The sequence below is a fragment of the Agelaius phoeniceus genome, chromosome 1, assembly GCF_051311805.1.
Source record: "Agelaius phoeniceus isolate bAgePho1 chromosome 1, bAgePho1.hap1, whole genome shotgun sequence".
Taxonomy (NCBI): domain Eukaryota; kingdom Metazoa; phylum Chordata; class Aves; order Passeriformes; family Icteridae; genus Agelaius; species Agelaius phoeniceus.
The window spans coordinates 6,375,451-6,493,563 of NC_135265.1; the positions used below are offsets into that span (position 1 = coordinate 6,375,451).

General features: G+C 40.9%; 2 protein-coding genes across 2 annotated transcripts; one reads left to right on the forward strand and one right to left on the reverse strand.

Moving 5' to 3' along the window:
• Positions 1-15,481: 15,481 nt before the first annotated feature.
• Positions 15,482-98,402, reverse strand: XYLB (xylulokinase). The gene is made up of 19 exons (XM_054639079.2): positions 97,873-98,402; positions 95,503-95,585; positions 94,615-94,684; positions 92,768-92,848; positions 91,453-91,539; positions 90,197-90,325; positions 88,894-88,959; positions 85,957-86,029; positions 80,489-80,607; positions 79,282-79,363; positions 78,227-78,267; positions 77,707-77,822; positions 75,601-75,716; positions 73,287-73,360; positions 71,835-71,931; positions 30,185-30,243; positions 25,657-25,744; positions 23,369-23,463; positions 15,482-15,757 (listed from the first exon to the last, which is right to left on the reverse strand). Exons 1-19 carry the CDS (start codon positions 97,915-97,917, stop codon positions 15,674-15,676), a joined length of 1,605 nt encoding a protein of 534 aa, XP_054495054.2. The 5' UTR covers positions 97,918-98,402; the 3' UTR covers positions 15,482-15,673.
• Positions 98,403-111,376: 12,974 nt separating this feature from the next.
• C1H9orf152 (chromosome 1 C9orf152 homolog) lies at positions 111,377-117,020 on the forward strand. The gene is made up of 2 exons (XM_054649218.2): positions 111,377-111,676; positions 116,398-117,020. The coding sequence occupies exons 1-2, from the start codon at positions 111,448-111,450 to the stop codon at positions 116,967-116,969; spliced, it is 801 nt and encodes a 266-aa protein (XP_054505193.1). The 5' UTR covers positions 111,377-111,447; the 3' UTR covers positions 116,970-117,020.
• Positions 117,021-118,113: the final 1,093 nt, after the last annotated feature.

Below are 118,113 nucleotides of genomic sequence, written 5' to 3' on the forward strand. Positions count from 1 at the left end.
TTCACAGAGTTTTGTGTTTGGTTGAGGGCCAGCTTGTCACCTCAGAACAGTCCTGTGCCCTCATCCCTCATAGAATCATTTAGGAAAATACCTCTAAGATCATCAAGCCTAAACCTCAACCCAGCACTGCCCGTCCCACCACTATGTCCCACAGTGCCTCATCTACACATCTTTTACATCCCTTCCAGGATGGTGACTCCACCACTGCCCTGGGCAGCCTTTTCCAATCCTTGACAGCCCTTTCAGTGAAGAAATTTTTACCAATATCCAATCAAAACGTCCCCTGGCAGAAATTCAGGGCATTTCCATTGGTCCCCTCAAAGACACCACCCCTCACCTCTCTACAAGCTCATGTTCTTCCTTATCCTGTTAGTCCAACACCAGAGGACTCTGCTTGGGTAGGGGAAAACCAGGGCCATGTGGTTTTCTCCTGCATCACCTCTTGCATCCTCACCACTCTCCTCTGTGTCCTGTGCTCCTCTGAACCAGGAGGATATTTCCTATGAAAACCAGCTGCCAGTAATGCAAGCCATGGATCTGGCTCAGCTCTGGGTAAAGCTGTATCCAATTTTACAAAACCCATCTCACAAGCAAGTTCATCTCCTATAAATAAACACAAAACCTGGAACATTCGCCTGGCCCCTGAAACAAAAGTAATTTTGTTACACGGCTTAAATTTTTATTGCTAGTTAGTGTAAGAGATGCAGGAACACAAAAAACAGAGGCTGAGCCAGGATCTGTGCAAGCTCTCACAGGCAGATCAGCCAGTGTATCCCCTCAATAACCTCTAAAAAAGCCTCTTGCCTGTCATGCTAAATTGCACGGCCATTTTATGATGTGGACACATGTTCACAGAGCCCATCCATGGAACAGACTGATCTCAACTGATCAACATATTCACAAAAGAGTGATTTTCCCCCTCCACCTCTTAGAGACATAAGATTTCTTCTTAAAATCAACTATAATTTTCAAACCAGAGACTCACCAGAAATGAGTATACTGAATTCAGTGAGCTAAAGGTGTCAGAGGTGACTCGAGTCATATCCAAGGCTTCAAAGTTATGCCCAGATCACCAGCCCCCATCAGAAGCAGCAGTTTTTTGGGAGGCAGGGCAGGAGGATAAACATTAAAAGAACTCCCTTATATCAGCCCTTCCACTCGCAAACCACAGCTCCCTTTACATGTGTGATGCTTGAATCTTTCTGGGAACCCACAAAAAGATAATCAGGACATAGAAACTTGATAGAAGCAGTGTTTCAGTGGACATCACTTTGAAAACAGGTCTTGGTGGCTCTCTATCCTGCCTGCCACAGCAAGAATCTAAAGAAGAGTAGCAAACAGACAACTGAGCATGTAAAACTGGATTATATTTTCTAGTTATGCACTTAAGTCACAAAAGGAAGAGAAACTGGTGTCCAAACCTGATACTTGATCTATGTTAGTGCAACATCTCAGTGATCCACACCCACAGCTGCTCAGTGCTGCTGCAGTAGGAGAACTAATACAGTGATACCCAAATCAAATGGGACATCTTTCATCTTCCCTCTGCCCTCTCCAAAAATATTGAATAAGAGCCATTAAAGGAAAGCTGGAGGGCAGGCCATTGCTCAAGGTCAATCAATGCATCTCCCTTGTGGAAATTGCATCTGGCAAAGGCTTGGCCACAGGACCTCAGGAAGGTGACAGGGGGCTGTGTTGGTGAGAGCAGAGTGAAATCAGTGATGATGAGAGAAACAGCCTGACTGTTGTAAAACTGAGGAGCTGGAACCAGTGAATGGGAGAGGAGAGGAGAGGAGAGGAGAGGAGAGGAGAGGAGAGGAGAGGAGAGGAGAGGAGAGGAGAGGAGAGGAGAGGAGAGGAGAGGAGAGGAGAGGAGAGGAGAGGAGAGGAGAGGAGAGGAGAGGAGAGGAGAGGAGAGGAGAGGAGAGGAGAGGAGAGGAGAGGAGAGGAGAGGAGAGGAGAGGAGAGGAGAGGAGAGGAGAGGAGAGGAGAGGAGATAGACTGTTTCAGTTAGAAAGGACATACAAAGACCACTCTCTTCAACTCTCTGACTAGTTCAGGGCTGACCATGGTAAAACTTGTTACTAAAATACTGTCCAAAAGCCTCTTGAACACTGACAGGCTTGGGGCATGGACCAAATCTCTGGAAAGCCTGTTCCAGTGTTTGACCACCTCTCAGTAACAAAATGCTTCATAATGTCCCATCTAACCTCCTCCAGTGAAGTTTTCAACCATTCCCACACAGTCACTGGATCCCAGAGGGAAGAGCTCAGTACCTCACTCTCCACTTCCCCTCCTCAGGAAGCTGTAGAGAGCAATGAGGTCACCCCCCAGCCTCCTTTTCTCTGAACAGGACAAACTGAAAGCCCTCATCAGCTTCTCACAGGACATTCCCTCCTCCAGACACATTCAAAGACCTTCACACCCTTCTTAAATTGCAGGGCCCAGAACTGCCCCCAGTGCTCCAGATGAGGCCACACCAACACTGAGAAGAGCAGGACAATCACTTCTTCTGACCAGCTGGTCCTGCTGTGTTTGAGGCACCACAGAATGGATTTTGTCTTTTTGGCTGTCCTGGCTCACTGCTGACTCACAGTCCACTACCAACCAGCATCTCACTGTCCCCACATCTCAGCTGGGAAAAGAGAGGAGTGCTCAAGCAATGGCACTTAACCTGTGTTTGTGCCATTAGGGAACAAGATTTAAACATAGCACATTATTTATTGGTTTCAATAACTAAAACAGAGATAGATTTCTTTTCTCATTTTCCCTATTATCTTATTCTTCTTGCTTTTTCTTTAGCCATTACTTAGTTCAACTCAAACTTACTGTTAAGTGTACTCCCATCAATGCTGGTCAACAAAGCATTTAAACACATGCTTAACTCAAAGCAGATAATTAAGGGGCATTCAGCAAAACTGACCCATACACCTCACTTTTTTTTCTCTGAAAGGGGCCCTCCATCATTTTAAAAGCTATATTTCTTTTCAGTATGAAGTACCACAGCCACAAAAATCAATCCACTCTGCTCCATCAGTGTGCATCTGTCACTCAGTTCCCAGCACAGGGAAAAGCAGAGACACTCACAGAAAACACTCACCCAGTCCCTTTCCTTTAAAAACAGCCAAGAGTAAAAAGATGCATAATTTAGCATAACAGTTTTATTTGTGAATCAGGTTATTTTAAATGTCAGCTGAGGTTACGTTCTTGTCTTCAGCTGCTTCTGGGCGTTGCTTCAAAGTCATTCTGAGTCACTGCTCTCCATCTTCATCTGCTGATGGGCCCCCAGGTAGTGATGGAAACATAACTTCCCTTGACATGGATAACCTCCAATAAAGGAGTGCCCTCCCTGTTGACACGCTGATTAGAATGAACGAGGGGAGGTGGAAGGGAAGAGGAAGGTGACTGTAGCTCTTGAAAAGCAAAGACAATGGGCCACATCCTGCTCCCTGACTCTCTGCCATCAGATTCACTGCAAGTTATTTGCAAAACGGCAAGAAACTCATTAGATTGCTGCTAGGGCTATTGATGGAAATGCAAATCTTTACCTACAGGACCTTATTCCACAGCAAATTAACAGCAGGCTGGGAAAAACCAAAAATCTGTATTCTCAGGGCTGGGAGTCTGTCAGAACAACGTATAATCTCTATTCTTCAGATAGCAATCAAAAAAAAAAAAAAGACAAGGTCTTTCATTCAAATTTTCCATTAGTTGCATCAATATTGACCTAAAAGAAATTCTTCCATGTTTCCATGAGCCTGAATAAGGTGAGGATCAGAGCCTGAGAGTTCCATAAATTGGCCTGGCACAATATGAAGGGGCTGTGCTCAGAGAGACATAGCCTGGCTGCCAATTTACAAGACCAAGGGAAGTCTCCTCCAGGGTAGGGTTTTGTTTCGGCTTGACACAAGATTTTACCTGAGTCGTTAATTCTTTCCATTATCTTCCATGGACTTTGGACTAGGCTCCTTATAGTGAATTCAGCTTTGGCCACCCAAGGTGATACCTCAAGATATCATCTAGCTGAGAAACCAGGCAGAAGGTTTTCAGAAAAATCCTGACCTGGTCTTCCAAGGGATCCTGCTGGGATGGCAACCGAGCCTTTGCGTTGTTCCCAGTAAAGCTACCTGCAACCAGATCACACAGCCAGAGGCTTCAGCTCCCTGAGAAAGAGCATCAACACCCCCCACCTCCACCCCTCCATAGGACCTGCACTCACTGTCACAAGCTCATTTTCCACAGAGAGCCAAACATTGTCATTTACACCAATAAAAAGCTGAATTCAGCACTTTATCCATAAAACGGATCGTGAACCCTTAACACCACTTGCCTCTCCTTGGAATAATAAATTATGAGGACAAATGGCAGAATCATTATCAGTTTCAATATCCAGTCATAAATAGTCTTGTAAGAACACTCAAATGATGGTGTTTTATTGCATTAGATATCACTTGCCATTAATTACAGCATGAAACTTTTGTACTTTGATGAAAAGCATTTTAGCCAGCTCAGTTATAAATTTAAAACAGTCTTAAAACAAAAGTCACCCCAAGTTGTGGTGTGGGTTTTTTTTTAATCTATAGATCTGAACACCAAATAGCATTTTTGACTTGGAATGACACAAAAGACAGGTTTTATAAAAGCTATTTTACTGCCCACTCATTCAGCTTCAGTGCTTACAGCAAACTAACAGTGCCCATGACTGTGTTTTACAATAACATTGTTGGCAGCCAGATTTCACTGCTACAGATACTTCATAGTTCATTTGGTTTAGTGGGGATTTTCTTCAATGATGATCAAGAGGTGTCGTGAATCAATGTGATCTAGTTTACATTTCTGCCCTGTTTCTTTTGTTTGGATCATTTCTCCCTCCTTCTGTTGCCATATCTCACCACACAGGACAAAATCACAGCTGGCTGTGGAGCAAGCCTGGCACCACCAGCAGCTGGTGGGTCAGTCCCCAGAAAATCTGGGATACGCACAAAATCTCACAGAGAGAAAAAAATCTCACAACTTCAGCCTGAGAGCTAAATTTTCAAGCAATTGTGGGATCTGTCTTCAGATTTCCAGTTCAGAGGGATTCAGGCTGAAGCAATTTGCATTCCTGCTCCATGGCATTGATCACAATTTGCATTCGTTTGCAAAAGGGATTAAAGGGATTATCCCAGCCCCAATCTGGGCATGGCAACCTTGCAGCCACCACAGCCAAATTCCCCAGAGATCAGGATTCAGAGCCTCTGCCCAGGTGGACAACAGTTTATCTATTATAGCAACACCTCTGAATCCAAACAACCATACATGAATGCACAGTCCCAAATCCAGGTGCACTGCAGGAGTTGGATCCCATACATTTCTCAGTAGATGTGGAGAGCACACTTTGTTCTCCTTTCCCAACCCTTTAGGAGGAATTATAGGTTACCCAGTATTTAAATTATTCTCATGAGGCCTGGGAGACCAAGGTTTGACTCTTGTCCTACCAAAGGTTCCTGTTTTGGCCAGGAACAGAGGAAAAATACCCAGTTTCCCAGAAGTTCTGGTGGGAATCTGCTCAAGCTTAAGAGAGCTAAGCTTAGGAGTCAAAATCCTGTGACAACCAATGGAGATCAGGTCCCCACATTCCACGGTGACTTCTTGGCCTTCCCATGCCTAAAAATGGTCCCCAAGGAGATTTGGTCTGTGACTTCATGGAGACAAAGGTGAAGCTGACCAGCCTGCAGTTTTCTTAGGCCCTCCTTGCTTGAAGATGGCCTTGACATCAGCCTCTTCCCCAGTCCCTGGGGACCTTCCATAATTACACCCACCTTTCAGAGATCCCATTGAACAATTTGCAGTGGCATCAACCATCTTCCTCAGCACCCTTCAACACATCCCACCTGGTTCCATGCACCCATGTATGCCCATTTTGCTTCACCAGTCCCTAAACTGATCCTCCCCTATGACAGGTGGCACCTGTCTCTCCTAAATCCTGCTCCTAGGCACAAAAATGAAGGGGTTTGACAGCAGACCTTGCCAGTAATGCCAAAGGCAAAGCTTTCCCTATGCCCTTTGTCACTAGGCTGGCCAACACATTCAGCAGCAAATCAATATGTTCCCATTTTCCCTTTCCTGGTGATTTACTTATAGAAATTCTTATTCCTGCCCTTCACACTCTCACCAGTTTCATCTCACTTTTGGCTTTTTGAATTTCTTAGAGCATATCTGAGATCTGAGGACAAGTGACATTGGCCAAGACTCATCAGCTCCTGTAAAAACAGATGTCATTGTCGCAACTTGACTGTTTCTTGAAAGGGTGACCATTTGCTTTTTGACACAAAAGTGAGAAATTGAAGAAAAACAGCCTAACTGCTCATTTAAGGCAGCCTGTTCTTTCCCTTCTGCTTAACCAGTTAAAACCTCATTTGACAATCTGAGAGTTTAGCTCCCAGTGCTCTTGCTTAAAATATAACAGATGGCCTCTAATAAGTAAATTGAAAAGTGCAAATAAGGTTAAAACAATTTTTCTTTATTGAATATCATTAACTTCAAGGCTGTCCACTTTAAAATGCTAATTAAACCTCACTTCCTTTTGCAGGGTTCTAGTGAGGAAAGATTGCCGTGAGGTAAATTCCTCTTGTTTGTAGAGGACCAGCCCAACAAACTGATTGCAAACTGGCCTATTACATGTCCCAAGATTAAGAAGTAGAGTTGGAATCTTTCCATTATTTGTTCCTTCTTTACTTTTTTCCTTCCCACAAACCAAACACAGTCAAGAAGGAAGAGGTCAAGTGTGAAAACCTGCTCTGTCCACACAGCAAACAACAGTTTCTCTAAAGGTCACTGTTGGTCCAAACCAGTTTTCACACAGGATTTCTAACACCTTGTTACACCCCACAGCATTGTGCTGCAGGTGTGGGGCTCTGCATTCCTGGCACCACGCACAGAGTACAAGAGGTCCTTAAGCGCCTCACCCCCACCTTGCTCCTAATTTCCAGTGCAAATTTATTCCCAATCAGTATGTGTCACTTGCTCATGTGCCAACACTGTTCTTTGGCTTGAAGAGCTTTCTCCACCCCCAACATGAAGGATTTTTACTGAATAACCCAATAAATAAGTTTTACTGAATAACTCAACTTCTTCATGCTTCTGGCAAAGCAAGTTAAACTTTCAGCCTGCTCTCCTAGGACAGCCCTTCCCCTGATCAAGGTACCAGCCCCTCCTTCACCTGTTCCAGTTTTAATTCTTCTTTCTTCAGCAGAAGAGAGCAGATCTGGCAGGGTCTTACCAAAGTTCTTCATGAGGCAATGCTCCACCTCAACTGGAAAGGCACACAGGTGAACTCCAGGATAACATTCACCTTCTTCATGGCCAGGTCATACTCACAGTTCTTAGGCATCATGTAAAAAAATTAGTATGTTTTTTACCTTTTACCTCCTTTACTCTTGCTGAAGGTTGAACTCTAGTCTAAGGCAGATCCAAGAGGGACCATGATTCAGCCCCCAAAGGGAGCCTCATGTCCAGCAGATGCAAAGCAGACAACCTTTTGGACAACAGCCTCAGGATGACAGCCCATCACCGTGAGCAGGGAGCTCTGGCTGCTCCCCCTGCCTGGTGGGTTTGACCCCAGGTGCCAGTTTGCAGACCACCTTTGACAGGCTGCAGGAACCTCAGGGAGGGAGAAGTTCCCATGTCTGCTGTAAACCTGAGCTGCTGTAGGGGAAAAAGTCAGGATGCATCAGGCCAGAAAAAAAGAGCCTCTGAGTGCCTGGCTCTCCTCACCAAGAATTCCCGAGTCCAGATGAATTCTCCTTCCCCATCTAAACATGGTTCTCAGTCATCTGAGCAAGTTAATTTACTTTGTCAATTAAAGATTCAGAGTATGAATTAAAAAATGCAGAACTTGATACAAATTGCCTGTCCAGTCTCACCTCAGTGATTTCTCATCCAGACAATCTGGCTGAACATTAGCATCCTTCACTTCAAACCACTCATACTATAGATAATCCAATACTGCCTGTCCAGCAAACCTGAGTTACAAAAAAGTTTTTGGGCCAAGAGGGAAGGGAAAAAAGCCTTTTAACCTTTACTCTGATCTTTATGGGAAGTCCTTTGTCCCACAGAGGCTCATTTTTCTTTCTGTGGAAGCCCATGAACAAGGAGGGTTGACAACAGGCAGGGGCAGTTGTAGCAACACTTGTTTAACCAGTCCATTTATAAATCATGCCAAAACCACACACAACACAGATCAACACAAAAAATCTGTATTCACTGGACAAACAGCAAAATTAGTCTGTGCTGAAAGGTTTTTGGGAGAGTCTGCCAAACACAGAATCCCAGAATGGTTTGGGTAAGAAGGGACCTTAAGATCATATAGTTCCAATCCCTTTGTCATGGGCGGGGACACCTTCCACAAATGAAAAACAACAGCTGTATTTTCTCAGCCAAGAATCACTCTGAGGAAAATAAAATACTTTCACAGCAAGGCAGAGATTGAAATGAAGTTTATTTGCTTATTCACTCAGTTGAACTCTCTGACTAAATCACATATTGGATTACCTGCATTCAATGTCTTCTCTTTCCTCTGCTTGGGTAGGTGCTCCTTCTAAGGGACAAAAATTGCAGGGACCCAAATAATTTAATTGAGAAATGGAAATTGGGAAAACATATTGTTGCCTTTCAACAACATCTTTCTTGATCAAAAGGGTGTTTCTGCTATGTGCAACTGTCCTCAAGCAGGGCAGTAACCCAGCAAAGAAATTATTCCAGGAGTGACAGGGGAATGTCCCACACTAACCTAACATCTGTGACAGCCATGTGAAGAGATACTCCCAGGTGGCATAAGCTGTGATATCAAAGTTGTTACACAGCATGGCTTGGATGACTTTTTAAGGAGAATCCCACCTTCCAAAACACCAGTATTTACCAGACCTGGAAGAGAGTTGAGGTTTCAGGAGGGAAGTGCATACATGTCAATCAGAGAGTAAACAGTGTCCTCCAACAGCAAGTGGAGCAGACCTTTGTTTTCCTCTGTTTTCCTGTGCAAAGCTTGTCTCAGTCCTAAGGGATCTGCCTTTCACTGAACCAGGGTTCTGAGCTTGCAGGCATAACACAAATGCCTGGGAGAGTCCAGCTTGAAGGGATAAACACAAGCAAGGGAATGCAAATAAAGGACAAAAAGCAAGAATGTGAGTAACAAAGCTCTCAAGCTGTGTCTGCTGGGTACCTCCATGCAGGTGTGTCTGAGAGGAGTTGGAGAGGTCAGTCTCATGGGTTTGACAGTAAAGACAGAGCAGTCATGGAATAAGAAAGCTTTCCAGCTGTAGAGTGGTAAATGGGGACAAATCTCATCTCCAAAACTGAGACAAGCTTTCAATCAAGTCTTCAGGAGTTTTGGCACAAGAGAAATCAGCTTTTTCTGTCCTCTTCTCCACACCACTGCCTTTCTACTCAGTAGGGAGAAACTGCTCACTCGGGAGACGAATCACCTGATCTGTTGTAGACATCTGCCACAAGTTAAGATGAACAACAGCCAGAAACTCCTCTCCCTCGTGGTCCCCTCCTTTGATTGCTAAAGGAGCCCATATGACAGCAGACAGAGATGTCTACACTGGTCAGATGAATCCCACACCTGAATGACCAGACTCCTGTTTGGCTGATGAGATGCTAAAAGAGGAACGACAACCAGATGGATTCATTACAGAGTACTCTGCTATCATATACCAAATAAAAGCATCTTAAGAATGTGTCACAAATTCCTGTCATCCAAAAATATTAGAGAAAAAAACATCTCACACAATTAATGACATCCCCAAAGTAGTCAGGCTGGTGATTGATCATGTCTAATGGGCTTATGGGCAGGCTGACACATCAGTGGATGAGGTGATTGTCCTGGATTGCCAAGCAAATTGTATTCTATTTGCCATCTGTATGGCAGTTGTCTTCTGTTAAGTGGGAAGTTTTCCTTATCTCTTCCACACCCAATCCTCCCTCCAGGGGGACATCTGCTGATAACAGCCATTGAATGTCACTGCATGGCTGATAAGAACTACAGCATCCCATTGGGAGATGTGAGCCCAGAGGGAGGAGCCAAGCATTCCTGCCTGGATATAATCTGGAGATTCTGGAACACCAGCACAGCTTCTCCACTGGATTCCCCAGAGGAACAGCAGCTGCCTCTTCTTCCACTGGATCTTCAGAGGAAGAGACTGCACCTTTCTACAGGATCCCTGCTCCAGCAGAGCCACCCCTGACACTGCAGGAGGGCTGAGCCACAATTCCAATGGGACTGCCACCAACAGCCTGACCCACAGGGTGTCAGGTTGGGTTCTGACTCTGTCAGTGTTGTTTTAGTTTACTGCATTGGTTATTTTACCTTTTTTATTTTCTTCCCTAATAAAGAACTGTTATTCCTTCTCCCATATTTTTGCCCGAGAGCCCCCTAATTTAAAATTTATAACAATTCTGAGGGAGGGGGTTTACATTTTCCATTTCAGGGGAGGCTCCTGCCTTCCTTAGCAGACTCCTGTCTTTCCAAACAAAGACAGTGACTCAGTGAAAGACTGGAATCAGAGATTGTAGCAGTATCCATAGGCAGTGATAGCTGCTCCTTCAACCTTTCCTCAGAATATGTGCTTCAAGAACACTGAAGCAAGTCACTGAGTTCCCACAGTGGTTGAGACATTCCCAGAAGCCTGGGATCACCACAAAAACGTTTGTCAAGGCCAGCTTTTAGAAGTGGCAGAGAAGCAGAAGAACAAGAAAAGCAAAATTACTCTTGGGGCTGGATTTCAGCAAAGTGTCACATAAGAGAAGTTCTCAGCACCCCTCAGAAATGGAAACAGCCAACAGGGTAAATCATCTACAAGAAAAGGTAGTTATCTGCAGCAAAAGAGGAAAAAAATATTATAGGAGGGAAAACAATCTAAAAATGTTACATTCTAGCAATGTAAGCTGTGATGGCTGAAAGCTAAACCATTTGAACTGACCAACCAGAGGCTTGATCCAGACTGCAAAGTATGGAAGGCAAGCAGGGGTTACCCAAAGAATTCACTCAGACTTCTTTTGCCTTGCACATCACATAGTGCTTTTGACCTGCACAAAATAAGCTTAAAGTAATAAAGAGGTAAGATTCTTTGGTGCAGACGTTATTTTGTACCAAATTTGCACAGGAGTATAAAATTTCAAGCCACATGGAATCAGGACTACAGTCACCTTCAGAGAAGGTTGTTAGGGAAATCCTCCTCACAGAACCTGGTATCAGATGAGTGAATGCTCTGCCTATTTTCCTTTGCCATTTGTTTGGCCATTTCAATTTGCATTGAAATGTAAATTTAACATGAGGGTTAACATGAGGTCAAGATTTCATCAAATTTAACATGAGGTCAAGATTTCACCAAAACCAAAATCATAGTGGTTACATGAAAAATCATCAACCCAGGAGAAGAAAAATCCAAATTAGTCCCTTTCTCCTAAAGAGGAGGTTCTAAACTGGCCTGGCATTGATGACAACACCAAGACCAGATAGTTTAGTTCTCTAAAATGTTGGTCTTTTTTCCCCTCAGCCCCTAACCTGCATGCAGCAGTCTGGGGATCAAGGTATTAGAAATGAGGATAAAACAAATTATTTGTTCAAAGTCCTGCTTTGGCTTTTTGTGGCTTTAGATGTACATCCTTCACTGCACTGCTCTGTGATCTGTGGTGGTAGCTCAACTCCAAAGGAAAAACAAGTTGCAAAACAAAAAGGTCCCCCCGGGATCACACGCAGCAGTATTCAGCTCAATTACTTATTAAAGCACCGACACAGCATAGATTTTTTTTCAGTACATTACTTATTCAATCAGAGCTCCAACTCTCTTAGACTGATCCCTTAAGAAAAAACAAACATCTTTCCCTGTTTGTTTCCAGCTGCATCACAAAAGACTTTAAAGACTTGAGTCTGCAAAGAAAACTGTTTGTCTTTGGGTTGCTGTACAGCAAGAGCTTGTGGGTGAATCTAGTGAAGCTCTGATTGACTGCTGAGAGCACAGGGCCATCGAGCTGGGAAAGGTGTTTGGATTTTTCCAGGTAACTCCATGACCCACCTCCAATCTAGAGCAGGTTTACCTGTGTGGGACAGGAGCTGCAGGCAAGACAGCGAGGAACAATCTCTTTGTGGCAATCAAGGGTTTGGGTTTTTTTTACAGGAGGTGAGATCAATTTTCCATCAAGTTATTCTAGACTGGGAATTGTTCATCGGATATTTAAACACAGAAGCTGAACTTTCATCTAGGCAAGATGGGCATGCTGCGTTGCTCACCTTGAAGAGCAATAAGGTCCCCTGTGGAGGAGGGAGGGAATCAACCCCCATCAAATATTTCAAGGCAGAAGCTGTTGCCTCGCCTTTAGGTTTCTCTTAGCTAAGCTGTTAAGTTGTAGAATCACTGAGGTTGGAAAACAGCTCCATGATCATCAAGTCCAGCTGATGCTACAACATCACCTCTGCTCCAGAAAACCAGAGTACCAGAAGGTAGAGAAGCTGGCAAAAAGCCCACATGGTTTTGGAAACCAAAGGGCACCAGATCCTTCCATCACTTTCTTTAAAGGGATGTAAGAGCAAGAACCTGTGTTTCCTTGGTGAGCTGTTGTGCTTTCCTAGAAGGACAAAAATAAAAGAGTAGTAGAAGTCTTACAGCAGAATTTCTTCAAAGGACTTTTCAAGAGGGAGATTTATTGAGTCTTATTCTATCAGACACTAGTCAGTGAACATGTGCAACTTGGGTGAGCTGAAAAAAAAAGCTTGTCTATAAATTCTTGTACTCCAGACACTGTTCCTCAAAGGCCAGCCCTAATAAACCCATCATCAGAGCAATACTATAATTCAGTGGTGGCTCACTCTTCAGACCCTGCATCTTTTCTCAGGGGCTCCTGCAGCAAACACACTGTGCATCAGCTGCCCTGAGGACACAGTGCTTTAGTGCTAATGTGGGATATGTCAGAGAGCCCTAGCCCAGCCCAACAGGCAAAGAAGTGTCTCCTCTCCCTATCCAGAGAAGAGCTCAGGCCCAGAAAGTAGTTAAATCATCCAGACAATATCCTACAAGCACCACAAAATACTTTGCTAGGAGCCAAGATATTAACTAGAAATGTTCTACAATGTTCTATGAGCTGGGAAATGGGAGCTTTAATCTTCCCCAGCTGAGTAAGAAACTGATCTTGAGCCTCGCATTTCACAAGCAAATAAAGCCAGAAAGCTACAGGAGACAATAATCATCTCACCCTGACAAAACGAATGAGCTACTCAAGAAATTGTCACCAAAACTGCACAAAGCTGAAAGATGTAGAGAAGCCAGAGTTACTGAATGCTTTCCTTTCATCAGTCCTCACCAACAAGACCAGACCTCAGGAATCTCTGACCCAGGAGAGCAGGGTAAATGAATGTCAGGGGGAAGACCTTTCTTTGCTCATCAAGGGTCTGGAGAATCTCTCCTACAAGGAAAGGGTGAGGAGCTGGAGCTGTTCAGCCTTGACATAGACCAGGCTTTCCTTCAGGCTCTCCTCAGTGGCACCCACAATGGGACAAGAGGAATGGGCAGAAACTGATGCCCAGAAAGTTCCACCTGAACATGAGGAAGAACCTCTTTACTGGGCAGTGACCAAGCACTGGATCAGATCACTCAGAGAGGGTGTGGAGTCTCCCTCACTGGAGATATTCCAGAACCATCTGGACACAATCCTGTGCTGTGTGCCTTGGGTTAACCCTCTTGGAGCAGGGAGGTGGGACGAGATGATCCCTGTGGCCCCTTCCAACCTGACCCATTCTGTGTCTCTGTGACCTCTCCAAACCCCTTCCCTTTGTGGTTAACTTTGACATCAAGCCAACCAGTAACCTGGCAGAACTTCAGGCTAATGATGATGGCAATGCTGCTTAAACTGGCAGGCACTGTTTAACTTGCATTAATTAATCCTTCTGTATTTCTCTACAGCCTTGCTCAATGACAAAGCACCTGCTGACAGTGGAGGCCTGCAAGAAGTATTATATGTTTTAGCACTGTACCTTTGGACCCAGAATAATAAGCACATAAAAGAGATAGATGTGTATTTCTAATGCCACCTTTTAAAGCAATTGCTTAAAAGAATTCTGCTTTAGCAACTTGGAAATTTAATTCCTGACCTTCCTGAGTAATCATGCTAATATCAGAAGAAGTTGTAATTATTCAGTCATGAAGAAAAGAAGGTACTGTTTGTACTCAAAAGTGGAGCACTTAAATATAAAAGAGAGACCAAAAGAGGAATGTGAGTATTCCCTGGCCACTCCAGAGGTGAGTCATAGCAAGGGGGTCCCACTCTCAACAGGATGTGGCAGGGACAGGGAGAGTGCTCCTATGCCCCCAGAATGTGAAGAATATGAACTTGAGTCATCCAGCTCCAGCAGGGCACAATCCAGCTCTCAGTCAATAAAGAGATCCTCCACTCTCTACAATTCCCTGGCTTATTCCCAAGACACATTACAGCTTCTACAGGAAGGGAAGAGAGGCTTCAGTCATTTTCATTAAACAATCTTCTTTATTCCCAGGAGAAATTTTATCCTAAGGGAAAGATACCAGCTTCACAGAATGCAGTAAAGTGTTCTCACTTGCACAGGGATGTTCATTCAAATTCTGCAACTTCCATACATCTTTGCAGAAAGATCTCCTAGCTCACATTTTCTAAGATTTTTTCAGCTAGAGGCTACTTAATCTGGACTAAAATGTTTGAAGTGAAGCAGTAGCAACAGAGCAAGACAATCAAGCTGTTCTATTCAAGACCTCCAAGAAAGAAATGGGATATTGAGAGTGTAAGAAAAAAATTTATCTTCCTGCCCTGTTTGGAGCAGAGCATGACACAGAATTTCACAGCCATGACAAGGAGGAGGAAGAAAGAGAGTAACCCCAAGTTAGTGTGCAGAGGGACTGACCCTGCTTTCTGAAGCAGAAAAGAGGTGTATGAAACTTCCCATGTTTGGTCTCTTCTTTTTTTACAAAACTGATGTCAGGTAAAACATTGCACAGTCATGTCTGTATCACAGAAGATCTCTGTGCTTTCCATAATCTATAAACCCCTGCCATATCATGCTTTATCACACAACAGGCTTTCCATAGTATCCTGTGTCAAAAATTTCCCTTCTCAGAGGATCCCAGGGAGTCTTTAAAGACTTTAATCAGCCTCCTCCATATATTAAAGAAGATGGGATTAAGTCAGTGTGCTTATGCTTTCTGTGTGGGCAAAGATATAAACATCTCCAAGTCACAGATGAAAAGAAAGATAGTCTCAACATTTAGTCAAGAGAAATTGAGGAATTGAGATACTTTGCTAGACAGGTATGCAGAGGCTGGCATGCCAAACACATGGAATCAAAGCTGACAGAGATGGGTAGAGTGACTCACATAGACAAGGAACTTGACTTTGTCACCCAGCTCTCCAAAACAGCAAGCACAGTCTGAAAAGTACCTAAGAAAAATTGAGGCCACAAACACACAGAGCAATATGATGCTTTTAAAATCAGGTTTTCAATCACAATGTAATTTTTTCCCCACCAACACACTCAAACACAGACATTTAAAAATTATTTGTCTACAAAGAGGAACGAAATGATTTAAACAGCTCCAGTAAATTCTGAGCAAATCTCTTCTGATCTTCTCCTTGGGAGTCTGCTCAGACAACATATAAATTTTATTTGCTTCTATTTCACAAGACAAGAAGAGGCTGGGTTGTAGATAACCTTCTGTTCAAGCTCAGCATATCTTTTCAGAAGTGGACGATAGAGCTAAAAAGGAAAAAGAAATAAATATGTCTCATTGAAAAATTAGATTTTTAAATTACACTGTAGTTAAAAAGCATCTTCAGACATGAAAAATGCAGCATCTTCACAGGTACCTGAAGGTTTGGGCTGTTTTTTCCCCAATTTGCTCATGAAAACGCTGCAGAATTTTCCCTCTTTGAATGTCACAGTCCTTTTTACCATCGCCTTTACAGCTTAATTTTATGACATGCACAGGTTGTTCTTATTGTGACTGGGTTCTTGCAATAAGCAGAAGCCATTACTTCCAGCAGAAGCAGCTCAGCTAAAGTCACCTCTCCCAGTGTGACATGCCCCCTCAGTAATAGCTGTGCTAATCACCCAGGCAGAACTCCTGTCCTTGCCTCCCTCCACTGCCCCAGGATGGATCACTGCCTCTGTCCCCTCCTCCTCTGCCTCACTAATCACCCCACTGCACCCTCCAGCACAGTCAGCTGGGCCCTCCTTGGCCAATGTGCTGACCAGGGCCTTCTGAAATGCACCTCACACTCCCTCTCAGACTCCTGTACCTGCTTGAGCTGCTTCTCTACTCCACATCTTTCACAGCCACATCCTTTCCCATCCACAGGCTGCTCCATGGCCATGTTCCTTGCTCCCCAGGCCCACAGGGACAAATGCAGACCCAGCTTTTAGCCACAGCTACACCAAGTATCTGAGTAGCTTGTTTGTACTTTCCTAGCTAGAATTTTCCAGGAGTTTTTAGGTACAGTATTGTTACAACCATAAAAAGAAGAATCAAGACTCAAATGTGTTCAAAACCCTGGACTCAGACACATCCTGCACTTTCAGATATGGGTGAGATCCATGAGAAACCCTGAATAAATCTCTGCTCTAGCTCCAATCAAAACTGTACTTCATCTAGATCTTGGAGATGCACCTTTCTCCTTATCTCCTCCCTTATCTGTCCCTCTAATAAAACCAGCACTGTGACAAGCCATACCAGGACAGCTCTGCACATTTGCTGGCTCCAGCACAAAGAAGGGAATGGCAGGAGCCAGCACAGGGTCTGGTATAGGCTTGAGCAGTCCCTAGGAGGATGCCATAAGGTCACATCCCTGCCACAGTGAATCCTAGAGGCTGCCAGTCTGTCCACAAGCTCTCTGCACTGACTCATCATCAGGGCAGCCTCACTCCTGGCTCCAGGTTCAGAGAGGTTATAGAGCCATAATGAATCACAGCCTGCAAACTGAATTACTGCTCTCATCAGTAAGAGAGATCTAGCATTTCAATGTGGTTTATCCTTTTCAGCCAACAACAGTGTGTGTACAAGTATGAAAAATTCAGGAGGAAAATTTTTAGTTTCAGGTGTAAACTATGGGGATGTAGGAGGAGACCAGCTTCTCCCTGGGCAGGTCTCTGTACAGTCCTGCAGTAGCCTCAGTGTCTGTAACAGCCACACTTTCCCAGAATAAAAAAAAACAAACCACAAAGTTTTCTCATCTAGGAAATAAAAAACAGTGGGTTTTTGTTTTCTGTTTCAACTGATGGCAAAGTACCCAGTTTTTATGTTTCCCTTCTGCTGAATGATAGTTTAAGATAGACCAGTGAAAACTGGATTTATCTCTTCATTCCCATTTCCACCTTCCACAACAGCAGGTGGAAGTGACTTAATGGACACATTCTGCAGATGGATCTAGTTTTGACCAGATCCTTCCTTTTTACAAACCAGATGTTATACAAATTAAAGTTTCATTTCTACATTTCTATAACAGATTAAGTATAAGAAGGGGTAGAAGAGAAGGAGCATCCACAGCAAGTGGAAAGAGACACTGTTTGTTAGCTAAGATATCAGAAAATGGTTTTTAAAGCCATCTCACAGTGACTGAGTCTTACAGTGTCTTCCACTGATTAAAGCAGAGAATCCTACTCACTCCTGCCTCTGCAACAGACTCATTCAGTGACCCCAGGTCAGGCATTTAACATGTGTGTGCCCCAGCTCCTCTTCTCCACAGGACAGTGATACTGAGATCCTGGAGGTTTATGCAGATTTATGGGGTTAGAAAATAAAATGCACCACTATTATGAAATGTCACATTACTCAGCATGGTATTTTTAACTAACTACATGAGGGCCTGGAGGGCCCAGAGAAGTACACATATATAATCTTTTCATGTTCCCAAAGAACATGAAAATATTGCTCCCATTTCTGGTAAATATGCACATCAGAGTAAACAAAACATTGAGCAGGCAACTATGGCTATGCTGGGAGTATCAGTATTTCAAATAAAACCAGCTCCTCTATTCACTGAAGCATCTGTAATGAAGACTGGCTATTTCTTATTTCACTATTCTGTAAATTTGATAAGTGCTAAGTGCTTCTCAGCAAAGATTCAGCACAGCAAAGCTGCATTGGTAAGTGCAGCTTACAAAATACACACATTTACCAGAAGGCTGAGAAGTATTATTGTTAATACATCACTCTAAATTAAAATGTATCAAAATAAATGAACAACCACATTTACTGACACAGTTTCTTTTCCTGTGTATTGGACTTAAGCACTTAGTTTGCTAATTGAGAAAATTCAGGCATTTGCAATAAGCCTCTCAGCCATTGGTGTAAATGAATCCTGCATTATGGACCATATGAAAAAATTTGCAAACAAATAGTCAAGAATACTTCCTGTACTCTATTCCTGCTCTTTGGGGTAAAAAGCTGTGCAGTTCAGAGGGATAAGCAAAGCCTTCAATTCCTCCTCCTCAGGGAATTTGGCTGTAATACCACCAGTACATCATAGCTGATAAGTGCAGCAGTACCACAGGCTTTCCACAAGCAGTGTTTCTCATGCCAGCTGAGGCCTGGGGCTGGAGCAGTGCAGCTCCCATGAAACACAGAGAAAACCCAAACAGCACCAGCCCAGAGCATGGCCCGAGTGTGCACCCAGGTGTGTCTGTGGAAGGTGATTCTCCACGTCTGTCATCACTGAAGTGCCTCCACAGAACCTTGGGCAACTCCTCCTGTGCAGTTCTGGGAGTCTCTTTCCTGAGGCAATTACAGAGATGCATTCTTATAATTGAGGTCCAAAGGGAATAAAGGACTCTCAGTAATGCATAAAAACCCAAGGACATAAATTCCCTCTCTGCCAGAGCCTCAAACCTAATCTATCAAACCATGATATTTAATAAAAGTAATTACATGTATCACAACACAAACCTTATTATTGTCCATAATTTAATTGTCCTTGCTTAATTATGGCCCTTTCTCCAGCTTATCTTTATAGCCTACTCCACAATGATGACAGTACTCTGACTGTTTCATTTACAAACCCTAAACTTCTCTCCTGGGACAATTTGGTCACATTCTGACAGTCCCACAACTAAAGAAAATGCTAATGATTAATAATACATTATAAAAGGGAATAATTTAACTTGCCCTCTCTGAAAAATGCATTTGTACAATGCTACCTTGCTCTCTAGAGCAAATCAAATGTTTCATCCTGTTACTACATCTCACCACATTACCAGCCTATGTACTCAACTGGGCTTTTACTGTTTAGATTGTCCCTGCCACCTTCTAAGAGCAAAAGCAGCTACAAATTATTACTACAAGTGACAATCCACATGGATCCTCCTGTCTCCTGCAATGCTCTGTTAGCCAATCACTGGAGCAATTCAAAATTTACAAATCACAGAGATGATGCTGATGATTATCTAATTTTAATCTACCCAAGTACATTTAATCTACCCTGAATAGATTAAAATTAATCAGTCTCTCACAAACACTTTCTACTTTTGATATGTTCCTTCTTTTTTTTAAACCAAAGTCAAATTAGTCATAGAGATTTGCTCAAGAAATCAAGGGTTCTTTTATTTTTCAAATCATAGCAGTTGTTCATTATTCTTAACAGAGAAAGAATACTCATAAAGCAGAAACAATAAAACAGTGTTCTGAAATACTCTGAAGACTTCTCCAAGGAACCACACCTGAAACAATTACATTCTTTACTTCAGATATCCATTCTGCAAGCCCATCTTAATCAGTTTAAAAAATTATTGGCTACACAAATCACCTTAATCAAACTTCTATCAATACCTATTATATTTTTGTGGTTGTATTATTATTACCTACTTTGCACTAAATAACCAACCTAAACCAATTCTAGAAAACAACCTCCCCCCCTCCAAAATCTAACTCAACAAAATACAATTATTTTAAATCAATAAATAGGTCATTATAACCTTCCTGGGTAATAGGGTTATTTCTATAAATCCATCCACTTACAAGGCAATTCACCAAAGTCAAGAAAACCTGTTAGGTTTACATTTTCCCTTCCTGAATTTTTGCAAGATTAATACATCTCAGCAGAGTCAATAATGCAATCAAAAATCACACATCCAGAGGTAGTGAGCTGCTCTATGCCTTCTCCCTGCAAAACCCCACAGGACAATATCACAACCAATCTGGCACTGTCACACAGCTTGTATAAACACAAGTGACCAACTCCCAGACAATCATGTTCCCTCTCATGTTTTATTTTTGCTTAATTAACCAACTAGCCAACCATCCCTGTTTTAATAGATTACTAAAATAGATCTGAATTCTAATGCTAAAATAACAGATTATTTCTGTCTGTTAACATCTATTTATTGCTCTAGAATCTCCTGGTTATTTTTGCCATGCTTAGTGGTTCTGATTAATCTTTTTCCTCGGGGAAGAGAGGAGGCCCCAAAGAGGTGAAATAAAAAAAAAGGAAGGAGGATTAATCAGATTAACCCAGAGATGCCTGACTTGAGCTAGTCTGGTTGGGTGAGTGACCAAGGACTACCACCACAGTGGTTCCCACCAGAACACCTCATGACCCATTTGGGTATTGACAGAATTAGAAACAAGCTCAGATTAATACCATTATCCTAAAAAAATACTGTGAAATCAGGTTCAGCTAAGAGACTTGGGGTCATACCCACAGAGAGGGATTCATCCTCTTTGAAATGGTCTCTTCAAGGCACCATGGTCTGCTGCAGGACAGAGTCACATTGTTGCCAGGCAAGTTGGAACTTTTGAGACTTCAGTTTCCACTAACTACTGATTCATGGCCCACCACAAGCCCTGTGTTCCCTATCTTGTGACTTTATTCTATTTTACCTGCCCATCAGTTTAATTGAACTAGAAGAGCTGCTTTGTGTGCCCTGCCCTTGCTTTTTAAAATCACATTCATTATCACAAATGATCCCTCAGAAATCAAAGAGAAGCTTTTTGCATTTTTGGTTCCTGGAAACCCCTGCTGTGGGCATAGGCCTTGGCAAGGAAGGAGAAGCTACATCAAACTGTTCCATCTGACCTCTGTCTATAGGAGGTTTTCCTCTCTCCAATGATCTAACACATTGTCTCCAACCTATACCAGGAAGAAAGGATAAAACCAGAGCAGATTGCTGTGTTATGACCTGTTTTTTCTCCACCCTGCCAAGATCTAGCTGTAGCTGTCCAAAAAATGTAAAGAAGTGGTTGGGGGAATTTCACATTGGTGAGCCAGACTCTTTCAGAAGAGCTCCTCAGCAAGACAGGACTTAACCTCGGGATGACTTTGAAGTTTATAAAAAGAACTATCATTTAAGTGAAAGGCTCTAACCTCAACAGAATGAAATTGGATGGACAGGGAGATGCAGCTCTGTATGAAACAGAATCAAACTGACTCATTGCATTATGAATTTTTGCTGCACTGTTCATGCTAGCACACTGTATTACTGACAGGCCCTCTGGCTTTCTGCAGTTTCACAGCCATGAAACTAGCCAGGGAATCCACCATCAACTGCAAAATTATAAGGCAAGAAGAAAAAGAAATGGTGTGGAATATGTAATTGCAAGAAGCTGATTTTAATGGAATGAAGCTGGAAAGCTAAGCTAAAGAGCAGGAATGGCTACTCCTTCCCATGGTGCTTGGCCACTGCCTCCCTGTCATTCATTCCTATCTACCAGGGCAACAATTCACCACTGTACATCATTTAAAACCAATAAAAGATATGTGCAAGGAGAGCCAGGTCTAACCATGTGGAAAAGGAAAGTATTGAGAAGGAGATAATTAACTCTTTTAGCTTCCAGGCCATTTTATGCAGAGAGCAAAGCAGAAAGAGGGAGCTGAATTCCCCAGTGATCTCTCCAGTCGGGTTTGCTTGGCCCCTGCAGGGGTGCAAGGTGCTTGCAAGGCCCCTGTGAGTGACAGCTGTATTCTCTGCCCTTGAGTTTTATAGCTGAAGCAGCACCAGGGGGTCAGAAGCAGGTCTCTGAGCACTCCCCACCTCCAGCCCAGCTTTTCAGCACACAGCATTTTGGGGAGAAACAGGGCAGCGACGTGAGGTTGAATCAGACACCAGGGAGCTGCTCCTGTGCTGTGCTCCCTGCAGAGAGCTTCAGCTGCAACACACGTGGCACAGGCCACTGCTGTTAATTATTTTATCTTTTAAAATGAGGGGGGAAGGTTGAGTAAATGAGATCAGATCAATCAAGTTTAAATTATTCAATGTCTTAATATTTCTGAAGGGGACTTCTATTCGATTACCGAGCTCCTCCATCTCAGTTAATAATTAAATAATATGCTGGCAGGCACAATGCAGCATGATCATTTCTATTATTACTCATGATGATATCTGGTGCTCCTCTACACATGTAGCTGGGAGTTAGTAGTTTTGGCAGATCATTAATTTCCCAGTTTAAATAAAAGCTTTAAAACCTTGTTGCCTGCAGTTAGGCCACTTCCAAATCTCATAAATGGTAGAGTGTGTAAGGCTGTGCTGATGTAAAAGAAGCTTTTGCACAGCTGAAGACCTTGGTGGGATTCACCTTTGTTATTTAAACATGTGTTCTCCAGGAATCTTGCTATATTGTATTGTTTATTTATTACTGTGCATTATATTTGAAAAGCTGTTGTAAACTAAAGCCTTTGGCTGGGTGTGAGACGTGCAGGGCTGCACTGGAGAGCCTGAGACAATGATTCCTTCCTTGGTTTTACAAGGGCTGGAATCACAGAGTTACCAGCAATGACTCTCTCCTCTGCTTTGTCTACGTGGGCCATAAAGCACAAACCTCACCTTCAGACGTGCCAAAACTCACAGGATGGGCACAGGACCAAAGAGCTGTGCCCACTGAATCCTCCCAGCTGCCATGGTTTCAGAGGAGCTACCAGTGATTACATACAATTGTGAGCACTGTTTACAAACAGGAAGGGGTTTTGGAGATGTTTTCCAAGAAGCCAGAAAGCACAATCACCACCCTTTTGTCCATGCTGCTTGCTGCAAACAAGTCCAGATTATTATTTTTTCAGTATTATCAGTTACAACCTGACTGACCTATATTCAAATTCAATCTATTTTATATTTTTTTCTGTCCCTTAAGGAAGATATCCTGCTTTCTGATCACACCTTGTTAGGAAAATTCATTCTCACAGACCTGGATGGTGGGATCAGATTATTGCATCATTACAACACCAAATACCCCTCAAAATCAAATCTGTCTTTACAACAAGGAATAAGAACTGTGTAACCAAGAGTTTCCTAAATTAATTTATTTTACCAGAAGAATTAGCAAACCACTACATTTTGAAGCAGACAGGAAATGAAAAGAAAAATGGTATTTCCAAACTTGCTCACCTCCTCAGCCCCTGGGGTGGGTGTAACAGCCAATCTGGGCTCTGGTGCCAATTTCACAACATCAGCCAAGGGCACATTCCTCTCAGCTACAAGTCCTGCAATAAGAATCACAATCGTGATCAATACAAAAAAACACCATAGGGGTGTGCCTTGACTCCCTGGCAAATTAATACATTATATTGATCTTCCCTGGTCAGGTCAGCATTCAGGATTGAAGGATAAATGGCAGAAGATCTTACATTCCTATGAGCTAGCCTGGGAAGCGGGGACTCCGTGATTGAGTTTTTGCCAATCACTCAATTCGTACCCTGGGGAACAGGTAAGCAGCAGAAATGCTACTCAACAATATCAGTAATTATTTATGGTTACAACAGTACAGTAAACAGCAGTGAAAATAGGTGGAAGCAAGGGATTCAAGGACAAAATGTGACTAAACATAAAAATGAAGAGAAATGAAAACACTTAAGAAAATATGCTACAAATTATGAAATATATTTATATGTAAGGAAGCAGAATAATAGGGGAGTTCTGCTATGATAGCATTTTGCTTTGTGAGCAAATCACAAAGCATTTCAGGAGCTCCCTGCACACCTGCTAAGAACCCCAGGCTAACTGCAAAACACCCCAGATGCACATTGCAATATTATTAAAGAGCCCTTGCCATCAGCATTTCATTTATATTAGCAAGTCCCCATTTTTCCTCAATTCCTTTGCCTGGCCAAGAGTGAGGCAGCTGAAAGCATCAATCAAAAATGCCATTTAGGAACACACACAGCAAACACCCTGGGGTTTGGCTGGCAGAGGATGTGAGCCCAGGAGTCCCTGCATCAGCACAGCAGCCGAAATCCTCGCTCAAACGCTCTGTCAGCCAAGCCTCCACAGCTCATATGCCAAGCTGGCAGAGGGAATACACATCTCACACACAAAATATCTGCACAAACTTTAATGGTGGCTCCACATTTCACATGCATTCGAGGGCAAGGAATCTGCCTGCAGCATTAAGTGCTGGGAGGCTTCTGAAGCTGAAGGCAAAGTTTGAGTATAAAGAAAAACAGTTTGGAAACTCAACCCACAAGGTGCAAAAATGGTCCCATTGTGGCATCAAATATAAAGATAATCCAAGTGTTTCCACTGTCCTACAAAAGCCTGCTTGGCCTGACAGAATCCTTGTGCCTTTTCTGGAGATAAAGAGGAGAGCATGCTGTGTGCATTAAACACACCAATTCAGGTTTTGGTCGTGCAATTTTCTGTGCTGTTTTCAAATGCAAGAGATCATGTAGTCTTTAGATGCTATAATGTGACAGCAGAATTTGCTTCTAAAATTAAAACTTGGCTGATTTCTTCTGATGGTTGGTGCTATCTTTTCCATGCCTGTTACAATCCCATGGTCTTACATGAACTTTTTGAAAAGTTACCCATGTCTCAAGGCCCAAATCCTAAAGATTTAAATTAAAAAAAATGAGGCTAACTGAAGTTGACCTAAACAAGGACTTCCACACTCCTTTAATTGTTTAGTTGTAAGATATTAGAAACCATTTTAAAATATATGTATAAAAATTCATGGTTGGGATTAAAATCTTAAATAGCTGATGGTCCATCCTTAACACACACCCACATGCATTAATTAATAAGTTCATTAACATGTAAATCCTGGGACTTGGACTGTTATATTACAGTGAGTGATGTAGTACAACAAGCAAGATGACTGGCCAACCTAAGAGTATCCCAAGATTCCTGCTTTTACAAGAGAAAGTGCATGGAGCCCAGTACACCTTGCAAATAATTCAACTTGATGTTTAAAAGCTGGAAGATAAATACAGGTTTAATATTAGCCAGCAGTATTATAGGTCTTGTTGTCCTTGCCCTCAATGATCTTCTTTGCTGGGATCAGCCTTTTGTTTGGTTTGGCCATTTCAGCATCCAGTTTACAGCCCAGTCCCCAGACTGGGGCAGCAGGCTGCACCAGCACCTTCAGTTGGCTGTATTCTTCCATGGGTGTAACAACACAACATGTGAAGGTCCTAGACCCTCCTTGAACAGTGCCAAACTTCCCACACCCCATCCCTTGGTTGAGAAGCAGCCACCAGGCTTGGAATTACAATGTAAATTATATTCTCTGCCCTAATCCAAGTGTACTAAGAGCAAAAATCCCTCTTTGACCTGTGTGACCTTCCAGTCAGATGTGCACAGCTTTACTCCTCCCTCATGCCCAGTAACATTAATCCCAAGTATTATCCAAGTGAAATTAAATTCCCTGACTGCTCACAAGAGTCTCCTGGCAGCCTTACCATGGATTGCTCTGTAAGCACTTCCCAGACAAGCAGAGTTGGCCGTGTCGATGGTGAACACGGGCGCGTTGAACACGTCGGACAGGACCTGAGGGGCACCAAAGCATCCGTGAAACACAAAGGGAAAGGAAAAATCCTTCATCACTGCTCAGGAAAACAAGCAGCTGTCCCAAGCCCCAGCCAAGCACTCAGGAACCCATGGAAAGAAGCACTGCAGGCAACAGTGAGGCCTGAACTTGTCACACCACAGGGTATTGGTAATTCTGAGCTACAGATGTAACTTTAGCCGGGAAATAAAGTCCCATTTCTCTCCAGATCTCTTGGTTACAGTCCAGAGGAGCCCTGGTTCAAGCATCATTCCTCAAAAGCTCAGTTGCCCTGCTAAAGGCTTATGTCAGGGCAAGGAGAGCTGCTCAGGAGCCCACAACTAGAGCCTGTTTGCTTCCATCCTGTTAAGGCTGATTCAAGTGGGAAGGAAAGAGAGAAGAGGAAGGAAGGAAAGAGGAAAGAGAGAAGAACCAGTCACAGCTCCTCAGTTCTAAACTTGGATAAAACCAAACTTCCAGCAACATGAAGGCCTGCTAAGCCTTTCTTCATCTCCACCATTCCCATGCTATTAGGGTCAGCAGGGAGAACGCCACAGGAGCTGATTACACAGTCTCTAAATTTACCAGTTTTCCTGTTTTTAAGGCAATCTTAGCTATGAAGATATATTGAGACATTTGGCTTGAGTAATACAAATAAAATTTTACAGGCAAAGAAATTATTATGGTACCCAACAGATACTAAAGTTATTCCACCACACATCGTTCTGCATTGAAACCAACACCATCAGCATCTCACATCTGCTCTTCCCCACAGTTTAGGTTTAGAAAAATAATACAGAATGGGAAAAATTAAGATATATTTGGATAGGGGCATAGGAGGTTTAATAATTCCTTTCCAAAAACATTGTCAACAAATGCTTTCCATTTTGGTTTCATCACTTCTAGGACTGCAAGTGCCCCTCAGGCTGAGCAATGCAAGAAGCAGGAAGCAATTCAGATGTCAGTTGAGTCTAAAATAAAGCTAGAATGCCCAGAATTCCAAACCATTTGGATTAGTGCAAGACAACCCTGATCCTGGAATTTATAACCCTGCTGGGGATGGACCCCAGGGCTCCATAAAAGAAGACTAAGAAATTCAATCCATATCACCTATAGAAATATATAGTACCTGCTATTTCTAAAGTATTTTTCTTTCTTTGAAATTTTGTGGAGACTCTTCAAATCAAAACCTTTGAAAATCACTGATTTTCACAATTTAAATGAAAGTGGCTGTTTGCTAACTAGAACCCAGTGGAAGCCTGAGCTTATACACTTAAAGCTGCTTCTGGTAAGACAGAAAAGTCAGGTTTGGCTAATTTCATTTGCAAGCAAGCATTGAGCAGCACATGAGTTTCAATGCTAGAGAACAAATGAAAAATAAATCATGGTAATCTGTTAAAAAGTACTCTGGAAATGGTAAGGTCACAGAGCTCTAGTCCCACTGCCCATCCTACCAGCCAATGCTACCACTTTGTTTCAACACATTCCCCACTTATATCTTCACCTCATCTCTAGCAAGAATTTCTTAAGTCTAAATTGCACAATCTTTTGAACAACAATTTTTTTTGTATCTCTGAGGAGCCTCATACAATGCAGCTCTACTCTACACTGATTGCAAAGTGCTGCAATACTACAAAAAACATTTTAATAATTTAGCAAATAACATTTATTTACCATGATTATAAAATAAAAATTATTCAAAGTTCATATATTTGGTAATTCATTTGGAACTGTGGTATCTCTCACAAATAACTTAAAAAGAAACTGTTTGAGGTACTACTGCTTAAGATAATTCACTGTGTTCCATGTGGTCATTAATCAAGCACCACCTATGTTATAAAAAGCTTCCTGGAACTGTGGAGAAAGCTGCCCTAGTAAATTTTTTTTTAACAGATTTTCCTAAGTTGTCTCCTTTGTGGTGTAAAATATAGGAGTTCCTGAACGTTGATTAATTAAATGATAGTCCTTTGTAGCCCTGGAACAAATTATCCAAAATTGACCATGATAAGAGTGGAAGCTGTTATTCTTTATGCAACTGATATGGTTTCTGAGGTTTTGATTAAATTACAAAGAAAGATCCAATTAACCAGTGATTGAATTAAGTGAATGACACTGTATTGATCATATTATTTTAAGGCACTTCTAATGAGTTTTAAAACCAGCTGAATTGTTATACGTGAAGATCAAGCACCCCAGCCACCACTCTCCCAATCCCATGATTTTTCAGCTGTGTCTGTTACCAAATTATGTATTTTAAGAACATTTGTTTCTCTGCCTTCATTGCACAGCAAGGAGATCCTCCTGGCACCCAAACTGAAATACAGCTTTAAAAACAAACTCATCTGTGAATCCAATATTTCCTGATGTACCCCTAGCAGAATTACTCCTGTAAAGACCAATGTTTTAAGCAATTAACCAATCAGTTAATTTTCCAATGTCACATTCTTAGGCAGAGTAACCAAAGCAGATGAAGAGAAGTGACATCTGCAGGCAAAACATGCCACATTTGCTGCTCCCCAATCAGCTCTACAGGCAGCGGTTACACACACATGTGGTTTAGATGCCTTAGGAGAAAAACAGCTCTTTTGCTTTTTTGCTCTTTAACTTCCATTTAATCCAGCTCAGGTTTTGTGGAGCAGAGAATTGCCTGCAATTGTCAAAGAGAATGGTGTGCAGCTGAGGCTGGCCCTGACTCTCTGGAGCTGATGGGAAGGGAGTGGAATCTCCAGAAAACATTTCACCCTGTGTTCACTATGTAATAGATGAGCCATGTGATGGTTGACTCTCACAATGAAATGGCAAATATTATGTATAACTTTTATAGATTTATTGTAGGAATGTGCCCTTTGTTGACAGAGTGACAAAATTATTCTTTGTTCTTTTAAAAAGGAAATAAGCTCAGAAGTTTCTCTCCTCAATTAGGTGAAAAAGGCATCTCATAGGCCTGGGAGACTTCACCTCAAACGTAAAGATCGCTAATTAAACAAGAGCCAAAAAGTCCTGCCTGAGCAATTTACTAAAAAAAGAAAACAAAGAAACTAATCACTTTTGTGAGGTGTTTTACTGAGGGCAAGAAAGCCTCTTGCACCTAGATCAGTTTTTCTCTGTAAAAAGTTTGTTATTTTGCCTTTTATTAAAATCTATATTATGTTTTACCCCCTCCTTGCATTGTTATCACAGGATGGCTTGGGTACTTGGGAGGGTTGGCTCATTACTATGGCAACACCTGGGCTCTAATCAAGAGGTAAGAAAGTGATCTCCACCATTGGACAGCAAAGAAGGAGTCCATGGACAAGACTTTGGGCAGGGCTAAAGGGTTAAAAATTTTACCATGGTGGGAAAAAATCCTTTGCTCCTGGTGCTGTATTATTTTCTCTATTCAGTCTTCTGTTGTATTTTTTGATAAGGTTTTAATAAACCTTTTAAATTTTTGGATGTGAGTACCATTTCTCACAACCATCACCAGTGACAAGACCTAGCCCAAGATTAGGACTTCTGGTGTACATGTCTACCTCCAGGTCAGTGTTGGAGCCTGTGGTTAAAGGGGAGCTTGTCAAGGCAGCCCCTGGAGCCCAGAAAACTCCCCAGGAGGAGACTTTACATTTGCTAAGTTAAAACACCAACCCAATTGGGTTTTTGTTGCTTTCCTCTGCACTGCAACAGAGGGGATCTCCCCCAGCTGCTACAGGGCTGACAGATCATAACCAGACATCCCACCACAGCTGGGTGGATTTGGGCAGGATCAATCCCAGCCCAGATGTCTCCCTCTGTGCTGTCACAGCCAGGTGAGAGGCCTCTCACTGTTTGTGAGTGAGGCTTTGCCAGAAGCAGAGAGCACAGGGTTCTCTGCTCTCCACAAGATGGATGAAGCCTCTTACCCAGGCTGGATGTGCAGCAGCAAAAGAGGAGGTTGGGAACAAACAACAATCCAACCAAAGTGTAGCCTCCTCCCAGAAAATTACAGGATGCTAATAAGTAACACAAAGGCAGGGGGTTGAGGTTTGTATGAGGGTGCGTGTTTGTTTTTGTTGTTGGATTTTTCAATGTTTACCACCAGCATAATTCCCCTTCAGCTGAAAGAAACCAATGGTTCAACTTTGACCTGAATGACAAAAAAAAAAACCCTTAGGTACTACATAAGAAGTTTCTTTGTAATTTCTTTGCTGATTGATTTGATTTAAGTGATGAGACCTAGAAATCATCAGTGCTTCAGATACACATTCAGAAAAGCAGTCAAGTGTGAAAAAAACCTCCAAGTTCAATGTAAAATTAGCACTGGGCTAAAGGTTTTCACACTAAACCTGATGAAAAACCCTGAAGAGCTGCAGCAGATTCACAATTCCATATCCACACCTTCAGCGCAGCTGCAGGGGATTCAGTACAGCAAAATAAAAATGGAGATGCAACTGCAAGCTCAGTTCAGGATTTAATTTTCTACTTACCTGTAAGATCTTTTTATTGTGGGATGCACCACCAGTAGCCAAAATCCTTGTTCTAGGCACTGCAATGCAATAGAAAGTACAAATCAGACTGACAGTGCAAGTGGTCAAGATTTGTGCTACTGAACCAAGTACAGTGAGAACAAGGAGGTGGGAGCCAGGGTTCTCCCTCTGTACCTCTAATTTACCTTCTGTAAAAAAGGAGATAACACTAATTACCCACTTTTCCAAGGCACATTAGAACTCTTCCTTAGAAGAGGCAACATAAATATTGCAGATCTATTATTATTGTAGTGCTATCAATGTCAGGGAGATTTGCAAAGGAGATACAGAGTAAGAAAGGCAGTGTTATTATAGTACAGCTCTGGTTTGAGGTCAGATTGGTTTGGCACATAGCTGTATATATACAAACTGACAGATAACCTTTAAAATCAGCAGTATTTTCCAAACTTATCTCCTCATGACGTTCACAGTCAGAGTTCACTGAAACCTGGGCAATCCCCATGCGCTTGAGTGACAAGGAACTGTGTCAAAAGGCAATTAGAGATGGTCTAAATCACTAAAATAAAATAAAAATTCTGAATCTTCATCCAGTGCAAACCCACAGCTTTGGGGGAGTTAAAAAATATACCCTGTGTTCTTTAGGCTTAAAGAAACCCATCCTTCCTTCTACATTCCTGAATGTCTGCCTCACCATTCATTTGTGTGCGTGCTCCTCAGGAGCACAGCGTGCAACAAGCCACAGAGCTATCCACAATCACATTTCAGCAAGGCATTCCAAACATAAACACTCCAAATGTTCTCACTGAAGTTCCTCAAAGGCTTAAAACAAAATAAATGCATAAACACTTTGATATCGTACATTTAAAAAAAATATCTAAACACTTAATTACCCTGATTTATGACAATAATAAGTGATACCATCATGTATACCCTCCCAAAAGGGAAATTTCACTGTGGTTATTGTTTTGTTATCTTAACTTCCTTTTTAATAAAAGCTAAAGATAATTTATTTCTCACAAGGCAAAGTTGGGCAACTTACACTGATGCCCTAAATAACTTATTGTCATTTATCCTTTCAAGTATCTTAATGACAAAAGCCCCGAAGACAGAATTAGAAACAATCAGAAGATGCAGCTCACCACACCATTTCCAGACCCCCATCTGGGTGCTCAGGTGGAGGCCAAGACCCAGACAAAGCATTGCATGGGGGACCCTGTTTAACTGATAAATTTAATTTTATTTTCCTCTTTGGAGGATATTCAGTGATGCACAAATTGGGTTTTAAAAGCCATTAGGATCTCTGTCAATGTCAGTAAACAAATAAAACAAACAGCAGAGTGATTCCTCAGGGAAAACAAGTTTCAATTATACCAACACAGAGTGACAGATTCCTGCCAAGATTATCACAACAACATAATAGCACAGAAACCAGTGAAAAATAACTAGTAAGCCTCTGTTCCTAGAAACCAAACCAAACTCTAAATTATTTGCCTGGTAGTCACAATTCTGCCTTGTTGAGAATATAAATCCTTGCAGAACTACATCCAATGTGAAAACACCACATTTCAGAGACAGACAGCAGGACAGGATGAGAAACAGACACACAGGCTACACTTCCCAGCAGCTCCAACCAAAGAATAAGCCAGGCTTGCTCTCCAGTGCCTCTGGAAAGGGGCCCCTGCTGGGTTCCCACCATCAGGAAAGAAAAGTGGGCAACATCAAAGTGCCAAAGCCAAACAGCAACTACCCTGTGAGAGCAGCAAACACAGCCCAGCTCAGCTACTTCTGCTCTGCCATCTGCACACCAGCTCTCTGTCTCAGGGCTTCTGCTCCCAAAAGTTTGCATTTGGAATCCAGGAATGGACAGGAGACTTTCTCCTTGCTAGGTCAGCACCTTCAGGTTTTGGCAACATTATAAATTCATGCCATCACTGTAATTCAAGAGACTTCTGTATCAATAAGTTATCAGAAATATAGGGCAATCAATAAGTTATCAGAAACATAGGGGCAAATTTACAGTGCCTTTTCTATGTAATACTGACCCCAAACAAGTAAGCATTTACCCCACTATCAGTTGATTTAGGTGTCTCCCAAGAGGCCAAGCCAGATCACAAGTGTAAAATTGTTTAGCATGTTGCTATCTTCACACCCACCTTAATCCAGATTAATTCTTTTGCAGCAAAACACTAAGAAATATTTCAGAATATACCTAACCTACTTGATAAAAGAAACTAACTTAATTTACACTGTGAAGTTTCTAACATTGGTTAGACAGCTCATGTTCTAAATTGGATCCACTTATGAGTAAAAGCACCCAAAAACCCCTGCTGAAACTACATGAAGGGCAAAACCATTCATTCTCCTCCTCTTTGAGTAAATAAGACAGCTCTCTCCACTGAAAGACATCCCAGCAGGTTACAGCCCAGTGAGCTTCAGCCCTCACTGTGGGATGACAGACTCTGAGCTGCTCTGCAGGTGGGACTGATCCATCCAGGCCACAAGGGAGCAAAATCTCAGGTGAATGGGGTGCTCTGCAAGTGCCCAGAGCAGAGACAACATCACGCCTCCTTGAGTTTCAGTCACTTTTTACAGACAAGGACTGTCTCTAAACTTCTGGAATTTGCTGAATTTTAGGTTTACTTCTTGTTTCAGTCTCTCTCCAAAGAGCAAGGAAAATACATTGATCACTGATTTCAGGGATTGTCTTTTTAATGCCAATAGTGTGTGCTTTAGTGAACAGTGGACATTCGCTCTGAGATGTGTAATTGGATACATCTTATAAATAAATAAAGCAAGCCCATCATTTATGTATAAAAGGCATTAACAGAGACATTGTTCATCCATCACCAGCAGTGTTCTCAGCCAGCTGTGTTTGAATCTGTCAGGAGCTACCATCCATCCCCTACAGCACTGCACAAAGAGAACTTCACAGTCTTACTAAAAAATCCCCAACAACAGTAGCAAACATAATTCAAGAATTCAATTCTTTAACAGTTGAAAGAATCAGATTTAAGCATCTTTTAATTAAAAGCTCCCTGCATACTACCTAACCAACCAGTTTATTTCCTTCTTATTGAAAAACTAATTATTTTTTTAGAGAGCTGATGCTGAATTTTAACCCTGTCTAGAAGGGTTACAGCTGCACATGGCACAGTGTTGTTCTGCCATGTGTACATCTTCTGGAGATCTATTGTCTTCTGTTGAACATGGTGATTGGCCTAACAAAATAGAGCTAAAATAATGGTTCCCACTGGACAGGAGGAGGGACAAAGCCCCAAGTAAAGAAGTTTCTGTGGGAAGTCTGAGCAAAAGGCACTTTCCCACAAGGCTGAGAAGGCAGCACGCTCTATGTGCACATTACTATGCACACAAAAATACTCACTGTGCCTGCCACAGAGATCCAGCAAGAACTGAGTGATGTTAAAGTTCATCTCCTGTCTCTTGCTTTCAGCCAAAATGTTGCTTTTATTGAAAGGTACATAGAGAAAAGAAAAAAAAAATCTGTCACTGAGAATAGAAGGAAATTACAATGATATATGTTCAGCATTGTCAGTGGTCCCAAAAAAACTGCAGTCCTGCATGACTGTATATTTACAAACACAGAGGAGGGGCAGGCACTGATCTCTGCTCTGTGTGACAGTGGCAGAACCTGAGGGAATGGCCTGAAGTTGTGTCAGGGGAGGTTTAGGTTGGATATTAGAAAAAGGTTCTTCACCCACAGGGTGGTTGGGCATTGAACAGGCTCCCCAGGGCAGTGGTCACAGCACCAAACCTGACAGAGCTCAAGAAGTGTTTGGACAATGCTCTTGCTCACATGAGGTGACTCTTGGGGATGGTCCTGCACAGGGCCAGGAGTTGGACCGTGATCCTTGTGGGTCCCTTCCAACTGAGGGCATTCTGTGATTCTATGATGATAAATCTAACTATCAAGAAAAATATTTACATTAGCAAACTCACCAGTCAGAAGGGTAATGCTGATAATTGTCACCAAAATCTTCTGCCACATCATTGGTACAGGGAGACTTGCAGGAGGTTGAAATTGAGCCTCCTGTCCCACCAGGAATGGGTCAGATCAGTCTGGTCACAGATCCAGATGCTGGAATTGGTGGGATGACTCCTGACCTCAGGGCTTTTGGATCTTGCTGTATTTCAACAGGACAGAAATGGTGTGTGTGCTACTACAGAATTTTGCTGGTTCATGCACCTCAAAGTCCAAAACCAGAATTTGACCTTCCATTTTGAGGCTGAAAACCCTTCAACTTTTTCATCTAAATTTTCAGTGCTACCCACAGTCCTGATTTGTACCCCAAACTCTAGGCACACGCTGACTTTCAAAACTCTTAAAAGACAATTCCAAGAATTCATTCAAACAGCTTCATAACATCCTTCTCATCACAAGTGAATCCATAAATAAAACAGAACAATAGAACATGTATTCAAAAAGCAGCTGATTATGCACATGAACCCACGCCAGTTATAAGCATGATTGCAAATAACTGCAATTTACAATTTGCAAGCAACAAGAAAAGCCCCTCCTTTATTTCTCTGATTAACTTCAAAGACTATAATTTTTTAAACAGTATTTGCTAGCTTTTCATTCCAAAAAAAAAAAAGGTTTTTTTGTCCCATTTATCAAACAAATATTTCAAAATCATCCTCCTCGCTTATTAACTCTTCCAAAATTCATGCTAATCTTCTTTATTCATATAAAGACACTGAAATTTAACTCCTGCTATGGTAAAAGATTTCTCTTATCTAAACCCTTTGTAAATATGGCCTTTTATGTCCCTGAGACTTCTAGGACTGGGTCCTAAACAATATCCACATGAATGAGGCAAGAGTAATGGAAACTGGAATGTACTCTTTTTCTCCTTTTCCTTTTTAATTTAGACAAATACAACTGCCCAAGTAAAAGACATTCAAAAACTTTTTTAGATGTGTTTCTGACTTTCACTTTGAAGCATCAGCTAATTTATTACTGACAAAAGCAAGCCAGGTCTGCCATAGAGGATGGTTGCTTTCTAACTGGCAAGTGAAGAAGTTTTCATATCTTTTGTAACATGCTTTAATTTCACTGAGTATTGCTTAAATGTTTGTCAGGAATTTTCCAGACACAAAATTTAGTCTTATTTTTTAAATGCAGTGCCTGGGGAAGAAAAACAACTTTTACAGATAGAATTGATCATAAGCCTCTAAGGCCACTGGAGTAGAGCTACCATTAAATCAGCTGTAATTCAACAGAGGGGGGAAAAAGTCTGGATTTTCTCAGCAGCAATGACAAATTTGCCTAATATTCTCAACATTTATGCTACTTATATAGATAAAGTCTCTGCAATGATGTGGGGGAGACCAGGCATGGTTCTTCTTGCTCACACTGCTGCAAGGCGAGAATAACAGCACTAAAATGAGCAGAGGAGCAACAACCAAGTGGAAACAGAGTAGGAGCAGTTTAGTAACCAAGGCTCATGAGCCACTGATAGTCACAGGCCACCTTATGTTCTCAAGAAATTGTTCTTCATGAAAATGTCAAATTTGGCTTTCCTAAGACTTTATTTCAATCAAGACAAAACTTTAGGATTTCAGAACCTGAAGCTTGAAGACACAAAATCATTTATTGAAAATCCTTCTAGCCTAGCTCAACTCAGAGGTTAATTTAAAATTTAATGTTGACCCAAAGCCTTCTCCTTCTTGATGGATTTCAAGAAGAAATAAACAGAGAAAAACATGCACATAAATTACCTCTTAAGAGCAGTTTAAATTACTGCAGATCACCCCAAAAAAACCCCACACAGCCCAAGAGGTACTCCAGAGAAACAAAGTCTACTCAAGACACAATTCAATTTCCTTGACTGCAGCAGAACTATACTGCAGGGAAAACTTTGGTACATGAGTGGTAAAGACTTCTTTGGGAACAAGCAGATCAATAGTCATAACATTGTTATAACATATACATTGAAGCTGGCAACAAGGCTTCTGAAATATTTGCAATTCTTGTAGAAATGCTGCAGAGCTGCAATTGCTTATCAATTCACAGTGGTTTTTAATTTATTTTTTTTAGACACAGATCTCTATGTGGCAGAAGGTTATGATGAAGCCTGGGACAAATTCCAAAGGTAAGGTTTCAAAAAAAAATTCCACAGCTCAGCACTAGAGCGTATAGCAAAGGGGGGAGAAAAGCAGCAGATTCAGACAAATAAATTTTGTAGATAAAGGTTGAATATTTTGGAAAAATATTTCTCTGAAGCTTTTAAGGAAAGAGATGGAAGAAACAGCAGAGGGGTTGGAACTGGATGATCTTTAAGGTCACTTCCAACCCAAGAATTTCTGTGATTCTATGAACACAAGATCTGTTTGGTCAACACTGAAAATGGATTGAGGGAAGTCCTCTTCTGAAGACATTATTACTAGAAGTAATTAAATGAGCAAAAGATAGCAAAGTTCATTAATTTCTAGGTTCTCAATGAATTCATTAAAGAAAAAATAAGTAACATTTCATGAAGTAGTAAGGTAAAAAGGATTTATGTACTGATGTAACTGCTTACATCAAGTTTTCTTTTTTTTTTTTTGGCCACTCAGTTTCCTCTTTTGTTACCCAAAGTTTGGATATTATAAGAACTGTGTGTTGGGGAAAATGCTAATAACCACAAAAACTATTCAGCAGTTGTTCAAACATCTATAAAGTAGCCAAGGCTCCAATTAAAGGCTTAACCTAACAAAGAACAACCCTGCTTTGATTTACCCTATGTTGCCACAATTATTCATGAGACTCTTGGCAACACCTCCACCTTCCACTGCAGAATTCCTGTTATTCGGCAAATAAACGAGAGATCTGGAACCAATGTGAGAAATTAACTGAGTCCCAAAAAATGTTCTGAAGCAGGTGGTGCCAGTCTGAAAACAAAACCTAGAGGAGATGCAAACCAAGCATGTTAAATCTGGCCATCACATCCAGTTTTTTAATAACATACCTGCAGACAGCTCCAAAACAGTAAAAGATCAGAGTGGACCATTTCCCTAAATGAGAACACACGAATTTCACAGTGATCCCAGAGTCCAGATCTGTAATCACTGAGCTACAGGGACCCTAAAGAGACACAGAACCTCAGCTAAAGTGACTGAGAATTTGCTGTGCCTACTGACTGTTTTCATGTTTAATACCTTTAAATAGTTGCACTCTTCCCATAATTTATATTTTTATTCTTTAAACTTCTAGTCACTTAATCTTTGTGGCTTTAGCCTTCCGGTCAAAATGTTACTATTAAAATTAGGTTTCTCCTTCACACGTTGGCACTTTACAGACCACAATTAAATTACATCTTCTATTTCTTTTAAGCTAAGGATATTATGATCAGCCACTCATTAAAAGGCATAATTTCAAGACCACAAACCACTGATGCTTAGTGCTGCTGGTCTAATACCATTGCCTTGGTCTTCACCTCTGAAACCACTATCAAAGCAAAGGGCAGAGTTGGTAAGAGCACTAAAAATGTCTGTCCCAGAAGTGCCTGACTGCATGATAGCCTATACAGATATTTACAAGCTTATAAAAACTCCTGATAACTCACAGAGGACCTTGCACTGGGAAAACCTCCTGGGAGAACTTTTTGGAGGGAATGTTCTGGCTCTGTCTGTAGCTCCCCAACAGGCACATTCCCTGCAGGGCCATGTGAGAGGAGTGGCCTGTGGTCCCCATCACAGTGAGCTCAAGGTTCTGCCCTGAGCTACATCCCAGTGCCTCCTGACAATTCCTGCTGCTCAGCTCCCAGGCTAAGGTGGGACACTCACCAGAGACAGGCACATGCAAGATATGCTCACAAATTAGTTTTAATAAAAAGACTGCTGCTACCTTAGGCATTCTCCACTGACTAAAAGCAATTTTTTCAATGTGCTGTGTAGGCATTGCAGCACAGTTCAGTATCTCCTCAAAGTATTCTGACACATGAGAAACTTGTGCTTGAAACTCAGCAAAATACACACCCTCCCACACATATCACAATTCTGATGTGTGTAAGTACCACATGGGGCTTTACAGATCACCCTTCAGTAAATAATGCTTGTTACTGACTTATTCAGGAAGACAAAGAACACAGTTTTTAATAAAGATTTGTCCTCGTACACCAATATCCAGCCTTGAAAAATCTTCTGAGGGAAATGGAAAATTACATTGGCAAATCAACATATGACACCATCCATTGAAGGTTAAAATGAGAAAAGCAAGCAAGGAGATAAATGAGCCAACCAAGGTCACACAAAATCAGAAGAACAAGCAAGAACAGAACAAAGGCCTCTTCATTACTTAGATCAAAAATGCATTCAATTCTGCATTAGTTAATCTGCAGAGCATGAGCATCAGTAGCAAGACATGTCCACAGGAGAAAATATAATAATAATGAGCTGCAAGTTCAGCATTACCCAAAGCCACAGGATGTGATTAAAAGGCACAGGGTGCAATGACCTGACCTTGAATGCCACTCAAGTGATGAGAAAAAAGAATGTGCTACCAAGTATTTTGACTCTGGAGAAACACAAAGCACAACAAACCTGGGGGGAAAATGAGTTTGGGATCTAGATTTTCAAAGCAGATCTTTACCAGGTCTCAGGTCTGCTCTGCTTCCCTCCACACCCGCCTTTGTGCCTTATCAACAGCAGCAACAAAAGCCTCTGGAAATGCAACAGAAAAGAGTCAAGCCCGAGCAATATTTTATTTTTGCAAAGGATAAGCCTGATAAAAAAAACCAGAAAAGAACTCCCAAAACAAGGCAATTTGGGTGTTTTCTTTAAACATTTTTTCAAAAGAATTATTACAACTGTTTTGGCATCCACAAGTATTGCCTGTAGCTTTTCATCTCCTAGTCCAGGAAGGCTGGTTTGCATTCATTCAGTAACTTGTGAAGAATTTTTCTTCTTGATTTTTGTCTTTCATACCTCCTACTTCTCTCAATAGAAAAAATCTACAGCTTGAAAAGTACTTCACAAGAATAAAATTCATTGATAGGACGGTGTAACTGCTCACCAAACAAGAGCTGAGATAGCAGAAAATCTGTTTGTTTGGTTTGTTCAGTTAAGTTCCATATATCAAGAAGAGAAGAAAATAAATCGAGGCAGTAACATTTTTCTCCCTAAAAACTACACCAGACCTACTCACAGAGAAAAAAAAAATCATGCTGACCTGCTCTATGTGACTGTGCTGAGTTACTTCACTCCTCTGAACTCATTCTTCCTGTACCTAAAGAACACAGCACTGGGGACCACTTGTACCAGTTGGGTCTCTGAGCAGCACTAAAGCCTTCTGTTATTAATAAATCTCCTCCTTTCCAAGTGGATTATTTATAAATGAATTCTGTGACCTCTGGCAGGCCAGAACTAAACAGAGAATACAGTTTGTTCCCATTTAACTGAAAAACAAAAGCTATGGAAAGATGAATAGAGAGAAGCAATTAATATTTCCTAATAATTGTCACGGTGAATGGGAGAGCTGCTGTGTTTCTCAGGGTTTCTGCTCAGAAAGGTTCCAGGTAACTATTCATTCACAGGGCTGGGTTCATGTAAATCAGATGTTGTTGCCAAGCAACTATAGGTGCTAAGGAATGAAATACAGTCTGCAGAAACCTAATAGCCTGGAGAGAAAAAGGACTACAATCAGAGATTTATGGCATATATAAAAGGGAAAGAGTCATTCTCCCACACACAAAGAACACAGATACTTTATAATAAATGTCCTTAGCATGTTTTTCTAAGGCATAATTAAGCAATAAAATTCCCACTACACCCCAAATCAAACAGGTACATTCCTTTTTTTTTAATCTTTTGCTCATTAAACTTTCTAGAAATAGATCTTGAGAAATTAGGTACCAAGACAAAAGGTAAAATTTAACCCAAACATCTTTCTTTTGTCCAAGAAAGCTGTTAGGTATACAGACAGCACTGCAACTGCCAATCAGCTTTTCACTTTACCTTCTTATGTTTTTATACCATGCTCATTAACATTGCATCTGATCATCAGAAATTCTCTTTAAGCTTATTAAGATTTTAAAATATTTTTAGCAAGTTAATTAGAATACATTAACAGAGCTCATCTGTGTTCACCCATCATGCATATTTTATTTCATTCAGGCAAATTGCTTTTAAATGAAATATTAGATCTAGGAGGGGTGCACTGTTGGGTACTGAACAATACAACCCCTCAGCACAAACATACTCTCTCACACACCCTAATAGCTTCATGCCACTGAAAAGTGGGGACTTTCTGATGACAAAGGGCTTTTTATTCCTTTTATTTATATTAATAATTCTATTATATATTGTATAATAATATATAATATTAATTATTTATAATAATTCCTATTATTCCAATCCCCTGCAGCTGTGCTGTGCACACATGGACCTGGTGCAACATCCTTGTACCTGGACCATCCCCTGTTGCCCTCACATTCCCTGTACAATCAATAAAAGTTAAAGACTAAAATTGCAATGGGAACCAAAGGTTCAGCTAAGGAGAAGAAAAGAACATTTTCAGCCCCTCACTCTGTAATTTTTACAGATCCATGTTTGGTGGGTTTGTTTTTCTCCTGCTGATGGTGCCTGAGGATCTCACAGGATGCAAAGGCAGGAGCCCAGTGAGACTCTGGCACAGGACTCTGACAGGCAGGGATGCACATGGGTCTGGCAGAACAACCAGAACAGCTCACAAAGGGTGAGCCTGAAATACCCTGAACCTTTGCTTTAGCCATCATTGGAAATGCCTCCCTCTAATGTGCACTCAGTGTCACCAAGTATAACTGAATAATAATTTCTGAGGAAAAAGGAGATGACAAAAATTACCTTGGAATATTTTTAGCATGAGTCTTGCAGAATTTTACTCAAGTCAGATGAAGTCCATTCACTGGCCACTGAAACTTAACTACAACTCTACTAATAATAAGATGTTCCTCAAGTTCCTGATATACCTTCACTCAATCTAGCCAAATAAGATATCTTTGAAATTATTCCTTTATGGCCCAAATGCTTTCAATCTGAGGAAGGATGGAAAAATCACACTAATTTCACCAACAGTTCTGAAGTTAAGCACTTACTTTTAGAGATCTGCAAAAATAAAAGAATAAAAAAAGTTTGCCAACCTCATGCTTGATTCAGATTTTGCACTCTCACTGCATTTCAATTAACCTGCCACAGATTGCAGAGCTGACATATTTGATTCAGATAGTAAAGAAAACACTCTTTAAAATAAACCAGGTCTGAATCCTTTGATGAGTGATCATACAATCCATATCAAAATACACATTTAAGTCTCAGTCACCACACATTTCATGATCTGCATCATTAACACTGTCTGGATTGAGGGATTTTGATAATCTCTTTGACAACCTATAGCAGTTCTTTATCTCCAAGGCACTGATGCCTTTTAACCAATGATCATTATTTAGGTATGCTTTGTGCCTGTAGCCTTCCCTGAGATGTTAATCTCCATAATTCAAGAGGCTGCTCTTTTATAAACTGCTGCCATAAACCCCATGTTTTTTTCCACTAATGAACCCCAAAATCAGGCGTGTTTCATTTAGCATTTGGCTGAACACATCAGCCTTGCTGACATGGGGATATTTTAAGCACAGCTGAGCAATTCTATGGAAAGTTCTTCCAAAGGCCAGGAGAAGAGAGCTGTCTCAATGGACGGAGCCCCTTTTCTCTGGATAAATCACTATTGATTGCACTGAACCCAAACCCACCCTGCCATAACCTTTTCCTCCTATTTCTACATTTATTAATCAACTCACACATCAAAAGCATAAGACACAGTCTGCACTTTTTTCCCAAGCTTGACCAAGCAGTTTTATGTTTTAAAGGAATTCTCAGCCTTTCACAGCTAGAGAAGAGATTTCACCTCCCTGCTACAGAGCTGGAGTCCAGCAGCTGCCTTGGCCACAGGGATCAGCTGGGATCTCTCCCCAGATGTCTCTGCATGCTGAGTAATGAGCCACACAATCCCAAAAACCCATTTTCTGGCATTAAAAAACAAAAACTGCCTTGGTTTATTTTGTAGCATTTAAGCAGAGATATGTCCTATCCTAAGAAAAGAAAAAAAAAACCCACATAGAAATCAATATAAATTTCTAGTAACACCCTAATTGCAAAGAGTAGAGCTTGAATGAGCAATGAAGGCAAACCAACATTTAAATGTCATTTAGAGTGACCAAAGACATCGAAATACGTATACAATTAAGTGTATTCTCTAGAAAAAGGAGTGGGTAAAGTAAAGCATGACTACCAGACAATAGTACAATAAAATGCAATTTAGCAGAGCACATTTTGTCATTGGCCTACCCTGGCACACACTCCTTGTTCTTACAACAGAAACAGTGACTCATTTATCCAAAAGCCAGCACAATTTTAACAAACCCCTATAAAGTCACTGCTAGAGCTGCATCTGGAGCACAGCTATACTCCAGCTCACCTGGCTCAGGGTTTAAATGACATCCTGGAGCTCTCCAGTGCTTTCAGAAAGTTCCCTGTTAGCCCAGCCTTCCCTAGAGCAGCTCAGAGTGTTATCCACCCCATTCCCCACCTGCCTCTGTCATCCCCTCCAGAGAAGTCTCAGCTATCTTCATTAAAAAGCGGAAAAACTCCTCCTGTCCCAAAATGACAAAAACTCCCCTTCTCCCCAAAACACAGCACAGAGGACTCAGGGCCCATTCTTTTCTTTGAATTTTCTTCTGCAAAGGCCAAAATCTTCCACTACCTAAAACCTAGCCCCAGCTAAGTATGAGACATTACTGAATAGCCACTGAAACTATTTTTAATTTTTAATTTTTTTTATTATTATCATTATTGTTGGTAAAGTAAGAGGGTGCTCAGTTTTTTTTTTTCAAATGCAAAAGGATAGGATTTTCCACTCTGGGTACCTGAGATGTGGTTCACCAAAATGGAGCATACTCTGTGAGTCCCTTTCACTTCACCACATCCAACCCCCACAAAAAACAGCAGTCAACAAAAATGTACAACATCTTTTCCCAATTTCTCACAGTTAACACATTAAGTGGCAATAAAGGGTGCAATGACTTTCCAAGGGCATGTACCTGTTTAATTATTCAAAAGAAAATTGACTCAGGCACCATGGTATGAAACACTGAAATATGCAAACGAAGTAAATGATGGGGGAAAGCAACAAAAGAGAAAAAAAGGGAGAGGAACATATGGGGGCAAATTCTATTCATCTTGTGTCTCTGAGTTTCTCTACATACATGTGTGTAAGAAGGAAAGCTTGTGAAGTGACAAAGAAATTATTATTTACTCATCTCAGTACTCTGACCAGGGTCTTGAAACAATCTAACCATGCCTAGAATTTCCTAAGAGTGTTATTTTCACCTATATACATGAAGCAATTTCAGAAAAAGGAATGTTTACACCTTTCTCAACAATCAAATCTTACTGCTGAGAAAACACTTGTTTCAACACAGGCTGTATAGAACAGAAGAAAAGATGCAGGACCTGATCCATGAGTAGATCTCATTTATTCTAAATTAAGGGTCTGAAATAACTCACTAAAGTAATAAGACCAGCTTAAGAGAAAGGTATCATAACACCAATTCTAGCTATTTGTCCATAAAACATGAATTTCCCATTAAAACAAAGAGCATTTGACTTTACCTTGGACCAGAGCAAATGTCTTTCCAATCAAGACATCCAGTGAATTGAATGTCTCTTGTAAGCAGGTGCTACTGTGTTATATTTTCATCCAAACTGCTGAGAATAAGCCAGAAGAAAATGACAAAGTAAATTGAACAAGAAAGTGTCTGATCTTGATGAATAATTCAATGATGCAATGCAACAAATAGTGATTTTTTTTTTCCTGGTAAAGGCAGTTTACAACTGTCCTTTGCTTAGAAAAATGACCTTCTGATGGTAATTATACTTTTGTCTTTAGGCACTGGATGACAGTCTTAGTAATGCTCATGATTCCAGTTCACAGCTCTGCTGCTGATCTCAAAGCACTCCATTCCTGCTATACCATCTAATCCTTTTTTAATAACATAATCCAGCTGCTGAAGAACTTCAACTATAATTTCAGGCACACTGGCCACTGACTGCTCTTTAACTATTCTGGCCACTTTTCTGAAGTCTTAAAAGGCACCAGAGAACCACAGAGCCACAACCAGAATCCACGGGTTGGAAGAGACCTTAGAGCTCATTGAGCACAACCCAGCCCCAGCACCTCAACTAAACCCTGGCACCCAGTGCCACATCCAGGCTTTGTTAAACACACCCAGGGATGGGGACTCCACCACCTCCCTGGGCAGCCATTCCAGAACTTTATCACTCTTTCCATTAAAAGCTTTTTCCTAATATCCAACCTAGATTTCCTGTGGCACAGCTTGGGACTGTGTGCTCTGGTTGTGTCAGTGCTGCTGCAGAAAGAGCCCAGCCCCAGCTGAGCACAGGCACCTTTCAGGAGCTGCAGAGAGTGATGGGGGCAGCCCTGAGTCTCCTTTGCTCCAGGCTGAGCACCCCCAGCTCCCTCAGGGCTTCCTCACAGGGTTTGTGTTCCCAGCCCCTCTGCAGCCTCCTTGTCCCCTCTGGATGTGCTCAGTGTCCCAAGGTCCTTCCCAAGCTGAGGGGCCAGAGCTGGACACTGGACATTCCCATTCCCTGAGGAACTGCTTGACTGCATGGATAAAAACAGGCAGAGAAAGCATCACTGCCACTCCACAGTCAGCACAGACAGGAGGGAGCCTGGCAGTTTTAGGCTGTGACACACCAAAGTTGGACTTGTTGCAAGAAAAGATTCTGATAGGACAGCAAGACACAGGAATAGGTTAACCACCATTCCCATTCCCTGAGGAACGCCTTGACTGTGTGGATGACAATAGTGCAGACACAGAAAATCTTCACTCTGCCATGACAGAAAAGTCACTGCAGCCAGGATTACCAGAGCACAGGTCCAGAACAACCATGGCCATGCAGCCTAATGAAAACAGAATTCACCAGGAAAGGGCTGAGCTGGAACAGTCTCTGTTCTCAGAAGTATGGTTTTTATTACCAACAATTAAAAAAGGCAAATAAGAATTGCCCTGTAGCATCCAGTGATGCCTTGTGAAGGCTGCCCTAGAACAGAGACTAGATGGAGTTAAATAAAGAATAAAGTAGGGAGTTATTAGAAGGCCTCAATGGATCCACCTTGGGCAGCACAAGAGCTCAGCCAGGGCTGCACCCAAAATGAACCACCACTCACAGGGTCTCCCACTTTTATAAGTTCTGCTCCATTTTCATATTGAAGTTAATTGTCTAATTACAGTTTTAACCTATGAAGTCCCATCCTTCTTGTTTTTCTCTCTTCAGTCCACGTTGTTTGTGGTCTTGGGCCTGAGATTTGGATCATTTGTCCTTGGTCCCCAGCTAGAGAAGAAATTGTTTTGTCTCCCTACTCTGTGCAGAGAGCTCACCATCCCCTGATATGAAGCTCAGAACTACACTCTAAAGCAGCACAGAATCTGAAAAATATAAAAGTTAAAACCCGAGGCATCACCAGAATAAAGACTCTGTTGGAAGAGCCCCATCACTGGGGAGATGAGCTCAGCCTGGTGATAACCAGAGAAATCTTCCCTAGGGCTGTGGCACAGCACAATGTATTCAGGTCTTTCTGTAAGCCATTCTTCACATATCAGTATTAAAAAAGGGACTTTTTCACCAGAAGATCATGACTGAGAAAGGCCTATTTTGCCTTTTTTCATTTACTCCTCACTCATTGGGCTCTACATCACTCCCTTGGTGCACAATCTTATTATGACAAAAACATACAGCAAATAATACAGTCTGTTGTAGGTTATCAATACAGCCAGAAAAAATAAACAAAATTAAGAAAAAATTAACCCTACTAAAATTTGTCACACTTGACAGAACCAGGACTGTCTTAAATACAAGTAAGGACACAGGCATTCAGGTGCCTCTTTTCTGTCTCCTGCAATATTTCAGCATTTCTTGCTCATGAATACTCAGATTACATTTGGCAAGTTGGCAGCACTTCTTAGCACCTAACGATCTAATAAAAGTTTTTTTTCCTCTGTGCTAGACAAATCTGCCCACCTTCAACCTCTGCTACCCATAAAACAATTTATTCAAGTACCTTTACTCTGAGCACAGTTAACCTTTGCAATGTACAAAAGCTTCTGTGCCTCATAAATGAACAAAGAGCTCCTAATGAACAAAAAATACTTTCCTGACTAAAAGTTTAATAATTATTCTGGGAATACAAAGTATAATATTACTACCCATATAGTGTACATAATACATTATATAGCTCATGCATCTTCTTTTAAAAGGTTTCTGTTTTCAAATTACTATTGTGTAAGATTTCTATGCACCACAAGGATACATTAGGTTACTGTGGATTTACACTGGGAATCAGAAAAAGAATAAGCATGAAAAAGAAAATTCACACTCACACTAGTTAAAAAGCCAAAGGATGAATGTAAGGGAAAACAAGATTAATTTTGTTTTCTTCATTTCAAGGTTAAACCTCAAAGAACCTTAACATCTCACACATGGGTGCAAGTTTTCAGTGCATGGTCCATGAACTCCTGGCAGCCCATAATGTAAAAGAAACACACTGGTTGCCAAGGAGACTTGAACTTACCATGCAAGAAGTCCAGTCCCACAATGAAAAATTTAGGGACCCTAGAAATTTTAAGCTTGAAAATCAATGATCAAGAGGAAAGAAAGTGGCATGTGAGCAGTTTTCATCCTCCTTTCCCCAGTTTCTTAGGGGATGAGGAATTAGTAGTGGACTGGAAAGTTTGAATTCACCAGTGTCACACTTCTCTGTGGAGACATTTTACATTAAAGCAAGTGCTGGCTTTAGTTCTGTATTTTTAGCTGTATGTTAAATGAAAAACTGCACTGAATTCTGCAGTAACACAACTGTTGATCACACTCTGTTTTGTAACAGAAGTCCTGTCAGATATTTAGCCTTAGTTACTAAAAACTATCTTCAGGGAGTACAAACATTTCCCCTCTGGCATCCTGTCAGTCACAGCAAATCTGTAAATAAACTGTCAAACTCCATTCCAATCATTCCTGAATCTGCAAGGGAAAAAAAATAGTAAAATTGGTGCAGCTGGTTGTAGTCCCTGTAGAGCAGGGCTGATTTCACAGCTTTAATATGGTTCACTACTTCACAGCCAGTCTGATCTGATATACAGCATGCAGAAATGAGTGACACCTTTGCTAATCATTTTCTTAAACTTATCACATGTGGAGGTAATAACAGATGCAATGACTTTTCAAGGGCATGGACTGGTTAATTTTTCAACAGCAAATTGACTTAAAGTTCTGCAAAATTAAAAATCCACTAAGACACACTGTCAAGCTATCTAAATTATGGAAAAATCGCACAAAAAGGGAAAAACAAAGGTCTGGTCATGAGAAAGACAGTGTTAGACCCTCTCTTTACATAGTCTCATGCAAATTAGGGATATAGCAGCAGCAAATAAGCCGAAAATCCAAAGTGCTGACTTCAGCAAAGACTGACTAAATAAATTGGGAAACTGTATGTACTATTACCTGGAACATATCAGCACCTTTGTTCTGTAACTCATAACTTATCAAGTAATCCTGAAGGAGTTGGTCAAGAATTTTTCTGCTGGATACATTTTGTTGGACCAGAACAGCTAACTGAGGAGTTTTTCAAGGCCACATTGAAAAGTGTGCTACTGAAGAAAGATCCCAAAGACAGTAAGTAAACACTCTCACCTTGTTGCCTATGGACTCAGTTAGGACATAAATCCCCTGATTTAGAGCAGGGACAGAACTTGACCCAGGATCTGCTCTATCCTGCAGATTTTCTTTCACCATCAAGTTAAACAAAGTCATACTGTCTCTCTGGATTGGTGAATATTTTATAAGAGGCAGAATAGCCCCAAGCAGAAGACAGACTGACTCAAAACCCAATAGCAAAGATACTGGCTTGATTTATGTTAAATTTAGGTTCAAGAATCATTTCTGTTATCACTCAAAAAAGGGATCTCAGTCTCCTAAAGGAGATGCATCCTTGATGTTTCCTCACAAATGCCACCTAAAAAGTGACTTTAACTATGAGACAGTTTGAATTTTTTGACAGAAATTTTGAAGGCATATAATTTCCTATGAAACAAAATCACAAGTGTTTGATTGCAAATGCTCCCTCAGTCTCCCTGCTCAGGAAAGTAAACTTTTCATGCTGAAATGCACCATAGGAAAGCAAAGAGCACTGAGGTCACCATGACTGCATTAAGTTTGAAGGTAGAAAAAAAACTAACATCACCCCCTTAATTAGGGTTGCCATATGGTCAGATTTCTGCTTTCATGTTTCCTTTCTTAAGCTCAGATTTTGACTGGCTGGCAAGGGAGGAATACAAAATGCATCAAGGTTTACCATATGGGCCCTGGTCTCCTGTGCACTACATGTGTCAGAGATCTGACATATCAGAGACATCATGCTCACCATGCAAAGGCTTCATGGCCTATCAGCTACTATTTCCTTCCACAAATTCCCAAAAGAAACCATGGGAGCCCTACCAAGCCTCTTCCATTTTCCTACCACAGAGAAATGCAAACCATATGCTTCAAAGTTTGCAGAAGCAAGAACTGCTGCTCTCCAGAACAGAGTGTCAATCTAGTTTATTCTCCTCTGCTTGTGCACAAACATCTCACCCAAGCTGCAAATCCCCCTCTGTGAACCTGAAAACTTCAGTGATCCAGGTCTGGACCCTCACACATGTTGGTGTTCAGGGTCCTTAGCAGATCTTTCATCTGAGAATTAAGCACCAAAAAAAGAAATTGCTGGGTCTGAATCTCATTTCCCATTTAACAACTGAGGGAGTTGATAATCCCAGTCTAAAAATAGTCTATTCGCGCTCAGAACACCCTTGACAGATAGGAATTATCAGCATCCTGATTTCAAAGGTGAGAAAAATAGAAGATACTCATCTAGATGAACTAGGACTGCAGGCCAAGTCTCCTGAGGGTCAAAGCAGCACTGAAATCACCCCACATTTTCACTGTGAGCTGCAGCCAGGGCTCTGCTTGACAATCAATGAGACATAAAAATTCAGCCTCTACACATCTTTCCATCCAAAAAAAGCAACATTATTTCAATTTCCAATAAGAAAGAAAATGGTTTATTGGATTGTCCTTCCAGTATTAAAAAAAAAAAATTACTTTGCATACAGAAGTTTCAGCCCTAGAAAAGACCACAGTGAAATACCTCCCTCTCTGGCAGACAGCACAGCACAACACAGCAACTCCTGACATGAAATGAACACTAAGATAACACCTGACAAAAAGGGGACTTTAAAAAGAATGTAATTATCCCAATGGGAGTTGCTCCAGGGCATCTGTGTTAACCCCCCTGCCAAAAGTATTTTGAACTCCTTAATGGCTACAGATGATAAGAAAAGTTATGATGAGAGAAAGTCTGTGAGGCAACACCTGCAAAGTGAAATATTTTTAAGAAAAATGCTTCAGATACAGAGACGGAAGTAATTAAAAACCCAAAGAAAAACGTGTACTGCTGTCTTTGTTTTCACCCAAGCTGAACTTCCCCTGGAATTGAATTGCTGGCTCACTGGGGCAGCTGGCTGACATCCTGAGCCATGAACAGGAAAAGCTTGTCTGGGAAATCTGCACAAAACTCAGGCTTGTTTGTTTGGAAAGGAGCCCACAAGTAAACACACACACAGTGACACAGACAGCCAGGGAATAGGACTGGGTGATGAAGGACCAAAACCATCCATGCTGATTTTGCCTCAGTCTGATTTGCTTTCAGGAATGGCAGGTCCATGAGGCCAGGAGGGAAATCCAGAGCAAACTCAATGGAAGAGACCAGGTTAGGGAATATTTATATAAATTGAACACACAGACATCTTGGGACCTCATGGGATGCACCCCCTGAATGCTGAGGCAGTGGGCTGACATAATTGTGAGAACACTCTCTTATCTTTGAAAGGTCATGGCAATTCAGGGAGGCTCCTCAGGACTGGAGGAAAGCAAATGTGGCTTCTGTCTTCAATAATGGCAAAGAGGAGGAATTACAGGTCAGTCAGTCTCACCTTGATCCTTGGGAAGATGGAGAAAAACCTCCTGGAGACCATTTCCAAACGTACAAAGGGTAGAAACATGACTGGCATTGGTCAGCACAGCCTTCTAAGATGAGATGACTGGTTTGATGGATGAGGAGAAAGCAGGGGATGTTGTTTATCTCTATTTTAGCAAGACTTTTGACCCTGTCTCCCACAAGATCTTCACTGACAAGCTGATGAAGTGCAGACTAGATACATGGGCAGTGAGGTGGACTGAAAACTGGCTGAAGTGCTGGACTTAAAGGTTGTGAACAGTGGCACAAACTCCAGCTGGAGGCAACTCACGAGTGGTGAGCACTCGTCTGATGCTGTTCAATATTAACAACCTTGATGATGGGACAAAGTGAGTCCTCAGCAAGTTTGCAGGTGACACAAAGCTGAGGGGAGTGCTGACACACAAGAGGGTTGTGCTGCCAGCAGCAGGACCTCAGCAGGCTGGAGGAATGGACAGGAGCCTCATCCAGTTCAATAAATGGAAGTGCAAAGTCCTGCAACCAGAGAGGAAACACCCCGTGCACCAACTGGCTGAAGATCAGCTGGGAAGCAGCTTAGCAGAAAAAGATCTGAGGATCCTGGAGTACAGCAAGGCAAACAAATCCAGCCCTGTGCCCTTGCAGCATCCTGGGTAGCACGAGAAAGAACAGGATGAGGAGCTGCCCACCACAGCAGGGCTGGGTCCAGGCTGGGCAAGAGACTGCAAGGACATGGACACACTGGAGTGAGCCCAGGGGGAGAATGTGCAGATGATTCAGAGACTTGAACATCTGGCATCCAAGGAAAGGCTGAGAGAGCTGGGACTGCTCAGCCTGGAGGAGAGAAAACTCACAGGGAGTCTTAACAATGAGCATAATAAATACTTGATGAGGGAGAGTAAGACAAGAAATTCTTCTCTGTACTGTCCAGTGATAGAACAAGAGGCAAAGGGCACAAACTGAAAAATAAAAAAATCCTTTCAAAGATGGACTTTTTTTTAAAAAATTCTGCAGCAAGTTTCCCAAAGAGGCTCTGGAACCTCTACCCTTTGAAACAAGGGTAGGTTTAGATTAGCTATGAAGAAAAAGTGCTTTACTGTGAGGGCATTAAGACACCCTCTGGTTGCCCAGAAGACTTGTGAGTGCCCCATCCCTGGAAGTGTCCAAGGCCAGGCTGGCTGGGGCTTGGAGCAACCTGGGATAGTGGAAGGTGTCCCTGCCCATGGCAGGGGTTGGAATGAAATTACCTTGAAGATCCCTTCCAAACCAAACCATTCTGTGACTCAAACCCAAACTGGACAGTCCTGGGCCATCTCCTCCAACTGGCCCTGCTCTGACTAGGGGAGATCCTGAGATCATTTCTATCCTCTTCCACACTGATTTGAATTACCCTTAGTATAACACTACATGTAACTGCAAACAGTGCAAAATATCCTAAAAGACTACTTTGCAAAATCAGTCTGGGTGAGATATTAACGTACAAAGATCCATTTTTTGTCATCATATGCTTAAGTCTGTACAGACAAAAATACTAAGCTGTGAGTATGGATCTACTTTGAAATATATAGAAACTAAATAGCTGTGGAGCAAAGAGTTAGAGCAAACCAGAAATGTGGCCATATGCCTCTAATTTAAAGTGCATCTTCAGTAGGCTTAATAAAATCAGGACAGAACAAGCTTAAGATGACAAAATTACTCAAGAAAGCACCATTATAAAGGTAATTTTTTTGACTAGTAAGTAATGACACTCTTGAGGATATCACAGCTATTTTGGAGAGCAAAACTTTGTGAAAGTAGCCATCTCTACTTTGCAGGAGCCTTTGACTCCAACCAAGTCTACTGATTTCACTGGGAATTGGGTGGGACAGAAGCAACACAGGGCAACTTTGCAAGCTGTGATGATCTAGTCCTAAAGGCTTCAACAAGAAACACATTTAGAGCTGAAGACCCTGAAGACAGCAAATTTGCATTTTGACATCATACAATTGAGATAATTTTCTGTCCCCCACTGTAAGCAGGGAACTCTTCATTTTCAAGGTCCTCATACATTTAATCAGAAAAACAAGTGGTACATCCCAGCATGCATAATACTATGGTTTTTAAGTGAGTAAAAAGGACAGAATATGCATAAAGGACACAACTAAATTAATTTTCAGAACCTCCTGACTTCCAAGTGCCTGGTATTTAACACTGTGATAACTCCAGGGGGGAGAGTGCTCTGTAACTTCGTAAGGGGGAAACAAAAGGAAGCGCTTGGATGCGGCACGGAAACAGACAGACAGATGGACACATTCACTTGACATGCTCCCCAGAAGCCCTGCAGGCTTCATCAGCTGTACTTGTAAGGCCTTTGAAGTGTGGCTGTTGCACAGCTTGTAAGTCCCTTCCTCTGGAGCTCAGGAGCTTGTGGTGTTATAAGCTACTTAAGCTCCTTAGTCCAGATCTAAGCAAACAGCTTGACGCACTTACAAGCTTCACTCCCTCTTATTCTGAAGATGTTAAGCTGCTTAGCTTACTGTCTTCAACTTTCAAATTCCTACAACCAAATCCTACCCATATACCATGATTCTGCCTTTTTTAGCCTGATTCTCCCCTCTGCTGAGGACTCTGAATTTCTTTTGCCAAGTCACAAGAAGAATAAAATGTTCTTTCATGGCTTAGTTCTTCCAAAGTCACAGCCAACACCTGAATGCCCATTGCTTTGGTAACTCCCACTCTGCCTTTCCAGTATCCACAGATTACTGTATATCAACAATATTCACCTGTTCTAACAAATCTCTTTCCATTAATAAAGTCTGTCAAATATTTCAGCTAGTATTTAAAAAAAACACAAAACCTCCATTCTGGTGTATCTCTCTCCTCATTTTTACTACAAACTTTTGTTTCAGCAGGAACTTTTGGAATTCTACTTATACATAAAAGATGCTTTTTATCCAATCAAACTGGTCCCAAATTACCAGCGTCTACAATTAATAATCTTACAAGAGAATCCTTAAACTTAGAAGTACAGTAAGGCTGGCATAAATGGAAATTACACATTTTCTAGGGCTGAAATCATTAAAACTTTGTATCTATAAATAAAGGATAGGGCAGACATTAATACATCTTAACAGGTAACCACAAAGAGGACACAATTCCATTTTAATCATAGCACGAAAATAAGCTACGGAGCTAAGTGTGGAAGTGCTGTTATATTGACTCTAGAAATGTAAAAAAATAAGATAGAAAGGCTTAAAATTCCTAGTTTTCACTGAGGATATTGATAGAATCAACACACTGGTGAAAGGCAGGCAATCATTACATGCTGTAAAATAAAAGAACAAATTATATTGCAAAGATATAGGAAAACCACAGCAGTGAGTGTTGCCATACACTAATGAAAACCTGAAGCCAGAGCAGACAAAGCAGTTATTTGTACCAACTTGTAACACAATCCATATGGTCTGAATCTCACATCAATACCAGGACCATACAACAGCCCCCTTGCCCAGGACGATGGCAGCAATCAAAACACACACAGAGATCTCACAGACTGCCTGGACAGGCAATACAGGAACCATGACACCCTACAGTTATCCCTGTATGAGGATAAATTAAGAAACTAATAAATATTAGGTTAACATCATGCTCACATCTGCTTTATGCTACAACATCTCAAGAACCCTAGGAAAAACTCAAATGAACGTTTGACTTCAGCACAAAATCCATGGGTTCAGGAGGTCAACAAGGGATGTTTAGAACAAATCATGTTACCCAAGCCAAAGCTGTGTACAACTGGATTGCCCAATTATTATAATGTTACCTGTGGAAAACATAAATGCTTTACACAAGCATAAATTTCCAAGAGGTATCTAGATGAGGTCCTTCACCAAAGCTTCTTGTAGAAAGAAGGCTGCCAAAGGACAAGAATGAAAGTGGTCTCACAAATTAATGATTTTTTTTTAAAGATATGACACAAAGAATAGAAATAAGCAATCAGTTTTCACAGCTGCTAGTGAAAGATAACTTGGGGAAAAGCAGAGAATTGGTCAATAAACCCAACACTGAAGAGACCTGAGTTTGCACACCCAACAGGCTCTGAAGTATTACCTTTGAGTAAAGCATGGTGAATTTTTAAAATTTCATGCAAATCCCAGATCAAGACTCAAAAAATTGGAAAAGCAAGTGCATTAAAAACTTTTGTAAAAGTAATAAAGCCAGAAAAAGAAGTTTGCCACCAGTTAAATAAAAGTTGAGTCTCTGTTTGAATACTCAGTGTAGCACCACTCTTACATCTCAAAAAGAACGTAGGAGAAATGGAAACAATATAGAGAGACACAACAAGGCTGATCAAAGGTGGGACAGCTTCCAACCAGACTTGAGTAATCCTGATGACAATTACTCAGCCAAGAAAAGAAAAGGCTGAGGGGATACCAGGAGGAGGCCAGCAGGGCACAGGAAGTCAGAAGATAAATTCAGAATAACTATTCTCTGCTTCTCATAGTACAAATCCTACCAAGGTGCAAATGAATTTATCAGGTGACATGCTTAACACAAACAAAAACCAGGGACATCTCACACAATGCACAGCTCAGGTGAAGCTCAGTGCTGCAGGATACCATGAGTGCCAAAAACCTACATGCTTTTAAAGAAATCATGGGGAAAAGCCCATCAACAAATGTTACAGGGTGTTCAAGCCTTGCCTATGTGTGAGAGACTGGCCACTGTCAGAGGAAGACTTTGGCCTAGCTCTGCCTTCAGCACAACTCAGGATAACCACTTTTTGCCTTCACAAACAACAGCAAAACAATTTCATCTCTTGAAAGCACTCCCTAAAGAACCTCTCCTTAATTCTCTTTTGAACAAAAGCCTGCAAATCAGGTCAAGCCAGAGGTGATGCAAAAGAGTTTTCAGCTGGGAAGACACAGCTCGTTCCATTTTCCTTGCCCTGTCACAAAATACATGAAAGTATTTTACAATGGGTGTTTAAAAAATTCACTATCAAGCCAGAAAATAAGGCGCCTTCAAATCTTGCAATGAAATACTTGATTTTACCAGCCCCAAATGTCCAAGTGGAGCCATTCCCCACCTCAATAATTTTGTTTCAAAAGGTATAAAAAGACAAAAGTCTTACAACCTTAATTATATTTATCATAATTCTGGAGACTGCAACAATCTTGACCTTTTTACCCATGTGATAATGCAACTTCACATTAATCTTCTCTGTTTAGCAGGAGTTATCAAATGCCATAGAGCATGTAAACTACATCTTGATTGCTGAGAAAACATCTCTTTGCCAAACATTATTTAGGCAGGCACTGAAGTTTCATTGACTTGAGAGGTACCTAAGCACCTTCTTGCATCAGAAATATCTGATCCTGACAGCACTGAGCCAACTGGAGCCAAAACTCTGGACTTCAACCCCAAAAACTTCAGTCCAAAATATCCCTCCCAAAGGGTGGCTGGTCAAGATGCTGCTTTGCCTTCTTCCACTGTCATGAAGGGTAGAAAACAAGGCAGATAGAAGAGAAAGCATTCTCCGTTTGTCAGAAATAATTAAACTTGTCACTGACTTTCTGTAAAACTCAAAAGCCATCTGGGAAAAGAGCAGTATGTCTCCACATCTTGTGAGTGACAAGGTCAGAGCACACCCTCACTTCCTTGGTTGCGTCTCCATCACTGACTCTGTTCATCATGCTGTAAATTAATCCATAGAAATTTGGATGGAGTACCTACTGTAATTAGCTCTATCTCTCCAAAGAAGGCAAAATGAGATGGGATGGCAGCTGAGGGATCCAATTGGCTCATGGCTGCAGAGTGACAGAACTAGGTCAATACACCAACTTTATTCAGGAGGACAACATAAAATTAGCCTTGTCGTGTTACATTTCCCAGACAAGGTTTTAAGACCTTCAGTTAACAAGAGCTCACTAATAAAATGTTTTATATTTATACTCCTCCCTGTGATCTCTTTTTTTATATGCCCCATTAGAAACTCTCCTCTATCAGTTTATGGACATGGTTTCACCTTTTTTTGCTGTGTACTTCAGACAAGAGCACCTCAACAAGCTGCCATGAGGCCCCCCCTAAAGCCTCCTTTTCTTAGGGCTGAGCAAGCCCAGCTTCTCCAGCCTCTGCCCAGAGCAGGTCCTCCAGCCACATGGCATTTTGGTGGCTCTTGGTACAGTTTGTCAATAAATTTCTTACATTAAGGGGCCCCAAATCAGTCACAGCACTCCAGATGTCATCTACCGGGCTGCTGAATAAAGGACATTAATTCTCCTCCCTCAACTGCCTGGCTGTGCTTCTGTTGGTACAGCCTGCATGTTCCCAGCCTTCCTTGCTGCAAGAACACACTGCTGGCTCATTTTTAGCTAGGCCTCCCACATCCTTTTCAGCTGAGCTTTCCCCCAGATCCTTATCAAGGCAGGGAGTCTATGTGCCCCAGGTGCAAGACTTGACATTTTTCCTTGCTGAATTTGATGAGGCTCCCAATGGACCATTCCTCTGTTTAACATGCAACTTCCATGATTTATTCAAGTCACAAGCATGAGCTTCTCATCATCACAGCAGAGGATAAGCCTGGAGATAGAGCTGAATGTGCAAGACAGGATTAGGTGTACACTGGGTGGAGAAGTGTGTTGCACAGTTCACCTCTTTGGCCTTTTTTCATTAGATCACAAGACCTCTCTCAGTGTACTCACAGTGACTGACACACTGGGGGCCTCACTGCTGAAACTTCCCTGCTCTGACAGACTCACTCCCCTCTTCAAGGGATTTCTGCCAGGAATTGCTGAGCACACACTGGCTCACAAATGGCACGACTCAGTTTTCTTAGTGGCTTTCAGGAGGAGGTGCAAAATTCAAGTTAGGAACTTAGGAAACTGCTTCAGAACATGCCTAAACACAAGTAGCATCATTAGTATCAACAAGGAGATGATGATGTCTGTATTTAAACCTAGGTTCACAATAAAAACAAACAAAAAAAAAAGGTCAGACTGTAGCCATGATATTTTCTGAAAAATCCTTTCCTTAGGGTTTTTTCTCCTGAGAAGCTGAGAGGCCTCAGGAACAAAATGTAACCAATGGTTATCTGCTGCTGTGGAATGCAACAGGTGCATCTGGGATTGGTCTCATGGGGTTGTTTCTAATTAATGGCCAATCACAGTCAGCTGGATCAGACTCTGTCCGAGCCACAAGCCTTTGTTATTCATTCCTTCCTTTTCTATTCTTAGCCAGCCTTCTGATGAAATCCTTTCTTTTAGTATAGTTTTAATATAATATATATCATAAAATAATAAATCGAGCCTCCGAAACATGGAGTCAGATCCTCATCTCTTCCCTCATCCTCAGACCCCTGTGAACACCATCACAATTAGACTAAAGGTAAAGTCCTTTTTTATAAAGATATCTATATTTTCTTCCAAAGATGCTTCCTTAAGTCACAGCTGCAATTGAAGCATAGGGAAGCTTCACTGCTATTGGCTCCACAGAACCTATTCTACAGCTAAAGAAACAGCTGAATTTCCACCAACAATCCTGCAGAAAGTGTGTTCCCTTTTGGTTTGGTTTGCCTTCTAAACTTTCTGTGAACTTTGAAAACATCTCAGGAGTGGCCATCTGAACTTGTAATGGCAAATGAAAGAATACAGGAGACCCACACAATTAAGTGTGAGGGAGAAGCTGCCACTACACTGACAAGTCAAGAAGTGCATGTACTTGTATTTATGCAAACCCATGGATACTTATGGGTATCAACCAAATGTGTCTCAAGGTAAAATAATTTCTGCTACTAAGATCAGAATAGCAGGGACACCTGTGTAATTTTAAAAACAGTTTCAGAATATTTAAAGTCTGCCTTGCCACCAAAATACACATCCATAAATAACTTCCAGGGACTGTTTACTAAAATTATTGGTAACATTCATACACCTGGGCATTTCCTTTGCATCATTGTCAAGACTAACACATCAGATAACTGCTGTGCTTGCAGCCTAGAAGCACTTGGGCATTTCATGCATGAGCAGCACTAGGTCAGGAAGAGGTTAATGTGTGGAAACACAAAATGGATTTGGCAAGAAGGAAGAGGAGGAAACAGTGCACTTCAGCAGAAGAATATGAAATTTCAGCACATGAGGATATTAAAACATCAGCTATTTTCTTTCTAGGCAACAAGGGATGTGCACCACTAGATGCTCCATATCTTGGCAAACTGAGTGTTACAATTTTCAGAGAACATGGAAGGGAATAACAGAATAATTTCTCAATACAGTGTGGGCTTTGGATGAGCTGGTATCCACTGAGGATCTGGAAATGTCCTTTTTATCTCTCAGTCACAAAACAATTTGAAACACTGTGGGGAGGAAACAGTTATTCCCTCTCTGCTCTGTAGCTGAACCTAAATCAAGACCTGAAGTGTCAATTTACCCTCTAGAATCTTTTGTTGCAGTTTAATTTACTTTTCCTCCAATGTAATCCTGGTGTCACCTTACTGTTTAATATTGAAAGCTATTGACAAAGGAAATGCTGATTCATGAAAGTGAGATTTTGCTCTAACGTATTCATGTGAAAACAAATGAGCCTCTACTGCTACATGGTTCTTCCTCTTGCTCACATTTCATTTCAGCTCTGAATTTCAGATGGGGTGAGTGAATCCTTCACAAATGGTGCAGCAAGTTTTTCTCAGCTGTGGGCCAACAAACAGAGCAGAGCACTGGAACAGCTGCCCAGGGCATTGTGGAGTCTCTCTCCCTGGAGACATTCCAAACCCACCTGGGCACAATTCCTGTGTCACCTGCTCCAGGTGACCCTGTCCTGGCAGGGGAGTCAGACTGGATGATCTCCAGAGGTCCCTTCCAACCCAAACAGTCCTACAATTCTGTGAACAAATTTGATTTCAAAGAAAAGCCTCACGTCCAGTGCAATAAGAACGCTCCTTGGAGTGTAAAAGGGCACAACCACTCGCAGACTGAAGCAGGGCTGTCTCTGAACTTACAGAATCTGTTTATCCAGCTTCTTCCCTATTCATACACCACATTCTGCTTCATAGATACATATTTGCTGAGGCTTAATCCTGATTAAGATTTATATTCTAATCCAGCACTACTTATGCTCACTATTCATAGCAGCTGCACTATTCATAACCCAGTGCTTTCATTGACACTGATTTGCAGGAGGAAGCAGCACAAGCTCCTGTTGTGCAGCATGGTCAAACCTTAAAGGTCAACACCAACCACGCTTCCTTTCTGCCAGTGCTTCCAGGGCTTCTCCACAACTGATTCCCATTTCACAGTATGCATTGAAAATAACCTCTGCTTGCTCTGCCTGGGTGCTGAGATCCTCATTCTTTGCAGGTTGCTGCTGCCACAACGTTCAATTCAGTTCAAGTACAAGATATTGCCATTGCAACATGGTCCTAGAAGGCCAGAGGATCATTCTGGTAGTCTAGTTATCCTCTGAAAGCAGTGTGGCAAAAAGGTCCCTAAGCCTGGGAGAAGTACCTAAAAACATCTCTGTAAGAGCATATTCAAAAATCCTCAAGAGGAATAGGCCAAGCAATGTCAGCCTCAAAACCACAAGACATCTCCTGGAAGGTAAAGATCTGTCTCCAACCCAAAAACTCCTCCCTGCACACCACCACTGTGAGGAGACACTCTCCAGCTGCCACCACCCTCAGCAGCAATGCCAGCACAACATCCAGGAGGTTTTTTTCCAGCCAGAATGGTCTCATTTCTATTCCCAGCACAGATCAAGGATGACCGTGGGAATACAGCAGGATGAATAGGCTACCATGACAGATAAAAGCATTTCAGAGACTCATTCTGCAGCCACACTCCATGGATTTGTGCAATGAGGAGCATTGGAGGAAACCAAGAAAGGGAAGCATTTTGCTAATTGTATGGTAGCAGTTATTGAGCATTCAAATGCACAAAACAAAGCAACATGGCAAATATCCTTAGGGTCCTCATCATGATGCAGAAAACAGGGGATTTTAATTCTTTCCAGTAATAAAACATTCTGGTGTCTTTTAGTGCCTCCACAGAACCCTTAGAATGGCTCTGAATGCAGGATGATTCAGAATTCCAAGAAACTGAAACAAAAAGGAGGACAAAGACAGTATGGGAAAAAGATTGGGTTTCCATATTTGGAGTACAATGGGCAAAAATTCCTCTAGTAACTGGGAAGAAGGCTCACAAAACATGCTCAGTGCTCAATGTCTTGTCCTACTTTGCCACACACTCCTGGTGTGGACATAAACATAAACTAAATTCCAGCATTGGAACCCCATCTCCAAAGCCAACTAGCACTTGAACACACTAACTATGCCCACCACATTAGGCTAAAACAGAGCAGCAAACACCTCACAAGCCTCTATCACATCAATTCCAAGTTATTCTGCCAGGAAAAGGTTAACCAGAGACTGAAGCTAAATCAGTTGTACTCACATGGTTATGGAGCTACTTGCACTGCTTACACCTGATACACTGGGAGAAAGAAGAGATTGTGTAGAGTGAAACCAGAGCCTCTGCTGCAAACATCAGCTGTCACCACTGCTCTGCCAGCACCCTGCCTGCATGCATTCCCAAATGCAACAGTGCTTCCCAGAATGCTGAAAAACAGTGATGAGGGTCTCATGGTTTTTGTCTCTCTCTACACCCTGCTGCCAATGCAGAGCAGCCAGAGCAGAGGCAGCTCCTCCACTTGGGCTGGACAGGTGCCTTGACACCACCGGAATAAACTGAACTGAGGAGCACACCAAGCTGAAAGTATTTTTTATCACTAATGCTGACAAAGATAAGAGCACTTCTGCATGGGGGCTCAACAGGACAGGCAGGTTCTTCCACATGTGTATAAAAATGAATCTTTCAGCTCAAACAGGAGCTCTGGAGAGCACCTGAGAAGCCCCATCACCTGATGCAGAGCCATGCAGCACCAGGATGGATGCAGAGGCACAGGACAAGCCCGGCACAGCTCAGGAATGTGGGTCCCACCACGTGTGCCCAGCTTGCCCAGCCATGCAGCCAGACCTACCCCTGGCTATGGTGTCCTCTCTCCACATGGGACTGTCACAGGGAGGTTTGGCAGCTGAGGTGCTTCATTTCACCTTCCTGAAGAGCTCCTGAGGAAAACAGCAGCTTAAAAGTGAAAAATGAGCTTTGACACAGACAAGTACTTTGGCTGTGCACAAAGCAGGCAAGCCCAAAATGGCACAAACATTTTCCTCTCTCCTCCCTGGATTTCTACTCATTCCAGTCAGTGTTTTATAAATACAAAAACTATAAAAAAATATAAACCAAAGGATAAAGAACAAGTTGGATCAATCCAGTTCTGATATGTGGAGGCATGCTTCATTTATTTTGGATGTTTTAATCATAGAGGGAGATATATCATGTGAAAGGAGCATTTTTCTCGCTAGCTACCAGTATTTAAAGTTAGCAAAACAGAAGCCACTGAACATTTATTCAGGTGAACTCATGTATGTAATGGAGTTGCCTTCAGCAACTCTCCCTCACTCCTGGGCCTCCTGTGACTCTGCTACCTACATTTATCTTCCTCTGATGATCACAGCTGGGCAGGATTTTCAAACTTTAAACCAGAAAGCCTTGAAGCCTGCATTATACACAGTGCTAACAGCCCAAACAAAGAGGCAAGAGCAGCAAGAGGTTTATTGTAATAGTGGTATTTTCCAAGCTCCTATTGAACAAAGCATTTAATCTAATGCATTACACTTAATGAAGAGTCAGGAACTTGTACTGCAAATAACAGATCAGATATAATTGGAATTTGCTCCGCACCACTAGCCTACATATATCAATAAAAACAATAACCACATTGGATTTTGGGCTCACTTCATTTGCATTTCTTAATTTAGTGTTTAACTAATTTAACAATAGTAATGATTTAATTCAAATTACAATCTAAGGAAAATAATTTTAAAAAGCCATTAAAGATTTCATTAAGTTCCATCTAAATTAATATTAGCTTTCTTAATATTTTCAGTAAATGATTTTTTTCTCTCACCACTGAAACAAACATGAAGTTTCCTTTGTGCAGTGAAGCTTTAGACAAACCTTGTTAGATTTATTGGTATTATTTCAAGCAATTAATTAATATACATTAGAGTTATTTAGAGGAAAGGCACAAAAAAAGTCAGGAAAATGGATGAAGCTGTTTTTAAAACACTGCATTCAACTTGGGTAATTGTTCTTTGAGCCTTTTATGTGAAACTCTTAGGGACACCATCTCTTTAATCACTTTTTTCACAATTTTGTGGCATTGCTCCAAAGCATCAGATGCACATGATTGTTTATAAGTAAACTGCAAGAAATAACTCCTTTAATAAAGTTCCACATTTTCCAACAGACACGCCAGCAATTTCTTATTCTAATGTGTCATACTTAAAGACAATGGTTTCAGATGTTCACCTCCATTTCAGTGGGTACTAAGCCTTTGTGTTCACAAAATAAGTGCACCATATGAGCTTTGTATCACTCTCTCAGCAGTAAAACTGTTCATTTGCAGGTAACCTTAAGTCATTTAACTAGAAGTGCTCTTAATTTGAAGAGATTAGTCAAGCAGCTCTTCACTTGTACATTTGTATTGCCATTATAATTAGAACTACTTCAAAATAACAAAAAGTTCATTTTTGACCAGAATAAACACAGGGGGAAAAAAAAAAGTCAAGAGCATCTTAGGTGAAGAGAATGGATGCTTTTGAAAATATCCTTCAAAATCCCTCAGGCTCTGTGACCAGTGACCACCTTCATTCCAACAGCACTCACAGGGCTGCTGCCACACAGGACAAAATATACAACATTTCTGTATGTTTTAAGCTTCCCACCGAGAAAATGGCTGTGTACAGATAAATCCTGACTACAACCCTGCTCAGTGACAGATGTTGGCAATGGAGCTGAGTGACCTCTCCTGGAAACACAAAGGAGGGATGCCCTGAAATGGAGTCCCCAGGACCTGGATACCTCCAGGGAACAAAGCCCTCTACCAACAAAACCCATTGTTAAAATGCAACAAAAGTGATACTAAGCTGTTGAAAATAAGCTATAAGAGCACCCTAAATGATGGAGTGCCTTGGCAAGATAGACAAGCACACAAACTTTGGAAAGTGAATGTGTTCACTTGTTCACGTGTTCAAACTTTAGAAACTGAACATGTTCACAAGTCAGTTCATTTGTTAGTGTTACTGCAAAAGTGGAAATGGAAAATGTTTATATTTGAGAAAGATGCAGCTGATTTCTACAACCAGGAGCTAATTGAACTTCCACCCACCAGATCTTCTGAAAATGTTTAATAAATATGCATTTCAGAAGATTCCATGGAAATAGGCACAATAAGAGGTGAAGCATGAGGTGCTAAGCCACGGTTTAGGAACGTCAATAAATATTGACAAGTGAAATTATCTGCAGTAGAAGTATTCTCTAAAGAACTAATTCACTTTGAGATACTATGAAAAATAAAACCATTACAAATCTACTCTTTGCTTGTATGTATATTCATACTTCTATTTTTAATTTCAAATTTCCAGCTTTCAGAGATTTCTTGACATTTCTTATTAATCTTCAGATATTGCCAAATGGAACACAAATACTTTAAAACCAAAAGAAGTGGTAGAGAAGTGGCCATTTTTAAACTCACTTTCTACTTGTGTAGTAATTGATGTACAATGCTCAGCAGGTACTCCTGAGTTTAGTTTTACTTTGTCTGATGCTGTACAATCACTCTAACTGTAGTCAGAAGAAGACAATTTCAGATTCAAGCAAACTTTCTTTGTGCTCTTTTATCCATTCTTTGGATTTTCCAGCTAGGAAAGTTATAGCACTGACAAGCTGGAGGTCACTGCAAGTCCAGCCTTTTGAACATCAAAGAGAAAAGTTATATCACTGTCCAGAAGCTGGGATCTCAATTCTGTGGATGCTCTAATCTCACTCTTACACACACACAATTTTCTCCCTTGGGTTGGTCCTTTCACTGATCCCAAATTCCTGCCTCCAAAGGTAACACATTTCTGTTCTTACCTCAGACAACTGGAGAAGTACACAGTGCACTTGAAGGTTGTTTTTCATTAACTTTCCACCTTTTGCCACCTTTTACACTGGGACTAAACTGAGATTGGGAAAACCTTGGGGCTGATACCTGTCATTTTACATTGCCCACACATATCTGTGCTAGTGCATAAGTTAGACACCACACACAGGTTAAATAACATTATAGTTTAAAGAATTCCCTTCATGTGTGGTCTTGAAAAACACAGGCCAGAAATACGAAAAATTTTAAAAGTTGCACAAATTAATTCCTCATGTCTGAAGAGAATTGAAGTTATGCAAGTCAAAAGCAAAATAACTCTTGTCCACAATTGTGTGAACTTTACTTGGGTCTTACTTAAACAAGAAATGTGGGAGGTGGCAGGCTATTTTTTTCCTTGAGATAATCTGGGTAAGCACTGTGTAGCTGTCCTCTGGAAATCAAAATCTGGATGGAAACAAAGCTTTAGATATCCAAAATTGTTTTTGAAATTTAGGCAGAAATCTCTTTTCAAGTAAGGGAAAATTGCCTTGCCTAAAATTCATGCAGCAATCACAGCTAAAAATCCCTGTATGTGCAAGCAAATAGAGGAAGCAGGAAAAGAATGGCTTGTCTAGTGTGAACCCCTGTTAACACTGAAAACCTCAAGTGTGGGTTGATGCAGCTGAAAGCATTGAGACACTCAATGCTCAGGAGCGATGCATAACCTGAGATGTGTAAAAGCAGCTGAATAACCTTAAAACAGGGGAAAAAAAAAGAGAAAACAGCTGGAAGGACTAGGAAAGTCTTGGGAGAGCTGAGTAGAGTTCACTAACAGGACTGTCACATTTGAGCAACAAAAATGAAAATACAGGAACACACCAGGAGAAAGATTTAAAGTAATAAATATGTAGCATTTGACTAAGTGTCAACTAGAGGTAAATGTAGTACTTTACAAGCAGAAGGATTATGAAAACAGGCCTTCATTTACAGTGATACCAGAAGCTGCTATGGGTATAAATGATTACTACACAGCAGTGTTATATAGCTGTAAATCAGGTTTTCTTTTTCTTACAGATTGCCATGTGTCCAAGAGGGAATGGACAACTCTCACCTTTTAAACTCACTCTTCTATAACAAATTATCTCTTTAGATCAGTGCACCTAATTTTAGGGTGGGGGAAAAAATCTTGTTCTTAAAACTGCCAGTGCTAAAGAATTCACTACACCACTGTCAATTGCTGCAGTTTGATTTCAGTTTCTGTTAAAAATCTGCACCTTCCTTGTCATTTGAGGTTTGCCTGCTTTCAGCTTCCAGTTATTGAACCATAATGTTTCTGTCTGTAAGGCCCAAGAGTCCTATACTATCAAGTTTCCTTTCCCCAAGAAGGCAGTTATAGACTGCAGTCATGTCATTCCCTTGCTAATCTAATTGGATTTAAAACTGTAGATCAGTCTCAAAAAACAAGCAATAAAAGGAGATTTAGTAGATAACCCAGCTGATCTCCAGGTCCCCAGCTTCCAGAGATCCACAAAGCTCTAACAAACCCAGCAATCTGACAGCTTGACTATTTTTCTGAGTACTGCCTGAACAGTACATCCACTGACAGAGCCATAAACAATCTCTCCCAACATCAGGGCACAGGAATTGAACCATTTACATACTTGGTCTTTTGCTGACCAAACATTAAAAGCAATTGTTCAAAGAATGACAGCATTTTATCATGGTGTCAGAAAAGAAAGACAGATAGTACCCTTTCTAATCTTTTTTATTAACTCTTCAGATTTTCTGTCTTCATTGTGTTTCCTGTATATGTATGACAACAATAAAGCAAATAAAAGAAAGACAATGGCCTCTGCATGAAAAATTCTAGAGCACGTCAGCAGCTTCCTTATAGCACATGAGGTCATTTCCTTCAGAGACATTTTATCTAACCCTTGAAAAATTAGTTAAACTAATACTTTACTCTCCTGAGCCAAGTAATAATAAAAAGCCAATTTTTTGTGAAATACTTGGTCAGGGAATTGGTAATGAGCTAACCAACCTTTCCAGATCACTGGCTTAAAACCAAGCCTTGCTTGATCATGCCTTGAAGGCTCAGCTACGTGATAGAAGTCTGATGCTCTGTGAAAAATAAAAGTGGATAGAGTCAAGTTCTTGGCAAGCTATTGCCCATCTCACACTGGCACTCTTATCAGGCAGAAGTTTCATCAGAAAATACAAATATCCTCTGCAGCAGAATGACTGGCTTATCCAGGAGGAAGATCCTGCCTCTGATGAATTTCAAAGTACTTTTTGAGCCAACACCCCTCCCTCAGAAATGTAGGTTTAAGATGTAATGGCAAGGCATTTCTGTTTGTACTGCATGCCAAGTAGCACACTCTGCCCCATCTCTGTTCCACATTTGAATCTGGCTGTTACTGCTATTCACTACTGTTCCAAAAAGAAATCTTCAACCTGTCACTGTCTTCTAATAATTTTTAAACTGTTTTTACAAGCTTGCTGAAGCAAAAGGCCCCTAACAAAGCCAGCACCCTCGTGCTGCTGAAACACCATCAGCACTCTCAGCAGCAAACAGCAAGAGACAAGCACGAAGCCAACACAACATTTTAGTATTGATTTCTCTAAGAAATTTAAATCCCACAGGGCATAAACATCAATTTAATCTGTATGCAACTACAAAATGGCCTCACTCCCAGTGCTCCTTATTTCAGCCAAAACACTGCTACAACTGGAGTAAACACACACTCAGCAGTGCAGGCAAAGGCTGACAGAACAAGAATCCCCATGCTCCCAATAACTCACAGGAGTTTTGGAGAGCACAGTCACAAATGCCAGACAGTCAAGGACAACCACCAACAGGAAAATCTGTCTCACAGCCAGGCACAAAGGCATCCCTGAAGCATCCCAAGGACCAGTGACACCCTGCCTTGCTAAGAAGGAGAGGCACTGCATCCTCCAATCCAATATTTTGTTGTGGAGTAACAGCCTCAGGTCTCACCTTTGGGTTTCTGTGCCTCCACATGAGAAGAGGAACAATGAAACACAACTGCTCCATGTTGTACTAAGTGATGGTTTGGAACAAGGGAAGTGGTGGAGTCGCTGTCCCTGGAAGTGTTAAAAAAACATGTAGGCATGTCATTTCATGAGATGTCTTAGTGGGCACGGTGGTGTTGGGTCAAATGTTGGATATGATGATCTTGGAGGAATTCTCCAACCTTAATGATTCCTTGATTCTATTTTCTGAGCATCCCTGACTCCATCAGACTGCCTTCCCTGCAGGAAAAAAGCCACACATTACTGCTACCTCCAGCCTGCTGAGAAGAGCATCAGAAGAAAACATCACCTGAAGAAAAAGAAAATTCATCACCTTGGGGTTTACCCTCATGTAATCTTAAACTGAGCTGAGTTCTTCAGAAATGTAAGTCCCCACTCTAATCCCTGAGAAATCAAGCCCAGCATGCTCTGACATTCCTCTTTTTCTTCTTAGCACTTCAGGACTGCTATTTTTTTCCAAGAATGCACCCCATTGAAAAAAAAAAAATCAGCTGATTCTCAGAGCAGTGCAAAGCCCCAGGCATGTCAGTGTCACCCCAGCCAGCACTTAAGCACCAATAGAGTCTCTAGTATTCAAGGCACCAACATCATTTGTGAGCGATGGATTTATGTAAGAAACTATAAATTACACAATATTCACACACACAAGGTTTTATGGACAAAGCCTGCACTCATAAAATGTGGCACCTTCTACCCACCTGCCCCTGCTGAGCACAGTCAGGTGGCAGAATCAGATTCCTGAAGGTATAAAGGGGACAGAACAGCACCTTGGGCAATTGGAGTATTATGGAGTCACTGACAGGCACAAAAACAAGCCACAAAGCTCTGTCCAAAGTTAACAGCTTCAACACAGACTCCATCCCAGATAATCAGCCTTCCTACGTGGCAGGATTTATTAATTGCTGCTGCAGTCCCACAAAAGCTGGCTTAACACAACTCTAGCACACACCTGATCCAACATGTGTTGGCCCAGAGCTCAGATTGCCATTGTCATGAAGGTTCCTACACTCTAGAGCAAAATGTAATTTAAATGTTTATTGACTACATGTGTGATCAGCACAGAGCCTTTACCTGTGTGCTGCTTTCCTTCAGCATATGTAACATGCATCATGTCATATTTACTTCACCCATCAGTAAGGTGGAGAATGGATTTTGCCCCCAAAATTATTCAGTTTTGCGGGTTTTCTCCAGGACAGCCTCACTAGGTCCAAGCAAGAACCATGGCAACATTCTCCAGCCAGTGTCAGTTTTAGGAAGAAGTTTAGGATTGCTTGGTCAGGAACAGAAGCAACTCTGAAGTGATCATCACGATTATTGAAGTATATACTGGCAGATCAGTCTGTACCACTGACAGCTTTATAGCTGCTGTGACCACCAGTGTCACTGAGCTGCAGACACTGTCATTTCTCCACAAAGTTACCATGGTTTTGACTTCAGAGAGTCCCCTAACCATGCAGCAAGAATGGCTGTCTCTAAGTCCAGCCTCTGAACTGCAGTTGAGAGCTTGGCTTTCCAAGGGGGATGGCTGCAAGCAGTAAAAGGAAGTGAAAAAATAGAAGGCGTTTATGATACCATCAAAATTCAGGAAAATAAAGGCAGAACAGCAAACCCTCACCTTATCTTCATGAATCTCTGAATGGGAGGATGTAAACAACAGGGACAGACCAAACTTCACTTGTTTGTTTCTAGATTCAACACTCAGTCCACCCCTTAAGCACATAAGCAAAACAGGATACAGGGTGTTACTGAATGATTTCCTCTGAAACCTGATTGAGAAAGATTAGAGCAATTAGAACAGAGTGACACACACTTTGAAAGCCCTTAAATCACAATTAATATAAGGTTTAACCTTTCTCCTAAGGATCATCTGGTGACTGTGTGCCATTTTCAGAGCAAGGCTGACACGTCCCATCCCCGGACACAAAATTCATGAGACAGAATCCCCTGCCCTCTACTGGCACCAAAGCCACACTGAAATCTGAGCTCATGTCACAGGCAGCACAAACAGCACATGAGCTGCTTTAAGGGGCATTTTAAACTATTATTTGTCATTTATATCAGATTTATAATGTGCTGGACACATCCAGCTGGAAATGAAAGCTCACATATAAAAAGCTCTTTCAGCATCATTGCATTCCTTCCCACAGCACAAGCTAGACTGAGGATTCAAAATACTGCTCCTTCCAAGATAATATATTAATTAACTGGGAGCTAATTCTAAGGGATTATCTAATGTTTGTCATGTTCACAGTGCATAACCAAGAACTCTATATGGCAGTTTTTATTTGTTTGTTTTTACAGAATTCTCTCTCACGTACGCTGTTGCTTTTCTGATTACAACCATCCAAACTGCATTTGGCCCAAGAACAGAGAGGCAGGTTCAGAGCTGCCAAAATCATTTTCCAGCACCTTGGTGCCAGAGCTAGGGAAATTCTTAGCCAGGTTTCTGACTCATATGCACCACTGTGACAGCACCACACAAACCTCAGGGCACCCCACCAAGGCATTTGTTGTGACTGACCGTGCCACAGCCATTTCTCTCATGCATTGATTTAATGGGTGTCATCATAGAACCTTCCAGAGCTTGTGAGCACTTCTTACTGTATTCTCCTATCAGTGCAAACAACAGCAATAACAAAAAAAAAAAAAAAAGCCAAGATTTACCCTGCTGTGATTATATTTCTGAATGTAAATCAGCTTGATTCCTGGAAATATCAAAGTAAATCCCCCATGTAGGCAAGGCCTAAAAGGAATTGAATAAACACAAGGGTCCTGACTGCATATTTAATCCAAAAAATAAATAAGCTTTTAAATCACATTAAAAGGAAAGAAAAAAAAAAAGGCAGCCTGAAAACCAGCAGCTATTAAACAAGACAAAGTCTGGCAATGCTGGAGTAATTCCCACAATGCTCATCCTTACCCTGAAACACATTGAGAACACACCCTGTTTTCAGAGCTGTCACACAACAAATGCAGATGTGAGCCTGCCATCACTACACAAACAACAAAGTATGACATTTAAATAATACCACTGAGGAGAAGTGGGAGATGCACACAGCCTACACTATGTACAGCAGTTCTTTTTTAAAGCAACTCATCTGTTAAGTTACCAAATAGCTAAAAGGCCCTAGGGATGCAACAAAAAAGTATCTAACATTCCAAAGAATCCATAGGAATATAATCCAATCACACTTGTCTCTTTTTCACTGTAGGCATCTACAGCATTTTAAAAAATACTAATGACATATTCTCAAAGCTTATTAAGCCACATCCTAAAACTATTTGGATTTTTGGCTGTCCTACTCAGCCTAAATGTATTTGCAGATAATTTATCCCCATTTATTCCTGTGTCAGGGTTGTCTGATATCCCAAATAGTTCTTCTCACACTCTGGTGTTTGTCTAACCCCTGACATTTACAGACTGCAAAAGTATCCTCAGCCATGAGCTTCCTGGGCTGTATAAACCAAGATTTTGGTGCAGCAGAACCTAAGAATGAAGGATAAACAGGCACTTTAAACACAGTCTATTTGAAACTCTGCCTGTCTCCATAAATAATCCCCACAAATAAATACAGTTTCAACTATATAAGAAAATATATAACACAAAAACCTTTACAACATAAATTTATGAGGTGGTGTTGTCAAGCCTTGTGATTTGTTCCAGGATCTCTGCATTTTTTCAACTTTCAGCTCCTGAAGTTCTCTTATAAAAATAAACAGTAAAAATATTCTGTCCTTCATGATTATTGATAAAAGCCTGGGGGTAGGAATGACTTGTGAAGAAGGAGATCAGGATGTAAATAAAAATACTATGATTTTTTGAAATAAAATATTTATTAAAAATCCTCTAGATGAGTTAATTCAGCATGTTAAAGATACCACTGGTTGACACACTGTCAGAAAACATCAATAAAAATCTTACAGGTTTGCCTCTATTATTTTTGTATAATTCTACACCTAGTAATGATCTGAACCCACTTCCTAGGTAAAATACTGGCTGACTTTGCTGTTCCAATGTGCTAAAAACCATTCATACCCTAAGTTCTAGGAAGCTAGAGCTCTGGCTGTCTAAATCACAAGACAGGGAAAGGGCTTCTGCCTTATTAACAGAAAACTGAGGTAAAAAGGTGTGTGACCAGCTAATGGCAGATCTAAGAACTGAACATAGATTTCAGATTTTTCTGAGTTACAGTCTTGTGCTTCAGGCAGAAGGCTGGTGGTCTTTTCACTTAACAAGCTATCAAAGGCCAAACTCTTATTTAAAAATAGACACTGCAGCTCAGAAACAATGAAACAGCAAGAATACTTGAAAAAGAAATCTTCTTAAAGCTAAGCCTCCTTGGTCCTTCTAATGTTACCATCTACAAAAACTTGCACCCAACACACCATCAATATTTTTTCCAAGAGACCAAACTCAGAGTTCATCCCAGTTTCTGTATCCATCAGGCAGGACAGGGATGACAGCAGTGACATTACTGCCTTTGGCCCCCAGTGCCATTAGTTAGTTCTCATCATACTTACAGACTTTGTATCCCAGCTTTTCAGCATGAATCCTCTTGGCCATGAACTGCCCTTCAATCAGTGCTCGTATTTCTACCTCCTTTGGAAACCTTGGAACCTGTACCAAAGGGGGAATGAATTAACAACTCCTTACCCAGCACACACTGCCAAGCTGCAGAGTGGTTAAAAACAGGTTTATGGTTGATTCTCTTTGCCTTCACCCTCAAGTCTGCTCTCATCTAGGCCCAGTTCTTCACTCATACACACAAGATGGACCTAAAGCCTCATGACAGAGAACACAACCCATATCCTCAATGCTGTTGGCAAATACATCAAACTTGAAGTTGATGCACAATGGGAAGAAGTTTAGGGCAAGTTGTAAACCCTTCCCCAGGCATTTCCCAGCACCAAGAGCTGCTTAGGAATCAATATCTCAGAAATATAAAATTAAAGCAATTATAGAAGATAAAATTATATAAAATTCAGATGAATTAAGCAATGTCATAGAAGTCTAAATCTATTTCTGTCTGCACAAAAGTGAAACCACGTAGTCTTTTCATTAATTTATTTTGTTTCCATCCATAACATTTGTGGTCCTTTCATCAAGGAGGCAACAGAAGCAGGAGAACATTGAACTGCAAACAAATAGAGGGAATCCTTCACATGAAGTTGAGTTTCTCCACGCACTGCAGTAAGTGCCTACATTTGTGTAACAGCTAGAAGTGATTAAGCATTCATTTAACAGCCAACACTTAAGAGAGCAGAGCTGCACTGCAAACACCAGATAGCATCAATCTCTGTTCACCTACGTGAGGTCTGATCGACTGGGAGCCATGATTGATCAAAGACAGCTCCTGAGTTTCAGTACCACCCAGAAAGCCAGGCATTTAAACAACAGCCATTCCTCAAAAAAAAAAACACAACAACAATATACAAAGAACTTCCCATGACTTAATTTCTATTTTATTCCACTTGGACTTCAGCCTGAGCTTACTTAAATACCATTCTGTGACTTGCAGGTTACTCCAAGTCATGCAGGACAGCAAAATGAGGTCTTTAAGTTCACACATATATAGACAAAATATTACAGCCCACAGTTTCAACACACCCTTATCTATGTGTTTAAAATTTAAAAAACAAGGACCAAGTCATGTACATGTACTAAGTTCTCAGTAAGCTTAAAGTTAATCCTGTCTCAAAGACAGCGTTGGTTTCAGTAAATCCACATTTTCCAGTAAAGAAAGTATATCATGAAAAAAATACCATATAAGTTCTAGTTCAGACATTGCTCTGTAGATGCTCTCAAGCTACAGACCAAATACTTCCTTATGAAAATCATTCCAGGGACTTGCATCAATAAATGAAACTGGACAGCAAATATTTCAGACAGAAAGAAAAAATACATAATGGCAAAGAATTGAAGCCTTGACAGCACTCCTTCAAAGTTTGAGACATTAACCAGATTATTACTACCTTTTGGTTGTCTCTGTTGAATCTGTGAACCCCAACTGCTTCAGGAGTAATTTCCATCACATCAAAGTAGAAACCTGCATCAAGAAACATTAAAGATGTCATGTTTGCTCCCAGGCCCAAAGCTGCAATCTTATTTCTGCACACAGCTAAAATGATAATAGATGTTTTATCATGTATTTGGACATATGAGCCTGTTTCTTTACTAATTTCAGTCCACACATCAGCTTCTTAATGTTCTGAGCCATGTGGTGGGATTCTTGGGGCTCTCCTGTGCAGAGCCAGGATTTGGACTTTAACAATCCCTGCCAACTCAGGATAACCTATAATTCTATATTTCTCCCAGTTTCCCAAATGTGGATATTAAACATGCCAAAAATTTAATAAACACCAAGGCTACGAGAGAGGATACTTGCAAATGTGTCTACTGTGGTGGATGCAACACAGCTAATACATAACTCATAATAGAAATATTCTGAGTAGGTCATATGCAAGGGTGAAAAGAGAAAAAAAACACAGAAAAAATGGGAAGTTGGTAAGAAGAGTACAGGAATATTGGAACATTTCATACCCTGGATTAGATTTCATGAGCTTATTAGAGAACATCAGATATTTTAAGTCACGAAGCAGAGCTGGTCTCTGAATAGTTTTGATGAGATCTGAAGAAATGCTGTAATGCTTTGTAGGCAGCTAGACAAAGATTTCTGTGGGTTGGTCAGAAAAGATATTCAAGAAAGAAGACCAGGAAAAAAATGAGGACAGAAAAACTGAACAAAATAGCTAAGAAACTAAGGAGAGTTTCTGAGGTTCTAACCTTGGAACAAAACTGTGCTGCCCTAGCAGACCTGTGATTAGTGGCAAAATAAAACCCAAAATAATCCTGTGCTTTAGCACACATAACCTTTCTGGTTAAACATTCTGCAAAGTTGCCAGTAAGCAGCTCTGTGTGCCACAGATCTGCAGGGGAAGCACATCTCAACATTCCAATCCTGACCTCCAAACCTCTCCAGAGGCCCCTCCCCACACCACAGGGAGCACAGGGAACAAGGAATAAAAGGGGGGTATTTAACCAGCTATGCCTTTGCTTTGCTCCTCCCAGGCACTTAAATTATGGAGATTACTGCATTTGTTACAGATACACCCAGAGGTTATTCTAGTACATAGACTTTCATGAAACACCCATTTTATAGAAGAGTGAGATATTCAAGTGAGTATAACACAAGCTTTAAAACTTTAAGGCACTGTCCTGGTTCAGTAACAATATTTTCATCAACTTCCAATTTTTTTAATATTGTCTAAACTGGCTGACTTGGGGGTTTTAGAATAATTTCTTCCCATTTTCTAAAACACTAGAATTGATTTGTCTTCTAGTGAAAAGAGATTCCTGGTCATTTTAATACCCCACAGAGACTGGATTTGACAGACAACATAACAGAGCTTCTAAAAATGAAAAATCTAATCTCAAAGTGTCAAGAGGCTCTACCTTAAATTCACTTGGCTGAGGAGTGAACCCTTCCATAGCTTAAATATCTACATTTAAAAACTTTGCTGCCTATAATTTTTCCATTAATTTTACCTATATCAATTCACACCTGAGATGATGGTGATGATTTCATACCCTGCTCTGCAATGGGTCCATTTTAATCTTGATTAGACATGTGCTCACTTTTCAATAGCTTATTTCAGAGCTATATATTAGACTTGTAAAATGTTAAACTCTGGGAGAGAAAATAATGAAAAACTTCAAATCCATGAGATTAACAGTATTTTTAAAATATTTCTATCATCAGAATTTTGTTACATTTCACTTACTAACCATAACATGGGGGAAAAAAACAGGGATTAAATGATTCTGTGACACACACTAGGGAAAATGCAGGAAATCCAGGCATCCCTTGACATCATTGCTTTGTACACATGCATGAACAAGATTCTAGGGTAATGACTAAGAAATAATATGGAGGTACTTAATTCACTTGGTTTCAGTCTTCAGAAAAAGAAATAAACTTTAATGAAAACCTCCTTCAGAAATTACTAGTTTTAAACATTCTACAGCTAAGATGTTACTAACACCCTTCCAACAACCACAGGAGATCCATAAATATAATTTTCTTAGTCAGTGAACATTGAAGGAAAACACTGTGATGACGCTTAGGTTGTCAACAGAGCATTTCCAAGTACACATTAGGAATTTCTCTTGCTCTAGTTAACTTGATTCCTGACCTTTATGATGACCCAAGTAAAAAGGAGGTACAACACCTACTGCAGTATGAGTCTAAGCAAACCCTCCAAGTCCCAGCCCTGCTAAGGTTCATACCCAAGTTTCCACTGTTTCCAGCATCAGTTGATGATAAGGCTTTGGAGAATTCATCCCAGGAGCCTGAAGCACACTCATCTCTGATCCTCTCTCTCATCAGAGAGCCATTCTTAAAACTGAAACACACAAACACACCACATGTATTTCCCAAAACATTTAGCTCTAGATTTTAAAAGCATTTTGTTTACTTGACATTGTTGTTTAGTTTATCAGCTGAATTAAAGCTGGGCAAGTTAGATATATAAACACTTCATTATGAAAGGAGATGGAGAAGGAAGAGCAAGACAAGAGAAAGCTTTTCCAGGGGGTTCTGGGGAGCACAGTGCAGAGATGGGGATATGCATTTCTCCAGTGAGTCAGGTTAGATCCATGGCAGGCCATGCCAAACCCAGCTCTGCACAGCTGAGACCCCTCCTCAGAGAGGTGTCCTGCCACCACTCAGAGATGGCTCTGCAAGGAGCAGCAGGAGCGTCCCCACATTGCATTTATGATTTCAGGAACATGGTACCTGTATGGAACCAGCTTGGGTCCAACAAGAATTATGATGAGGTCTAGCTCTGTGCCAGGATCTGGCAAAGGAAAGCACCACAGCCAGTTAGCAAAACATGCAGTAAAATGTGCATCTCTTCATTTTTTATGGTCTTTGCACAGTTCATGCTGTCACCTTCTTTGTGAATATCACACTCCTGCAAAATACTGCAGCACTGGACTTGAACCCAGGGGGAAGCAGTTTGAACACTCTCCAGCACAGTTATCAGAGCAGCTCAGCAGAAGAGGCACAGAAATATCAAAAATGAGGGCAAGGAAATCCTTGAACTTGCTCAGTAGCACCAGCTGAAGCTATTTGAGTTTTCTATACAAATATTCTGTCTGGTAGCTCAGGCATTCATTTTCTACTGAGGGTCCCCTATTAACGCTAATATTCTAGAAATAGAGAGGCCTTGGTGCCAAAGGGGCAGGGTCAGCTCAAAAATTACTACACAGAAGGAGCAGGAAGGATTAACTCAGCACTGCCAAGGCCACCACCAAACTGCATGTTAAGCTGCAGAGAAAGAACAGCAGTGTAACATTTATTCAGAAAAATGCCTCAGTATCTGCTTTCCTATTATGAACAGGTTGTTTATATAGCTCTTTTACAAAGCAAAAGTAAAGAAAACACTGGGTGGAAGAAAAACTCAAATGTAAATTAAAAACAAAGCAAACAAACAAAAAAATCCCACACAAAACCAAACATAACAAACAAAACCTGCTGGGAAATCACAAATCAGTAACTTGCAATTGACATCTTGGTTTTGAACTCAACTTCATGAGCACTGTTCCCACTGTCATCTACTACTGTGCAGGTGGGATTCAACACTACAGCTCCAGGGCAGACTTGAGCTTTGCTGAAGTTCTGAGTTTCAAGCATCTACAATCCAGGGCATTTAGACACAAAATTTATCTGTATATTACTTGCAAATACTTGACCTGGATTGGAAATTTTAATCCAGAATACAGTGGTTCAGTGAGAGCAAACACAGCTCCCGTCCAACCTCCTTGGCTGACAAAGGGCCAAACAACTCCCAAATCACAGCACCAAAAGCTACCATGAGGATGATTTTCTCAGCTGGGTTTCTGAGATCTCAATATTTTCCTGAAGCACAGCCCTAATGCATCCCTGAACAGCACTGATCATGCTCCTCTCTGCAAAGGGAATCTTCACTTACTCCATTATGACCCCTCTGGACCACTAGAGGAGCACAGAAGTTCCACAGCCTGGTCAGGCTCTACACATTTCACATTCCATCTCAGCAGATTTGTTATTCCTGCACATTAAATGCATTACCTGAGATACACAGAGACCTGGCTTTATCATACACCGAAATAATTTCAGCTTTTTATTGCCATGAGGATTTATCCTCCACAACTCTGCACTTTCAATTCCTCAGATTAAACAATAGGAATGCTGTAAGGTTGATGGAAATGTTTCAGCAGTAGATTGCCATATACCGTAGAGAATGCTGAATGTTCTATTCATTATCATCTCACAAAAGAAATAAAAAGCACTAACACAGAGAAAGAAATATATGTTATTGATCCCAGATGTAAAAAAATAAATTATATTACCATAAAAGGGCCATATATGTTTGAGAATCAACAGGATTGCAGAGAATATGACCTTCTAAGGCAGGAGTTGGCTCTTGGATCCACAGGAACAATGTGTCACTTGTGCCAAGGCTAATCTGCAGGGGAAAAAAAATAATTGAAGCCTTATCACAATGTGCATGGAAAGCAATACAGAAATTAAATTAAAACCATTTGTTATTGCCACTAATTGTTTTTAAATTACACATTAAGTCAATTGGATTCGTGCTGAAGCTAGCTCTGACTTAGGCTGTCATGCCAGTGAAATACATACTGGATGGAGACTTAGGTTTTAATGTCTGCAGTGTTAGTTAAAAATAGTCACAAGAGTTTACTTAAAATCTTTCAGGCAGCTTACAGATTGATGGAAATAGAACAAGCACGAATCCAATAAGCAGCAAATCCACACTAGCAGGTACATTTAACTGGCAACCTGCAGCTATTTACATTTCAGGTATTTCAAGCATCCAAGGACAGTTTTCAGGAGAGTATTTTGACTTACTGCAATGTCTCCTTCTTGAAGTCTCATCCCTGCCAGTGATGCTGAAAGCAAAAAGAATCCCAGGTACAAAGGTAGTTCTTTGACTTAATTGCAGCCTGTTACCTGAGACATCATAGCACATTACAAACACCATCTCAAAGTACAATATAAATGGTAAGTATGCTCCCAGTGGCCTTGGGTTACCCACCATAAAATATGGGCAAAACTTTTGGGTGAGGGTGTGATTTTTATTAAAATAAAATCAAAATGCTCAAGACAAAACTACAGAACAGCATGATTTTTCTGATGGTTTATGTATTCAGGTTTTATATGCAGTGGACCCTTGATTAACAACACACTTTAGAGGAGGAACATTCCCACTTTCATCAGATTAATCACATATTTATTGGACAAAGTTGAACTTAGGTGTCTAGAAGAAAAAAAATGGACTTTTGGGAAATGCAGAGTTTACCCAACTCCCAGAATAAGAATGTAAAATTCATCATAATGAACTTCTATCATGATTCAAACCTGCATAAGCTACTGTAATATAGGAAGTATTTTATTTTCAGTCTGGAGAAACAAACATTTGCTTTACACTGAAACAGTCTCCAGGATTCAAAAAACTGACCCTGAATTAACACCTCCCCTCGTACTGAGATCTATCAGTCTGACAAAAGGGCAGCTCTTAAAGAAAGCCAACAAGGTCCATCTCCACCTTTTCGCTTGGAAAGATACAAGAGCATTTTTAAAGTTCATATTTTCTAAGCTAAAATGTTAGCAGTTCATAGTAGGGATGGTTTCTCATAACAAAAACTGAAGTTATCAAGAGGCAAATGAATTCACCTCTGATTACTTGGCAAAAGAGAATTAATTTAATGTCATACACAGCCTATCCGAGATATCTCTATCTCAAAAGAATCAGTGATGGAAGGGTGTTGGAAAGAGGAATTAATGCTGATAAAAACAATATTCCTTCATTTTATAGGCAGCATCTGAGAACCAGAAAGATAGATTTAGAATTTCAGTACATACATAATCATATCCACTGAATCTTGCACAGTTAATCATCTCACCTGGATTGTCTCCTGTAAATGCTACTATTTTACAGTCTGGGCTAAACCCATAACATTGACTATAATATGGAGAAATGGGCCCCTAAGGAAAGAAAGAGAGGAAAAAAAAGCTCAAAAAAATGGAATGCAATCTTACAATATATGACAATGGATTGTAACATGGAACCGAAAAACCCTAGAGCAGCTACAAGAACAATTTCTGAACATTTAAGGTATAAATGAATATTTTAAAAATTTTTAATACACTTTTTTCATTGTAGTTGTTCAGAACCTCACAGGAATACCCTCAGATTAGATTTGAAAGTAGGCTAGTAAACAACAGCATTTTAGCTTTGGGTCTTTCTTCAGTTATTCACATCAAGTACCATAAACACATCTATCTGTTTTGCACATATACATGAATATTAATAGCTAGAAATTAGAAATTCAATGCAAACATAAGAGGAAACACAACATTAATATACATCACAGCATCAAATGCTGGAATATGACCCCTATTATTTTAGAGGTCAAGAACTGTATTCTTTTAAGCCACATTTGATAGCCATTGAGAAAAAACAGAAGAAAACTATCCATAAAAAACACAAGGACATCTATAAGGATTTTTTTAATATGTTCCTCTCCATTACAGATCAGCAGTGAGTTCAGAGGGCTCAGGTGATGGGTATCTCCACTGCCTCACATGTGCACAGCTAAAGAATAGCTGCTTTTGTGCTGGGTAGTAAGACTAAACTCATTTACCCAGGAGATGTGAGGCTTGATTGGATTTCACCATTATGCTAGATGAACTCAGGAGCTTTAAATATCCCAAATTATTCACAAAGATTACCTCATTAACTCTACAAACAGCTTAAAACAAGATCTCTGTTGAGAAATGCAAATGTTGGGTTCTGTTTCTGCAGCAATAAACTCCCACGCACAGCTCTGCAGTGACCAGGTGCTCTGGGGTGTGGGAGAGGACCCCAAAAATTCTTATAATTGGAGCATCCACCAAAAAGTCTCTCACACAGCCCAGGGCATGCAAGAACCCAAGGAGACCAAAGCTATGATGGGTGCCAGTTCCCAAAGACTTGCTTAACACCTTCACAACACAGCTGGAAATATTAAAGCAGCAGCATTGCACACAGAAATTCACTCCAAGCGCCATTAGCAGAACTCCCAGCAAAGCTCCTCTTGCTGCTTACAGCTCTTCTGGCCAGGGACATACCAGGACTGAGTGGGATGGGACAGGGCATCCTAGTCTCTCCTCTAATCCAGGGGCACAAGCATCAAGGCAGGGCTTTGACCATGCCTTTTCCCAAATCTGCAGCAAGTTCATACCAGAACCTACAAGAACAGATCAAAAGAGGAAGCACACAGGATTAAGCAAGAGACCAGAAAATTCCAACAACAGAAAACTTACAGATGCATGTTTTCCATTTAAAGAGAATGGTTTCAGCTCTTCTAAGAATTAAAGGTACTAAGAATTTAACCTTTGGAGAGCTTTCACCTGCAAAAGTAGCAGAAAATGCTTCTCTGATGTACAAGGCACCAGGCAATTCACAGATTATGAGTAAAGACAATCAATGCCTCCCCATCAATTCCCCCCTAAATCTTCCACCTTAGATAAGGACTTCATAGAAGTAAAAGTGATGGAGCAATGTCCCTCGAAGATGCATTGTGCTCAGCAGAGACCTAAAAGTGAAGAAATCCCCCCCTCAGTGGGATGGTTTTACATTACTCCTGCCTTTCAGCAGAGTATCCTATTAGCATCTAAATCCACACTGACTAATCTTCCTCCATATCAACATTTCCCTTTTCAATTTCTCAAATAAAGCCCCTAATTTTGAGGAAAATTTGGTACCCAATTTTGAATACCAAAGCCATGATTTTCAAGCATGCTGAGCAGCCCAACTGAAATCTGCAACACCTGCAAGTACCTCTTAAGGCCAGATTCTGTGAAATTATTCACAGGATGCAAAAAAAAACCCTAAATAACTGATTTGGTCACCTGTTTTCTCACCAGAGCTATCATTAGATCTGGGAAAGGCCTTTTCAGTTTTGGTTTGGTTTCTCATTGCTCTTTTCTCACTGTTTTATTGCTGGTTTAAAAGCTAATTGAAGTTGGTTAGTGGCCAAATCCATATAACATACTGAGCACTCCAGACCACTGGCTTATGATTCCAAGATGCCTTTAATTGCACATTTGATTAGACTTGAAAATCTGTATTTCTGGTTAGTGCTGCTCAGGGATAGAGTAGTCTTATTCTAGATTAATACCAATTTCATTCCAAGGACTGCTTAGCCCTCAATTTATTTATCCCAGAAACACAGCCACATCCTCAGTTGAGCACAGTGGAAAACCTGATATTTCCTTCTGCTCAATACATTTTTAAGCTTTTCAAATCATAAAGATGGTGAAGTTGATGCCACATGCAGTGCCTGTGGAACAAGACTTGGCTTGCAGTGCTGGGATGCAGAGGAAGAAAAGGATTGAAGCCCCACCTCAGGCAGCACATCACAAAGCTCCAGCAGTGCTTCTGCTCTGAGAAAGAGCCTTCAACACACTCCACACACACTCTGCAAGCACAAGTGAGCCCACCCTATCAACTCCAAGCAGACTTTTTCATACAGGCTTAAAAATGGGTTTAATAGCATTTATAAACAAACTTTATATTTATCAGTACAATCCTAAGCACCCCCAGTGTTGTCTGGACCTAGTGCTCCACACGGTGTTTTAAACAGAAAGTGCTGCACACTTGAGCTGAAACATTGGAATAACCCAAGCCAAACAGCAGGATATTTAGATTACACTTAATAACATAAAAATAGAATTAATTTTATCCAAATCAATCAATTCCATTTCAGGCAAATTAAACAGATTTAAAAGATTTGGTCTACATTGAAGCAGCAGGAATTTGACCGAGCACAAAGTGCAACAACCCTCCCACAGGCAAAGGATCCCTTTTCCACCATCAAAATCACTACTACACACCCAGAAAAGGAAAGATGGCAAGATTTAATCCAGCATCTCTCATGTCTCTGTAAGAGATCACTCTTAATTCCAGCCATTCCCTCCTTCCCATGGTAAACTGTGTCCTGACAAGGTAAACTCAGCCCAGAGTCACCACCTGCACTTTTCAGAGGCAGCCACGTGTTTCATACTCTCAGGCATAACAGGACTTTCTACAAGGAAATACACAAATTTATGAATTTTCCTGGAAGAGTCCATGATTTAAAAGGCCAAAAACCTCTTCACTAAACTAAAGAAGTGAGGAACAGCATCATTAAATAAATAGAATTCCTCTACAGAAAGATTAGTTGTTGTTTTCTGCAGGTTTTTGTTTGGTTTTTATCATCCTTCTTAGTCCACACTGCACAAGCCTAGAGAAATATTTCACCAGGATCCTCCAATACAATTTTACAAGACATTAGGGCAGCCTTCAATTTTTCCTACATAAAACAGAAAAGCCTCTAATCTTCATAACTGAATGTTTACATTACAGAAACAAAAATTTAGTTTATTAACTGGTAGATGCAGTGGCACAAAGACTTTCATATGCCCTGAGAAAAGACAGGTGAGGCAATTTGCCCCAGCCTCAAACCAATTTAAAAAATGTGAAAAAACTGTTTTAGAAGAACTGTTAGTGAAAAAACTGTTTTAGAAGAACTGTTAATCTGTTGGGCTGGATTCATCCTGTCCAGCTGTGGGCATTGGAGTCTCAGTAGAAAATAAAAAGCAGAACTGAATTCTCCTCTGATTATACAAGGAGTTATTCCCTCTGAGTTCCTAACTCCAGCAGCTCTGCTCATGATCTACATCACAAAGTTCAACATACAAAAATCAGTAATAATCTGAGGAGTAAAGGGAGAAAACAAGCAAAAATCAAAGGCAGCCCTTTGTCTCATCACCCCATCAGCAGTGAAGGTCAACAGCCAAGGCCATGGCACAGTAAGAAGTGAGGAAAGGGTCAAAACATGGAATAATAAATTTCCATATTTCACTGACTTTTAGCACAGAATGACCAGGAGCACAAGCAGGACTTGCTAATATTTACTACAAATACCGAAGTGCTTGAACACTTGGGGGGAAAGGGGAGAACACAAACCCTTCCTTTACAACGAGCCAGCCATGCAGACTAACTGGTTTTATTAATCCACAAAGCAAAGATCAATATTTGCATACATTTATAAGCAGTTAAGTGCATCTATTTCTGCATTAAAGCCCTCTGTGTTGCCTTTTCAGAGAGCCAAAGCCATGAGAACTGTAACCACCAACACCACACAAGCTACAGGAGGAGTAAATTCAGCCCACCACACCCCTTTGGAGAAAGCTTCAGTCCAACACATCCTTTTCTGGTAGAACAGCAAGAAACAAGTATGCCAAGCTACAATTTGCCTAAGGCTCTTAGAAAAGCATTTCAAAAGATAAAGTTTCTCTAGGTCAAGAGCTGAATTGCTGTTCCTTAAGGTGTCTTCTAAAAAGAAACAATGCCCCAAGTGTTCAACTCCTTAGGTCCCAGATGTATCTTACTTTTAACACCTGCAGAATAGAAATAAAAATCATTCATTCCACTAGAAGGTAATTTCATTTTTTTAAATCAATCACTCAGGGTATTCAGCCATTCACAAGTTATTTGAACCTTAAAAGATTGGACCTTTAAGAAGAAAAAGAAAAAATTCTGAAACTGAATAGCACATTTCCCACAATAACCTGCCAATTTGGAGATAAGTTATTGTGTAGAGCTAAACAATTTGACAGGGTCTTTTAAAGATGATATGACCTGAAGTTAAACCTACAGAAATGAAGAATAGGTCTATTATCTGAATATTATTTTGAGAGATGCATTTTAGACTACAATACACAGGTGCTAAGTAAAAGATCAAGTGAATTGCAAGAAATTGCAAGTGACAAGAAAACAACTTTTTCAGCTGCATCCAAATAACTACTGCATCCACTATACTTATATTTTATTACTGGAATTAGAATTTTCTCTCATTATATTAACAGAAGAAAAGAATGAATGAGGCAAAATATAGCTTACAATGCCAAAAAAATCTTTTGTCTTGTAAAGAGAACTGTAACATCCTGCCTAGTTCTCTTATCTTTTTTCACACAAAGATTTAATACTCTTACATGCTCTGAACAGCACATAACATTTATTCAGGTTCTGTAAATACCTACAGGTGTAACAGAACACACTCTCCTGGAGCTGTTTGAAAAATGTGACTCATTTCCTGAAAAAATTTTCCAATTAAGGAGATTTAAATTTTCTTTACTTTAAAATATTTTGTTTTCCAACAATTTTTCCACGTTCTGAAATAGGAGAAGCATGGCTTTCCTCCACTTGCTTCCAAGCAGAAAAGGTAAATTAACATTACCAAAAAATAAAAAAAAACAAACCCAAACAGGAGATATTTTTAATGCTTATAGTTTTAAGCATTCAAATCAAAATTAAAACTTCATTCTCATTGAAAAATAAAAAAACAGTATGTTTCTTTATCAGAAAAAGCACCTAAATATCTCACTATCTCTCTTTGAAATACAGTAGGTGGCTGAGCAGCCCAAGTGCTCAGTATTTGGACCTGCTGAGGAGCAAAGTGCAAATCTCCAAGGAGTTATTGTTGCAATAACACACACACAAAAAAAAAAAAAGAAAACCTCAGCTGTGAAATACTTGGCTAAAAGGACAGGACCAGAAAACAGATCTAATAATCCCACAAGTGGTATGAAATAAGCATGGATTGCCTTGCCATTTCTGAGGTCTCCAGTGTAACTGGAGGTTCTGATAGCAAGTTGTCCATTAGCTAAAATTGAGGTGTCTTGTCTTTTCCTGTAACATTTGATGGAATAACAAAGGAGGAAAAATGAATTGGTCTTAACACATGGGTGTCAACCATGACTCTGTAATGCAAAAATTCTGTAGAGAGCCTTGTTATCTAACCTTTCAGCTCTGAAATGTACCTTCTCTTAGTTTCAGAGCAGAAATCAGAAATGTTTTTTTAGAAATAACAGCAGAGCTCCCAGGAAAATGCTTTCCTTTGTAATTGCCATTTTAAATTGCCATTTAAAAGCTGGATAACTGAGATAACACAGAACAGAAAAGGGAGACAGTAGACTTGTCACCTTTTTGTCTTTGTTATGATGAATGGAGAGATATGAAAGATTTTTTTTTAACTGGGTTTAGTGCATTTTGCTTCATTTATGTTTTTTTTTTCCTGGTTCATTTTGAAAATATACTTCTGTTGTAGATCCATACTCCAGTTAGGTGGGGAAGAAATCATCACAATATACAACATTTTCACATCCTGTGCACCTCTGAGCTAAACCAGCAAAACTAAAGAACAAATATCAGAATTCAGGAGTTTAGTTTGAGATTCCACAACTTTCTGATGCCTCTAGAAGGTCTTTCACCACTCCTTTATACGTCACAAAATAACAGAAAAAAAAATATAATTACAATTAAGAATCTCTTCTGTGGATCCATTTGATAGAAGTGGGAATCAGTATGATGGGGAGAGACGAGCATAGCAAACATCAAACTGAAAGGAGTAACTTAGCTTAAAATCTAATATACTTGTCATTAAAATTTAAAGATTGAAAACAAGCACCAGACACCTTGTCCCCAATCTGTAATGTGTGGAGATGGGAAGGAAAATTTCCTTGGTAAACTTACAATGAAAAAACACACTTACCATCACTGTAATCAATGGGTGCATAAGCTCCTAGGAAAAGGGAAGCTGCAAAGCTACTGACCAAAGAGATTCTCTGCAAAAAAAAAAAAAAAAAAAAAACTAAAAACAGTGAGAAATACTGAGTCACATCAGTATTCACTTCAAAGAAAGTAAGTAGAATGCAAATAAAATTATTGGAAGCAGCAAATGTTAATAGATGCTTAAGATTAGGCCCAGAAAACACACAAATATACATCTAGAAGGATTATTCAGTTGCAGTAATACAGCACATATCAATCTAAAAGTAACCCCATGACAAAAGCTGTTAAAAGCTCTGCCTTCTGAAACATGCAAAACACACCTGGTATGTTATCATACTGTGTTAGCATGAATCCACAACTTCAGTCTATCACAGAAAGACCTCCAAAGGAAAAAAAACCCTCATTTTCAAAGAAAAACACTTTCTAAGGAAAAAAAAAACCAAACAAAAACACAAAAGAAACACAGCACCATAAAACCACCTGTGTGTTGATGACAGGGAAATGCTCAGAACGCTGCTCTGCCCCACCCAGAGCACAGGTCTGTAAACTTTCAGAAGCTCCAGCAAAGCTCTTGGGGCACCTTTAGCACCTCTTTGGGACCCCTTGCCTTCCTTCCAGCTGAGCCCCCAGACCTCCCTGGAGTTACTGCCAGGAGCTGGTAATAAACAGCTTTGAACTGAGCCCCTGCCTGCAGCTCTGCCTCAGGGCATGCTCCAGCTGCACAACATCCAACTGCAGGGCTGGCCAAAAAATGCCCCCTAGGACACAGGACACTGATCCACCATGAACCTGCCTCCTCCTCACATCTGCTGTGTGAACCACCAGGTTAACCAGCCACAACCAGGCTTTCTGCATGATCAAGAACTGCCTGATCCCAAGAAGCTGGCACAGAAGCAGACAAATCCCTCATTCTGTGCTGTGACTCAGAAGAAATATGCTTGTCACCCAATAACTAAACAGAATCAAACTTATACAGGTGGAGCGAGCCAGAAGTGACAGGTTCTTATTAATGATCACAAAAGCACTTCTTCACAGCATTCAAGGGCAGCCTGTAGCCAGAGATCTAAGAGGTGGTTGTAATGGCCAGGAAATTTAATGATGCACTTGCTCTTCGTGCATCTCTCCCCAAGAATACACCACATTGTGCTCAGGTAACAAAGGCCTACCTTCTGTGGTGCCCCAGTGGGCACTAGCTGCCTGAAATGGAAGGAAAAAAGGATGAAGTTAAACTGTGAATCAGCCAGCCAGTTTAGCAAGCTGACCTACAGAAGCAAAAACATCCACCTTCCACATGTCATTGAGACTGCCAAGCTGTTCAGTGCTCCTTGAGGGTCCCCAAGAGCAGCTCTGGCAGAGAGATGTTTTGTGCCTGAATGCATTTTGCATAAGTTTTATTGCTAGAAGTTGCCATCAGTTCAAACAGCCTTCAAAGTCTAAAATTGGTTTAACTAGTTCTCAGTCCCACTTCCCCCCAGTAATATATCTTTCTCTAAATTTAGTCTTAAGTTTATGACCAGACCATATAAGGGTTCTGTTTCATCTCATACCTTACTAGTTACAATGAGAATGTAAAAGAAAAGGGAAAAAAATTAAAAATCTAGCATTCTCCAACAAAATAGAGTCCATTTGCAATTCACTTTCTCATGAAATGAACTGCTTCATACAGGGGTGAGATTTAAAAAAATAAACCCACAAAAAAAAAAAAAAAAAGAATGCTCTCAAGAACTGAAGTAATGGAAAACCAGGTCTTCCTTACTCCCCCATGTTTCTCCTTTTCCAGTCAATGGGAGCTTCACCAGACTGTCACAACTTCTCAAATACAATGGATAGGGACTTAGCCACTTCATTCACCAGTTCACTCCCAGGACCTATGGAAGTATTTCATCAGGTCCTTGTGCAGCTTCAGGTCCCTTAGATGGTCTTGAACTCAATCCTCTCCTACACTGGGTGGCTCTTCATCATCCCAGTCCCTGCCTTTGCCTGCTGTGGCTCAGGTGATGTGGCTGGAACTCTTGCCAGTGAAGGTCAAGGAAGAAAAGTGCTTGAGTACCTGGCCTTCTTCACAGCCTGGCTAACCAGGTCTCCCATTTCCTTTGGAGAGGGCCTACATTTCTCAAAATCTTCTTTTTAACACCAACATAGCTATAAATGCTTTTCTCACTGCCCTTGATATCCCTGGCCAGACTTAATTTTGTCAGGGCTTTAGCTTCCCTGACCTGATCCCTAACTGCTCAAAGAGCCTCTCTGTATTCCTACCAGGCTACTGCCTTTACTTCCACCTTCTGTAGGCTTCTTTTTTGTGTTTGAGATTGTCCAGCAGCAATTTGTTCATCCACACAGCCCTCCTGCTGTTTCTGCCTGACTTAATCTTAGTTGGGATGCATCACTTCAGACCTTGGAGGAGGTGATCCTTGAATATGAACTAGCTTAGGAGAGCCTGTATCCTTCCATTCCCACACTCCAGGAAGCATCCCACCATATCTCCACAATGCCAAAAGGATCAGAACCCCCTAATTCCTGTTTATTCCCAAGCCATGTGTGTTTGCCCAGACATTTAATCTGTTCCATCAATGATGCTCTCCTGCTGACCTGCCATCCCTCTCCAGGCTCTGGCCTTCTCCTTCTGGCACCAACCTCATAGGAGTGGGATAATCTGAGGTTCTCCTCCTCCAACAACTTCAGTTTAAAGCTCAATTCACCAGCTTGAGAAGTATAACACTCAAAGTAGAACTGATGTTAGATTTTTATCTGCCTAACCACTAATAACAGAATTTTAAAAATTCAATTTTCATCTTAAATTCAAACACAAGAATCAGAATAATCTTTAGCAAAAAGGTCTGTAAAAACATCTGTGCAAAATAAATTTTAAAAGACTTTCAACAATGTTTTTCAATAAGGGAATTGAAGTTAAGCCAACCTCAGTTTGCTTGTAGACCTCAGGATTCTGGCTGTAAATCTTTGCTATCTGGTTTCCTGTAAAACGCTGAGAAAGAAATGCAAATGCTTAGAAACACAAACCCTAAATGGAGTCAATAATCATTAACTCTGTGTAATGAGTTCAGAACATTGCACTTTGGATATTTAATTTGCCTGATGCATGATGAAAGTCAGTGCACAGCAGGCAATCTGCACTAAACAGGGTATAACACATAGTCTCATTATGAGAATTTTGTTCACCTTTTGAAAAAAAGGCATGTGGAAAAGCATTACTATCCATAATTTACATTTCAGAAATGACAGTTCAATGGAATGAATCACACTTATTCTGTGCACAGGACCCAGCACAATTCAAATGCTGCCTTCACATCCTTGAAAAGGTTTAAGCTACACAATCTATGTACCTGCCTGTGAGGCAGGTGAATTGAAATTAAAGCAGGAAGTTTCATACTCAAAGCATATACTCCAGCACAGGCTAAAAACAGCTGTAAGAATATTTATTTTTCATCCATGTATTAGGTCAGATAATCAAAAAACCTTTTAACACTGAAACTTTAACATTTAACAAGTGAAAAATAAACTGTTAGTGGTATGCCAAGTCTGATTTCAACATCAGCCATAATGATGATTCAGAAACATCAATTTGGGAGGCTAAAGCCTTATTCTGATTAAACAAGGGGCTGAGGTGCCTGCAGGGCAGTCCTGCTCCCACTCCAGAACTCATTGTCACAGTTACAAGGAGGGAAGACTGAGGAAGAGGAGACAAGTGACAGCATATCTCTGACAGTGCCCCAAGCCTCTGAAACACTCTTAGGTCAACAGCTGCTTGTCAGCCTCCAGGGAATATTAAAAGGCCAATCTTTTAATTGCAGAAGTAACCTAGAGCATGATTCACAAATAGGTGGATGGATTTACCCTAAACAAAAGTATAACACAAACTGGGTTTCCATTCCAGTAGAAATGTGGCCACACAAGATGCTCCCAGGGGACAACAAGGTCCTTGAGACTTTAAGCATGGCCACCCAACACCACATTTGGGAACCACTGGCCAAACGCTCCAACTGCTTCCTGAAGCAAAATTTCCAGTGTTTGGTTCATGTCACTGTGACATTTCTGTATCTCCCTTTGTGGGGCTAATGCAAAGCACAGTATGGTTGGAGTTTCTTCAAAAGCTCTGTCTCTCACAGTTAATGGCTGAGGGCTACCTGCTGCAGCTCCCTGCAATGACAGAATTGTTTCCAGCATGGGATTCTGCTGGGAACTCTCCCCCACCCATTCCTTACCTCATAGGCCCTGGAGCCAGTGACACTGGCCAGGTGCTGGGCTCCCCCCAGGGCTTTCTCCAGGGCTCTGCACTGGGAGGCTGTGCTGGAATCCATCCAGATGGGACTGTCACTGACTGAAAAACAGCCCTGTAATCAAGAACACCCTCTATTAACAAGTCTGATCTCTGAAGTCCCTGCTAGAGTAATGAAATACAGCAGCCATTCATATCAGCTCACAGCTCAGCTCTCTGACATGCCTCCTGCCTTTCTCTCAGCAATTACAGAAAGCTGATATTGGGTACAAGGTTGGCCAGGGATAAAAAGTTCAACCCAAACTTTGCATCAGAAGGAAGCAAACTTTGCATCAGAAAGAAGAATGTTTTCTCTGCTGTCACTGCACAGACCCTGCAGCACATCCTCTGGCAGCCAAAACCCCTCCACAACAAACCATCAGATTATCTTCCCAGTTCTAACAACACATTTCTCCTTAATGCATGGCATAACCACCTGGAAATTCAACTGAGGCTTAATCCACCATTTATTCCAGCATTTTAATGTCATTTCCATGAGTTTTGCACAGATGAGACAGTTAAAAAACTAATGATTTAGCACATTTAACACAATAGTCCCCCTTTCAACATATATCTGCCCTTTCTGACACTGAAGTAAGGGAAGAAGGGTCTTCCAGAGGAAAGCTGAGTCCTCCCAATTTTTCTTTTCTTTGACAATCAAAGCTTGTCAAATCCATGTTCAAAGCTCACCAATCACACACAAAATATTGAGGTCAACAAGGTACTTGGTTAGGATTTTAAGTCCACACAGCATTACCCTTGCCTCTGAAAGGATAGAAGTGTAAACTGGTCTTTTTAAATAGATATATTTTCTTATGAAATCACTTGCACATCCTGCAAGGAATCTCAGGTACAGCAGTCCTTTTCACCACAATTTTTTGATAATATAAATATATTAAAAATGTAAAATATTTACAGATTGTTCACAAAAATATTACATTTTCTAGAAGAACAAAGAGTCTGTTACTCTGACACAGAAAGATCCTGGGACACCCACTGGCACCTGTAAGCTTTTAAAGCAGAACATACAGCCATTCAGGAGAAAATGAAATGTCAAAAGTCCTGCAACTGAAGGAATAACTACTACATTTCATTTATGCTGCAGGGGCTTGCAGCCCAGCCAAACAAGAGGAAGAAAAGCAATGTGTAAGGATCACAAAAAGGACAGTGTAGCCCTCCCTTCAGAGCTTTTGTGCACCTTACCTTTAGTGATTGATGTAAAGGCAGTTCAGATGATGCATTCTTTAAAATCTGGATGCTTCCTTTTTTCCAGTACACACTCCCATGTTGCTGTAGGAAACACAGACAGGAGCTGGAGATGCCCTCCAAAGCTTCAAAGTCCTGATCTTATATTCTAAGGAACAAAAGAGCTCTCCCCACACCAGGACCAAAAAATGGCCCATTTCAAATCAAGGGGTCTCAAAAATCTCTTATTTAAGACTGAGCAAAGCAGACCCTAAATCAGAATACTATTTTGAATGACAGAATTTTCTAGTGGGGACAATTATTGCATTGTTAATGGCATTAGATACTTATTTGAGGGCTCTTTGAGCTGTAGCCAGGGCTCCACAGTCAAGATTTAGTTCTGTGCTATTTCAGCAGAGACCCCTGAGCCATCAGGCCTGTCCCTCTTGCTGGAGGGGGAAAATAAAGAGAATATGGGCAGTCTGGAAATGCACTCCCTTTATTCTCTTGAGTAAGGTGGGGTTACTTGGCAGTCCTCAACTTGTGCTCCACTGAAGAATTCATAACAGAGCCTTGATACCAGCTCTTATTTTCAGACACTTTGCTCAGACTTTCAACTGCAATCAATGAAACATAGAGATGAAAGCAAGGGGTTTGATTAATTAGTCCCAGATACATCAAGATGAATAACCTAAACCTCACATGTCAGAATTAGCTGTTGCTTTGGTGCTGTCCTCACCCTGAATATCATCTGTGAAAGTTATAAAAGCCTCTGTTGATTCATGGGAGTACTAGGAGGAGACTGGCTAACTGACCAAATGTCAGGGTGGGTTCTATAAATTAAAAATAAAAAAATAAAAAAGGCATTATGCTCTACAGGCTAAATCATGGAACCATTTTGGTCATTTCTGCATCATTTGGGTTTTGTTGTTTCTGTGCAGATCCCTGTCCAAGCCAACAAAAAACTGCTCAGTGGGATGCTAGTATGCTTTTAGCAAACTGTGCTCCTTGCTGGTTTTCCTACCCTATTTTCCACAAGCACCTGGATCTGCTGAAATTCAAAATGAACAAAGAATTAAAACAACATGAAGCCAAGCAGTTCTGCACGAAGCTGATCTAAGCAGTTACATTGCAAACCTCATCCTCCACTCCCACCATCTTCTAGTGATTGCTCTGTGTGCTTCAGGTGTCCAGTTTCCCTGAGGAATGTCTGTGGATGCTTATGTAGAAGTTTAAATCTTATTTTATGCCATACAACTGTTTAAATTTATCACTCAACCTTATACTCTACCAAAGAAATGCAGTAAAACTGAACTTTTCTGTATAAACTAACCTGGCCAGCACCAGACATTGCTCTGACTTGAGAGAAGTCAAAGCCTGAAGACTTCATCTTTTCCAAGATCACATCCAGAGCCTACAACAACAAACAGAATCAAGAATGACAGTAACGAGCTATCAAATTATGCATACTCACAATCTGGAATTAAACAGTAAATTCGTGTCATCACTGATAAGAGTTCATTGGCAGATAATGAAAAATTAGTTAATGACTATGGACTTTTCAAAAATCTACATAAATTAATTTATTAAGTGAGAGTCCATAAAAGAAAAGTTGAGTCACACAGGGGAAAAATAAGATCTTTAAAGAAGCTAAATCACAAAGATCCACTCTTTGAATCCTAAATAAGAGGCAAAAATTAAAGAACTCCAGTTCATTAAAAAGCACTTTAGGAGTACCAGACACAAAGAAAGATTATCTTTTCTGTTCTTACTTTTGAAAACCTATGAAATCTTAATAGGGTACACCCTGCACCCCATCCTACAAGGCATTAGGTAACCTCAATACCAGTGCCCCCAGTGTCAACAAATTCACAGAGTCTTTAACAGAAAGATAATTCAAGTGATTTCAGCACTTCAAGCACCTAGGTAAATTTTGTTCTTGATACATTTTCCTGAAGCTTAAAGCAAAAAAATTACTCTATCTTTAAACAGTTTAATTTAGACCAGCATTTCCCAGACTCTCTTGACAAATGGACCACTGCAAGACTTTCAAACATCATACATACCTATATCGTTATATTATTAATTTCATAATCACAACAGTGCCTCTTCACTGTGGTTCAAAAAACCAACTGCAAGCAAATTTACCAATCCCTTGTCAGCTACTGTGGATCACCAGCTGGGGGTTTGGTGAGCTTTCTAATATTTTAACTATTCAAATCCCTCTAGTAGGAAAAACTTACAGAGTACCATGTAAGTGTCACAGTTGACATGGCCATGACACACAGAGCATCACCACACAACTCCAGAAGGCTTTAAGCATTTGTTCATACCCAGTACCACCTCACCACACCAGAAAGCTTCAGGCATCTGCACATACAGAGGAACATCCTCCCACCTCAGAAGTCTGCAGGCATCTGCCCTTCTTGTTCTTTAGCCCAACCTTTTATACCCCTGATGTTAATGCACTGCACCTGTGTGTCCTCTGGCCCCTTTGGTGATTAATACACCTGGGAACTCCATGGCTCATTGCTGTCAATGCTGGTCACCTGCTTTTCACAGCTGTAGCCCATTGGGGAGGAGGCTCAGCCCCACTCCCAATTACCCCAAACTGTGTGCCTACATGTAAATATTGCAGAATCTGCACAGAAATAAGAAATTTTATTTAAAAAAAACCCAAAAAACTGTACTTCAAAATCAACATCAGTCAAAGTTACTGACTGGGAACCAGTGAATAAATTGCCCTTTCACCACTTACCAGCCTCAACATCAAGCAGAGCTTACTCTCAATTAAATAGTTTAAGTAATATGGGTGCTACAAAAACACAGATTCAAGCAAGGCAAAGTGGCAGCTGCCCCATTTGTGTATGAGATGGAAAAAAAAGAATCTTTTTTTTCAAATGAAAGAAAGTCAGGAAGGAATTTCTCACACGTAGAATGCTATAATAGTAGAAAGCGAAGAAACAAACAAAAAACCCATCAAAATGTTAGCAATTTCTACTATGTTTGTTGATAGCATCACTATTTGCATACCAAAGACACAGAACAACACTTCAAAGAAAGAGAATGTAAGCAAAAGGTCTATGTTGATTTGAGTGATGAGTTCCACTATTGCTCACAGTAAACTTTGATTTCTGTAACAGCAAGGAAAAAGTTGATCCATATAAAGTTTGTTCATACCTTGACCCACATAAGCACTGGTGAAGTGACTGTCAGTCTGTCACTGTGAATGTAGACTCCACCTTGAGTCCTACGGAAAAACAGGATTTTCTCCTGGTAAATTCAGCATTTTTTTTTCCCTGCCAAGTAGAGTTCTTCAAGTTTATAATGACCAAGAGAATTTGCAATGCTTTTATGTTAAGAGCAAGGATCAGTGTTTGAAACATGGAAAAGTAAAATCCAGCTCCTAGGAGGTGACGTTTGACATAATTGCAAAGTAAGTGATTTTAAAGGAAAGGCCCTGATCCTAAAGATCTGTGATACAATCCATTGCTGATATTGCTCATTGGCTGCATCTGATTCATAATCATTTCTGTCACAATTAGTGACTTGAACCTCAAAGATGAGGTTCAATTCTGCTGTTAAACCATCAAGTAAATTAATGTGTTTTATTGAAACTTGTGACTGGAGGATGACATTTGTCAATTCTAGTCTATCATTTAAGTAAGCAAATACTGTCATCCCACATCTTAACAACTGAATTTATCCCAAATGCCTTTTAGATGTTCCCCTCATGCAATTTACATGCTGTTCTGAGAGCATCCCACCCAGTCATGTCCACAAGTCTAAAATTCCAAAAGAAAAAGAATGGTTTATTTATATGTAATATTTTGGAGTATATTTTCTTAATTTGTCTCCTGTTGGGAGCTCTTGTTATATTTACACTCAAGGAAGGCAAGAACATATACTACCCTTGCAGAGTGGGAAACATGAGTATGGCATGATTTTTTTTCTATGCCTCCATCAATATCAGTGAGACCAAAAAGGGCAACAGTCCCCCCCCCACCCCAATCTCCAAAGCTTTAAATTACATTATTCAAGTAAAATATAAAATATAAAAAGCCTTACTTAAATTCTGGAAGGTCCTTATCAAAATGAACATTATCCTCATAAATGACCCTCAGCTGTTCATCGATAGCAATGACTTTCAACTAGAAGATATAAAACAGGAAGTTAACGAAATCTAGCAATAATTGAATAGAACTGATGACTCATTTATAATAATTTAATTCCCACAGACAAAATGAAAAAAAAATCACCCCAATCCATACAACTCACTGAAAGTAGGGCATAATTTTACATTAAACAAATTATTATGTGAATTTCCACAATGTTACCTATTCAGCAACATGTGGGTTAGTTTGTTTGTATTTTCTTTTTCCTGTAATGCACAAGATCAGGCTACAGGGATGTGCTAAAGAATGGCAAACATGTTACCAGGCTCATAGTTTGCATCACAGTAGCCAGCTTTCCAATTCCTCCAAAGAATACAGTATCTTAAAGATGTCATACACCTTCCCTTTTTTTTTTTTTTTTTTTTTTGTCACCTCCTTTTTTTTGTCTTATCTTGCCAAGGAACCTCACAGACCCTTTAGGCTACCTTGAACACCTTTCCTGCTCCCCAAATGGTGAGCAAATTAAATTCTGCCCATTTGGAAAAGCTCAGAGGGCATTATATAAGTGTATTTTGAGCTAGTGCCACAGAAAGCAACATCTCCAACTCCACAAAGCTGAGCCTTCTTGTAAGCACGAATTAGAAGGGTACCACAATCTTTCCTCATCTATCTTCACTTAAGTTCACCTAGTTCTGCAGAAAGACAGTAAGAGCTGAGAAGAAAAGCAAGAAGCAGCTCACATTCTGTGCCTATTTCAACCAAGGCGGAGAGTGCAAGCTGCTGCAAAAGGAACTGATTAACAAAGAACCTACAATTCTATCATCTCAAGGAGCTGCATTCAAATAACAAGGCCATCCCCATTTTTACCACAGTAGTGTAGAACCATTATCTATGCCCTGGCACAACTCATTATCAACCTGCACTCGCTTAAAAATGGCTCTGACCCACTGCAGCTTAATTGGCTCTCTGCTTGCAGCATGTCCCCATAAAAACACTTGATCAGCCTAACCTGGATGTGTCTTTTCAAGCTCCCAAACTTCAGCACAACCATAATGGTGATTTATGCTCGAACACCTATTTTTAACATGTTCAGGTCTCTGCACAACTTGGGCAGAGATTCTATTCACAGTGCAGCAATATCTGGCTGTGACTACAAATCAGAATTTCCAGCAGAAACCTGAACATCCAGGTTCAGAGCCTTGATTCACACGAAGACACTGGGAATCTGGGTTTGGATGCAAATCCCAGCTCCTACAGCAGCAGGCAGAGGGGCCATATGCAGCCTGCATGAAAAGAAGGACCACAGCACTCCTCCAAGATTTAAACCATCCCTAGCAGGATGGGGAAGCAGGACACATTTGGATATGCAACCCACTGCTTCAGATGGGGCAAACAGAAAGGGGATATGAGAACAACCAGGTACATGCACTGTGTGCAGGCCATGGACATCTTAAAACACACAAACCACCCAGAATTATTACAGCCATAAGCTAAAATACAGGAAATTCTGCTTGAAAATGACGAAGAACTTTGTTACATTGACTCTGGCAGAGCACTGGAACAGGATGCTCAGGGAGGACACGGAGTCTCCCTCTCTGGATACATTCCAAACCAACCTGGACATATTCCTGTGTCCAGGTGACCCTGCCTTGGCAGGAGGTTTGAACTGGATCATCTCCAGAGGTCCCTTCCACAGACTCACAGAATCGGTCAGGTTGGAGGGACCATAGTGGATCATCATCCGGTCCAACCTGCCTGCTTTGGGAGGATTCTGAGTAGACATCTACTGACTGTCCCCAGTGACGGAGACTCCACAACCTCTCCGGGCAATCCAGCCCTAAGCATTGTGTAATTCCGTGAATAATTTGGCACCGGCCGTGTGGGGCTGCAGCGGCTGCGAGCCCCGGGCAGGGAGCACCGCCCCGCTCCCCGCAGCCCCGGCCGGGCCCGGCGAGCAGCCCCGCCCGGCGAACCCAACCCGCCCGGGGAAGGAGGAGAGCGGGGACGGAAGGCGCGGGGAGGGGACGGAAGCGGCGAGAGAGGGAAGGCCTGGCCCCGAGCTGGCTCGGCCGTGGCGGCGCCGCCATCCCCTGCTCATCCCTCCGGGGCAGCCCCCGCTGGCCGCAGCCCGGGCCCGCGAACGGAGCCGAACCGGGCAGCGCAGCCCCGCAGCGGGAAGGGAAGGGAAGGGAAGGGAAGGGAAGGGAAGGGAAGGGAAGGGAAGGGAAGGGAAGGGAAGGGAAGGGAAGGGAAGGGAAAGGCAGCCCCGCCGCCGACCGAGGGAGGGGAGAGCAGGGGAGAGACGGGGGAGGTGGCGCGGTACCTGCTGCGTGCTGAAATCCCAGCCCAGGTAGCAGGGAGCGGCCATGGCACGGCACGGCCCTGGCCCTCAGCCGGGAGCCGGGGCAGGGAGAGGGAAGGGGGCGGCTCTGCTGGCCCGGCCTCCCTCCCGGGGCAGGAGCCGCCGGCCCGGCCCCGCCGAGCGGCGGCACCGCGGTTAATGAGTGCTCAGGGGGCAGGGAGCGGGACGAGAGATCCATCCCTCGCACCGAGGGGTCAGGCAGAGCTAGGGGGGCGATGTGGTGGTGGATCGAGGCCGTGGTGCGGTGATGCTGCGGTGGGATTGTCCCGAACACGGCCCGTTAGAGCTCGGGGGTGATGCTGTGGTGGTGGATCGAGGCCGTGGTGCGGTGATGCTGCAGTGGGATTGTCCCGAACACGGCCCGTTAGAGCTCGGGGGTGATGCTGTGGTGGTGGATCGAGGCCGTGGTGCGGTGATGCTGCGGTGGGATTGTCCCGAACACGGCCCGGTCCCCGCTGCGCAGCCCCAGCTCACACACCGGGGCGAGGTGATGCCGTCCCTTAATTCCAGACTGAGCAAAGCAGGGAGCGGGGTGGTAACCCACAAAAGGATGGAGCGCAGGTCTTCAAACCTTTACACTGTTTGTACATTGTAACAAAGGCGCCAGCTTTTATTGGTTACAAATTATATGACTTTTCTCGGCATTTGAGTCCGTTTCGAGCAGGAGTGAGTTGATGGTCGAGATTACCTGCTGTTGCGATCACTTTTCCCCCAGTTTCTGCTCAATTCTGCTGAATTCACTCTTGGTGGCTCTTGTCCAGCCCATTCATCTTGGGACTGTCTTCCCTGTTCCTTAAAACAACAGATTAGCCAAGCATACAGAATTCACAATGCAGTTGCTTAATCTTAACTGTCCAGCTACAGCTGCTGGTTAGCAACTAAAATAAACACCTGCAAAGTTTGACACAGACCCTCGTTCAAATCTTGAGGGGCTTGGGATCAGGATAATGGGATGGTGGGTCACACTGTGCCAGGGTGGTGCATGGAGCAGCTGAGCATGGATAACCAGCACCCATACCCAGGGATCCCCAGAGGCAGTACCCAGCTCAGTGAGAGAACACCAGAGCTGCCATGCAGGAGCCACCCAGGGTCCAGAACCAAATCAAAATGAGCAACCTCAAGCCACAGTCCCAAGGAATTAATTGAATTTTAATATCGTGTTATTGCAATTACTGTCCCACAGCCCTGTTGTGGTATCACACTCTAATCAGCACAAACACACACAGCATTCCATTAAAAAACCCACTATTGTTACTTTGGCTGAATTGTTGTTTTCTAGTTTGCCTTTTTTCACTTGGGAGGGTTGGGAAGGTTTTAGGGTTTTGCATTATCTGCCTGTGACCAGCAAAGTGGTATTCCTTGATCAAAAGAAGACTTACCTAAAATACACTTCCATTCTGCAATCAAGGCAGTATTTCAGCAGAGCCTTAATGAAGTCAAATAGGTTTTGCATGCCCAGGATGCAAAACTGTATTTGTATTTGTACTGTAAAAATATTAAAATATTTTTACAGTACAAATACTTCATTTGAGATAGCTCAGTTGGTCAGAACATGGTACTGATGATGCCAAGGTTGTGGCTTTGATCCCTGTATGGGCCATTCATTTAAGATTTGGACTTGATGATCCATGTGGGTCTCTTCCAACTCAGAACATTCTGTGATTCTAACTATAAAATACTACCAAATTTTGTCATAGACTGAGCATTTAAAAATATATCCAGCGATTTCTCAAAGCCTTAACACCCAAAGGTTTATACTTACAATATTTCTAGTTATTGTTATAAAGAACAACCTTTTGAACAATGGCCACAAGGTAGTGATGGAATTTGCCTGCCCCTGAAAAGCTCATGCTGGATGAACCTGTCCTGAACAAAGGTCTCACTTAACCAGAGGCTGTGAAGGAAATAATGTTTTTGAAATGTTACCAAGAACTGTTTCCTTGGTGTAATTTATACCAGAAAACAAAGGATCAAATAACACACAGAAGCTGGGTTTTTTATTAATGCAGAATGTGGCTGGTGAGCCAGAGAGGAGAGGTTTGCTCAGCCCTTTCATTGGCTGCACAGTCCCTGTAAACAATGACAGATTCAAAGGCTGAAGCTGGAAGCACAAGTCTGAATGTAAGAATGATGAATACTTCTGAAAAAGAAAAATGAGTGGATTTTAATTGTTTTTTAAGGAGGTATTGGCTAGTAGAAAGGGAACCAGAGTTTATAAATAAAAAAGCAATCTTGTGAGGATGTAAGAATCAGTTCTATTCTTCAGCAATCAGGTCAGAATAGTATCAAAAAAACAAGAAATAATTTGACTTAAACAGCACAGAAAAACTGGGACTGGAATAACCTCCCTTGTATTATCAATCTTAATTAGGAATAAGGGGCCAAGACGAGTTAGGAGGAGAATCCACCAAAGGACAAAGTGGGAATGTTATTGTTGCTACTTTCACTGCCCATGTTTCTCAAAAGAAAGTCAGGAAATTTGTAGAATCAAGGCCTCACCCAGTCACTCTGTTGCCCATCTTTTCATCAAAGCAGCATTGTCTCAAATTTATTGTTTGACTATGGAAAATGTGCATTGCTGCTGTTCTTTCTGCACAGAAATTCATGCCATAGCCTCCAAAAATGTCTCCTGAAAGCAAAGAAGGTTTAGCTGTGCATTTATCAGTGAAGTTGCATTCATGTACTGGTGAGGTTTTAGCACTGACAAATCCAGAATTTCCAGAGGGGATGGACAAAATTCCGTTTATAATTGAAATGTCACCACTGCAGATTACCAGCTCGAGGCAAAGCACAGATTAATCACTGAAGACAAGTGGAGCAGAGTAAAGGGAAAAGCAAGCTTATTCCCCTTTTCCTATTAACTAGTTTCTGACCTGATGGAGAAGCAATACTTCCATGCTTTCCTAGGCCCCTGGCTGTTTAGATAAGTTACAACTAGGATGCCAATTAAAGCTATTTTTTCTTACCCCACTGCCAGTTAACTGCAACTGCACATTTATAGCAATTCATTGCAAAACACAAATTAACTGTATTCCACATTTCTACAGACTGAGATTTTTCACTTTTTATTCTCAATTCCAGTATCAAAACCTGCCTCTGATCTCAGCTGCTCACTGATATGAACTTAGATTTAACCACCCTCTTCAGCTTTGCACAGGGGAACTCCTTGGAAAACAGTGATAGCCTAAATTCCAGGCTTCATTATCACCACATCATCTGAGACATGCCAAGCTAGAGAGCAGATAGACCAGGCCTTTGCTTTAAATTAGGGTGACTGTATTGACAGCAGTCCAGATAACCTGATTTATACCAGCTACATAATTTAATGGGATGTGGAAGGACTCACACCTCCACAGGAAACCCATGAGCAACTACAAAGCTAACAATCCTCCTGCTCCCAGAAGTAGATTTTGGGCACCTAACCAGTTATTTTAAGTAGCAGGCAGCCAAGTGTTTCTAAGCCCCAAGCAGGTATTCCATATTGTATAGGTGGGCCCAGCAGAAGCAATGGGACAGGTAAGAGTCCTTGCAAATAGAGACTTAAGTTACAAACATGCAATAAACCACAGCAGCCTGTGTCAGTACAAGCATTGTTAACTCTGCTGGCACAATTATCCTTTGCCCAATAAGAAATCTTGTGGCTCTTTAATTAGCCTCAGAAACACAAAGCATGGTAAGCTGGGTCAAGATGCAAGCCAACCTTTTTTGCCAAGAAACCTGAGTCACATGCACTGCTGCTAATGAGGAAGGAGATGTTTACAATGTTAAGCTCCAAGTAACACAACAGTAACACATTAACACATCACATTAAAAAAAGAAATAGTCTCAGCCTGAGCACTGGACCTACCTGCTAGAGCAATATCTGAACAATGGCAATGCCCTAAAGGCCATTCCCTTTCTATTTGGCATTGCAAGTCCTCTTATCACAAAATCTCCAGCAATGTTTAACCAAGTACTGAAAATATCAAATACCTCAGTACCATAAAATAAAAGATGAAGTTTCTGCTCTTTTTATTGAGATGGCATTATAATACCAGAAGTGTTTTTGTTTCCCTAAATATGTGCTTATCTGTTGAAGTTATTTTTGCACATGATCTTGTGGTAACCATTATGTTTGTCCATTCCTCCAAAAGCAGTGCAAAGTCTTCACTCTATAGAGAGTGAAGAATAAGAACTGAATGTTTAAATGGATTGAGGTGGCTGGTTCTTTACTGACTGTGCCATGAACACGGGAGTGTGAGCAAGAGCTTTGTTGCTGTGCTGGCTGCCCAGAGTGGCTGTGGAGTTGTGGAATGTCCCTCGCTGGAGACTTTCCAGGACCATCTGAACACAATTCTATGCAATGTGCACTAGGACAACCCTTGAGCAGGGATGTTGGCCCAGATGACCCACTGTGCTCCCTTCCAACCTGACCCACCCTGTGGTTCTATAGAGGCACAATCAAAGATCCAGTGAAATCCCTGTGAATGAATTCCACAAGAGGAAGCCCAAAGCACAGTTGTTGTATAGAGACCAAACATGTTGATTATTTAAGTATAGTAATTACTCCACAAACTTACTGGCTGAGTTAATTTTTTGACATGTGCATATTCAATATGCCAGGTGTGGTACTGCATTAACCAGTTAATGCCCTTTACAGAGAGCTTATGAGGAATTGGTGCAGGATTCCATACCAAACCACACACAAGCACAAAAACAATGGGTACAAGAAAAGAGTTTAAATGATGGCTCAGTACACAATCTCTACCATCAGTTTCATAGGTATTGGTCAGTTTGCAGGTTTTATTTGATCATGTGCATAAAATCCTCCAATTGCACTTCTATTGAATTCAGCAGAAGATGTTTTGACTTCAGTGGGTACTGAATCAGGCACTGTGGAATTGTATCTGGTTTTACACACTCTAGTTTATATACTCTAGTTTTACAGTTGTAATTTCCTTGACTCAGTTAGGCTATCAGTGATTATGAAGTGCAGTACAAAGTCCTCATGAGATTTCTGCATGGAAATGAAGGATGCTTCTGAATAACAAATTATTTTTAGGATACTTTCCTCCTCTGCACAGACTTCAAGTCCATATTCATTCTCACAATAGTAACACTACTTAACCATCCTCTTTGGAGGACTATCCTACCTACAGCCATTTGCAAGGCTTATTAAAGTTAACTTATGCATCCAGCAGTGCTTCTTGAAGATGAATACCAAAGTGGTTTGTGTTTTAGTGCTCAGAAGCAAATATCTCAGAAGCAAGATGGTGTCATCCAGATAAAACTTTTCATTAACAAGACATTAACCAGTTCTTTCACGCTGTACTTGATTCTTATCAAACTTCACTTACAGATAAGTACATCTTATTGATTAAAAGCAATCGAAGATAAACTCATTCCTACTCAAACAGGATTGGACACTAATAACCACCTTGCTCTTTTCAGCACCATCCAGAAAGGACCAAAAATCTTGCAATCAAAATCCTGTAGTTTTTGGGTGGAAAAATGAAGGCAGATTTTTAGGTGGAAAAGTTACATAGCTTACACAATTTGTTTTAGACTCTGCTTGAAATTCCCACAGAATTCCTAAATGCCTGTTATGTCTTCTGGGAGAACAAATAACCACAGGCTGTTGTCACCTCCCAGAACTGCAGCCTTCATAACTCCATGGATAGGAAACAGTCAGAAAAGTAGTTGTATAAAAGTAGTAGGTATACTACTATAAAAGTAGTTGGTATAGAAGAGAAGGAGGCCAGGGGAACTGTGAGGGAAGATGTCAAAAGTTCATTTGTTTAAAATGTCTAACTGGTAAATATGCTCAGTTTCTTCTTACATTTGCCTCTGCACATTGTCTCTTCTAAAAGGGAATTTCAGAAGTTCTTGGTGGGCAAGGATAGCAGAGCTATAAAATGAACAGTTCCTGATCCTCAGTTTTGGAGGCTGTTTGTTTGCCCAGGAGAGGTTCCAGTCCTATCAATGAGACAACCAACAGAGGGAGCAGCCTTCTAACAAAGCAATTTCAGCATTTCGGTTTACTTTTTGTAGCAACTAACACTCCAAAGGAATATGATTTAATCCTCAGCAAGTCAAGACAGAAAAACAGAGGTTTTTAAATGCTGTTTATGTCAGGCACAAAAAGCACATACAGAACATCTGCTGCATTTAACTCCTCAAGGGCAGCAGTGAATTTGACATGCAGGAACACAGTCATTTCTGTTTGACCACATTTACCATCCACAAAAAAAAAAAAACAAAAAAAAAAAAAAAAAAAAAAACAAAAAACAAAACAAAGAATGTGGTTCTGCAAAGGAGACTGCAGATAGCACCAAGCTCCTGACACCTGCAAAGACCGATGAGTGAGTACTAAATCATAGAATCACAGGATACCAGGTTGGAAGGCACCTCAAGGATCAGCTGGTCCAACCTTTCTTGGTAAAAGCATGTAAAGCATAAGATATTTGGTATGAAATCCTCAATGCTGATTTGGTGTGCTTGATTTAAGCTTTAGAGACACCCAGACAGAGTGCAGGATCAGGGATATTTGGGATATGCCTACCTACAAACACTACATAATTATATTTACCTAAAGGCACAAGGAATAAAATGGTATTTAGAATCCTGCCAATGAAATGTGAAGAGGGACTACATGCAACCCAAGCTCATCAAACCTTCAGAGGGACCTGAAGGGCAGCTGGTCCCTTCCTTTGGCATACTTGAGCCCTTTAGATCTCAAAGCACAGAAAAGATCAGATCAGAGGAAACATCTCAAGATAATTTTGAAAACTTCCACCATAGGATCCTTCACCCCATTAGCAAGGACACAGAGAGAGCACCAAAAATAATCTTGCCCCATCAGAAAGTCCTGTGCTCTACTCACAACAGCCATAGCTGGGGCATGCTTTAAGGTTGTGCTTTCAAACAATAGAAATGTGTGTGCTCTTATCAAAAATCTCACTAAAAAGTAAACAATTCCTATTGATTCTACTAACACTCCCTGGAATCCAAATAATAGCAGCCACCTTGTTTCTATCTTTCCTTGTGCTATTACATTTTCTAACAATAAAATAGTCACTTTCTTACACTTGAGGACTGCACTTCAATAAAAATTTAAAAAGCACTATAGAAAGCTAGAGAAAGGCGATTAGCACAGTAACTTTGATTCTCCTTCTCAGTGCCAGTTAAAATCTACAGACATTTGTATTCTGTCTTTTTAACCTCCATGAACAGTGCTGAACATGTCTATAATTCAGCACACGAATATCATGAATAATATACCTCTAGTCTCAGGTGTGCAGTAAAACCCAGTGTTACAGGAAGTGCATTCAGTCAGTTAAGCATTATGAGCATTTTTAATTATCTTTAAATCAACAATTATTCCTAAAAGGTCCTCCAAACAATTTTTAATAAAAAACTAATTTACTACACACAAATTAATTAGTTTGAGATAAAATTAGTGGCATCTTTTTAAATGAGATTTTGCAACCAAGGTCAAGGGTAGTAAACATCTACTTCAGGTTCTAAAAGACACAGCTTTTGGACTATGAAGTATTTCAAATTTTGTTTTGCCCCAAGGAAATGAAGAATTGTTTCCATTGTGATGGAAGAAAAGCCTTAAGGGAAATAGGGCACTTCAGACTTTAGTAGATAATCAAGTGAAAACCACTCAGATGATGTTTTGATCAGGAATTTGTTCAATTAAAAAAGAACGAGTTTTGACACAAACCTAATCATGGCAATAAATTTTCAGAACCTGTGATGCTGCACAGAGATACATGTGCCAGTGCTAGAAAATGGCTTGGCTGCTTGTACTCCTCTGCAACCTAGAGCAACCCAAATGGAGATCTCTAAGGTGTCAGTCTCAGGCAAGCACAGTCATGCCACTCCAATAGTGCCACCTGCTGCATACCAGGAAAGTGTACAGGGCTCTGGAGCTCCAGGTGACTCGATTTAAAGATCCATTGACTGATTTTAAAAGAAATCACATGGTGTGTATGCATGACAATAGGAATTTATTTTTATTTATTAGCAATACCTAAAAGGAAGTTGTTCCACCATGCTGTAAGAACAGAACCTGTGGGTAATCTGTTTTCAAGTTTATCCCAGTGGCATAACAAGGATTAGCTGCATCAGCTCACTACACATCAAAGTCACAATTAACCTCATGTATTTTCTGATGTCATGGAGATTAGAGCTGCAATTTATTTTATTAATCATATCCTGGTTGCAAATTATTCACAAAAAAACACACACATGTGTATATATATATATATGTGTGTGTGTGTGTGTGTTTGTGTATATATACAGACACAAGAGACATGCTTTGATGGCAAAGTGTACCTGCACAAACACACATACACACCTGCAGAGATTGATTCAATCATATCTCAGATCCTGAGTGCAGTTTTGGGCCTGTCACAACAAGAAAGACTTTGCTGGAATGTGTCCAGAGAAGAGCAACTGAGCTGGAAATGGGCCACAAGTCTGATGATGGAGCTGTGGGGGCTCAGTCTGGAGAAAAAGAGGCTCAGGGGGGACCTTCTCACTCTCTACAGCTCCTGTCAGGAGGTCATAGTGAGGTGGGGGTTGGTCTCTTCTCCTGGGTAACAAGTGGCAGGATGAGAGGAAATGGCCTCACATTGCACCAGGAGAGGTTCAGACTGGATTTTAGGAATTTTTTTCATGGAAAGGGTTACAGAGCACTTGGGGAATAGCACCTGAGAACATTGTTTAATGGTGAACATGGTGATACTGGGTCGACTTGCTGATCTTAAAGGCTTCTTCCAGCCTTAACAATTCTATGCAGACTCTGCTCACAAGTTTTCCCTGAGAAGCAAACAAACTGCAGTGCATATAGGATTGGCTGAGCTAATCCTGTTTGCAGTTCCTCCTCTCTGCTGTACCACCTGGGCCCATTCCCTTTGTCTCACTGGCCATCTGGCTCCTTTACCTGCTTTGTGGTACTGTTGCTTACCCATGGCACTGCTTGGGAGGGGACTGACTTGTATAAACCACTCACGTGACTACGTGTGATGGCTTTTCCTGATGCTGAGGGAATGGTGCCGCACAAATAATTAATAATGATTTCTGATCAGATATAAACTCATTACATGTTAAATGCTCTCCTAATGAGAAGTGAAGCTCACATCTCTGAAGACAGAGCCTGTGTTTCTGGTTTAAGGATGCTATCCCAGAAATCCCTCCTGCCACACACACAGGCAGGCTGCACAAGTCACTTTCACAGGAGGTCAGAGAGTCAAACTGTGTGACTGGAATTTTAAAAAGGTTGGGTAACTTTTATGACCATTAATAATGTTTGTATTGAATGCCAGCTCAAACTGTAATGAGGTTAATTAAATCTCCTGTCCCAATGTATAAGCCAACTGCCTGGAGGTCCAGAGGCAGACTCCATATGACAACAACTCAGAACACTGGACAAACAAGGCAATTGAGGCACTGCTTGCTAGAGAGCACCAGGTGTTTGTCACTGCTGAAGACAGAGTATCAAAGTAGATCTAACAAAGCCATGATACATCAGAACAATTCTAACATGACATGTGCTTTTTCTGAGGTAGAGAGAAGCCAAATTCATGAGTATCCACAGTGTCTGTCAGAGTATTATATTTACTGTTCCCTCCCTGGCTAAGGCAGGAAAGGACTGCAGCTGAGGTAGGTCACCCAGCTGTAAGACACAAGCATATTGGGAAGGCAGGAGTAATTATTAACAAGTCAGCTACAGCAGATTTACACATGTGAGCCTACTGAGCCTTCCCAGAACTCTGTACTGCGTATCTAGAGTCTTGTCACCTGCAGGCACAGAACCTCCAAGGGGATGTCCAAGATCTGCAGGATTTCAGCCTGATTCAGTCAATCATTTATGTGCAACCCAAGGAACATGAAGGAACAGGTGAACTGGCTGAGCTCAGGCAGCTGGGAAGCTCAAGTGTGTTGAACAGTCTCAGCAGAGAGAACGGCTGCAACATTTCAAGCTCCTGCCAAAAGCCTCCTCTGAAATCACCCACTGCAGCACTTTGGGCACATCAGCACGTTTCTGCTACAAAAGGCATGCCAGCCTGCAACAAACTGACTTTTTATCCTTTCCCAAATAGGAAAGGGCCCAGGATTTCTGAAGCTGCAAGGAGGCTTGGGTTATATGTCCTAAGATATTCAGTAATACTTAAAACTAAGTCAAAAACTTGAAATAGCAAAGTAGACCTCCTACTTAAATGGGTCAACCTGCTGAAGGTTTACTTCTTTTACTAGCTATAGAAGATTGTGACTACAAAATCTTTAATATTTTTTTAACTTTTAAAATAAATGAATACAATCTCTGCTCATTTCTGTTGTTGTTTAATGGGTCTTAGTAAATTGCATCTTTTTCTTATATATAAATGTTATAATATATTGTTGCTTCCCAACCAGCCCTTGTATTTTGTTAGGAAACAAAACTTGGAATTTATTACTCAGTTTCCTGATACTATGTAACAACACACCTTCCTTACCAGGCTGTAACACATCTTCCTGTTCTTCCCATGTGTGCACAAAGGGAATGTAACCACTTCAACTACACAGATGTAACTGTTGTAGCACAACTGACTTTTATAGAGAGGATTTAATTAACATCCTGCCTGGTGAAGAGAAGGTTGTGTGGAGACCTCATCGCAACCTTCCAGTATGTGAAGGGAGTCTACAGGGAAGCTGGAGAGGGACCCTTCATCAGGATTTGTAGTGACAGGACAAGGAGTAATGGGTACAGATTGACAGAGGGGAAGTTTAGGCTGGATATTAGGAAGAAATTCTTTATTCTGAGGGTGGTGAGATATAGGAACAGGTTGCCCAGGGAAGCTGTGGATTCCCCAACTCTGGCAGTGTTAAAGGCCAGGTTGGACAATTCCTTGAGCAACCTGATCTAGTGGGAAGTGTCCCAGCCCATGGCAGGGGGAGTTGGGACAAGACGATCCTTAAGGTCCCTTTCAACCCTTAACATTCTATGAAATTCTCTTGTGCCACAATAACACCACAAACGTGTGCAAGTTTTCATAAGTGAGTGGTTATTATCAGTCTAACAACTGTGGTTTATGTCCTTCTAGACACAAACTCTTCTCAGCTAGAAAAATACAACATCCCCTCACAAAGTATCTTGAAAAGAGACCAATGGATAAATAAAAACCTATTGTCAAAGCGACAGGAGTGTTATCCATTTCCAAGAGAAACTACCATTTTCTTTCACTCAAGGCAACTTCAAACCACTAATCTTCCCTACAATTCCACTGACTTTAACTCAGTGGGTTAGAGTATGGTGCTAATAACACCAAGGTTGTGGGTTTGATCCCTGTATGGACCATTCACTCAGACTTGATGATCCCTGTGGGTCCCTCACAACTCAGGATATTCTGTGATTCGGTGACTTCTGTTGTGCTTTATCGTATGCAGGGTGACCCCAAAGTCTGGGAATGATTGGTATCTGACTCCTTCCATTGATTCAGAAGGCTGAACAATTGCTTTATTAAAACTATACTATATTACATTATTACTATATTATAACTATACTAAACAGATACTGAAGAATACTAAAAAGATACTAAACAAAAACCTGTGACTGTCTCTAGACAGTCAGGACACAGCTTGGACCTCAGAGGCCAATTAACATAAACAACAATCACCAGAATCCAATTAAGAACTCACTCTCAGTAAACAATCTCCCTAACACACTCCACATGTGCAAAAACAACAGGAGCAGAGAATAGAGATAAGAATTGTTTTCTCTTCTTCTCTCTGTGCTTCTCCAGGAAAAATCCTGGGAGAGAGAATTATGTCTCTCTCTGTTCAGCGAATGTGAATGCCACAGTGCTTGATGGAGGGTACAACATCTGGATATGTTGGCACAGACCCACCTGAGCCTCCACGTCCAGCACAGGAGATTCACAGTTCTAAGTGTATCGTACGACTTGAAGCCCACAAAGCTGGAAAAACCCACTGCTGTTTCCTCCAGCCATACCTCACACAGACCATTGTGACAAGCACCTGCCTGGCTCCTGTGTCCCCAGGGTTCCATGGGGACCTCCTGCTGCTGCTGCTGTGCCCGCAGCCCCATCCCCAGCTGCTCCAGACCCTTCATCTCCAGGCCAGCAGCTCTCACCTTGCTCCCAGGAAGGAGCTCGAGGAGCACCCCCCGAAGGCTCTGCCAATGCCATGGGGTGCAGGTGGGTGCCCAGGGCTGCTGTGGGTGATCCTGGCTCAGGGGGATGCACAGGACACTGCTCTGCCTCCGCTCCCCCAGCCACAAGGGATGTGTCAGAGCTGTGCCCAGTGCCTTTCCTCCTTGTCTTTATTATTATTAGCCTGCATTTCTTAGCCAACCATTCTGACAACTCTCTGCTCCTTCCATCGACAGTTTGGCTTTCAAGCCTTTTTTCTCTACTTGGTTTATGCCACACAAAAGGTAAATTGTCTGTAGAGGATGACATTTTAGTTACAAAACTTCAGTCTTGCATTCAAAGCAGCTCTTAGGAAATACCCGACTGTTTACTCAAATTAGTTTTTAGATAGTCCTTTCAAACTCTTACCAAAAATGTGTCACTGCATGAGAATGAGCAGATGCACAATTGTATTAAAACTACAGTTGAACTGCAAAATTTTTTCACATACTACTGTCTTGGGCCCTTGATGGACCTATTTCAGGGATAAAAACTTGCAGTACACAGCCCAGGCAAAGTGTTATACTTTATCTGATATGATTAAAAGCCACATGCTTTTCAAATTTTTGCCTCATTGTGAGATAATAATGTTAACATTAAGTTTTAAAATTTAGCTTACCATGCATTTTAAAAGTTTGCTCAGCTCTCCTTAACAAAATTATTATTTCTGTAGTTTATTTCCTTTTAGAGAACAGCAGAAGTCCTGAATGAGTCAGAGTAAGGCATTCCTGTCTCCAGCCTCCCAATTCCAAGTGTTGTTGGCTCATACTTTTCTGACTCTGCACCCAGGCATGATTACTTTTAATGTATTATTTGAAAGGCAACAATAAACACAAAATTATGAAAGCTTGATAAATCCTCCCCTCCCACCCCACTGCCCCAAGAAGCATCAGCAAGAAGGGAACTGAAAGTTAAGGAAAGGAGAGTGGGGGGTAAAGACACAAAATACACAGGAAAAAAGAAAAATATTTCCCAGGTGGAACTCCTGGCCTGGGGATGCCTCCACAACAGCATGCATTTAAGAATTAACTTTGCTACATAAACCAGTATTACCCAGCCTTTTCTGTGTTTGGCTGTGTTCAGTGAGGGTTTATACTTCACTGTTTTCTTTGGCAAAGGTTCATATGCTCACAACCTTAAGTAAACATTGAATCCAGCTATGCAGTCCTGATCCTGAACTCTTGTCTGCAGGAGCTCCAGGCACTCAGCATGAAAACAACCTGAGTGAATCCACAGCTCCAGTGCAGACCTGACAGCTCCTGACACAAGGCACCGTGCTTGGAAGAAAGTCACTCCTTGATTTAGGAAGATTTCAGATGCTTCACACCTGATTTGCTTTTTTTTTTTTGCCAGCACAATGAAGGAAATGTCCTGCTTCTGCTTGGCTTTTTCTTCCTTGTTGGAACAGATGGTGAAGGCTTACAAATACGTGACTGGTAATTTTTCAGTGACTCATAGCTCAGAGCCACAGGTTTCAGACGGTGATAAGAAGCTCACCAGGATGGATGTAAGCATGCTTGAGGAGCAGTATGACCATATAAAGCAGAAGCAAAAACTTCAACCACACATTATTGTATATAAAACAGGTACGCTTCTATTTGTAGGAAAAAAATGCCTATGTAATGTAAAGATTATTTCTTTAAATCTTTAATAACACTTAGTTTGTTCTTTTTGTGTTCAGTTTCAAGAGATGTAGAAGTAAATTCTTTTTCTGTCATTTTGGGGTTTTATTTGTTTTGCTGAAAGGTGGTTTTATATTTATATCAATAAGCTTCATGTTAGTGAAACATTATTATGTATTTGAAACAGATGAACATATTTGAGGTAAGGTTTTACAGGTTTTATATCAGTAAAATAAAGTTCTAAACAGAAATAGTAAACTTTACAGTACTCATGTTCTTCATGTCTATGATAAGTGTATTTGTGCAATGTATTCTGTAATATTTCTGCTCTCTTGAATGCTTCCATCAGAACCAGCTATTCTGGGTCATCTTTCTCTTTTTCCCTTCTCTGTCTGTGTAAAGAAAGACTACAGGAAGTAATGGCAAATATCAAGTAACAAGCACAAGCTAGGGGCTTGTTAAAATATAACTTTAATTAAAAGTCATAGTGGGTAACTAAGATGCAAGTTTTGAACAAAAGGTCCTGTTTTGAAAGTATTTTCAGTGCATATTGCTTGGAAAGTGCATAAATAGAAAAACAAGTAAGAATATGTACCATTCATCTACCTGCCGTGTCAAACAGATTTTATATAAGAAACTTGCAATTATTTTAAAGATTTTAGTTAGACTACTGTTGACACTACTACACTGATACATTAGCTTTCCAAGTTAAAGTGATATTGAGAATACTAAGACAACTAATGAAGTTGTCTTCTGAATTTAATTTTAATATAAACCCCATGCTTCATTCACCTCTCATATTAGTATTTAGCTCAACAAGTGTAGGACTTAGGTTATTTCATTCTTTACATGTTCCTCTACATTTTTCAAAAGTTCTAGCATTTGGCTGTGTAAGACTTCATGATCAAAACAATCAGAAAAAAACATGTAATTATGAACTATACAACAGATTTGCTTCTTCAATATTCTTTCATCCAAACGTTTTGAAATTCTCATGTTAAAAGAATTAAAATCTCTGTGAGGAAGAAAAAAAATATATATACAAGCTTATTTTATCAGGTATCAAAAAGCAGCTAACTTGAAGACAAAACAGCCCATCTAATCAGTTATAGCAAAAATATGTTAGTTAAAGAAAGGGAGCAGAAGTCTTTATACAGATTAATTCAAATGAAGTTTCAGATATAATGAATGTAATTAGAGCAGATTTTTTGCAAGGACATTTTTAGATGAAGATTAAAATATGTAAGAAAGTAGAACTGCACAAGATTCTGGGGAGTTTAAAATGTAGTAGGGCTAAAAATCCACATACAAGTATTTTTATACACATGCACATTCCCCAAAACATTCACAAAACCACATAACCTGCTGCACTTAATTTCTACCTTCAAACAACCTGTATGAAAAGAATTCATGTCATTGTAGGAAGCAGTCAGAATTTGGGCATTTTTTGTTATACTGAGTTCTCAAGGTCCTAAAAGTTTATCTTACACATTCCTGTGGAAGCTGGGAAATCCTATTACATTTGCACCTGTTACATGCATCAGTTTTCAGGAAAATGTGGAGCAGAAATGATCATGGCCATATCAGGATTGCCCTACACCATCCTGAAATTCCAGGTAGCTCCAAAAGGCAGTCCATGTATAGATCAGTGATTTGTACTGACAGAAAATTGTTTCCCCTAAAGGGTAAAATTATGGCTGTGCTGGGAAAGGGGTGACAACCACAGCACCACCACAAACCCCACACATACACACAAACCTCAAAGGTCAGACACACAAACTCTCATGGAAGGAGAGCACCCTGTGGTCCTAAACATCCCTGCCAAAGGTCTTTGCTCTTACCAGTAAAACCCTGCTTTGCTCCTGCCTGGCAGAGCTGCTGTCCTTCCATGGAACCACAGGGATTTTGAGCGCTGTAGGTTTGTTGCACCACAGTTGGAAGGGTAATTCCAAGTTTCTGGAGGACTTTTAGCTTTGTATGTCACTTCCTGTCTGCAGAAGTCATGAAATTGTGGACCTTTAAGCAGAACTTAAGACACTCTAACTTCTCTAGTTTTTTGGACAGAGGGGTTAGTAACCAAGGAGTCACCTGAAAACAACTTCGTTATTTTCTTCCCCAATACACACAGCCACATTCATGCTTCTGCCCACTCCTGATTATTTGAGAACAAAGACCATGAGACGATTTGAAAGGCACCAGTTAGGGGATAATACAGCAGTGCATTCATTACTTATTGGCTAAGAAGCTGAAAAACAGTATTTACTTTAGGAATTAAGTGGGAGTATTCAGCACATGCAGTCACAACAGAATAAATACTGGGGCTCTGACTGCAAAAATCTCTTCCAAGTATTTCCCAAGCTAACTTGAGATAAGATTAACTTTTGCCACTCCAGAACCTTAAAAGAATCTATTAGTGATGACAGCATATGGCCAGAGGGTAAACAACTGTGCAACAAGGCACAATTTACATATAAATATAAATATACAATTTACATGGAGGAAAAAAAGATAGAAAAGCAAAAAGAAAGATCTGTATAATTGCAGCTTTCTGGAGAAGTTTGGACAGTGCTGGAGGTGTGTTAATTCAACACCCAGTGGTTCAGGACTATTGCATTTCTATCCAAGGTCATTGCTCAATTTTGTGTGCTGCACCTGTAGCCAAGCAAGGAATCAAATCAACCTTGAACTCAAAACCAGTGCACGCTATTAAAATTGAACTAGATTAGTCACTCAGAACTTTCTGATCAGCTCAAGACAGATCATAATTATTCTGATGACCAGTTCATAAGGTTCTAGATGTTCTGATGTTGCCTATCAATGTCAGTCCAGCCAAGAGCGCAGTTAACACCACAAAAACATGCAAAGGTGCTTCACCTGAGCCTCTCAGTTCCATTCTCTCCTGGTTTTTCTCTCACATACAGAGAGCAAGCCTGGGTTTTCACAGCTTGGTGCTACACTGTGCTGTTCTGCAGAACATGCAGGGCTCTGATTTGCACGTGGACCTTTTTGTAGTCAGCCAAGCTCAGCTTTATTTCTTGGATAAGAAATAGGCATTCAGCTTTATTTCTTGGATGAGGTCCAGTCATAACTTGGATTCTCACTGTTGCATGGTAGAGAACTGTGTATTCTTATGTCTCTGAGTGGTGTCACCTTGAGAAATTCTGTTAACACACCTCATTGTACAGAGGGATGCATAAACACACCTGTGTCTCAAAGCTCTGCACGTGCCTCAGTCTCCTTCCTCCCAGTAACGTGGCATGAGAGCCAGTGTGGTCTGACATGGTTCTCCCTCCCAGCCACGCTGCAAAACAGCTCTTATCAGATCAACTCTTGATGGCCAAGGAGCAGAAAAAGTTCTGTGATATTATGCTGGGGTTGTTGTTTTGGCAGTGGGAGACAAAGCCCTTGCTTTGCAAAATGCCTGTTGTACAGGTTCATTTACTGCCAGTAAATCAGCTGGCTCTGACATCTCCTAATACATATTTGTAAAGATGACACAAAAGGCAGCTGTAAAGCAGAGGTTGTGCTGTTGGGCTTTTGTGCAGGCAGTAGCCTATTCAAACTAGCTTCATTTAAAATTCAGGGTTACAATCCTTTTAAAACAGTTGTTCAAAAACACTCAAAATATAATCAGCACTCTTCTATGTCTTCTTTTCTCCCCTTAATGTGTTCCAGAACTTATACTGCAACAGACAGTCACTATAAGTTAACCCTGCAAATAAGGCCAGCATTCTGTACAACCCCTACTTTAAACTTTATTTATACCATCTGAAGTATATTTAAGTAATGTCAGTGAATTATCTTTACTGTAATAGATCAGTTTCTGTTCATTTTCAAGACACAGAAAACCAGTCATGTCCAGCAATTTGATGACTGCTACATGTAATTAAAGTAGCATTAGCATTTCTGTACCTAATATCTTAAATATTTTTAACAGCAACTTTCCTAGTGCTTCAGAAATTAAGCTATAGGGGTAGAAGAATAAACAAAAAAGGAGACCAGAATCTCTCCAGTTGTTACAGCTATACCATTCACAGAGGAAGCAGATTCCTCTAAGTTATCATTCAGGCAACACTAGTGTGATAAGCTATTTACACAATTTATACCAACTGGAATAGTAAAATTGCAGTAAAATATTAAAATACAAGCCCATAATGTTAATGATCCCTCATTAAGAAAAAGAAGACATTCACAACTTGTTTCATCTGGAAATAATCACAATATTACTAAGCTGTGAATACAAACTTCAAACAGTATCAAACACAACATTTTTGTCTTTCAAATTACAGCACTTGCCAACACACTGAGCAAGTCCCTACTCACCTTAAGAAGTTTTGCTTACAAGCAATTAATTACTGAAAGTCAATTCTCAATCTGTGCTGTTAATGAGTCTTAGAGTACCAGTTAGATCAATATTGTCTTGATAAATTTCCATTTTCATTTGACTAAAACTAGGATACCATTTATGCTTTCAGAACTGCAAAAGCAAGCATGTAGTTCTACTCCTTAACCTGGCATCAAAAGAACTTGCACTACTCTTAGCCACTGAAACAAAGAGCACAGTTTAAACTCATTTTTTTTTTAACTGAAAAGTTTAAAAGCTTTTCAGATGAGTTAATGCTGCTGAAATCATACCCTTGATTTTTGCCACCATAGTAACGTGCACAAATGCATTTCTCCTGCAGGTGGACATGAATCTGTTCTGCCAGAATCAATGATCAACCCTGTTCTAATTAATAAGAAAGTTAAAAGATCAAAGTCATGTAGAGGAGACGTCCCTGTCAGAAAGGTCCCACTGGAGACAACCAACGGTGGTGACTCAGAAGAGGATTTGCTATGGCGCGTCCACCTGGGAAGGCACCGCCTGGGGCAGGCCCTGGGACAAGGAGATTCCTGGGATCTCTCCCACTGCAGCAGCACACCGTGGAGTTTTGACAACCAGAGACTGATTTCAAAGGGAAATGGCACACTGCAGACCAAGGAACCAGCAGGAGCAAGTGAACTGGCTGAGCTCAGGCAGCTGGGAAGCTCAAGTGTGTTCAACAGTCTCAGCAGAGAGAACGGCTGCAACATTTCAAGTTCCTGCCAAAAGCCTCCTCTGAAATCACCCACTGCAGCACTTTGGGCACATCAGCACATTTCTGCTACAAAAGGCATGCCAGCCTGCAACAAACTGACCTTTTACCCTTTCCCAAGTAGGAAAGGGCCCAGGATTTCTGAAGCTGCAAGGAGGCTTGGGTTATATGTCTCGCAATGACATTCAGTAATACCTAAATCTTAGTCAAAAACTTGACTAAAACATAAAATAGCAAAGTAGTCCTTCTAATTACACAGATCAGCCTCCTGAGGGTTTACTACTAGTATTAGCCATGGAAGATTCTGACTATATAATATTTAATATCTTTATAATTTTTAACATGTGATTTCATCATTCACTTTCAAGATATTCAAGACAATTTCTGATGTATTTTTAAAATCAATTAATAAAACCTCTGCTCATTTCTATTGTTGTAATGAGACTTAGTAAATATAATTCCTCTCTGATACATAAATTTTACCATAATATATTTTTGGTTCCCATCTATCCCCAGTGTTTCATTAGAAAACTAATGAGGTCTCCCCTTCTTCAAGATCTTTAGAGGGAGGAAACCCTTTCTTGCAGGTGGTTTTCAATGACACAAACAGGATCTTTGAATCAACCACTTCTGGCTGCAAGTGTTCAGACACACCTCTTTTTCAAATGTAGTCTTCACAAAAAATTGGAGATGGGAAATGTCTCCTTACTTCATGATGGTTAGCCATGGGACACCATAGTAACTGGGTTTTTTTCTTCACAGTAGTTAAAGTATTTAAAGTATTATTAGGAAGGAAAAAAAAAAAGGTAAAAGCGTAGATATACCTAATAGATATAACAGGGAAAAATACTAGATAACAATTAGTCCACATGAAACGAGAAATTACCTGCAAGGAAATACTTCAAAAACTTCATTGTCCTTTGATTGATTTAGTTATCTTAATTAAACATGGACCTTGAAAACCTTGGTTTTAAAGTCAGTGCAGGTTTATGCATAGACTAAGTAACTAACTCCTTTGTAAACTCTCATACAAACACTTTGTCCTTTCCTCAGGCTTCTCTAGGATATTACTGTGCTTTGTACTGACTGGAACTAATTTAGAAAAGGTATTTTGCCTTTGGAATCTTTCAATTTGATTTCCAAGGACATTATGAAAGAGCATTTTCAGTAAGTTTTTACTTTTTAGTGGGGTAGTTATGAGAAAAGTTTCTATACTAACATTTCAAGTGACTGGAATATAACACACACACAATTGTCTAAGGAGAAAATTACAGGTTTTTTCCTAAAGCAGCTGTAGTGAAAATGAAACAGAAAAATAAGAAAAGA

What these genes read in the sequence shown, in the direction of transcription:
- C1H9orf152 (XM_054649218.2), top strand. Translation starts at nt 111,448, where the DNA reads ATGAAGGAAATGTCCTGCTTCTGCTTGGCTTTTTCTTCCTTGTTGGAA. An exon ending in CATTATTGTATATAAAACAG is followed by an intron (nt 111,677 to 116,397) that starts GTACGCTTCTAT and finishes TTTCTCCTGCAG; the next exon opens with GTGGACATGAATCTGTTCTG.
- XYLB (XM_054639079.2), bottom strand. Translation starts at nt 97,917, where the DNA reads ATGGCCGCTCCCTGCTACCTGGGCTGGGATTTCAGCACGCAGCAG. An exon ending in CAGTGCTTATGTGGGTCAAG is followed by an intron (nt 92,849 to 94,614) that starts GTATGAACAAAC and finishes TTGTTGTTGTAG; the next exon opens with GCTCTGGATGTGATCTTGGA. An exon ending in CAATGTCTGGTGCTGGCCAG is followed by an intron (nt 91,540 to 92,767) that starts GTTAGTTTATAC and finishes TGTTTCCTACAG; the next exon opens with CAACATGGGAGTGTGTACTG.